The following is a 111,372-nucleotide window of genomic DNA, read 5'->3' as shown; positions in this document are numbered from 1 at the left end:
GACAGACAGACAGACAGACACAGAGAGAGACAGACAGACAGACAGACAGAGAGAGAGAGAGAGAGAGACAGACATTTGCTTTAATTTCCACTAAAAGTATCCTCTAATGAGCAATATTGGACCTGTTCATAATGGCGAACGTTTGTCACTTTTTTTCTATATAAAGTTTTATATTGTGATTCCATTCACTGGGGTCAAAGTGAATGCTTTCAGGGCTTCTTTTTATTTATATATATACACTGAACTGTGCTAATGTTTTAATGACTGTTGCAATTCCTTTACCAAAGTTTAATTGCAACACAAGTGGCAGAGATCGGTATAAATGCGCTTTGTTGTGTTAATTGTAAGTGACTGTTTCTTGGGCTCAAAACTTACTGCAGTTTTTTGCAGCGATTGAAACGATGTGAAGACGATTGAACCCTTTTGCGCAGTTGCAGTAAAGTGATTGCGGGCGTTCCCTTCCCTGACGCGGAGGTTTATATACATATATATATATGTGTATACACATATATTTCTCTAATTTCGATCCTTTCAAAACATTTCGATCCTTTCAAATGGCGCTGCGCTTTGGCGGCGGTGTGGACTGACCTGTGGCGGAGAGCGCACGCGATGTGGTGTCACAACAGCGCTCCGAATACCGTCGGTCACAGCCGCTCCCGTTTGGGTGGAATCACTGAGCTTTTGCAGCTCATCAATAAACACAAACACCGACAAACACAGCCTTTCCCCGAGTGTCTGCCGTCTGCACACCGTCCATCCCGGAGTGCAGGACCAGGAAAGTAGGTTTTAAACAAATAACCCGTTTCTTGCTTTTTTTAAAAAAATAGATAGAAAATATAATATACTATATATTAAAAGTATACCATATAAATATAATGTACTTTTAATATAGACACGGAAGTCAGCCCAGGAGCGATCTCGCTGTTAGCAGATTTATTTGAAGTGCAATAAGGGTGTTTTGTGTTAACCTTTTAGTTGTCACAAAGTGCGTTGATTTGAGTTTTTTTTAAAAACCGAGTTGTCTGTCTCCTGTGCTTCACAAACTAAACTTTTTATATAAAAAATAGTCAAGTCCAAGGGGCTCATTCAGCCAAACCCAGAGATACATTATAATTTATAAGCTAAAGTTTGTCTAAGGTACAGCGGGTGTGGTGACACCTGTTAATTACATATAAACTTTTACAATGTAAAGATATTGTGTAAGATGCCAACTGTGCAAACAGTCGGCATTGAGGCTCTAAATATTTATCAGTGGGTAGAGTCTATATTAATAATAATAATCCTTGCATTTTATACAACACCTATAAGATCGAAATGTCTCAAAAAAGCTTCACATGACTTTACAGTGATGTGTATTGACTATATATTTGTAGGCAAATGTGGCAGTCAATTTATGCACAGCAATGTCCCACAAACAGCCGTGAAGTGAATGACCAAATTTATCTGGAGAACTGTTTGCCAGGACACCGAGAGAGAAACTCACTTCTGTTTTTAGAATAGAGCCGCGGGGTCTTTCGGGTTGAGGTGTAATCTCCCAGGAAATGTTTTTTTTAAAAATGATTATTTCGCTTGCATTCTGACAACACAAATGAGAAAATGTAGCAAGTATTGTTTGTATCTTTAAGCATCATTTTAAATACTGTTTTATCCTTAAATGACTGCTCTTGTTTCTAAAAGCTGCGCCTCTCCCTCTCTACGCTTTGGTCCCAGTGTCCAGGCACCAACTGGGGCTGAGACGCCAGATCGATCTGCATTGCCAGGTCTCTGTTACTGTTTATCCGACCGATAGAAAGTTTGTCAAAAGCCAATTATTTTATCAGTCGTATCTGGGATCGTTCAGTGTTTATCACTCCCTCCTTACCTCAAAAGTTTGTTCACATTCACTTTAGTGCTGACTCCAGAAAGAAATCACTGTAAAGTGACTGAGTGTTGTTCTCCTTGTTGAGTTGGGAATATTAATTACACAGAGTCTCCAGAGTGCCTTTCACTCAGGAGAATATCCCAAATCACTTTACACAGAGATTGTGAGACATTTGAGCATGGTGGGAAGATGGGATATGTAAAAGGTAGGTACAGTTAAAGGGGTAGGTTATTAAAAGGAGTTTGAAGCAAGCGAGAGATGGTGCAAGTAGAAAGATTTAGGGAGTAAGTTCCAGAGAGCACAGTAGTAACTGAAAGCTCAGCTGCTGATAGGAACATAGGAATTGCTTGACGGAAAAAGACAATGGTCCATCAAGGTGGCCTTCTCCCATCCTGGTAGTCACTTGCTACAATAATGGAGATATTGATAGCAAATAATTCTGTATGGATTAGTCTACAACAGAGTGCGAAGCTTTGGGAACCATAGATCCAAAGTTGCCTGGTTCTTACTACATGTCACATCTCAAATTACTCATATACTGTATTCCAAAATAATTTGTATTTGAATGAATCTGATGGTGGGGCAGAGGAAGGGAGGGATAGGTAATATGTCTGCTTCTGTCAGTGGGTAAGAGGAGATTTCAGAGATCACAGAGAATTGGAAGATACAGAACAACAGAACCAACCTCCATAGCAAAACCTTACTAGTACTAATAATAATAATTAATAATTCTTTACATTTGATGTAGTGCCTTAACCACCGCTCCCTATTGACCAATTGCCTTGGGAGGTCCTCCCGACATGAAAGGCGCTATACAAATGTAATCTTGTTGTTGTTGTTGACCAGTCCTAGCCAGGCTTCCTCTCACTGAACAGATTGATTTCAAGATCCTCACACTAGTCTTCAAACCTTTTATCAAATCCCAGGCACCTCCGTACCTTTCCGATCTGTTTACTACCCAAACCGCTACCCGTTGCCTATATAAATGCCTATATAAATCGAGGGGCGCTATATAAATAAATGTAAGTTGTTGTTATTTGCAGATGATACACAAACACCGGGCCTGAGCACGAAACACCTCGAGCTTAAACTAAACACATTTTCCAGGAATCATTTTCTTTCTTTAAAGTGGTGAAACGTGACAGAACCCAAGCTTACTCTGACATTCTTCAGAGCATGTTTCAGAACTCTCCAATTACTATTGGGCACAGACAGACCCTAAAGTAGTAAAACCCAATATGACTTAATTAGATTGAAACAAATGTACCCCCGACAAGCAACAAAAGGGATGGGACTAAGTGTTATTGAAATGTTATTTGCCGGGGAAAGTATTACAGATGAACGAATAAATTCACAGGGTGTAAAATAATGTAAAACGGAGGGAGATCGTCGATACGCTTCCATGCTCTAATTCGCTGCCACCGGTTGTTCTATCTCAGCTTTCAGCCACTAATCCCTTGCTCTCTGAAACTCCCTCCAAAAATCTCTGTCTTGCTCCCTTCCTTCCTGTCATCAAAACCCTTTTAAACATGTGTCTGTCACATCCCTCCTGTCTCCCCCCCCCCCCCCCAATTATATAAATGCAAGTTTGTGTTGTATTATTTGAAGTTGCGATTTTTACAAAAGTCCAAACAGCTTTAAAGAGGTCTTAAGTTGCTCTGTGTACGGCATCAAGCTATTTTTTCAATGAGCCCAGCGTCCTGGCCTCTACCACCCTTCCTGATAACCCGGCTATTCAATATCCTCTGTGTAAAAAATACTTCCTGGTTTCTGTTCTAAAATTGCAGCTTCATAACTCAGAGCCTGTGCCCTCCTGTTTTGTAGTGGTATTTGCGGCTTTGTCAGATTGTAAACTGAGATCCCAAACATGAAAGATTCCTTCCAGTCAGTTGAATTTCCCAAACTGATCAGGGCCATGGATGGGGCAACCCTTTGGGGAGGGAGAAGTTCCACTCAGATCCAGATTCATTCTATTAACAAGGTGCAGAATTTGGCAAATTGTTGAATTGAGTCTTTGTCGGTTTGTGACAGAAAAGAACAGAAAAAATGTAAAGAAATGCAAAATTAAGGCTGTGTATAAGAATTTGCCGAATTCTGGATGCTCCAAAATGTACCATAAATACAGTAAATCGAGACGCGGGTGGAATTTCTTCCCACTTATCTGGAGAAAACAGACGTTGTCTGCAGGGCTGTTTCAACTTCTTCTATTGACACCTGGGACAGGTTTGGGATAATGAAAGGAACAATGCTCCCCTTTCACCTTTTAACTTTTAGCGGGAGAGGGGGTAGCGGGGAGGGAGGCCACAGGCTGGCAGCTTGCCTGTCTGAAAGCCACAGAATCGAAGCTTGTGACACAGATGATTCCCCAAATAGACGAGTGGAGAACGAGATGCCAAAGCAGCTGGTAACAGAGAAAACAAAGCCAAAACAATGCTTTTAGATTTGCCACAGCTGCAAAACAGGAAGGCATAAGCTTCGAGTTGTAAAGGGCAATTTTAGAACAGAGACCCGGAAGTATTTCTTTACACTGAGGGTATTCAAGGGCTGGAACGGGTTACCAGGCTAGGAAGCTGTGGTCATATAAGAAATAGCTTGGTGCAGTAATGGGGACAATAGTAGTTGGTATTCCCACAAAATACAGAGTCAATTCACTTTACAGTATATGCTGTGAAGCACTTTGAGACGTCTCAACAACATAAGACACTATATCAAATGCAAGCATCATTATTATTATAGTGGGGTGGTGGGGAGATCAAATGGGTTGAAGGGTTTTCTTCATCCGAACTTCTCTCGTGCATCCACAGTATAAAGAAGCACAGTCTTGCTTAATGTATATTTTGGTTCAAGCACAGCTCAAATAGAGAACGGCAAAATGCTGTAGTGCATACTGATACAATACACGACCAGAGACACCAAGAGCCAACAGGAGAATGATAATCAAAAACCAGGGCTGGCACGAGTATAAAAGATACATAGACAATCAAACCAAGTGCGTTTGCAACAGAGAGTAAACTTGGACACTCAGCCACAAAATTGACATGACCAGAAACTCACTGACCCACCACGTTCCTTTCCACCTCACTGCAAATGTCCAAAACCTTACATCTGGGATAATGCTGATAGAAGACACAAGCTACGGGATTGAAAACAATCAGGAAAAGCTGACGAAAAGGCCGATAGCAAACTCTGGAATACAAAACAACAATACGCAAACGCCTCACTCAGTCAACAAGCACCTCACACAAAAGCTGAACAGTGAAATTCCTCCAAACCTAATCATACAAATGACTGGACACAAAAACCTACAGAGCAGAAATCCACCGAGTAACTACTCGCAGTGACATTCAGCGACAGAAATCCTTGGTTGCATTTATGAATTGTGAATAGTTTTGTCTTAAAACTTAAAATCGTTGTAGAATTTGTGTAAAATTCTTCATTTGGGCCTTAATTCGGACAAACTAAGAATTTAAGACAATTCTAACCAATCTTGAATTTGAACATAAATTGGTCTTAAAAGCTAAGATGAAGTGGAATTTCGGGGACGCTTTATTTCTCCCTCCAACCGCAGCTCTGCTCTATTCAACTGATGGTTTCCTTTCTCCTTTTTTTTAATTAAGGAGTCCTTTCCTCATATGAAAATACAATCAATATTTTTTCAGAGAGGGAAATGTTTATTTAGTCAAATTTAACAAAACAACCCCCCCCCCCCCCCTCACTCCCTCCTCCTCATCCTCTTGAAAACAGTGAAGAACAATTAGGATTATTTTCAGCCCCATATGGAAGTACAGTATCATCCTGTTCTGGTAAGATCTACTTTGTGAGTGGGTTTCAACTCGTGATTCATTGTCACTCAAGGTTGGCAGAGCACAGTAGCCAGTCTGGCACTTCAGCCACAATCTGGGAAGTTAAACATCCCACACTACACACTGCTGATGCCGAATCATTAACAGTATGTTTAGCACAATACATTGAGGCATGATAATAATAATAATCCTTGCATTTGATATAGCGCCTTATTACATCTTCGAGACGCTTCACTTTTGTGGGTGAAACACGGCAGCCAATTGCGCGCACCAGCGACCCACGAACAGTCGTGGATTGAGTGACCAAATTATTGTTATTTTATTTATTTTTGAAGGGATTATTACCCCTGGAAAAGCGATCCACCAATTGACTAACAATCAGGTTCCTACTTATTGCTAGGTGAACAGAGGAGTGTGGAGTAAGGAAACTTGCCTTTAACGTTTCACCCTGCCCGGGAATCAAACCCAGTCCCCTCGCTTTCGAGGCGAGTGCTCTAACCACTGAGCTACAGGATTCCACAGTAAATGATGAATATTTATTACTGGTCTTTATCCGCTGCCACAAGATTCATATCTCCTGTTTTTTTTAAATTAAAAGAGGCAGAATCTAGGTTTGAATAGATTTGCAACAGATTAAATCTCTTTTTATTTGCTTCAGTGGATTCTAATGTCTCCAACCCCATCCCATGAACTTCAGTTATACCTAGAAATTGGTGAATCACTCTCCATCCCATTTACTCTCTGTCCCATTCACTTTGCTATGTGCAATAGATCAAACTCCTTCCACTTCACTTCTATCATAATAAGAAAATACTAATAATCCTCTTGTTTGGTTTAGTGCCTTTGACGTCAGGAGAATGTTTGAAAGCACCTTACAGTTACCGAAGTTATGTAGATTTATGGTGACCGAGTACTTTATAGGTGGGCGGTTACTTCGTGTAGGCAGTAAGTGTTCATTATGCTCACGTGGAAAGTCAATGGACCAAACCACTTTCCATTTGCTAGACTTCAAAATAACTTGTAGTCAACCCTCTTTCAGATACAGAAAGATTATTTAGAAACATACATTTAGTGTGTAAAATTGCCAATTGTGTGATGTGTTTTCTGGTTTAATTTTGTATTGAATTGGGGAACAAAGTATTCAACCTCTGATTTGGGGATGATTTTCTCAGTTTGATCTGTTCAGCCTGGAACAGGTAGAGTTCTGGCTCCTGAGTCAGAAGGTTGTCGGTTAATACTTCACATCAGGAGTTTATTTTTAGTCAGCTTTAGATAACGGAAAACCCTACTTTTGGGGCTCTCCCTACGTGATTCCACAGGTGGCTATTGAAGAGAACAAAGCTCAGTGTTGCAAATAAAAGGGCAAAGCAATCGCTGTTGATTCCGTCAGAAAGGGCACAAAGTAACATCTCTGTCTTTTATTAACCAGGTCTGAGGTCTTCTGTACCAGAAGTGGGGTGACTTCCCGGGGATGCCTGACTGCCACAGCACATCCCCTTTGGCTGTGGAATCTGAGCAAAGAAGGTTTGACTCGGGAATCCCAAACCCCTTTGATGAGTGTATCTCTAAGCAAAGCGCTGCCCCCACCATCTACCCAATGAACCTGAGCATCTCTGATCAGGACGCGGAAGGGTCCAGTCCCTGCTACTTTGAAGGGGACCAAACAAGCCGGCTTCACATGCGCCTCAAAAGGAACCTGTTTGAGGGCTCAGCAACATCATATACAAACAGGGCCATCATATCCCAATTCTGGAAGAAAACTACCAAGAAAAACAGTCCAGTAGACCACTCGCTCTTCTTCTCTTCCAGTAACGTATCCAGTTCGACCACAGAATCTTCTCAAGAGGACAGGAGCAGCAATTCCTCCAAAGATAGCGTGCAGGACCTTTCCTTGCCTCTCAGTGAAGCCCATGCCACGAGCAGCGTCGAAGGGGATCGTTTCTTTGATGAGCACTTGCGAGCTAAGAGAGCAAGAGTGGAGAATATCATCCGTGGCATGAGCAGCTCTCCCACTGTCGCCATTCCTAGCAACGAGCTCGAGAAGGACGGCAGTCACCAGCAGGGAGGCTTGAGGGACCAATACAAAGAGAACAAACGTAAGCAGCGGCTTCCACAACAACAACAACAACAGCAGCAGCAGCAGCAGCAAAAACAACATCAACAACAACAGGACGAGGAGGAGGATGAGGAGGAACGCAGTCCCAAGAACTTGATAGCTTCATCCTTCAAGAAACACAGGAGAGAGGAATGCCACAGGTTGAAACAACAGCTGCAGGAAATGCAGGGAAAACTCCTAGAACTTCAGGAAAAGTTTTTCCAGGTGTATGACACCAACGAGCTGGAACAAGAAGAGGAAGAGGACCTGCCAGATGCCAACTTTCCCTTGGACGGTACTGCTTGCAAGGCAGAGAACGATGAAGATGCGCAGGGGAAATTTGCCCGTGACCTGTCAGATGTGGATCACTCTCTCTACATTGACTATGTCCAAGCTCTTACCCAAGACAGGGAGCTGACTTCAGGGAAAGACACGACCAGACATCAAAACACGGACAGAAAATTCAACAGCAATAATCATTTTTCATTCTCTCTTGTTGAGGGACGACATCTCGCAGATGCCCTGAAGTATGAACTGAGCAATGCAGTAGCTCACATTGTGGACTCTGTGGTGCAGTTGTTCTCAGTTAAACCTTCAAGCTCCTCTCAGTCATTTCATCCTTTCCCCCCTTCAAGGCCCAAAGACGCTGTGCAGAGTGACAGCACCAACCTAAGGATGCCGAGCCAAGAGCTGCGGTGTCCCCAGGAGCCCACGATACACCAATATTTTGAGAATCCTCAAACCTTTGATATTCAGGATCAAACTGAGGCCTTACCATTGGTGGTGAGAAAATCATCCCAGCCCAGCCTGGTCAACCCAGTGATCAAACCACCCTGTCAGATTGGTCACACCAGCACAGCATTAGCAATAGCTCTTGGTTCTCAGTTGCCTTTGAATGATTTGCCTGTACCTGTGATGAGTTACGGGATGCATGCGGATATAGGACACAATCTCTCCTCCTCTGCCAAGGACCCAGCCTCTCCCGAATCTATAGATCTTTCCTGGGAAACGGTGAAGCTGAGATCAAAGATTGCTCCCCATCACATGACTCAACAGCCATACTCGCGCTTTCACCAGGGCCCAGTGGATAGTCTGTGTCTGACTCACATTAAGGCTGAATGTGGAGATCTCCATAGCTTGGCGGAAGTCTCTCCCTACACATCAATTAATATATCCTTTACAAGTGTCTCTTTGTTTCCAAATGCGACAGAAAACCTTTTAGTTGTTTCTTTCTTATCTGTAACTTTTTTGTTTAGCCTTTTAAGTGTAGATATTGATACAGGGATAGCATTGTTGAATGAGATTCATCCGGTTTAATACTCAAAAATGTCTGCATATTGTATTCATATAGGAAAGGTTAGATATAGAACAAGTATGCATTTATAGGAATAGGTTGGAATGGAGGAGGTTTGAGGTGAGAAGTGAGTGTCTGAGCAAGGGAATATAGGACAACCTGGTTGTTAATTGGTTAGTGGATTACTTTCCGGGGATAATGATCCCTCAAAACAAAAACTGTCATTCAATCACGAATGTTTGTGGAACAGTGCTGTGCGCAATTGGCTGGCATCAATATACAGGCAATTCACTTTACAGTAAATCCTGTGAAGCTCTTTCAGACGTGATAAGGCGCTATATCAAATTCTAGGATTATTATATTATATAAGCACAATCTTCACCCTCACTTGTCTTGGGCAGGTCAGGCAATGGTGATGAGTCTGCTCCATTGCCCCAAGGATGGGGGGAGTGGTGACCATTTTATCATGAAGCCTATGCCCCTTTAAATGTGCACAAGAAAGGGCCAATATTAAAGGTGAGGGTGAATTAATGTATGAAAGGGGCTTTGATAAGAATTCATGAAGTAGATTTTGCATCAGATGCTTTTTGATAGACAAGGAGGAGGTCAGTCAGGTTTTGAAATGAAGTCTTGCCAACTTTACATAAAAGCCCAAAACATGGACAAGAGGGGTCACTGCTGTTGAACACACAACCACAGGGAGAAGCTGTCTCTCCATCCATGTTGCACTGGACTCCTTGCCAGGATCCACCCCAGGCTCGAACAACAACAACACAGAGATGTGAGGTCCCAAAGCCTAATGCTCTCAGCTTTAAGACCGTTGCCTTAAAGTCACACAATCTTAATTTAAAAATTGCTGCAAAACAATTTCCATTAGAATCATAGAATCCTGCAGCACAGAAGGAGGTCATTCGGCCCTTTATGCCTGTGACAGTTCTTTAAAAGAGCTACCAACTAGCCTCACTTCTACGTTCTTACTCCATATTAAGACTAGATTTAAGAACTTGTGATATCTGTTCCCGTGTGCCTCTTGTCCCAAAAGAGGATTCTGGTCCTACCTGCTTCCCAAACCCACGCCTAAGAAACCATAGAATATACAGAGGTTCTCACATAGATTTTAGATGTGTTTTTTTGGTGGGAGTAGATTCAAAGTCCTGATTGTAAGGGCTCCAAAGACAATCTGCGTCAAGTGGACAATCTGGCTATTTACATTTGTATAGTGCCTTTCACACTATAAACATCTCAGTGTCAGCGGGAAAGATATTCCATGACGCCAGTGCCTTGGGACATCCTCACAACAGGAAGGGCACTTTACAAATGTAATTTGATGTTATTTGTTCTTGTTGTCCAGATGGAATGACACCGGGCATGTTCGGCTCTGGACCTCCTACATCATATTGTTGAGTCGGATTGTTGATACCCAGAGGAAGCTGGAGGCCTGATCCCGAAAGCGGGGTTTCCTTATCCAGTCAACAAAGCCTCTTGTACATTACCAGCTGACTGACCATCGCTGGTTGCCTACGGAGACAACGTGCTGGAGTAGTGTAAAAACGGTTATTAGATGCAAGAACCGTGCCAAGTGATGAACTGCGAAGAGATCATAAGGATTGGCAGGACCTGAAAGTATCATGTAATGGCAAACACTTCTCTCTCGCCCCAATACACATCCCACCTCCACACATGAAGAGAATGGCAACAAAAACATTAAGAGATGGGAAAGAGCAACTTAAAACAGGAGCCCATTAAGTGAACGATATCCTCAAATGAAATTAGACAGTGCTTTTGTCTCCTTGTTTATTTAATATGTAAATAGGCATCTTTTAATTAAGATGGATTACAGAACCATAATGAATGAGTGCGTTGCTGTAAAAGGGATTAGCAATGATACTCAGAAGGACCACTGAATAGCTTCGAAGCTTTTCATTACCGCTCACTGCTCCATGCTGACTATTGTTGCAAAGAGTTTATGATGGTAATGCAGGCAATATTCAGCTGCCAACATCCTTTCACAGACTGTCCACAGGAAAGTGGTTGAAAAAAGAAAATATGAGGATATGATTCTTTTCATTTGAAGGCCAAATGTGCCTTTCAAAGATATTCTAATTTAATTTCAATCTTGGCCTCAAGGGTTATATTCAAGGTTGGAGACTGGGGGTCGGGATGGGATCCAGCTGATAAGTGCTTGGCACCGAGTCTGTCTTACATTATTCAAATGCACCGCTAAGACAAGAGCCTTCGATGAGCCAAGCACTATTGTATTGAATGTCATTCAGAGAGCAAGGTGCACTTGGAATAGTAATAATCTTTGATTTTGATGTAGCGCCTTATCTCACTGCAAAATGTCTCCAAGTGCTGTACAGGTAACGTCAATCAAGTGGAGTGATTTTTGTTGGTGAAAGTGGCAGCTATTTTGTGCTTAACAAAGTTCCACAAACACCTTGAATTGAATGATTGATCTAATCCAGCCAGGAGACCAGGAAAATATCTTCTCTTTTAGAATTTAGGTTTTCTACAGGATCTCTTGTCTCGTCTGAAAGACGGTTTCCATGCAGTGCTCGCCAATCACTGCACTGGGGTGGTAGGTCAAGACTAACTCAAGTTTCAATGTGAGGCTTGAACCAACTGAGTGAGAGTAGCCCAGATGGGTTTGTGAACGCACATTCAGGATAGATACTGGGGAGATACTGCTTCACACAGAGGATAGTCAAGAGCTGATCGCCATCAAAACATGACAAGTGAGAGAGGGGGAGTGGGGGGGTGGGGGGAAGGTGACAATTTGTGGTAGGAATTGGAGAGGAAACTGATTCAAGCAGAGTTAACTATCTCAGTGTTTCCTTAACAACTCTTTACATTCAAGAGGGCCTGACACCCAACCACCTGAAGAAAGCCAAGCTGATGTTTTTCTACACTCGCTATCCCAGCTCCAACACGCTGAAAACCTACTTTCCTGATGTCAAGGTAAGAGGATGCAAAGAACCCATTGTAAACTGCTTCAGAGATTTTAGACAGTAATGGTCTTTTCTGTTTCTTGAGTTCCAATATTTCTCACATTAAAACTGGATTGAAGAATTTCTGCTGTGAATAACTGCTGTGCGCAATTGGCTGCCGCGTTTCGTGTACAAAATACATAGTCATTCCACTTTACAGTATATTCTGAGAAGTGCTTTGAGACGTCTCAATGACGTGTTAAAGCACTATATAAAATGCAAGGATTATTATTAATATTTTCCACAATTCTGCTCAATCTTAAAAGTTAAAACATAAGAGCATAAGAATTAGGAGCAGGAGTAGGCCATTCGGCCCCTCGAGCCTGCCCCGCCATTCAATAAGATCATGGCTGATCTATTCTAACTCCACCCGCCCGCCTTATCTCCATATCGCTTTATCCACAAGAAATCTATCAATCAGTCTTGAATATGTTCAAGGACTGAGCATCTACAGCCCTTTGGGGTAGAGAATGCCATAAATTCACTACCCTCTGAGTGAAGAAGTTTTTCCTCAGCTCAGTGCAAAAGGGCTTACCCTGAATTTTAAGACTGTGACCCCTGGTTATAGTTTCTCCAACCAGGGGAAAAAGTCTCCCACTATCTATTCTGCCGTGCCCCTTAATAATCTTATAGGTTTCTATAAGATCACCTCTCATTCTTCTATATTCTAGAGAATGTAGGCCTAAATTGCTCAACCTATCCTCATAACTCATCCCCCTCATCCCAGGTACCAACCTAGTGAATCTACGTTGTATCTCACAGGCTAAGAGCAGGTGGAATCTCAGGTTTCTGATAGGGTAGCGGCCCGGCCTACAAGTATACAATGTGAGGGGCACAGGAACGTCAGGTTGGGCTGTGATTCTGCGCTGGGAATAGCAGATACTTTCCTTTGGGAAAGGTGCTGGAATGCGAAGGGTTTGTCCTTTTAAATGGTTCAGTTTCCCTGGGAGAGGAGAACGGGAACTGACAGCTGAGCAGACGGTTTAATCAGAAGCTGAGCACTGATCCGAGCGCGGATTCCTCCCTTAATCTCCTGAGAGTGAGTGTCTCCCAGGAGAAAGGCAGACTTGTTCACTCGGCCACAAAGGCGCTGTTTTCTCTGAAGTGCGAGGCTGCGCTAACCACTCTACCATCATCTTCCCACGGGCACTGCTCGGTGAAGTGAGGGGTAAAGGATCAGTGGGAACAAGGTACACAAGTGTTGGTGTCAATAGCTTCCCCCGGCACAGGTTCAATCCAGGATAAAATTCCCACTCACTTTCAATGGGACAAATGTGGCGAATCCCAACGAACATTCCCAGTTCAGGTGGGATAACACATTCTATCCAGAGAGAAAACCAAGCTTCCCCTATTCACCGTCTCCAGCTATTGGCATAACCGCAAATCCAAATCGGTTTGCACAAGCTCATCCTTACAATAATAACAATAATAATAATAAAGCTTTCATTTGATATAGCGCCTTATCACATCTCTGCTCTCTCCGGTCAGACCCACAGTTTAGTTGCAGTTTAATTGCATTAATAAATAATTCTTGCGTTTGATATAGTGCCTCATCTCATTATTGAGATATCTCAAAGTGCTTCACAGAGTATCCTGTAAAGTGGGGTGACTGTGTATTTTGTGGGTGAAGCTGCTGTCAAATTTACTTCAGTCTCTTTCAGCTTTCGAAGAGCACACTCATTTACATTTGCAAATGTCGACAAGCACCATGTTGGGCATTGCTGAGTCAGAAGGTGGGTTCAAGTCCCACGTTGTGACTTGAGCTCAAAGTCTAGAATGACACTACAATAGTAGTAGTGGGGTGCACTGCATTGAGGGTTTGCTGCATTTCTCGGTCAGCCTTTAAACCAAGTTCCAGCCTGATGGATATTAACAATCACATTGGAAAGGAGAAAGGAGTTTCTTATTAACTGCCCAAGACAAAGCACACACCTTTGCCCTGGAATATTTGTGGTCTTCTCACTAACGACTTTTTTACACAAATAGACCTGTGCTGATAAAACCGAGGCTCCGTCTGTTGACTGCATCTTTCCCTGTATTTGCATGTGTGAACAACAGGGAGATTAAGGCCTGGAGTTAGCTTGTGTGAGAGAATGAATGATCACAAGAGAATTTTGCATGAATAAGGCCCTTTGGCCCATTTCATCTCATCTTTCCAAAATACCCACCCTAATAGCTTCCAATTACAGCATCAAGCTGTTTGTTCAACAAGTCAATGTCCTGGACTAAAAGGTTATCTATAACGTAGAGCTGGCGTAAGTACAATGGGTCAAGTTGCCTAGATTGGTTCCTGGATTGAACTTGTGCCCCACCTGTGCCATGATTGCTGGACAGGATTAGCCTTATTGTCCCATTAAAAGTTTATCCTGGATTGAACCTCTCCTGTGGCAGTGCTTGACATCAACTGCCTCATAGAATAAATTACTACGATTTCATTGAAATGTTACTATGGGAACAGATTCCTGCCAACACTGCACTGCTTAGAGTCAGGACAGCCCTGATTTGCTCCACCTTCTATTTGTGGTCTCTCTTTCCTCTAAGATCTTCAGATCCTTTGCTGTCCACCATTTGTTCTCTCCTCACCTTGTGCACAGGTAGTTATTATAAATATTTTTTGGTCAGCTGGGTGTCTGACATATGTTTATGAGTCTCCAAACCAAACTGAGAATTCCATGCATCCCACATAGACATGACTCGAGTAACCAGATGCCTTGTTTGTGTTCCAATCCCAGTTCAACAGATGCATCACTTCTCAGCTGATCAAATGGTTCAGTAACTTCCGCGAGTTTTACTACATCCAGATGGAGAAATCTGCCCGACAGGCTATGGCCGACGGCATCACCGACACCAACGACCTGAAGGTCACCAGGGACTGTGAACTCTTCCGCGCCCTCAACATGCACTACAACAAAGCCAACGACTTTCAGGTCAGTCAGTCCACCACCACTTCCCTGACACCTTGAGACCATGTTGTGTGTCGGAGCACTATCTCTCTCATACACACACACACAGAAAGAAGCGTTTTGTTCCCTGGCCTCTTTTCAGCACTTTTGCCGGAATTTCGGTAGTTCCAATCCAGACATCTCGTTGGACACATGCAACTAATCAAATGACAGGCATTTGGTGGAGGTGTAGAGACAAGAGAATGAGAGACAGTGAACAATGGTATGAGATAGTTAGACTGGTCAGGCAGACACTAATGCTCTTTTCCAGTCTTCTGCGTTCCTAAGGCTCCCTCTCCTCCCAACTGCTGACCTTAGTACGAGGCACTCATTTACCAAAGTGTGGGAAACGGAAGCCACGCTATCTCGCTAAAACAACCCTGGGATTAAGTCCTTGACACGCCTGAGTGAGGATGAAATGGTCGTTGGCAAAGGACACTGAGAAAAGATTCTGTGCATTCTTACGGTGGGAAGTTAGCCTGCTGGGATTAAGACTGTTTGCTTAACTCAGTGCTAAGACATTCCTTTCCCAGGCATCGCTCTGTAACACCACAGAGAGGCTGAGTATCACCCGCGTCAGGCACTGCATTAGCTCTTGCCCGGAGGATCTGTGAGACAGGAGGCTGTGGTAGCCAGGGTTTCACCAGTGCTTCGTTTCCCAGGTCTCATCCTTGGGCTATAGTGGGCCAGCGAAGGGCTGGTTGCAACCGATAACAGGATGGTTGGGTGTGGTTCTACGGCACTGTGGGTTTGTGCCCTCATCTGTGCCATGAACAGAGACTGTTCACCCCCTCCTCATCCCTACACTTGACAATACTTACTAAGCACTTAAGAGATATTTTGAACGCAAGAATGAGCTATTTAAAAATGCAAGTGCTGTTGTGGTTTGTGTCTCTTGCTGGACCAGACGTACTCTGTACGATGTAATTGGAGTTCCATAGAGTCATGGTTCGAGTGCTTGCTACACAAGCAAGAGGACCTGGGTTTGATTCCCTGGCAGGGCAAAACCTGCTGTATGAAATTAGCTGCCGCATTTCACCCGCAGAATACACGATCAATCCACTTTACAGTATACTCTGTGATAAGACATGATAAGGTGCTGTATCAAATGCAAGGATTAGTATTATTATAATTGTAACATTCCTCCTCAGATTCCCGATACCTTTCTGGAGGTGGCGGAAGTGACTCTTCGGGAGTTTTTTAACGCAGTCTATCTGGGAAAAGACACTGATCCAGCCTGGAAAAAAGGCATCTACAAAGTGATCTGCAAACTGGACACCAAGGTCCCTGAGGTCTTTAAATCCCAGGGGTGTCTGCAGGAGGCCATAATCGATTAGTGCTGCCGGCTGGGTCTGGCTCAGGGGCTTGGGAGGTAGGGGTGCACAGGAAGGGGAGGGGGTGGGAGGTGTAACCTGATCTATGCTGTGTTTCACCTGCTGCATCTCTTTTAGTGTTACATTGAGCAACAGTAGATATGTACTTCCATACTGAACAAGAACTCAACAATCACATTTTCTGAACCATCACCATTTAAACACTTCCACCAAACCCCATCTCAGTCTGTGTAAGAGCGAAAGGTCGCAGGGCTCTGCCCACTGGCTTCAGGAATTAATGCTTCTAACAACACAATTTTTGTATCTGGGAAAATGAGAGAGAGACTAAGAGATGACTCTCCTCTGATCTTCTCCCTCCTCCCCCCACCACCTACCCACCTACACCACTGGCCACTCTGAAAACATTGAATACTCCCTCCGCACTGAGATCAGACAATCTGCTCATGTTGTCACAGCTCGAACCTGCTTCACCTTCACATCACCAGGTAGAATTTTTTTTTACTAAAACAATGTTTAAACCTCAAAACGCATGTTAAAATCCTTCCTTTGGAGCAAATACGAGTCTCTGAGAAATGGAGGGTTTTAATTTTTTCCTCTCTCTTTCCTCCCATCCCTCCTCTTTCGACTTTATATTTATTATTAGAAATGTGACAAAAACATTTTTACTAACAACGCAATCCTGCAAGAATAGGCAGAGAATATAGTTTTTTTTTAAAATGCTACAAGTCCTTGTGAGCAGGTGGCATGTGCTCCATCCATTTAACAGGAGTGGGAAGATCCCATTCAGGCGGGTGAACGTGAAACTTGCTACGGCTATTTGGTTATGAAAGAACACATACCAGGCTATACCCTACCTAGTGCTGTCAAGATCTAAAATGTTAAAGGGCAACATTAAGGCACATCTACAATATTAGTCACAATTTGCGACATTGAAAGAAAGAGCCGAGTACTAGTTTTGACTGTTTGTGTTTGTACACAGGCTGGTTAGAAGACATTTTTTTTCCAACTTATTGTGTGTGTGTGTATACCTACATCAGTCATTTTAACCCATCTTTCCCTCTTTATATTTTTAATTTGCCTTGTGTGTACCTTCTTGCAGTTAGAGAAATCAGTACGTTTGTATAGCAGCAAGCAAAATAAAAGCGAATTTAACAGGAACCAATTGTGTGGCTGATCTCTTGCTGTTTCCCTCTTCACTGTTAGTGGTTAGCATTTCTAATTCACTTTCTGAATCATGGGAGCTCTTGTTTCACAAGACTTTTAAAAAATGAAATAAACGCAGGTATTTTCTCATCAAGGAGAAGCTCAGCTGTTCCGAGGAGCATTTTTATTTTAATTATTTTTTACATTCAGTTCCACCATGAGAGGGGGAAAAAAAAGTTTGCCATAGCTCATACTTGGCATAAGTCATATTAAACGAATGATACGACTTAAGTGAGGTTTACTCTGTATCGAATATAAAGATTGTTGTTATTCTAACATTCAAACTGCAGACCCCTCGAACAGTGACCCTCATCCTTGTGAAATGACAGTATAAAGAATCCCAGGCTGGTGCGCTAACATAGAGTTTAGCCCTCAGGACAGAACGTTTTAAAGAAACCACAGGCATCCATTCTCCTTAATAGGAGTCGAAGTAGGTTATAGGCAAATCCTAATAAAATAATAGTTACATAATCTGTTTACCTGTTTCTGCTGTGTCCATCCAGATAGTGTCCAGGAATATAACAGCCTTTTCAGTGAAAAGCTTTGAGACGTCCTTCTGACATGATAAGGGGATATACCAAATGCAAGGATTATTATTATTATAAATTGCTAACAATCCCCCAAATAAAGTTGTTCTTTCAATTCATGGCTTTTTGTGACATATTGTGTGCAAATTGCCAGGTGTATTTGCCTACAAAGTACACAGTCATTACATTTTACAGTTTATCTTATAAAGCAATTTGAGATGTCCTCCCGACATGAAAGGTGCTGTATCAAATGCAAGGATTATTATTAATATTTAAAAGTGGAATATATAGTCAAAGAGGTACGTTTTGAGTTGCACCTTGATAGAGGGGAGAGAGGCAGCAAGTTGGAGAGACATGGAAATGGAGTGAGAACACAAGAGGGATTTAAAAGCAAAAACTGGGATCCATTGGGGTGGGAAGCCAGTGGGCGGGAGTGATAGATTGGCAGAGCGGGAGAGGTCATAGGGTGCAGGGTTCTGGAGAGTCTGCAGCCTGTGCAGGGAAGAGTTGGGGAGACCAGCAAGCAAACTGTTGGTGTAATCTAGCCTGGAGCTAAAAGTCAGCCATTCCTCTTGTGGCTGTTTGTGGGATCTTGTGTGCAAATGGCTGCTGCATTTCCCTGAAAATACAGAACCCTGACCTAACAGGAATGAATGTTTTGAGGTGTTTTGCCGTCAAAGGCTACTTATGAAATGAAAGGATTATTATTATTATTTGCTGACGCCCAGGCCCAGTCTCAGGTAAAGTGCAGCCAAATTGCCACAGCTGTGCAGCATCCTGTACGACTGACTACAGATTTGAATTGTAAATACAAGATCACAAGAGTGATGCTCATGAACACGGCCCTTCACCCCATTTGATCTCATCCTTCTAGAATACAGCTCCTACCACCTTCCTGTTACAGTATGGAGCTGTTGTTTAAGACAGGGTAGCATCCTGGTCTCTTATCACCTTTATTGGTAGCTCTGTTCCACATGTTAATTTCCCTCTGAGTAAAGAAATACTTCCTGGTGTCTGTTCTGAAATTGGCCATTTATATCCCTGTCCAGTTCTGCACCTGCCTTGAAGTGTCTGAAAAGATTGTTCTGTGCTTTGTGGGACGTCGCTGTGCTCAATTGGCTGCCACGTTTCGCCCACAAAGTATATAGTCAATTCACTTTACAGTGTATCCTGTGAAGTGCTTTGAGACATCTCGAAGATGAGATAAGGCGCGGTATCAAACGCAAAATTCTTATTATTATTTTCTCTAAACCTTTAAGCATCTCAGCGATTGAAATTTCTGGTCCAAATATACATCAAATCTCATTCCTATTTGATGTATATTTTTAATCTAAGGCTTTGATTATTTTGCCCTCTTAGTTTTCTGTATTCTAATTCCATGCAATGGTTAAGACAATGGTCTGCAGAACTGAGGACTAGTTCCAAGGCTTCCTATACAGTGAAGGATATCAGAGAAATTCCATTTGGGTCTAGATTTACTTTAGTTCATCTATCCAACAGGAAACCTATGATCTAAGTGAGCGTTCGAACTTCAGAATCAGCCTCAAACAGCGCAAGGAACTGCGAGCAGGTTGAGCAGAAGTCAATTTTCCTGAGTTTGCATAAGTCTAATCAAATTGGAGAAGTTAAGCAAATGGGCTGGAGAGACTGACTGACTCTTGGCACGACACCTTTCATCAGAGACAACGTTGTTTGCTTTACTTCAGATTTTTAACCCTTTCCTCCGTACTGGATTACCTCTGTGCTGCAGCCTGGAAAGCTCCAACCTGACCATTCTGTAAGCTGTTGGGCCACCAGTCACGATGCTTCACTCTTGCAGTTACTCATTCCCAAGACGTGCCGGGGCAGGAATCAAACAGCCTAAACGTTACTGAAAAAAATAATCATGGACCGGGATGTCTGATTGCAAAATGCCCAGATGGGGAGAGATAATTCATGGTATTTCTTTTTAAAATCGGGATTGCTTAATCGAAAAAAATCCTGCTTTGCTAAAATTCTTTCTGGAATTCCAACAACTTACATTTATTTAGCCCTTCACATGGGATAACGTCTCGAGCATTGTTCAGTAGCGGGGTTGGGCTCTGAGCAAGGGAGAAGGTAACCATTGGTATATCTCGTAAAGTGTAGTGACTGTGCATTTTGGAGGCAAAAGTGGCAACCAATTTGGGCACAGAAGCATCCGGTAAACAGCTGTGAAGTGAACAATCAAATTTATTTAGGGGATTGTTGGTCAGGACTCCGGGAAAAACTCCATTCTGTTTGAGTAGTACCACAGAATCTTTAATGGCCACCTGAACAGGCAGACGGCATGTGGTTCAACATCTCATTGGAAACTCGGCATACTGACAATGCAGCACTCCCACAGCACCACACTGCATCCTGAGTTCAAAGTCTCGATGTGGGGCCCAAATCTACAACCCTCGCCCCACACCCCTGACCCAGAAGTGACTGTGTTCCCACTCCACCGGAAATCTTGTCAAGGCAGCGATCACAGCCATTGATGAGATCTACTTTCTTTTCAGTTAATAGAGGAACTCCCTATTCTCACAACTTGGATTCCTCAAACAATGATGGTGGGTGGAAGTAGTGGACATATTAGTACAATGAGAGTCACACGAGCACTGTGTGTCACGCAAGGTGAAAGTTTCCTTTCTATCAGATGGTGACATAACCGTCTGACTTCATTGCATGTTAATGTGTTAATGACTGACACATGTTTTGCTGCATAAGAAAATCTATCTCCTTTGACTTGGAAACTAAAAGCGCAGGTAATAGGCGGCAGATGCTTTCACAAAGCAGAAAGAATTGATCAGTTCATTCGGAACTCAGAAAGCAACTAGGAAATGTGATGCGATTAAAACAACCCATTATTAGATAGATAAAGTGACTGACATCCCAATCTTAACTCTTTCTATTCTTCCCTGTTACAAAGCACCTAACCTTGGCTGTCTATCACCACCTCCCCTTTGTGCTATGCACCTGAGATTAGTAATATATCCTGTAGTGAACAAGGGCTGCAAACCTGTGTCCTTGGATTTCAGGTACTTACTAATGTGGCCCTGAGCTATAGTCACGTCCAAGGTCTAACTCTCATCTGTTCTCCCCAAAATCTCTTCAACCTTTTTGACTGCACCTCCTTCTATCAACTCCCTCCTAATTTCCACCTTGTTTGGGTTTTTCCTGTTTCTGTAGTGCTTTGAGACATCCTATGGGAAAATTGTTATAAAGCGCAAGTTGTTGTTGTTGGTCTGTGCTGAGTTGGCTGGGCACAAGGATAGAGAATCACACAATGCCAAGGGAGCAGGGCAGAAAAATCAGCCAGGGATCTCGCAAGAGAGACCTGAGTTCAATCCCCGGCAGGTCAGGGTGAAACCTTGGGCAAGTTTCCTTACTCCACACAGAGCCTAATAATAATCCCTCCAAAACAAAAAACAATAATAAATTGGTCATTTTCAATTTACGACACTTTGTGGGACATTGCTGTGCGCTATTGGCTGCCGCGTTCGCCCACAAATATACAGTCAATTCACTTTACAATGTGTTCTGTGAAGCGCTTTGGGACGTCCTCCCGACGTGAAAGCGCTATATCAAATGCAAGGATTATTATTATTATTATTATTATTATTAACTAGCTCAGTGGGTGTCAGATGAGGACAGGAACAATTGAAAACCCTTATTGCATCCGTTGCCAAATACAGCAGTTAAATTTGCACCCAGCAAATCTCACAAACAACAACAACAAAATTACATTTATAGAGCGCCTTTCACATCGGGAGGACTTCCCAAGGCGCTGGGCAGTCAGGAATCAGGACCCAAGCATGGGGGAGGGGTGGGGTTGAGGGAAGGCAGAGAGGTGGGAGGGCGACTGAAGGCATGAAGGGTTGTTGATCAGGAACCAGCAAGAAACTCACTTTTTTAATTAGTGGCTTGAGATCTGTAACATTCACCTGGAAAGCCAGATAGAACCTTGGTTTACAACAACAACAACAACAACAAGATTCCATTTATAAAGCGCCTTTCACGTCAGGAGGACGTCCCAAGGCGCTGCACAGTTGGGTCATGACCCGAGCAGGGGGGAAATGGTCAGGGTGAGGGGAGGGAAGGGAGGGAGAGAGGAGGGGGGAAATGGTCAGGGTGAGGGGAGGGAAGGGAGAGAGCGAGGAGGGGGAAGAGAGTCGAGAGGGGAGCTGAAGGCACGGTCAAAGAGAAAGGTTTTGAGACCGGCCTTGAAGGAGGAAAGGGAGGAAGCGGCGAAGGCACTGGGGGATGGAGTTCCAGAGCCTGGGGGCTGAGAGGCTGAAGGCCCGACCACCGATGGTAGGGCGGTTGGGGCGGGGGATGTGGAGCAGACCGGAGCCAGAGGAACGGAGGGTACGGGCAGGTAGGTAGGGGGATAGTAGGTCAGAGAGGTAGGAGGGAGCAAGGCCGTGAATGGCCTTGTAGGTGAGGATGAGGATCTTGAAATCAATCCTCTGGGGGATGGGGAGCCAGTGGAGTTTACCATCTCATCTGAAGGATGGTACTTCCAGCATCGCAGCCCCCACCCCAACCCCTCTCCCCAATACTCTCCTGGGCCTATACTCTAAGCTCAGAGTCTCCACGTGGGAATTGGCTACATAATCATTTGACCCAGAGGCAAGATTGCTGACTGAGCCAAGCCTACACCCATTTATTTCTTATTGTACACGTCTACTTACCAGAGGCTATTATTGTATTTGTTTCCTTGTTTCTTGAGGTTGCTCCTGCAATACGCAGTATTCCATTCCCCATTTAAAGTATCTTCTACGAATGACTGCAGAGTGCGAAAAACACATCTGAAAAACCACACTAAGTGCTCTAAGGTAAGGTGCTTCCTATCCACAACATGTACATACGGTCATAACGTGCATTACATGAGATGCTGCTAAGAAGGAGTGTGGGTGTATCAGATATTCTATAGGAAGGGGGCTATCAGATGGTGTTACAGTGAGAGGTGCAGGGTGGGTCACACAGCACTGTTGAGGGGTATATCACATAGTGCTCGAGTGCAGTGTATATCATAGTGCTAGAGTGCAGTGTATATCATACAGTGCTCGAGTGCAGTTATATCACACAGTGCTCGAGTGCAGTGTATATCATAGTGCTAGAGTGCAGTGTATATCACACAGTGCTAGAGTGCAGTGTATATCACACAGTGCTAGAGTGCAGTGTATATCACACAGTGCTAGAGTGCAGTGTATATCATAGTGCTCGAGTGCAGTGTATATCACACAGTGCTCGAGTGCAGTGTATATCACACAGTGCTCGAGTGCAGTGTATATCACACAGTGCTCGAGTGCAGTGTATATCACACAGTGCTCGAGTGCAGTGTATATCACACAGTGCTCGAGTGCAGTGTATATCACACAGTGCTCGAGTGCAGTGTATATCACACAGTGCTAGAGTGCAGTGTATATCACACAGTGCTAGAGTGCAGTGTGTCAAACTGTTACAGGGAGGTGTGTAGAGATAATATATATATTATATATACACAGACAGTATATAGTATAGATTGACACACAGACAGACAAACATTTCATCTTTATCTATACTCATCTGGGAGGACTCCTTTTGGGAGGACTCAGTGGGAAGACTCAGTGCTTTTAAAAAGTAATTTTGTTGTTGTTGAAGCTTAGCTTCGTCTGTGTTCTTTATTTTGTTTATGCTCCTTGGCTACATGCGTGCTATGAGACGCAGGATGCCATAGTGCCACGGTCAGCCGGCGTGGCCACCAGGTGTATCTGCAATGCGTGCGGATATACATGCTCTGTGACGCACGATGCTACAGCACCACTTTGACTCGGACGCCACCAGGTGTAACTACAGTCAAAAACGTAAAACTGAAAACAACTCATAAACGATGGGAGATACCCAAAAACAAATATGCCCATGTCACTCCTAGAGCAAGACCTTTCCAATGAGGTATAAATCATGTATCTACGCCAATCAGTTATTGAGATCTTTCTTGAAGCGCAGGCAGACATTGTCTTTTATTAGTATAGATAGAAGATACAACATTAGAGCAAGGTTTGGGGGGCACATCAGACAACGCTGCAAACAACTTAATATTCAAAGAAATCACTCCCTGAAGTAACTTTCTGCTTTTAAAGGATGCAATACCTTGAAATGTGCGCTTTGCATTCAATAAACAATAAAAGAGGAGCAGATGCCCAATACAATAGCCTACGCTGCCGCCCAGTGGCAATCCTCAGCTTTTCAAGAATTTTTAAAAAAGGCATTGAAGTTACTTTTTGTTGTTCACCGACTGAGGCATCAAAACCTTTTCCAAGTGTACTTGCTCCAGCTGCGTGACCACTATTGGATTTAAGTTTTAATTAAAAAAGGTAAGATAGCTTGTGTAGTCTGAAAGTGCCTTCTCCCAATTACCCTGAAGGGATTTCCGTGTTTCACCCACAAAATACACAGTCAACATTCAATTTACAGTATATTTTGCAAAGCACTCTGAGTCTCAATGATGTGATAAGGCGCTATATCAAATACAAGGTTCATTATTATTATTGAGTTTAACAGGGATTTAGTTATGCAGCTTCCCAGTTGGAAAATAAAATCTGAATTTTTAAAAAAAACGTTTCTCCTCCAATTTTTCTTCCTTGTGTAAAGAATATTTTTCCAAACTGTGCATTGATTTCTTTTCATCATTAACTTCAAATTTGTGCCTGACTCAGACAAGAACATTTCCCCAGCACTGGCCCACACAATGGGTCACTTGTATGGTTACTCCGTAATGTAGCATCAGATCTGTAAATCAACCACATCATCCAACATTTGCAGAAAGAGAGAAAGACCAGAGATTTTGATTTTCCAGATATTTTTATTTCTAATCCTAGAATACAGGTTTCGAAAATGAATTATATTTTACACGGAGGGAGATTACAAAATGTTTTAATTTTTTAATAATAGATTTATTTTAAAATTAAAAAGAGGCGCAAGATGCAAATCACAATTAACAACAATAATGTTTATAACCAAAGACGCACTCTCAGAGATGCAGAACATGGGACAAGTCTACTGTCCCAAAAGAGTAGATGGAATCAAATGGGATGTTTAAAAGGGCTACTTGTGAAGTAAGCCCTATTGAAGTTGTATGGGGAAAAGGCCAGGAAATGGGATTCAAAAATCTGTCACAGTCTAGACATGTGGAGCAGGCTCGATGTGCTGAATAACTGTCTCCTGCTTTTATTTCACGAATGAAAGATTGCTATAGATCACTGTATAATTGAACTCACCATAATTGCTGACGCTGGCAGTTATTGGAGAAGCATGTTGGGTTAATGGCTGTGTACTTTGATGAGTGTATCTGTATTCAAATCAGTTTGTTGCTGAACTCAAGACAGAGCAAATTTGACTCCAGGGACACAATACTTCATCTGGGGACTGTCCCCAAGAATCGGGGACATAAGGTCACCCCCAGCCTACAGTCTGGTCACCGCGATATAGGGGCAGTGCCAAGGAGAATAACAAGGATGTTCCCCAGTGTTAGAGGAATAAACTATGAGCAACGACTAGATAAGCCGGGGCTCTTCAGTCTGGAGAGCAAACTCACAGGGGATCTCATAGAGATGTACAACATTTTAAATCACAGCACAGTGAATACCTGAGAGTGATACCTGGGAGTGAGTCACATGCAATATAGCGGATATCCAGGAGTAAGGTACAGAGCGATATCTGGTTGTGAGTCACTTAGAATACAGCAGAATTGAAACACAATGGCAGATGTGTGCTGTAACTTAGCGAATATTAAGTTATGAGTCAAGGTCACAACATAAATAAAAGCCAAGACAGCCTGGTGAGACCCTGACCAAACTAATTAAGATGTACTTACCAGAGATCCAGTGAATCCAGCAACTCCAGGAAATCCGTCCATTTTCTTCCTGTAATTATTGTAAGTCAGTCATTAAAAATATGAATGAAGCCTATAGCGAAGTGGTTAAAGCGCTCGCTTTGCAAGCGAGAGAGCCGGGTTCAATTCCCGGGTGGGGTGAAACCTTAAGGAAGTTTTCTTACTCCACACACCTCCGTTTACCTAGCAGTAAGTAGTAACCCAGTTATTAGTCAATTGTTGGATTGCTTTCCAAGGGTAATAATCTCCCACCCCCCAGAATAACAACAATTTGGGCGCTCAATCCACGACTGTTTGTGGGCCTCCGCTGTGCGCAAGTGGTGCCGCTTTTCGGCCACAAAATATAGTCAATCCACTTTACAACATATTCTGTGAAGTGCTTTGAGACACCTCAACGACATGATAAGATGCTTTATCAAATACAAGGATTATTATTACTATTGATTTGCACAACATAGCCAGTTAATTCAACTGTCTGTTTAACCCCTACATCAAACATCCACTCCTCAGAAAAACAAGACTCTTTCAGAGCACAGGGAGAAAATAGGCACCTTTTAAAAAGAAAGTGTACAACTCCTCAGCATCAGTTTAAGCGAAACTGACTCAGATTAAACTCGTCCAGTGTTTCTGAACATGGCAAATTAAATTCTTTTGCAATCTCTGTAGTTACACCGTACCAATTACGTGGTGCATTACATGGCTAATGCTACCTTTCACGTACAAAATACAGTCGTTACACTTTGAGACAAATCCTGTGAAGGGCTTTGAGGCAGCCTTCTAACATTGAAGGCATTGAAGCCACTTGACAGACAATGCAGGAATTTTACATTTTTGTTTTGTTTTTTCCTCCCCGAATAAAACCAACTGCTGATAATTTTAGAAGATGGCTACAAAACATTTGACAAAGGATCACATTCTGGGAGTGCAGTGCAGATCCTGATAGTATCTATCACAAAAGGGCATTTACCATATTACAATACACCTAGGAAGATAGAAATGTTAAACTAATAGGCAGTTTTAATTAGGGAGGCCACATGAATGGTTAATAAGGGAAGTGGAAATGTTGCATGGAAGACAGCTGACGATTTGGGCACCTTTTCTGCACTGGAAGAGGGAGATTGTGTGTGCAATGCTACAAGCATTCAAAGTTCATAAGAAACAATGGAGTCTCATTAGAGGGTTGTGCTAACGGTTTCCAAACTTGGGTGTGAAATGGGAACTACAGGTCTTCTGTGATTATCAAATAATTTGTTTCATTGGTTATATGAGATAAATAAAGGAACCTGCAATTTCTTCTGCATTAGTTCATTTGCACATTCCGCAAATCAAACCAACCTTCAACAATAGAGTTAACATTTTATTTGGAGACTTGTAAGGAATCAAGCCATTCAAATTAAACCATCTAGTTTATATCAATGCATATATCAATGGTGCAGTGCTGAGGTTTTAAAATAGGGTGTTGCTAATGCACACCCCAAAATATGATTGTCAAACTATATATACTTTCTCCACCCTGGATTCTTTAAACGTAATGTTAGTAATAGGAGTCTTCATTAACTTCTAGAAAACCTTTGCAATAGGCAAGCAAAATATGTTTAAATCTGCCTGCCAATATATTTTATATCTTCCTCCCAAATTAGCTGTAACTTAAATTTTATAACACGCTGTGAGATAAATAATTCTTTTAACAATTCGGGTGTATAAAAGGTATTTCATTTAAGCATTTTATTGAGACTTTTGTCACAATATAAAGGGGGCAAGAGCGGGCACAAAATGGTTTTGGTTATAACTGGGCGAAGGAACAAATGGTCAGTTCAGTGGTGGTTTACAGATTTGAAATCTTTGTTTAAAAGTAGTATCAAAAAGCAAATGTGTAATTCAGTCACCTAACAGCCAACCAAGTTCTGTGTAGTAGAGGCCAAGTCAGATGTTCTGAGATTCAAATATAGCAGCCAAATCCATAAACTGTGGTAATTTCCCCATATAGTAAACCTCTCATAAATTGTATCAGTTGGGACCAAGCATTTAATATGACTTATGCAACATATGAGTTATGTCAAATTTGCATAGAAAATAAACTCCAGAATGGGCTTGGGCAGATGTACAACTTAGATGATTCTACGATTTATACAGATCAGACTTATGCAAGCTCTACTCTATTGTCAATTGCACAATAACCACCCTTTAAAGGATAGCATAAATTTAGTCCAATGAATAACCCTTTCTTGTAGACTGCTTGAACCACAGAGGTATTTACTTCAAAATAAAATCAATTTAAGTTTAATTACATCACTTTTGCGTAATGTAACAATCTTTTATATAGCACAATCAAAAAAAACTTCACAAGTTACAAAGAGGTTCTTGTCACCAGTTTATTTCTAAAAGTATATTACACCTGAACACGTCGAGTCTACTGTTCACTAGAGACATTATACAGCTGCAATCTTTTAACAAATTTGAAAAATTGATAGCTGAAAAATACCAGCTTGGCTATGAACATATAAACCGTGCACATCGCTAGTTTTTCTCCTTTGTAGGTGCTCTATCTCCCCAGGAAGAAGTTTGAAGCTTGCTGCAAGTTCTTCCTTAACTGCAGTACTTGAGTCAAGTCAATGGGGAACTGGCAAGACAACTCCAATCAATCCATTGTTCAGTAGTCCACTCTGGCTGTGTCTGCGTTGGCTGAGAGAATTGCCAGGTTGGCAGTGGATATAGGTGGCACACTGTGGCATAGATTACCTTCTGTTCTCTGTTTTCTATTCTGCAACTCCGATCACCAAAGTTGCATCGTTTGTCGATTTTTTTTGTAGTTAGGTTTCTCATTATGGAAGGACTGCAAATTACTTCCTTGACTGTATTATGGGAAAAGGAAAGCTTCCAACAGAGCAGTTTTCTTATTAACAGAATTATGAACACGTCAGTCATTTCTTATAATTATATAACTTTAGCTACCCCTTTCTCCTTAAAAGTATAAGCTGCCTGTCCACGATACCAGCTTTCCCCAATTTCTGCTGAATTGTAAGTGTCAATCAATTGAACCAAAGTCCATAGGAATCCAAGGCAGAGTAGCATCAATTTTCAAGTCAATACATCCTCCTTCCTTGGAAGGAGTGCTTATGTAAAAGAACAAGGGTCAAATACAGAGAAAATTGTACACAACTTTTGTTTAGTATCAGAACATCCACATTTTTTACTTGCCTTATAATTCGGATTGTGATTTGACCCATTCTTAAAAGGCTACTTAATACCACATACGCTCGTAATAAGAGAGACAACCAAGATCATAAGCACCATCAGTGATACTCTGATATCAACCAGGAGAAATTCAAGTGGGACAAGCTGAATGACTAGGTCTCCATTCTGAGACAGAAGCCTATTTTTTGATGCCCTAATACTTTGCTCAATAAAGCATCACCAAGTAAAAATAAATGCAAGGGTCAAGTACCTTGAGGGAATTTGCTACTCAAGTCTTATCCCTCCATGTGTATATGTCACACTAGGACACAAGGTTAGTTTGGCCCAAGAATCTAACTGCAAATGCTCCTAAATTACACAATGCCAACAGCCTTGGTGCTGCTGGGATGTGGAAAAACTATTTGAAGACAGCGATTGGTTCTTATCATATTTCTAAGTCCTTTCAGCACCAGAAGCTTGGCGTTAAAGGTCAACTCTTCAGGAGAAGAATGATGTATAAAATGGGGCAACAAAGGGAAGAACATATCTTAAGAGATACTTTAACTTGTGCTTTTACATTACAAAAACCTCTCACTTTCCCACTGTTATTAAACAAGTCAAGTTACTTAAATGGTAGAGTTAGTCAATATACATTAGAGCTTGTCATTAACGTAGAAGTAAACATTGAATTGTTATGTACAATTTACAGGACTTTTTGAACTGGAATTGAAATAGTGAGTGACGTAGTGCATTGTGCAATGACAATGCGACAGAATGGATGGTCATCCACCCCCAAATACAAATCCACAAATACCTGAAGTCAGTTCTGAACAAGTTTCCTCGGTTTTCTCACTGCTGTGACAAATTTATTGTAACACAAGTGTTTTTCACATAAATGCCAGTGATCAGCCTGCTCCTTTGCTCAGCTAGATCTTGAATTTCTATGGCAATTTCACAAAAGCCATTTATCAAACTGCATACACAAAGGGATAGTTAAATGCTGTGTGGAACATATTAGTTTCTGAGCTGCTGAGCCCATGGAAATGCCATGATAAAACCCAACTGGGGTAGAATGCTTAAGGTGGATGCAGCTTTAGATATGTACAGTATTTGGAAATTCTGAATATTTCACCAAGTCTATGATAAGGTGGACTGTTCATGGTCTGTGGAAAGAATGCACTTGATGGGAGTAATGGATTTTCATGTTCAACCTTTTAATTTGTTATCCTTTCAATTTATGTCAAGTACACTCATGGCTCAAAGTGAACAATGTCAGTGCTGGAAAATAAAACATTTCAAACACACAGTTGCAGTATCAATCACAACATAGGTTAGATGCAGAGCAACAATTCTCTGCTCTATCAACCTTAGAAGAGTAATCGTTGCTGTAAAATCACTATTTGTGATTTTTCCATTTCCCACACCAATAACCTTTCAGTAAGTGAAACTGAGAAAGCAATCCCAAATCATTGCAGCTTTGTAGTGGGTCCATGCCCACTAATAACTATGTTGAAACCACCAAAACCTAATTTTACATAGGATTCTTGACGAGATTACTTTTAATTCAATTGGTTAGGGCTGGATTTGAAGCATTTGATGGGCTGTGTTTTCTTGGTCTTTCTTATTTATGCTTTTGAATATTTTGTCACCTGTATTTTATTTCCCTCTTTAAATGTTATTCTTTAGGTTTTCTTCATTTTTACAACAAATTCCTTTTAATTTTCACTTATTTCTTAATGGTTAGAGACAGGTTGATATTAGTGGAAATGTTTACTCTCTTATGCTTCTCTTACCCAACAATAAGCTAAAAATCAACACAGAAGTAGTACAAACAAGTATAGTTAAGGGATTTCAACTGCACACTCCCCTGGTTACACCAGAAAACAGTTGTTATAGGGGTCACATATTTATAATAAAGACAGAAGAGAACTGGTGCTTGCCAAACCAGACTGCAGTAACACACAGCACACAGAGTAACATCCATGTTATCAATGGGCTGCACAAAGATATGTGGCTCCTCCATTGTTCCCACCAGCACAATTCAATGCAAAACATTAAATATTGTCAACTTTTGTTTTTGACATTTATTGAGACTCAATAATAATAATAATCCTTGCATTTGATATAGCGCTTTTCACGTCGGGAGGACGTACCAAAGCGCTTCACAGAACACACTGTAAAGTGAATTGACTGTATATTTGTGGGCGAACGCGGCAGCCAATTGCGCACAGCAATGTCCCACAAACAGTCGTAGATTGAAAATGACCAATTTATTATTGTTTTTGGTTTTGGAGGGATTATTATTAGGCTCTGTGTGGAGTAAGGAAACTTGCCCAAGGTTTCGCCCTCTGCCTGGAATTGAACTCAGGTCTCTCACTTGCAAAGCGAGTGCTCTAACCACTGAGCTACAGGACTCCGAATAATAATCATTAAATGGGATAGTTATCTGAATTTTAATGAATCAACCTGGTTTCTTCGCTCTTCTTCTAAAGGCCTTGTTTCAAGTTGGGAGTACTCCTTTCACAGAAGCACCTAGTCATCCACTGTCTTATCCTACGGGCACTCTTCACCTGTGAGCCTAAACAACGCCAAGAAAGTCAACTATGATATTCAGCTAAATGGATGCTCAGACATGCTCTTTCTAAGTCAGGGTCTATGGATATTAATCATAGGCTCACTTTCTTCTCATTTCACCTGCTAAATCCAATTCTAATATCCTGCATTCCCAACAGGAAAGTCTTCATTGTTCAGTCACACAAAGTGATGTTCAACCAGAAAGCGTTAGCAACAATCCTCTTTATTAATTGGTAGGAAATAGAGTCAACTGATCGTGAAAGGTGCATCACCAAAAGAATGCATTCAATACATATTTCCATGTTAAGAGAAATCTTTAGAGATACCAGCACTCAGATACTCTATGTTTTTCAAAATATAGTTTGAAAACTGCAATAGAAAACATGCACCAACATTGCTTTAGATTGCCTTAGTTTTCTTCAGAACCTACTCCAGGATTCAAAATCATTCTCAAGTACACTTTTCACATTTCCAGTGCTACTAGACTAGTTAGCTTCGTCCTTGGATCAATACATTTGTGGAAGGTCATTATGATTACATATTAGAATTATCTAATGCATGGGTTGGATTCAAAGACCAAGTGAATGCGACATTGACCGCTTGTCAAGCCCTCCGGAACACTACCCCAAGTGATGGGCGCTATATAAATGCAAGTTATTGTTGCTGTTAAAGGCTTATGATAGCCTATTTTCACCGTGGATAAGTTTATAAAATCTGGTTATTACGTCACATAATGAGTGAAACAAAATTTAAAGTAAAACCGATAAATGAGGGTTGGACAAAGGCAGGCTTTTCAGACTTGTCCTAGTTTCTTTCCTCAATTAGAATAATCTCTTATTTAGCTCCTGCTAAAGTGATCTAATTATAACAAATTTGATAAGTTCTTTTAAAAAAGCAAGTGACAGTTAATATTCTTATTAATTGGTTTTCTTTGTCAATTATACAAATGTAACCTTGAAATGTTTACAAGTTACTATCAATCCTGATCCAGTGTGCTTCTTACAGATGTAAAATTCTCATGCAAACACTGGTCACTAGATCAATAATAGTTCAATTGTTGTGTAATTCAGATCAGAGGGTGAATTTATTTTATTATGTCTTTTTTTTCCAATCAACATTTTTTTNCCCACAAAGGACATTAACTAGGGAATACCTTGTTGTATCCCCAATTTTTGCAGAATACAGGTATCCATTGTAAAACATTATAATCTTACTCATATTGGGCAAAGACACTTGTCAGTTTTTTCAGTGTAGGGAAACTGTTTCACTTTATTTGCACTTTGCCTTCTATTCCTATCCTGGCCAACAATCGCCCATATAAAATTGGTTATTCTTTGTGGCTATTAGTGGCTGTGTGCTGCCCACACAGTCACAACACTTTACAATATAGCCTGTGAAGCACTTTGTGACATCCCCCCGACGTGAAAGGCACTGTGTCAAATATAAGGATTATAATTATACCTCAGAATACTGAGTAGGTTACCATAGATTTCTAGTTCTTTTAACAAAAATACTTTCAAGTAAAATCTTACCTCCAGATGGTGAAAAAAAACAAGACCACATAATATTAATGATCTTCCTCTCCCCCAAAACATGTTTAAAGTTTGTAAATAAACTTCACATCAATCCATATATCAACAAGATAACATTGCATGTTAATTACTGTTCACACATTCATGCTAGCTCCAACACATTTTATTTTGTTCAGACATTCCTAACAGTTGAATGGAATTAGTCTAAGATGTTCTGTGTAAAATCCCAAACAACCTCTATTTTATCACCTGTCTGCATTGCAAAAAAAACCATCAAAGTACAGGAATGACATTGCTACTTGTTTCATCTGCTGATGCTCAATCTGTGTACATAGCAAACAGTATTTGCTCTATCTAATGACCCAACACACCCATTGACTTGGGGTCGATTGCCAGGGGGTTGCTTACATACAATGCTTATTTACGAAGGAAACCTAGATGATGAATGTCATAATAATTTACCACATAGCAGGTGACCAGCCTTCCAAAGCATGCAAAGGCCAGGTGCTTTCTGATAACAAAGAGAAATCAGAAGGAAAACAGCATGATCTTCATAGAAATCTTTGAAGATCAGATAAACAGCAACCCTGGCAGAAGTCATGCATCGAACCTCTCAGTCAGTCTGATTTGAGCTAAGGGAGGTTAGATACGTAAGAGAACACAATACTGTGAAGACCTACAAATAAAGCCTCACCCAGAATGTGAGGGAGTAGAATTTGGCAACATAACCTCTGTGGCTCGTACTAATGTTTTAAATAACTGCTTACTTAAATGAAAGTAAAAAGCATTTTGTACAGTAAGTTCCCCCTGCCACACAAAAAATTGCTTTAATTCCAACTATAAGATTGATCAGCTTACCTTTGTAAAAGCCGTTGCACTTTTATATTTCAATTTATGAATTTAGGATTTTGAATTAAAATCTCACATAATTAGTGGCCAATAGTTTTCAAAAGTTTAATGAAAAATTGTTTCATAAAATAAAATAAAGCAAAGTAAAAAAGCACACAATAGTATTTCCCACAGCATCACGCTTAAACAAACAGGGATAAAGATATTAACAATGTACAGATTGGCAAAAAAACTTCCTTCAACATAGATATGAAGATGATCCTATCTCTTGTAGTCTGCCTAACTCTAGGGGAGTTTAAAAATCATGGCTTTAAAATTCAAGATTGAATAAAAGTCTTGTAAATTTCCACTATTACACATCTAAATTGCAGCATTTCTTTTCCCTAGTCTCAGTTGCATTCAGCAGCAAACCACGTAAATCAACAGCAGTAGAAATAACCATGGAGAGGTGTGTGTCTGTAGCAACAACAACTTGGATTTATATAGCGCCCTCCACGCCGGACGGCAACTCAGAGCGCTTAACGATCATTACTACAGCAGTAACATTTCACAGAGGCATTATTTGTTGTGCAAAATACCTTTCAATACATTTAATTTACTGAAGCTTGTCTTTTGCCACAACAATGGAGCAATTCATGAAATGGATAGTAGAAGAATCATTATCCTTCTATATTGAATGCTGGTGTTCACAACTCCAGGAATGTGTAATTGTTCACTTATTATTTCCTGTTGTCACATTTAGCATACGTATAAATCATGCTTTCCCTTCCCACGAAGAAACAAAATTTCCTTCATTTGAATCTCCCCTGCACAGATGTTAAAATGAAACTGAATCAGCAACAGAACAATAATTCAATGGGCAAACGTGAAAGAGTGATCATATTACTTCAAAGATGAAACACAAACACAAAAAAACGCAGAAAGAAATATACAAGTCAACATCTTTCGGAACGCCCATGGCGGGCAGACACATGAACTGTTCCATGGTTTCAAGGTAACTTTATTGCTCCTTAAAATTACAATTGGCATGGACAGAGCAAAGGAACAATACAGTATATAAAAAATACGAGCTGATGAAGCAAAGCCATGATCGCAGGCTCAGGACACACTGGATTATAATTAGTGTGGTTTCCATTTTGTTTTAATAACACTATCGATTAACTTTTTTTAAAAAATATTTTCACAGACAGCTAATGAGGAGTCGACCACTAATAGTCCCGCTCGTACATTCAGTGTAACAGGAATATTAAAAGAACAAAAGCTCAAAATGCTATGAAATTTCTTGTCCGCCCCCATCCTCTAGGAAAGATCTCATCTCAGCATTTTGAAAGCTTTATCACGGAACCCTAAAGGGAAAGGGGAAACGGGATTACTACAAATAATTTAATTGTTGCTGACAGTCAAATTAGCTTGGTAAATTAAAGAATGCATTTCATTGTTATTGATTAATAATACACAACCATACTAATTATCTTTTCACACTAACAAAATAATGTGAAACTAACCCAATGTGTATAATACCCTTCTAGTGACCTGAAAGTAAACTATTCACCTCCCAATGAAGACTTGCCTCCCCCAGTGCCTGCACCCATAGCTCCTGGTATTCATATACTTGTATGCAATTGTTAAGTTAGCCTCAGGCCAGAACGTGACAGCAACTATTTTATACAGCTTTTGGAGTCTCTAGAGTGGCCAGAAGATACTATCCCTTAGCAACACTCCTCCATCAATCACAGGCACAATGATTGCACTTTAACACAGCATTTCCTGAACAAGTCAGCATCTGAATAGAAAGATCCCCTGAAAACGTTAAGAGTTCTGCGGCTGACACCACAAAGAACTTCAGGCATAATTTGCACAAAATTGTATTTTCCTCGGCAAAGGTTTTATTTCTTCCATATTATGCATTTTGGGCTCAAGTGCAAAAATTCAAAGAAACAACACAGACAGTTTGGGACATGGTCTTGTGGCTTTATTATAAGATCTGTCTGCAATAAAACCAGGTGGATAAAAAGAAAATCTGTAAATGCTGGAAATTTGAAATGAAATTAAAAAAATGCTGGAAACTCATAATATGTCTATCAGAATTCTATTTTAGATATAATCCATCAGGATCTTTTCAGATCAGTTTACCCAAAATATTCAATACTTTGCTTTGAGATACTGATCGACTTGCTGTGCATTTGCAAGAATAATCCGTTTTTAATTAAAACAAGTTTGAGCTGTTCTCAAGTTCGTTCTTACTCAGAATAAATAAAAAGGCAGCCATCATACATGATCAATTTATCTCAAATAAAAAATGAGGAACTTGAAATACAAACAATACATTATTTGAAAATGGATTTTTGAATGTTATTAAAAGCACCCTTGGTCATTTGTTTTGCAATATTTAAGCCTGGACTTAAGCTTACTGTGTATTCCAGGAATCATACTAAAGGGAGTTAGATAGTCATTGCTAACAGGAAAGGTCTGTTGTACACCAGTTTCTAGGCTCTTTATATCTGAATAAATATTCAGATTGTATTTTCTCTGTTTATATATAGGTAAATTATATTTTGCTGATCAGCAGACAATTAACTGGCCTGGTTTGTTCACTCAGTATCTTATTATTTGTATTATTTGTTGGAAGAATGGGTTGCTGTAGCTAATACTCTGCAGCATTCATTAGGTCTGATTAACAGACACACTTAAATTGCTATGATAGCTTTCACTTTCAGAACTGCGGGGCATTTTCAAGATTTTCTGTTTTTATTTCAGATTTCCAGCTTTCACAGGTGTATCTGTTTTAACCCTCAAGGGACTATATTCTATTTGGATCTTTTCTTCTAGGCGAGACTTCAAACCAAGATGTTGTCCATCTTTCCTTCAGGTGGATATTAAAGACAGAGGAAGTTTATCTTGGTAAAGAAAAGCTTTTTTGTCCTTATAAAATTACCCAAATAATTTGTAAAGGCTTATTTTCTTATCTACCACAGGACACAACTAGAGGGTCAGAAACCAACAGAATTCTTCACTGTTAACCAATACAGCTACTGGGAGCAAGGTCAATCAGTATTTCCCCGCAAATAAAATGCACTCTTTTACCACCACAGTGAAGCATTTTGCTTTGCAAGAAGACATCATTGAAATTAATTAAATTCAATAATTTAGCATTTGAGAACCTTTTACCATTAACCAGCACCAACTGTGTTAACTTAATAATTCTAACATTAAAAATATAAACAATTAAAAATATAACAAAAACACAGTGACTTATTGTACTGCTAACAAGTTGCTAGGTTTCAATTGCAATTGTGCTGTGGATGTATCCAACTTGTTCTGCTGCATACAACACATCTAACTACTGTCCATACGTTGTCGTTATTCCGAACAAGGAAAAAATGTTTCACCAAACTTTAAAACAGAACGTTTTCTTTAAAAAAAAATGTAAAATACATTTTGCTTACCTCAAGGTAAAAAACAATTGAAACTTTTTTTNATCCTTAGAAATATTTAGTGCGGTTCAATGCTCTCTGGGCCAATTCACCCTTTTCATCTGTAATCTTCTCCCAGTCGGTTTGTCCAACTACGAACCCAATGGCTCGCTTCCGCTCAGCATCCTTCTCCTCTTCCAGGTCTGCCCACCTCACCTACGGCACATTGCGAGTAGTTCGGAAGCACACATTACTTCTCTATCCAGAAACCTTTCCCCCAAAAAATTGTGCAGACTCATTCATATAAATGAAATTAATTTTCTTAAGTAGTCAATTTTTCATTAAAAATGCCTGACATTAAGCACCTTTCTTCTTTTGAGAGATGAGTTAAGGAGAAGAGATAAGGAGCATTAGCTCTTCATGTTCATAAGTATAATTATGAAACATTTTATATTCGGCTGGATAGTATTAATAGTAAATATAACACAGCCACAGACAAGTACTGTTGGCATTTTACTCATGTCCATCAAGTCTTATCCCCCAGGATTCGTTCAGTTTAAACAAACCTATTTGGAAGCATGTTGCTTTCTAAAACCACAGGTCCATTTATTTAACTGTTTGCAGTTTCTCTCTCTGTGCGAACATAAACCTCAAGAGTAACATTTTCTTGGACTTGCAGTAGTTCATTGATAAATCCATAATGAGATTATGTTGCCTGAATTTATTCAATGTAAATACAGCTAGCTATTTAATCTCTTGATTTCTTTATGGCATATGAGTTTTTTTTATTTGTTACTGGCAAACTGCATGCAGTAATCCCCAATTCATTTTCTCTCCACTATTCCAAACATTTTCATGAAGTGTACTATAATCAAAGCAGTGTTTGACTGTGCCAGTAAAAAAGCACAACAGATATTTTGGCAGCTCGTTACCCAGTTTGTTCCTTTTGCCAACAGTTTATGAAATATCAAATATTAGTTGAAAATAGAGACAGATCATGAATGTGTGATCCTATTAAAGTGATGGCATGCCTCAAACAGATAGTCCCAATTCCTTGGCCAGCCATATATATGAACTTTATTGCAACACAAGAGAAACTTGTCAACTTTCAGAACATGGTCACTTTGCAGAGAGAGAAAGAAAAATATTCAATTATTAAAGGGATCTGTTTTGCACCTGGTATATCCATGACATGCATCTACAAAATTGTGAGAAATACATTTAATGCAATACTTTTCAACATTCTCCCACAAGTCTTGAAATATTCTGCGCCTGAAAATGTTCAAAGTAAATACTTATACAATTTCTTACATTCCAACTCAAATGCTGTGCTGTAATCCCCTCACATACATCCAAAGTAATAATTGTAATGATTTTCTTTACCCGTTTTTTCCCAGGTTCTGAAGATCGAGAGTTATAATCATCAGGAAGCTGAAGATAATCTTCCAATCGGTGTGCCATGCTGTCATGCCAGCCTCGCTTCCGTTTGTTGCCGCTCCTCAACCCATCCAGTTTGTCTGAACAACAAAAACATAGGCTCTGCTGTCAGATTCAGAGGGAACACACCAGTGGACAAAAATATAGAATGCATAGATATATATGTACAGTGGAATCTCTTTTGTATAATGTACAGCATAGGCTGCTCAGCCTTCAAAGTACTGTAGTAAGGCATGGATCCCCAAGGCAATCTATTAAACTAGATTTTCTTACCAAACATTTTTCATGCACCAATATAATCTTCAATGGTTACACACAGAACTTCCACATGTCTGAGATTTCATAAATGGAAAAAAACAGCTTTTACAGTACTTTGCACTTAAACAAACAATCCCACTTATAGAGGCAGAACGGATAATTGTTTTTTTTAAAGTTGGGGATGTAAGGGAACAGGTTGAAGATGAATGCAAGACCTCCTTTGTCTTACAACAATATGCACTGCGAGAAGGCAGAAAACAAGTCCTATCTGTTACAGCTCTTGACTTTGGTATTGTTTCATAGAAGTTTAAGTTGAAAAGGTCAGTCCCATATTGGGTTGACTCAGGTCAACTCACCATGGCTTAATATGTATTGTTCATTTTTAAAGCCACGCTTGTAGAGATTTGGATAGACTCAAATGAGTTGGAGTTTGACAACAGAACTTTGTTTTATCTTAAACACATTTGCAACATCAATTGGCAGAAGTTCAGATCTGCTGAAACTCTGCCATTACTTTGTGAGACCGCCAGAGTTCAATTTTGCAATCATTAGTATGTTAACACATATAGCACAATCCCCAACAGTGCACACTTTACTAAGCAGGAAATTAGTACATTGTGAAGACAAATCCATGTGGTCATGAGAGGCATTGCTGAATTCTATAAACCAGGACCAACATAATGCTGCATTGGCAAAACTATTCCTGCTAACATTAAAAATAAGCCTGATTTGCACATCTAACACTTACTAAATATTATCACACAATAAATAAATATGTTTTAGACCAGGTAACCTTATGGCATGACTCTCGCATTGAGGTAAATAAAATCCCAATTAGAATTCACCTTAATTTCCATGGGAATATTGTATTTAATAACATTTTTTAAAAATTACCTATTTTATCATAAAAATACATCTCAGACATCAGTTCAGGCTGCTACATATCTGAGTTTAAGGATGTTGATAAACGGAAACATAAACACTAGACAGAAAAGACTGACAGTGGCGTTGAAATGTTTAAACTGCCAGTCTTCTTTATTGCAGTAAGTAACAACTTAATAAATGGACCACTGACTTCTGTAATCCTAGCTATTTCTTATTGTGTACACAAAACAAATAAGTCATGGCCACGTTCTAATAAGGAATGCTGGACCAACGACCAGACCAGAATAGGAGTGAAAATTAAAACTTAAGATGTGTTCAGGTGCTTGTCTGGCTCAGGTGGTAGGAGGACTCTTTTGCCTCAGAGTCAGAAGGTTGTGAGGTTTGAAATCATAGTCTGGGCTGACACTGCAATGCAGTGCTGATGGACTGCTGGATTGTCAGTGATGCCATCCATCGGGTAAGACATTAAACCAAGGCCCAGTCTGTCTGTTTAGGTGGACGTTAAAGAACCTATGGCACTATTTAAAAAAATGAGTTTCACACAATGTCCTGCCCAATAATTCCCCAGATACATTTGGTCATTCACTTCAAGGCATATTGTTGTGTGCAAATTGACTGCAGCATTTGCCTACAAATGCTCCGCCACTGCACTTACAGTAAAGTCCTGTGAGGCATTTTGAGATGTTTCCATGATGTGACAAGGCGCTAGATCAAATGCAAGGATTAAATTATTATGAATCAGATCCAGTTCACATGGTTCTCAACCCTGTGCTAAAAATTCTGTGCTGCATTTCACAATGTTCAATTTACTGAATCCAGTAAACAAAGGCAAAATTCAAAATTCAAAGCAGAATTAAAGATGGCAGATCTGCTATCATGAGAAAAGTATTATTATTCACATTGAATGATCACATTTCACAATTTCAAGCTTTATTGAAGTGAATATTTACAATACTATAGGCAATAATCTGTCAGCATTAAACTTGAGCATAAGAAAATGTGGCATAAAGACCATTTTAGTCAATCAAGCTCATTCCTTTCACCGTGCATATACATTTGGTTCTACCAAATTCTCATTTAATCTCCTGAAGAAAAAGATTCTGCAAAGCTTTTTTTTCTGTCTCTCAAAGGAAAATCAAGGAAAGCCCTCAAAACATTCATTTAATTTTACATCATACCGTGTTTACCAGTGATCAAATGCCTTCCTTGGCAGAACATTTCCACAATCCCAGCATCTTATGTTCCACACAGCATTTTTTATTTGTATTTATATCTGTACTGATCCTTAGATTCCTCAATCCTTATCCTAATTATACATTAATTCATTCAGATTTTTTGCTTTAAAGTTAATTGACATTACCCACTTCTGGTGCCTACTCTGTAAAGGAAAATGTTCCATGTCAGATACTGAACAAGTCTTTTGTACATCCACAGTTACATTCACAAATAAAGCTGATTAACTTAGTGGTTTATTGGACTGTAATGTAGTACACAAGTTGTTGTTGTAAATACAACTGCCACAAAAAAACATTAAATGGTAATTGAGAACAAGTTTACTAAGCATTTTCGTTCAAGACTGGAAAATGTGGCAAGCATAAATACAGCTCACAGCTGACAAGAAAGCAATGGTGGCCTTGCTAACATAATAAACAAATGAATTTCTTGCAACAGATCTCTCTACCCCCCCTCCCCCAAATAATCGAGAAAAGTAGTGCAGTTTACAGTCACTCCAGTAGTGTATGTGGAACAGTGATTACAACAGTTCCCACTGGGGGGGTTCTTGAGATCACTCAAGATTAAAATCTTTCAAGATTGTATAGAAATCTTGACAGAATTCACCTGCATTGCCGTGTTGTTAAGAGTGGTCATAAGATTGTAGATTTTCTAACATGCAGAAATTTGAACTTCAAATCAAGTCTTGAAAAATTATAAACGTCCACTTACAACAACTGTATGCTAAACACATGTACCATTACCGACAATGAGTAATACGATCTATTTTACCCCCATCCATATTCAGGATACAGTTAGGAAATCAAGAATATGCCAGATTTACTTTGATTTTGCAAGCAGATATTACATTATAAGTGACTCATAAAAATTTATTAAAAGTCATTTCATTCACACCATCATTGATGTGTCTCGCTATCATTCACAAAACACAAGGTCATGTATATACATCTTCGCCATTCCAAGAATATCTATGATTTCTGTATAAAAAGTGTGCTATGTCACATGTAGTGACAGTTGCTCATAGCATTTGCTAACTTAGATTAAGCAACACCCACTTTGTGAAAACTTGCACTGAAGCACATCTTGGGGCTGCTGCAGCCTAAACACTGCATCATCTGAACAGGTACTTTGGAATAAGCTTCGAGATTTGAAACAGAAAAATAAAATCAGGCACGTTTAGGATGTGCAAAGGTAAAATTGTGGTATAACTACAAGGGCTAGAAAATTTATTCTCATCTTCAAATCATCTGTTGATGGTTTAGGTCAACCACTTATCCCACCATTATGCAAACGAGTAAACAGAGATACCATGTACAGAATTGCATCTGTCAGATTGGGGCATCTTCAGAAGCTGGTTGTTGATAAGACCTGAGCATTGCTCAATGTTTGGTAAGTGAAGTAAAACTTGACTCTGAGAATTCACAGCTTTTTTTTTGTAGCCTTTTAGTGTTCAAAGCTTCAAGCTTTATTTGTTATAGAAAGTGAAACTGTCCTGCAAATTGCTCTTTTGTCACTCGACTATGATACATGAGTCAGTCAGGGTCAAAGGCTGGAGGTTATATGGAACGCTTACATTATTACATTATTAGTTCAAGCAGTTAGAACAGGTATAGATTTTGCAGGTGTTGCAAGTTTATGGTTGCTGGTAGGTTTTTCATTTTCAGTCTGTATGCATTAGTAACCTAACCCACAAATTATCACTTGCCATCAAACAGCTCATTTCAGGATCATAAAAACTACATTGCAGTACTCTGTATCCTGTGGTAGGATGGATGTGCCAACTTTACTTACTTACCATTGCCACTTCTGAAATGATCAGAAATGATCAGGCACTCTCACAGAATCTCAGACATGTATATGCTTCCAAAGCTACAGTGATAAAACCTTGAGTCAGCGAGGTTGACTGGAAAGTTACTGCTCTATGTACGGCATTGTACCAACATACTAATGCAAAATAGTAAATCATAGAATTGTATGAATCTATTTCGCCCACAAAATATACAGTCAATCCACAGTATATTCTGTGAAGCGCTTTGAGACGTCTCAACAATGTGATAAACAAATGCAAGGATTATTATATTATTTATTTACAAAACTAGTGAACCAGAACATAAATCTGACCACCAGTGCTTGACAAAGTCTTCAAAGAATCTGAACACACAAAGCAGTGCACATTCATTATCAGCAGCAGCTTCGCCCAACGGACCTGAAACATTCAGTTGACATTGAAACTCACACTGAATATGCCTTAAACATCATTATGTAAGGCAAAGTGATTTCACCAGCTAATCATAAATTTCAGAATAGTGCCTACTGATAAATATTCTAAGTTTGATCATTATAAGATGCATTGCTCTTATTTATATATTCACCAAACTTCAGTTACGAGATCCTATTATACATATTTTGCAGAAACTTAAATACACTGATCACTGGCTCCTTAGTGATACAGCTGCCAAATAAAAAATATGAAACATTTCTTTTGGAAAAAGATATGGCTTAACAAATGATTGTATTTTTCATCCAAACAGCCATTTTGCACCGTTTTGACCAGTTTAACATGACACAAACTAAACTAACACAAAACAGAGTTGCATTTGCACTCGGATTTATATAAATAACAGAGGCCTTCACTATACAGTAGGACTGCATGCAAGAGAATGCATCAGGTCATTTTATTATGATTTTTATACACTATGAAAATTGAATAGTTGTGTAGACCCTTTACTGGCTTTTAGTTCTAGACTTCAATGCAAATAAGATCTTTCCTCAGATGCATTTCCACAAACATTTTAGGAATTGTTTACTGGTTTAATATTGGTTATACAGATTTTGTTTAGGAAAAAAATATACAAAAAATTGAATTCATACCCCTCAGAATTAGTATTATTACTATCAGAGAAAGGATGTGGATCTGCCACCAATTACTTCATCACAGAGCAAACGGTCGTGAACAGTAGTTACAGTCTTTTAAGTGCTTACATTCCACTCACAAATACACAAGATAATGCATTCATTACACTGGCTTAATCGAGACAGGTGCAGTGGTGGTACAGGTTTAGATGTCAAACGCTTGACTACATCTCCAGATAATGGCTCAGAGGTTTAGAAATCTCCTGCAAAACTGCCACAGCAATCTCACAGGAATTTTCCACAAACAAAAATGACCTCACCATCATCCAAAACTGATGGGTTTCACCCTTCACTCAAGTTAATTCCAATGGAATCAGTAATATTTATTAATCCGAAAATTTTAGGAATTAAGTTTGTTAAAGTCCTAAAGATTGCCTTGTCAGATTGGCTACAACTCAAATCCAGGAAGCATTTGCCATGGATTTAGCTGAAACATTTCAATGATGTGCTAAGGTGCAATATCAAATGCAAGGATTATTATTATTATAACCAAATCATTCAGCATTTGCTGTATAGGTTCCTGATCTTGAACCATTTAAAAAGAAGCACTTTCGGGAGGCTCCTTTTAAAACCATAAGTATTCCTTCATTGAACAGAAACCAAATAAACTGCACCTACCTAGATTTTCTTCCGAAGTGTCCATTTCCCATTTGCTTTTTGTGATGAAACCCTAGATCATACACACAGAGAGAAGCTCATCTGGTTAAACTGAAACGTTTAACATTGCGCAGTGTCGTAGACAACGACTCACGTTTCAGTAGGAAAACAAATGGAAAGCATGCTCAGAGATATTCAAAACACCACAGCACGAGGGAGTAACAGTGCTTCACATCATACACGGTTTGTATAACGAGAACATACACAGGTACTCAATAAGAGAACAAGTTTTTATATAAACCAATTATTTTAATTCAGAGCTCTCTGAAATAAAGTCCATTCACACAATACAGTCATTTGAAAATAACCATGTAGAAGTGATGGCAAATCAGCAGGAAAACCGAGGAAACACACAGGACATTCATTTACGATGCAACAAATCTTAGCGTTAAATTGACTCCATGCTAACAGTGGCAAATTATCAGAAATTTGAGTTTTTTGTGTTAACGGTTTATAAATTGTAATAGGGAAAAAAATACTTGTTCAGGTTTAGTTGTACCAAAGCAACATTAACTGGAATATGAAAGTAATGGCGTTGTGTAGTTTAACATTATAGTATATATATACACATATATACATATATAATGCTGTTATGTAATATAATCAAGCTTGTTGAAAAAATGTTCTTTGTGTTGAAATTTTGAAGCTGCACTGCAATCCTATAGAATGGTAAATGCAAAATCTCTTAAAAAGTTAGTGGATCAAGAATTGTAATGGTTTAAGGGTTCAGATACACTGCAAGTTATTTACATAGTGTCAAATGGTTACAATTGGCCTCATCTCACTTTTCATATAAATAAAGTTTATTCACACACTTCAATACCTTAAAAAGGATTTCACTTGTGTGTTTACTTGCGTCAGCTTCACCCACTCATTTAAAAAAAACTTTGAAGATTCCTTTCGAGATTTGGTAATAAATTGGATTATACCACTTACGAAGGAGCATTCAAATTGTTTAATGCTTTTCACCCTAAGAAGATGTCTAGTAAAAGCATACACTGGTATTCATGACAGTAAGAAATATAGGGGAATGGCGCACTGGCTATTAAGTGACAATGAGCCTTCGAACTTCAACAGCGCGACAAACCTGATGAGGTCTAATGGGAAGCACATTTTCTAAATTATACAAAGTTTGGCCAACAGCTCTTAAAGCTGTAGATCCTCAGAAAATCCACATACCTTTAATACCGATAAGTCTGCTGAGTGTTCCCTTTCGAAAGAAACTTGGTGGCAACATTTTGCACACATGCTAGCAGCTGCAGGACAAGACCCGCTCTCCTTTAATAACCAACTTCCAGCTGTCCCAAGTTAATATTTCCCTATATTGTTGGACTTTCTAAATATTGATATCTTTACAAATACTGTAATGCAGTAGAAATCACTTAAATATGAATCACTCATTGAAGATATAAGTAACAAATGCCACAATATAATCACGGCCTTACTCAATGTAGACTCTGCAAGGAAGATGTGATAAGGCGCTACATCAAATGCAAGGATTATTATAAGGATCCACTGCATAATTTTTGCTAATCATAATGTCAATGATGTTGAGAACTCTGATCTAGCGGTATCCATCTCCATTGCACGTTACAGAACAAGATCAGCATCGCATTTTCATTGAATCTTGTGTTGCAATTCACAAACCCGAAAACATTGGCTGCAGTTCTCTACAGGCTGGGTTTTTTTCTCTTCTAATTATTATAGTACTAAAGTTCCATCAGTAAAACTCTTTTTGTTGTAAAAGAATCACGACAGACTGTACTGTATTGATAATAGTTCCACCCAAACATGTCCAGGGCATTTCTTACTGACAGGTACACCCAGTATAAAATTCTACTAGGAAGCAGTCTCATTAACAACCACGACCATGTTTATTTCTGGTGAGGTCATCTCCTACCGTTTCATATTCCTCTTCATCAGGCGCCTCCTTCTTTGACTCTTCCTCCTGTTGCTGCTGCTGCTGCTGCTGCTCACTGTTTGGGTCAAAATCCTCCATCTCAACCTTTGGGAAAAAAATGACACTCATCCAGCTGATAAAAGAGCTTTATTTCCATTACTGGCCAACTGCAGGGCAGAGAGAGTTTAAAATAACCTTTCATATGCCTATAATAAAAAATCCTTGTTTTGATATAGTCTTATCATGTCGTTGAGACATCTCAAAGCGCTTCACAGAATATATTGTAAAGTGGATCGACTGTGTATTTTGTCGAAACTCGGCAGCCAATTGCGCACAGCAGTGTCCCACAAACAGTCGTGGATTGAGTTACCAAATGTTTTTTTTTGAGGGATTATTACTCCCGGAAAGCAATCTGCCAATTGACTAAACTACTGGGTTCCTACTTACTGCTAGGTAAACAGGGGGATGTGAAGTAAGGAAACTTGCCAAAAGTTTCGCCCTATACGGGAATATGTCAATCTTGTGCTAATTCTTCACCAAGGGTGGACAACTTCCTCCCTTTATTAAAGGCATCATGAGCTACATACCACGGTGGTCCTAGCTATTTGATGGATTATACTGATCTCAACCAAAGTGAAATTGATCTCATTGCCCAGGGATAAGGGAAACACAGAAGTCAGCTAGTGCTCCTGATTATTATCCAGTGATCCATCTGCATCTGTGTGAGCAGTTGGTGAGATGAGAATTGTGCTCACTTGTGATGCTCTCATGGTTACATAGCCCGCCTGCATTGACTGTCCAGGCTTACACTTGGAACAAAGGTCTCTTGAGTTAGGCTCCAGAGAACAGGTTCAACTCCTTAAGGACAAAATTGGAAAAGCAAAACAAAATCGTCAACCTATTCAAGAAATGGTAGGCAAATCTCACTGACCACTCACAAACCACAACAATTTTGCTGACAATCTAGTAACATACTGTGACGTTACCTGCTTCAGAACCTGAATCATTCTAAATAACTGCTTAGGCCTTACTGTTTTTGGGGTCACTCACTTCTTCAATAGCAGCATCTTGGAGCAGCGATCTGATATCTAAACGCAACATGTGTCGTGGAGTTGAATCCCAGTGATCAGACATCTGTAAAACACAAAACAAAGGTCAATCCTTAGTTGAGATAAGACAGTAAAGTTATTTAAACAATGGTTGCTCTCAATTGCAATTTAATGACCCTTGTTTGATCCTCTCTGAGGAGAGATGGGAATTTTTGACACATTTGAGCCAAATTTGCTAGTTGGGTGTTAAGCTGGTTAGTAAGCGAGCTTTCACTGTCTAGGTCTGCAGAAAGCAGGAAGAAAATTCTACATAATTAATTAATCTCCTGTACAATCATATCTGTTAGGTACAACAACAATTTGGTGCACTTTGTCTTAATATTTCAATTCATAAACAAAGGATTAGATATTGCACATTATTGAGAAACATTTACCCCCCCAAAGATTTATTTTTCTGGCCTCAGCAAATAAAACAAGACAAGTATAACAAATAATGCTATCCATTAAGGGGTCTGCCAGAAGGTGCATGAGAGAATGGTGGGAAAGGATCAAGATCAGTTGGGACAAATGCCCCCTTGATCGATCAGCCAACTGACACTTGACATCTAGCTTCACACATTGAAAATTGGCACCAAGTATGTATCCCATAGATCTGTACTTCTGAGCCTTCAGAATGGGGAGCAAATGAGAGCGGGAAAAAACTAAAAGTATATGTGATGTTAGTAAGGTTCCAATTAAAACACATGGTTCCCATTCAACATTTTGAACATTTGCAACTGGCATAATTTCTGCTGAAACCCAGCGATATGTAACCAGGGTTTAACTAGCTTGTGTGTAACTCCAAGTGACTTATTCAATTTATCAAGAACTTGAACACTAACTGGCCAATTTCCATGACAGAGAAAAATGTACAGCCTGTAATTGATATATTGTGAACAAAAGCTCAGTCATTCCCTCAATAAATCAAATAATCCCTCAAGAAAAAATAATTTGATCACTTCAATCCACGACTGTTTGTGGGACACTGCTGTGCGCAATTGGCTGCCGTGTTTCGCCCACAAAAAATGCAGTCAATTCACTTTACAGTCTATTCTGTGAAGCGCTTTGAGAAGTCTAGAAGATGCGAAAAGCGCTATATCAAATTCAAGGATTATTATTATTAGGATTATTAATTACCTTGTTTATTTCCTTCAGTTTGCGCCCGTGAATGTTCCTTTTGGCACAGGTCTGATTATCTGCGCTCATTTCTGCTATATATACCTAAAGGGTGAAAAGGAAAAGTTGTGTTTAGTGCCTCCATTTCATTCAGTTGACAATTGAGAAATATTTCAGGGCATCACCATTTTGGGTTGATTTGGCGGTAAAATGCAGTTTCTCTTATAATTCTTTCTACGCCACATCTCACCTCAAAACCTTTGGTTTTTGCTGCACTCCAGAACTGCTCAAAGTGTTTGACTCTATTGTTAATAGCATCTATAATGATGAAGGGGAAGAACCCATCATCGAGTGTCTTTCGGAATGTTTTGAACATGCTGCTCCTATAGGTCTCTTCCATCTCTGGCTCGTATTCATACTCCAGAAGCTGAGGAAAGAGAGAGGTTAACACATTTTTGTCAAGAAAATACGTTTCTCACCCCACCCCCCCCCCCCCCCCGTCACCTCTCTATGACACTCCATCTCCCTCTTCTACTGCGCCTTCAGTCACCCTCCTACCCCTACCCTCCCTGCCTTCCACCCCGCTTGATCCCAATCCCCAGCTCGAACACCTAACTGTCCAGCGCCTTGGGACGTCCTCTCGATGTGAATGTAATTTGTTGTTGTGCTTGTTGGTGTTGTTTTTGTGGTGGAGTTGTTGTATTCACTGCAGTTTTAGGGAACGGATTGATATTTATTCAAAACTGTTCAATCTCAGAAATCCATTCTTTATCCCTTTGTGTTTCAACTAAATGTAATCACGAAAGGCCCCAGAAAGGAGAGGGCAAAATACCAATCCCTTCTTCTGACCAAATTCATCAACATTTGGCTTGTTTATTAATTACCTTCTTTTTGACACGTTTGCCACTGTCTGGATCCTTCACTACTTTTTCTACTTCAGTCATAAAGTAATCATCCAAACTGAGGACTCGTGGTGCTGCTCCGCCATACTCCACTTCCTTATCCTAAAACATAACGGACATGAACTAAAAATTGCACTAAAATAGTGCATTTATCGGCACAATATGCATCATCAAATCAATAGACTTAATGGGTAATTTACCCATTTAAACAACTCAGGCTTTTTAAATCAACCGTGAGCTTAAAAAGATGTAAATTACATTAGCCCATATATAGTCAATTCACTTTACAGTATATTTTATGAAGTTCTTTGAGACTACTCAATGATGTGATGAGGTACTATATCAAATGCAAGGATTATTCTTCTTCTCTTTTTAGATTTTCAGCTTCTGGATAATGTAGGTATTGTCATGCACTTTAAGACAACTTCCTGATGTGAAAGGTGCTAAAACATATAAACTGCAACCTCCTGACATGAAAGATGCTAAGCAAATGTAAATTGTATTAAAAGTGGACCTCGAGGAATTAACTTTATATAAAGGCATCTCAAAGTGCTTCACGGGAATTTATTGTGAAGTGTGGTGACTGTATTTGTGGGTGAACATGGCATTTCACACAAGAATATGCCATGAAGTGAGTCACCAATTTTATATGGTGGGATTGTTGACCAGGACACTGGGAGAGAAACTCCCTTCTTTTTACGAATAGTGCCATGAGATCTTTAACATCTACCTCATTAGGCAGATGGGAACTCGGTTTAACAATGCAGCATACCCCCAGTACTGCCCTCGAGGGTTCGCCTAGACTATAAGATCAAAGTCCAGATGATCTGGCAACTGGCTTGCAGAGTAAGAGGGACCATTACGAATATGATGAACACAATCAAATCTAAAGACTGAAAGCTGGTAAACTGGAGGTAGGAGAGACTGAATAGATAGCAAAGAGCATTCTTACATGAAAACTAATACATTCTGAGTTAAGTCTACATTGGAGCACAGTGATTTGGATGGGCCAAAAATCTAACAACTTTGGAGATTTTATAAATATTCTGTAATGTTGAAACTAACAGGTTTCAGATTATACTTACTCGAATGAGTTTAGCTACATGAGTCTTCCCACTGCCTGGAAGTCCACGCATAATCACAACAATCTGTAATAGAATCATGAAGAACATTCAGTCTGTAAAAGTAATGTTATAAACAAGAGCAAAAGAAGCCTGAAATACCTCACAGTAGCAAATCTTAAAACAATGGTCTTAAAATTACGATGGTGTGCAGAAGTTTGGAAAATTCTTAAACACAGGAACAATTTAGATGGCAGTTGCCTCCAGTTCTTAAGATCTGTAGAAAATCCCATTTCCAAAATTAAAACTTAATTTAAGAATTGATTAAGATTCTGTAACAATTATAGGATGCTGAACTTTAGCCAATGAGAAATTTCAGTCTCAGAACTGCATACAGAGGACTAGTTGCTGGTTTAGTACTGGTAAAGCCCGTTAGAATTCAGCCCAAACCTACTGCATATAATCAGATTCACCCACTCAATGCTGTGTAATTATTTGTGTCTATGTTTTCCAATAAAAAAATACAGGAAATGATCCAAATTAAATTGCCACAACCTTCGCTCAGTAAGATTCAAGTCAAAGAAATATGTCCATTGCTGCTTTGTGACATTAAACAGCATTTAAAATATTCGCATCCAAATAAATCTGAGCACCCAACATACCACACAAAAGACAACAGATTACATTTGTACAGCGCCTTCCACGTTGGGAGACGTCCCAAGGCGCTACACAAAATGATCCACACCCAGGAAATAGAGAAAATTACTCACTCGATCTGGCCGGCTCTGTCTGCCTGGCATTTTGAGAATATCGTCAACATTTTTGCTCTCTGGCTTCCTTTCAACACGTGGTGGTGGATGTGATGGAGGAGGAGCAGAAGGAGGTATCCTCTCATCAGAGAAACCTCTTCTCTCACCTGAAACATTTATTAAATCAGTACAGAAACGCACGCAAAAAAATTCCTGTATAAAATCACAAAAGTGCTTTGTGCCGTTCCATTTAATTAGTGCAATTTTGCAAAGGACAAAATGATAATTACTTCAATAGCTAGGCAGCACAGGATGCAAATCAGGTTTGAAACTAAGTAAAACTGAGCTATAAGGATGATCAAAAATCTAACCGGCAAAGATTCATACGCTGCCCTGTGCTCCACTGGTACAACATTTAGGGAATTGTAAGCCAATTTAAGTTAGCATCTGCAGTGTTCACCACCATCTTTTCCCAAGACCATTGATGTACTGATGTAAAGGCAGATTCTGGGATTGTCCCAACCTCTACTCTTGTTAAGCTACTGTTATAGAAGTCCTGTAGCTCAGTGGTTAGAGCGCTTGCCTCGCAAGTGAGAGACCTGGGTTCAATTCCCGGCAGAGCGAAACCTTGGGCAAGTTTCCTTACTCCACACGCCTAATAGTAATCCCTCAAGAAAAAAAAATAAAACAATAATAAATTGGTCACTTCATTCCACGACTGTTTGCGGGACACTGCTGTATGCAATTGGCTGCCACGTTTTGCCACAAACATACAGTCAATTCACATTACAGTATATTCTGTAAAGCGCTTTGAGAAATCTAGAAGTTGCAAGTATTATTGCAATCACCCATCAACAACCACCTAAAATTAATTAATTAATTAATTCATTAATTAAGCTCAAATTTCCAATTAAGCTAACACGCACAGCTAGAAAAAAAAGATTTGATTCAGGAGCAACAAAGCCCTAAGGTAACATATCCAATATCTAGATGTGGCATTACATAGTGAATGTGATAAAGACAGGTTGTATATATCTAACCACTGTCCTTATAACTTGCTCTTAAGTTCAATAAGTCAGTAGTGATTTTAACATTGCAACAACTACTGCATAAAGAATAGTTTCAAACATTTGATACAACTGGCGTGCGAAAGCAATTGTAAGCAATGTATATATTAAATACCTCCAAAACCACTAGATGGATGATCGAAAGGTGATCGATCAGGTAAGCGGTCAAACAGAGGTCGGTCAAAACCCCCTCGGTTGAAAGGGTCTTTGCTGTCCTGGTAATTGTGATAACCACCTGACCGGCCAGATGGGAGGTGAGACATCCTGAATTACACAAAGAATATGAGAAATGATTTGCATTTATTGTCAAAATGATCAAGGTTTCTAAAGTACAAAAAACCGCAGAGAGCCAATCTAATAACACAATGACACACTGAAATTGGTACACGGTCAGGATACAGCAGCTGAAAAGCATCACTCCATATTAGTACAAGTATGTCCACTTGCTCTTCCATCATACTCAGTCAGATGACATAATGCAAAATAGTGAGAAATAAACATTACACAATTCATAAAAACATCTTCGCTGAATTAACTCATATTTTTCAATTTTCAAATGCAGTATAAAAAAACTGTGCATTCCACCTAGGAATATAGCGCTCAGCTTTCAGTCACTTGTCCACTATATTTATTAATGCATTCAAACCCAAAACACACACTCGACTAGACATCTTACCTTTCTTCTCGCCCAAACCGTTCTCTTTCAAATCCTTCTCTATCATAATCTCCGATTGATCGCTCCCGAAATACATCCCGCTCTCTATCATAGTCTCTTCGGTCCAAATAAGGATCTCCTCTTCGTTCTAAGAATGGGTCTCTGTCTCCATAACGATCTCGTGGGCCTAGCGGATCTAAACGGATGACAAATGGGATAGAATTTTTGGTACACCAATTAATTAAGTTCATGTGACAATACCCGCTGTTACCACCTAACATAATGTAAATAATAAATAATTAAGTGCATTTTGATACAGCACCTAGAACGTTGAAATGTTTCAAATTGCTTCAGAGGTTGCTGCTGTAAAAGAAAGTTACTGTATTTGTAGACAAGCATGGCAGCCAACGTGCACAGCAATGTCCCACAAACAGCCATGATGTGAATGACTAATTTATCTGGGGGATTGTTGGCCAGGACTCCAGGAGACAAATAGTTATTTAAACATTGTTCAAGCATGCTGGTCTAATTAAGGGGATTGAAATTTGCCATAAACACGTTTTAAACTCTATGCACGGAGACTACATAAGTATGTAAAATACTGCTCAGATATACCTGGTTGTCTTCAAGAAAGATTATAAGTAAACTTCAAAGGAAATTCAGGCTCCATGAACCACAAAAATGGACAGATCATCAATAACTAATGATCCAGGAAAATACCTTTGTCATATAACCTGTCGCGCAATGGCTCAGGACCAAGTGGAACTCGTTCTCCATAGGGGATCTGTTCAATTCTTCCAACATCTACAAATTAAACAGAATATCCAGCAGTTAAAAACGATCCTTGTAACCCAAAACATTCCATCAGATAATCTGGTAACTTTTCATTTGATCATAACCCATTGACCTGTACAACTTCAATAGGGCAGCTGATGTAATGAATTAAACTGGTTAGAATATACCACAAAAATCCATTGATCACCATCAAGCTGCCTATTATACGTTCAAGGCAAAATAGACCTGTCTCGGGTCTTTATTACTTAGTGGAGGAACAACCAGCACAAAAGTGCCCACTCTGGAGCCACTACAATTCTTGTGCAAAATCAAAGGGCATCACTATTGTAACCTTTGTGGGCTGGCAATATCCAAGCTTGGGCCTCAAGGACAGTCCTGCAGCTCAGTGGTTAGAGCACTCGCCTTGCAAGCGAGACACCTGGGTTCAATTCCAGGCATCAGGGCGAAACCTTGGGCAAGTTTCCTTACTCCACACACCTAATAATAATCCCTCCAAAAAAACAAACAATAATAAATTGGCCATTTTTAATCCACAACTGTTTGTGGGACACTGCTGTGCGCAATGGGCTGCTGCATTTCGCCCACAAATATTCACTTTAGTCTATTCTGTGAAGCGCTTTGAAACGTCGAGAAGACGTGAAAAGTGCTATAACAAATCCAAGGATTATTATTAAGCACAGCAATAATGTTGGATCATATCTGGAACTCAACAAAACAAATGACAGCTTATTTAATAATCTGTAGTGCTATGCAAACTCACCGTTTGTCGGTCTCCCCAACTCTTCCCTCAACAGGCTGCAGATCATCCAGAACTCTGCAGCCCGTGTCCTCTCCCGCACCAGGCTCCGCGACCTTATCACCCCCCCCATCCTCGCCCGACTCCACTGACTACCCATCACACAGAGGATACAGTTCAAGATCCTAGTACTCACCTTCAAAGCCCTCCATGGTCTTACTCTCCCCTACCTCTCCAACCTCCTAACTCCCTACCACCCTGTTCGCTCCCTCCTTTCAGCGGGCTCTGGCCTACTTCATGTCCCCCGCCTTGCTCGCCCCACTATCGGCGGGCGGGCCTTCCGCCACTCTGCCCCCACCCTCTGGAACTCCATCTCTCTGTCCCTCCGTCTCCCTCCCTCCCTCTCCACTTTCAAGACCCACCTTAAGACCCTCCTCTTCGACCGTGCTTTTGACCTCCCTGCTTTCCCCCTGCCCTCCCTCCTCCCCACCCCTTAGCTCGGGTCCGTAACTCTGTCTGTCCAGCGACTTGGTACGTCCTCCTGATGTGAAAGGTGCTACACAAATGTAATTTTGTTGTTGTTGTTGCTATAGCTATGCAGTCAATGGAAAACCATTCCTTATTCTACCTCTCATATTGGTAGTATAACAGAGTACTGAAGTACAAGAGAAAATAATCTTGTTTATTCCTCCTCATACAAAAAACTTTTCAGATTCTTTAGTAACTACTGAGGAGGCTTTGAAAACCTGAGAGATCAACATGCTACCTTTCTTAGAGTTAGAGGTTGTACTTACCACGCCCATGCCCATAGTCAACAGTCTGCTGAATAGGAGGTGGTTTGTTCAGAGTTGGAGTGGACACTGGTGAGGGCTCATTGTAGCCATATTTAGGTTCAGGAACCTTGGGCTCAGTCCCAGAATCCCACAGGCCATGGAATGTGTCGGTGTCCCAGCGTTCAGACTTAATTGCAGGTTGTGATTGGACGGGGCCCAGTTTCTCAGTGCTCGGCATATCCTACATTGACAAATTGCAAAGGTGGTCAAGCAAATGATGTCTGTGAAAAGGTTCTCAAAAGAGCCACGTAATACAAAACACAAGTTAAATTTCCAATTGGGAAAAAAATACATCCTTAAATATTTACAAATACATATTTTGGAGTAATTACTAAGTATTTATTCAGTAGTGTGCTGAAAAATAGCTTAATACAGCAACCTAAGAATATGTTAGAGAAAATACAATTGATTTTTTGACCTCCTAGGTTTCAGAACATTTACTTCAACTGTGCACTGCTATTGAGAAGGAACTAGAGAGAAATGGGGAATACCCACATGAATGTGTGGTCATAATCAACAATAAGAGCTAGAATGAGGTTAAAGAGCATGAAACTCTAAGAATGTCCTTGTATGTGTAAAGAAATTGATGCAAGAATAGGTTTAAAGGTGTATCGTCATTTTCTAAAATACTGCATCAATACCATTTAAAGGCAAATCTGTAGTTAGTGCATTAAGGTCCTGCAATTCAAATCAGAAGATTACTAAGATTACTACAGTAGTTTGATTCCCGCCTGAGCTGAGTTGGTACAATACTGTATAGTCACCATCTTTTGTGAAACATTCTTAGTGTCGACAATTGCTATAGGCAGCATTATTCTTTTTTTCCCAGTTTACATTTTGTTACTTACTGGCTATTTTCTTACCTGATAAAAGTCTTTACCAGCTGTAGTGTTCTGATAATCCTGAATTCTGCGAGGATGCCCTCCTGTATCTGTTTCTCCAGGCAGCAGTGGCACTCTCTCAATCTCTTGCAACTCTCTAAGTATAAATAATAATGCAACAGATCATTATGAATTTGCTATTAAATAATAGGGTATACAACAGTCTGGTTAAGCATTTAAAGTGGGCTGCCATCACAATCAAGAAACCAACAATGCCTGACAAGATGGGGAAGGGTAAATATTTTGGACAGGTTTTAAAGTTAACCATGTGGTATTATTCTGGATGGTCAGGTCAGCACTGCTGTGACATCAGCACATTAGGAGCACGTGCACTATACGCAAGAAGCATTGCTGATAACCGCTCAGATCCTGTGAAGCGCTTTGAGATATTTCAATGACATGATAAGGCGCTATATCAAATGCAAGGATAATCATTATTCTTATTCTATGCCTTTGGTTCTAGCTAACTGCCCACCATCTAAATTTGCTTCTGTTTGCATTCATTGCTTTCACATTAGCTGGCTTTTGTCACAAAAACACAAACAAAAGTCACTTACCTCAATAATTTTAGTTCCTGTGCTGCCTTCAAGATGATTTCATGCTCTCGCTCGGACAGTGCTACTATATTTTGCCCACCAGAGTGCTGGTCCACTCCAGGTTTATCAGAGAAAGATCGCGGTGGCTCCTCAGGTAAACCAGATGATTGAACTGGAACTGACGGTGGTGGCAGCTCACGCAAATCATCAAACCGCCTGTCCTCTGTGTCTGGAAACCTTCTCTCATCTATCCGCTCTCTCTGCCACCCACCTCTATCTGGAGGATAATCTCGTTCATCTCTCCTCCAGTCTGATTTTTCTGTAGTATCCCTCCCCCAAGGTTCCCTTTCTCTTTCATGGTGGTAACCCCGTTCATTATCATCTCTCCACCCTTCCTCTCTCCATCTGTCGGGAGGTGGACATAATGGGGGAAACTCTCTCCCATGATCACGCATGTCCCATTCCTCTCTGTGTCTGTGGAAATATTCTCGATCGTGATCACGATCTCTGCCAAACCCATGCTCATATGGCCTTCCAATTCGATCACATTCATGGTCAAAGCCTTGGTCAAAATCATCGCCTGCAAGTGAAGGCCGCATCTCCCTCCTGTCTAACGACTCATGGGGCAGAGGTGGGCGTCGACCATGCAACCGTTCTTCCCTCCTAAATGTGTCCCTTTCTTCCCAAAACTCGGGGCCGGTGTCTCTCCGATTCCCTCTTTCCCAGGATAGAGGCCTCTCTCTGTCATATGGTGCACTCTCTCTGGGTCCCCCAAAACGATCATCTGCCGATCTGCCTTCTTCCTGCCACCAATGTCCTTGCAGTTCCCCCGGTGATGTAATGGGGGTCGTTTGCCCATAGCATCTACGTTACTGTCCACATCACCTTTATGCCCAGGGGGATGGTCCCTGCCCCCATGTTGCCTGTGATCCTGGCTTTTCTCTCGATCATTAACGGAACGCCCTGGTTTTGATTCAAACCTTTTGGATGTGGTAACAGTCTTTGGCTCAGATTTATCCGATATTACCTTTGTAGTTACTGTAGTGGCAGGTGACGCAGTGGAAGACTGAATTTTAGATGAACTTTGCACAGCTGGCTCCACCGTTTGCTCTTGAACTACAGTTGTTGAAGGCTGTGCCACCTCAGAACTGTCCACCTTCTGGTGGACAACCTGGGATTTAGATGGGTCGGTACTTTTTTTCAGCAAATCCTTGTTGACAGAAGAGGAATCAGAACTTTTTTCAACGTTTCCTTGGACTGCCTTTTCTTTGACTTTTTGCTCCACTGATGTCTGAGGCACTTTATCTTCACTCGGTTCAGAATTTTTGTCCCCAGTTGCTGTCTCAAGCTTCTTTTCCTCAACGGGTTTAATGTCCTGCTCAGGTTGTCCTGAAGCAGGTTGAAGTCCTCTCACACCCTGTCCTCTCTGTGCGGCTGAAGCTTGGGGGCCTTCAACATGTGGACTATGCCCTCGAGGACCACTGAATCGATGCCCTTTTGGTCCGTCAAATCTCGTTCTAGGGCCTTCAAATCTTGAGCTAGTTCCTGGAAATCTACTACCGGGTCCCTCAAAACGCTGGCCTCTGCCACGCCCCTCACATTGCTGCCCCCGATCAGGCTCTTCGAAACGTTCTCCTGGGCACTGCTCCTCAAAACGCTCATCAATACCTGGATCTTCACTGTGTTGGCCCTCAAAGCGCTGGCCTCGATCCTGTTCCTCAAAGTTCTGCCCACGCCCATGCTCCTCAAAGCGGCGACCTCGACCGTGATTGTCAAAGCGGTGGCCTCGACCATGATCCTCGAAGCACTGCCCACGACCGTGAGCCTCAAAGCGTTGGCCTCTTCCATGATCATCAAAATGGTGGCCCCGACTGTGCTCGTCAAAGCGCTGACCCCAGCCGTGCTCCTCAAAGCGATGGCCACGGCCACGACCTTCAAAGTGTTGTCCTTGGTCCTGCTCCTCAAAGCCTTGGTGCCAACCTTGCTCAAAGCGCTGACCTCGGCCACGCTCCTCAAAGCCATGACCCGGACTGTGGCCCTCAAAGCCCGGGCTCTCTCCATGCTCCTCAAAGTGGGGGCCCCGATTATGGTCTTCAACCCGCTGCCCACGGCCATGACCGTCAAAGTGCTGCCCTCGCCCCTGAAATCGCTGTCCTCTGCCTTGGAATCGCTGGCCACGGCCCCTGAAACGCTGCCCTCGTCCCTGGAATCTCTGTCCTCGTCCCTGAAAGCCCCGGCCCCGGCCCGGGAAACAATGATCTGGATCCCGTCCCTCAAAATGGTGATCTGGTTCTTGTCCTTCAAATTCCTGATCTGATTCCTTCCCCTCGTAATGCGAACCTGGGCCATGTCCCTCAAAACGTGGACCTGGAGTTTGTCCCTCAAAATGTGGACTCCCTGTCTTCTCGTCAAAATGCTTCTCTGGAGCCTGCTCCTCAAAGCGCTGACTTGCTGACTGCTCCTCAAATCTTGCTGGCATTTCTTCAAAATATTGACCTTCATGTCTAGGTCCCCTGGAATCAAATCGAGAATGAGGACGTTCCCTTGCCCCTGGTCCATTAAATCTGTATGTTCCTCTCCCGCCCGGTCCATCCTTCCTAAAAGGCAAATATAAATACTTCTTAAAATTACAGTTACTCATTTACGTTTTCAGTAACAATTGCAACCAGCAATTATCCAATGAAACACATTTTCAGGAGTTTGCAAAACATTTCCACGATCCTCAAAAAAAAGTTATAGCCTGGATCTGGACTGATGTTTTGGGGGGTTGGTTTCCTACATTTCCTCATACTCATAAAATCACCATGGCTTCAATTATTCAGAATCTTTTCCTCAAACCTTGAAACCCTCAAACTGGCATATGGGCAGCAGAATGCAGGGTTGCCATTGTGCTTTCTGGAAGCTTGCTTACTGAAAGAATATTAACTACTGTAGCTCGTATAAATTCCTGACTGACGTCTTGGGACGTCTTCCCTACGTGAAAGGCGCTATACAAATTTAATTTTGTATCGTATTGTATAGTGCCCAGATGGCAGCATTGATTTGTACTCTAGTCTGAACAATGACTTTGCCAGTGTTGGGACCAAATAGCTCCAAAATCCAGCAGATAGTTAGGTTTGGAATTGCATAAAGACCACAGCAACTTCTCCACAAACCTATAGATCATTAGAGTACCCTAATAAGATGGTGGTTCTTTCATAGAATAGTCCTACTAACACGGTAACTACCTAAACCAATTACTTCTCTAACTTGGTACTGGAATTTGGAATTTCTGTCCTCTGTGAACAAAATTTGGGCATTCTCATCACTAGAAAAAAGCCTCCTAATGAGATCTTTGGGTGAATCTGAAGTTGCCTTCACACTGCTGAAAGCAGTTTAGAGTTAACTCGTTACTGGTAGCAAGCCTCCAAACAAAACATTGTCAAAAAGTCAATATTGTATTGAACTTTTGGAAAACATTTGCATGGCTACTCTGCATGAAGTTACGGTATGTTACAGGAAGAAATATACTAGAAAACAAACCACTAGCAAAAAAAAAGCTTGCGTGATTCTGCGCATCACAATATAATGGAACTAAGTTAACAAAAAGCACTTCTTAAAGGAATACAGTTATGTACTGTATATAGGTAGATGTTCAATGAAGAACTGTTCCGAAATTAGCGAACTTTTAGAACATAAGAATTTGCTGGCAAAAGAAGACCAAGGTCCATCCAGTTCGCCTTCCACCATCCTGGCAGTTGCTTGACATGTGGTGTCCCAAACTATATACTTTTGCTCTAGTGTTTGGTGGTTCTCTCCTATCTGCTTAGTGATAGCTCCAATCAGCAGAAATGCTGTCTGAAATGTTTTGATTATTTTTGTCCATCTCTCTGAAAAGTCTGAGTTGGTTCCAGCACCTTGAGACGTCCTCCCAATATGAAAGGCGCTTGCTATATGAATGCAATCTGTTGTTGTTGGTAGAATACCGAAGCAGGTGAAGCAACCTCAGCGTTACATTCCTTTTGAGACACAGATTTTCAAAGGCAATGCTACCAGGACTTGAATCAAAAACCTTTTCGTCTCCAGTACATTGCTTAAACAAATTAATTATTTGATGTTTCAATATGATAAAATAACCCAGTTCATCAAAATACATGTATTGCACTTTCACCACATACACTACTAGCCTGGTGGATGGCCACTTTGATTATTATGAAATACAATGTTCTTTAGATTTCTGATCATTCTTTTCCAGAGCCACGCATACAGCTTCATTTTGTTCCACACCAATTTATTTCAGTGCAGAGATATGGCTGCATTACTTAAAGGGCTACAGGTAGACCAAACTCATTGTCAGCATGCACAGACTCAGGAAAACTTCAACTACTGACATGCAAAATTCATGAGGACCATTGAATGGTACTGATGAAAGTCCACATTAATCTCTCAGTAGAAGAGATTTCCACTGCCAAAAGTGAAGCAAATAAAAATGTTTTGATACTAAATATACCTTAAAATACTTAAAATTTGTATAAAAGAGCAAAGAATAAACATTGATGGCAGTTGTTTTTTTCCATCTAACCCAGCAGATATCCACATATTCAGTTGTACAGTTGCTGGGAATACAGGCATCACACCAAATAATGGAACTGGAATTTTTTTTTACAATTTAGACTATTAAGGTCTTTTCCAAAAACAAATTGATGCCAGATTTTATATGACCCCTAATTTTGTAAAAGTAATTACCTTGGGCCCCGTGGGCCTTCAAATCGTGGTCCACCCTGCGACTGTCCTGATGGCCTTAACCCATGTGGTTCAAAGTGACCATCAGATGTAGTGCTACCTGAAGCCAAGTTTACTTCTGGATGTGGTGATGGCATCAAGGGCCTTTTCTGATCTGTGGCTAATGCAGGAGTCAGAGGAGGAGCCTGTGCAGCCAAGGGAGGAACTTGAGGAGCTGTAGAGGCAGCCTGGGAAGGAGCAGGGGCAGCCTGAGAGGTCAGGGAAACCGAAGGTGACAGAGCAGCTGACGATGGAGCCAAGGGAGGAGCCTTGGAGGCTGGGGGAGGAGCCTTGGCGGTCAGGGGAGGAGCTTTGGAGACCAGAGGTGTGGCCTGGGGCACTGGCAGAAGGGGCTTAGAAGCTGGCGGAGGCACCTGGGCGACATGTGGGGGAAACTGAGAGGACGGTGGTGGGAAGTGAGCAGATGGTGGTGGGAAGTGGGAAGATGGTGGCGGGAAATGGGAAGATGGCGGGGGGAAAAGGGAATCTGGTGGGGGGAAGTGAGAAGACGGAGGTGGGAAGTGGGAAGACGGAGGTGGGAAGTGGGAAGGTGGGGGCGGGAAGTGGGAACTCGGTGGCGGGAAGTGTGAAGCCGGTGGTGGGAAGTGGGAAGCTGGTGGGGGGAAGTGAGCAGTTGGCGGAGGAAACTGGACAGTCGGGGGAGGAATCTGAGTTGACAGAGGAGGGATCTGGGTTGACAGGGGTGGGACCTGGGTTGACAGGGGTGGGTCCTGGGATGATGGTGGTTGGTCCTGAGTTGATGGCGGAGGGTCCTGAGTTGATGGGTGAGGGTCCTGCGATGAAGGAGGAGGGCGCTGGGATGAAGGGGAGGGTCCTGGGATGAAGTGGGAGGGTCCTGGGATGATAGAAGGGCTTTTGATGATGGAGAAGTGGCCTGAGATGAAGGCGATGATGGAGCCTGGGATAATGATGGACTCTTCTGAGCAGAAGTCTGAGCTGAAGAAATAGGGATGACTGACAAGCTTGATGGGAGGACAGAAGAACCAGTGATTGCTTGTGTAGGTGGCAGCCCCATGGTTGGGAGCGGGGGGATAGGTGGCCCTGAAGGTGGTGGTCCTCTCGATGTGTAACTTTGGGATTGACTGTTTATATATTGCTGTTGAACATTTCTTAGAGCATCCATCCTTTCCTGGAGGTGATGACTTGTTGATGCCATTTGTTCTTGCCATTGACTCCACTGGGTTTCATGCTGTTGGAGTTGATTCTTGTTTGGATAGGTTTGCAGTTGTACCTTCCAGATCTGGAACTGCCTCTGCCACTCTTGGTAAAGGGGGATGAACTGCTGCTGCTGGATCTCCAAGTGTCTCAGCTGCATGTCCAGAGGCATAGACTAGAGAAAGAAAAACTTGTCACAGACCCATTTTTAACCGGTCTAATTGCTTCACTATATTACCAGCTTATTCACACAGTATTAAGTACTAAATTCAAATCCATTTGGTGTAATCAGCAGTAACCCACAAATGAGGAACTAGGATTCAACATAAAAGTTAAAGCAAACATTTAAGGACGGGAATTAGGATAGCGGGCAAAAACATAGGATTGAAGGGATGAGAAGAATGGAGCAGGCAGAAAGGGAGATCAAAACATGAAAATGCATTTCGCCCACAAAAATAGTCAATTCACTTTACAGTATATTCTGTGAAGTGCTTTGAGATGTCTGAACGATGTGATAAGGCCCTATATCAAAACGATTATTATTATTATGCCACATCCTGGCACTCAGAATAGAGTGCATAATTCCTGTTAAGTGATCTACATTCGAACCCAAGGATTCCCTGAATAAAACTGAAAAGATTCCCCACCAAGCATGAATGCAAGATGCCAGCACCTGGGCTTTTTAGCCTGGTTTTTCAGGGTAACTGTTAGGACCCTAAGTGGTGCCCCACCCAAGATCAGCTGATTCACAACAATGACAACTTGCATTTATATACCACCCTTCACGCGGGGTAGTGTCTCGGAGCAAACAGACTGTGATGGAAAGCTGCTGCATTTTGCACTCACTTATATTTCCGTAGAATATATGTTTGACACCTGGTCACAATGGTCATTACAGGCCACAGGAGGAAAAAAAATCAAATAAATGTGCCTAATCTCATGGTCTGTTCTGATATTTTAGTGGCTAACACTGTCAATGGTGGAGATCTGGAAGATGATCTCCACTCAATCCTGTGTAGGAAACAGCAAGGCAGGAAACTGCATAATGGAGTGAGGAAAAGGCAGGGAAATGATAAGTTGCAAAAGAAGTAATGAATATTGCTCCAAAGTGAAATGGTTGTGGAGAGTGAGATACACCAAATTCTAGCAATCATGTGATACCCACCACTAACTGTCACCTTTCATTTAGAATGTGAAAATCAATTCACTACCTGGACAGTTAACTACCCTGCCTACGGTAAAATGCTTTGCACTGGATCAGGTAAGCGGGGTCTCCTTGGAGTTGAACCAGCTCCGAGGTGACATGCTTGACATCAGAATGTCAGAATCGAGCCAGCCCTCTGAGGCAGACTCGGTCGTTCAGTTCCCGATCCAGGCGGTATTCCAGGGCATTGTTGATGACAGCGCAGCCAGCCTGGCTCATTGGCAGGACTTGGAAGGGCAGACCAGTCAGTAGGGGCAGGAAATCTTCCCACTCAACTCCTGTTAACCTTGCAAGCCAAAGTCCTAAGGGGTCAGGTGGTCCTAGCTGGCCAAGCAGCAGGAAAGCTAACCAGACAGTGTACTGCGTCAAAGTATTGCTCTTTTTTAAAACCAAGCTTACGTCAACAAACACAAACTGCATCACAACATTCCTAGCAGACCACTGTGGTACAGTACTAACCTGTGTGTGTTGTATTTGCTGCATCAACTGCTGATATTGTTGCAGAAGTTGTTGAAGTTGGTTGTGATGTTGCATCATATTCTGGTGTTGATACTCAATTCGATGTTGTTGCCATTGAGCTGCTGCAGCCTGTAGCTGCTTCAGTCTCTCTGCCTCCTCTGGGTTCTCTGGAGGTTGGATGCTAGGCTGAAATATTCACAGTATAACTACAGAGGTTCTGAAATAAATGGGTTAACTAAGCAACTCCTGTTAACAGCGCAAACCCTTACTCTGACACCAGGTACCTTTATGTTTCTTAGTATACTTTGAACTCCTTACAGCTTTAGAATCACCAAACAAATTGATTAACCTTTATATGTTCAATGGTGGCAAGGATGAGTCCAGTACCTAATGTGGAGGAATCACAACTTAACCTACTATAAAGGCACAACATGCGGTTTCAACATACTACACAGAGGATGTTTCCCTCCACCCCCATTGAATTTCAGCTGCAAAGAAAAATAATTGAGATTGCTCTATCAGGTAATATATTTTTTTCTTTCTTTCACGGGCTATAACCAGAATTAACAACTTAACACTGTGTGGAAGAGGGTGGGTCTTTAAGATTGTTACTCTTACAACTACCCTTTTATTCAAAAAGCAATGAAACCTGCCATTAATACAGTATATTGTAATTATCAATCTTCTTGAAACAGCCGGCATAACCCAGGATTACCAATATGGCTTTGGCATTCATGTTATAATTATGATCCTTTTGCCTATGTTTCCACCTTTGTTGAATAGTTATTCAGTTGTCATTATCCCTCGGCTACCTTGACCACAAAAGCAACAATGCACATATATAACACCTTCCTTGAAAGAGAGCATCTTAAAGTGCTTTACAGTCATTCAGACTGCGCAGCTCTGACTGAAGGAGATACCAGAGTGAGTTTTACTTAAAATAAAATAAATATGTTTTTAAGTAAATTGTAAGATAAATACAAGCCCTGTGTGGGACCTTGTGGTTTTGTATTCAAGCCCCCTTTCTAATGCACAACAACATTGTTGAGTTTATAAGAAAGCATGGGCTTCGTCCCGCATTACACACTCAATACATGGCTCAACCGTTTCTTGCTTCAAAAGGTTAGGTTCAATAATTAACAAAAATCAAACCCTTTTATTTCTTCTAGAAAATTATCTCTCATATTCAACAATTTCTGGGTCACTCATTAAATTGAATATTCTCTACTACAGAGAAAGATTAATTCCTCTTAAATGCACTACCAAAAATGAACAACCATATTTTGATATCCTATGGCAGAAGTATTCTTCAAGGTATTGTAGCGATTAAAATTTTCCAAATGTTGCCAAGAATCAAAACAGCAATGGAATATACCACCAACAAGAACCAATCATGTAATATTTTATAAAAGTAGACAAATAGCATAGAATTTAAGTCAGCAATGCAACCTTGGGGTTCAGGTGACAAACAAACAGTCCAAGGAATATCCTCCTGATTTTTATAATTCACCTGAACCATCTCATCTTTCTTATACCCACCATTTACATGAACAGGGAGCTGGTGACAGGTAAAAAAGCAACTTCTGACCTGTCCCAGAAATAACTCAATTGTATACATTCAAACAGATTCCCAACAGCTTTGGTATGTGATGTCAAACACAGTTTATTCAATATGCATTGTTTTGCTAACCAGCAATCATTCTGTGCCTCATCATGTAAATAGCAATTTTTGGGGGTTAGCCGGATTGACACACGGGGAAACCTATCACCATGCTTAAGGATATCCAAACTAAACTCGGAATTTAAGCTCTCTTCAAACTATAATTCAATTTAAGGTTGGAAAGAAATACTTGGAGATAATAAAATGTTATTCAGTCCTGAATTTGAGTGCTGCATCTTGCACCAGAAATTCCATTTCAATTATCTCACACTGAAAAAGGAGTACCACAGAGGCAAACCTCCAACAAATCAAAAGCTGTCCTCTGGTGTACAGCTTCACCAGAAAATAGAACTGTGTCGCCTTAATTGCTGGCGAATAACAAGGAAAGGCTTAGAAATGCAACATCTAGAAACCATCCTTAAAGTTCTTTATAATACCAAATTCAATTTGATTAGCATTCAGAGACAGCTAACGTCATACAATGGAAGACTGACAAGAATGTTAAGACCTAATTAATCACTTAATGAAAGTAGGTTACAAAGAGTTTTACAAATAAAAGCATAATGAGTTTCATTGTCTTCCATTCTTAACACAAACAAAATATACAAACTTAAACGGTAAACAAACCAGAAAGTGCAGAAAAAGAAAAACTTAATTAGAATAGCAATCTTTACATCTGATACAGTGTCTATTAATGTCAAAATGTCTCAAAGCACTTTACAGGTAATTGCCATCTTGTGCAGTGACTGTATTTGTAAGCAAACAAGGCAGCTCATTTGCACACATCAAAGCTATGAAATTGATAAACCATTTTATCTGGAGAATTGTCGGTCAGAACTCCTGGAAACAACTTCCTTCGGTATCATGGAATCTTTAGCATTCATCTGAACAGGCAGACAGGGTCTTGGTATGGCACCATCCAAACAATGTCACCTCGATCATACAGAGCCCTGTTCCCTGTGCACCAATCGCAATCCAACAGCTCGAGGAGCTGCCCATTACTTGATGAAATCTGAGCAATCGGGTCAGGCGATGCCAATGGCAGGTGAGGTGAGAGTTTTACTGCTTTAGGCAAACAGAATCCAGAGTTCTGTGTGATTCTACATTAACACTGTAAGCATTACTTTTTATTTATTCTCTTTAAAGAATTAGGTAATTCTTTAATTACTTTAAAATGTTGTTTGCAACTAAACTAAGGTCTCAATATCCATGGATTTATTGTGTGGGGGTTCTCAGTCAGGATACTTAATGTCGTGGGGGCTTTGAGCCTGGAACTTTCTGAACCCCTTGGCCTAAACTGTGAGCTCAAAGTCCCAACATGGAGCTTGGACCCACATCTTTCTGATCTGAAAACGTGAAGGCTGTTAATTGAGCCAAATATATGGTTGCAAGAATGAGTGAACATTTTGAAATAGCTCATAGTTTTAAGAGGTCACACTGAATACACTTAGCACATTGTGTCCTTGTGACAACCAAAAGGTCAAAGGAAACTCCAGGCTATTTATCCCTTCAGGTACTGAATGTCTTTTTGCTCTAACTGCCAATATGTTCACAATTCTATGATACCCGAATATTGAAGCCCTTTTCTCATTACTTCTCCCTTCTAATTAGTAGAAACTAAAATTTTGAAAATCACCAACTCAATTTTAGTAATTTTAATGCCACTACTCCCTTTCCGTAGCCCAAGATACAGATTTACACCAAAGTCTAAATGTCTCCTACCTTTGATTCTTCAGGAGGCGGAGGTGGGGGTAAATCATCTTTAGGTGGTGGGGGTGGAGGTTCTGTTCTGGGGCCCTCATGTGCTGCAGCTGGGGGCAAAGGTGGCTGAGAAGTGTACAAGGCCTTGGCTTCTCCCTGTTTGTGCAGCAGAGAGTCACTGATCTGGTTTGTTTCTAAACTCTGGCTAATTTCCTGATGGGCTCCAAACTGCTTGCTTCCATGCTTTTGTAAGATTTGTAGATGCTGTTGATACCAAAACTGCTGTTGTTGCTGCCAGAGAATGCAAAGACATTGACATTAATTTTGTAATTCAGAGCTCGGGCCGTACACCCCTGGCAGTGTTTGATAAACCACAGGGAGAAGAGTGGACTCGGATTTAACAAAAAGGTTTTAGCTCGATTTGGTATTTTCTGTCACTGCAACTCTTTAACTGTTCAAAGCTTGGAGCACATGGTTAAACCTGGAAGTGTTACTTTGGTGATATCTTACTTGCATACAAATACAGTATTACACAATACTTTTCGATATACCTTGTTTCTGTGCAGATAAACTTGTCCTGAACTCTTAGGATGCTCAATGGTTTTGGCAAGGAGGTTGCTAGGAATTAATCATTTAAGAAACAATTGAAACTTAGTTTTCAATAATTTGGTAGGGGAGCCATTTTGCAGATGCTCGGAGGAGATTGAAGTACCTTGTTGTGGAAAATATGGATGTGGGAGTACACAATAGTACTTCCACGTCCAGCTCCTAGCACTCTCCCACTACTATTTCATCCACAAAACAAACATACTTTTCTAACTCAATGTTTTTCACTTACCTGATAGGAACCATTTATTGTTTTGGAGAGATCATTAGGAACCTTTTTGTCACCAGGTGATGTCATAGTGTTCCCTGTTGCTGGCTGAAATATATGGGAAATTCAAATGTCAACACAATAGGTTATTTTATTGGCACAGCTCTGAAAAATGTAGTTTGCCAATGAATAAAGAGGCAAAAACAATTGTACATCAATTATTTCATTTGTGGATAACAATCCCAGTAACTAAAATGCATATATTACATATTTCTATAAACCAACAGAAGGGTTTGCATTGCACTAATTGTTAATCACAGAAATTGATTTAAACCTTAATGTGACTACTTTTTGAAAAGTATATATGTTATGTATAACATACCATGGCTGTTCTTGCAACAGCCATGTAATGCCAGAACTTGCTTGGCTGTTGCAAGAAATCACACAGATCCCTAAGACATATGTCAATGCGATGCACTGTGCAGCATTACACTACAAGGTTTACAGCAATGCTTTACCAATTTAATATTGTGTATGTAAGGTGCTATATCAGATGGAAGGATTATTATTATGTTAGCTAGTGCTGTATAAAATTGATTTTTAAGAAAGTAATCCAGGAATTCAACTGTACAACAACAACAATAATAATAATAATCCTTGCATTTGATATAGCGCTTTTCACGTCGGGAGGACGTCCCAAAGCGCTTCACAGAACACACTGTAAAGTGAATTGACTGTATATTTGTGGGCGAACGCGGCAGCCAATTGCGCACAGCAATGTCCCACAAACAGTCGTAGGTTGAAAATGACTAATTTATTATTGTTTTTGGTTTTGGAGGGATTATTATTAGGCTCTGTGTGGAGTAAGGAAACTTGCCCAAGGTTTCGCCCTCTGCCTGGAATTGAACTCAGGTGTCTCACTTGCAAAGCGAGTGCTCTAACCACTGAGCTACAGGACTCCAACAACAACAACATTTCATTTATAGAGCGCCTTTCACGTCGGGAGGATGTCCCAAGGCGCTGGACAGTTGGGTCGGGACCCGAGCAGGGGGGAAATGGTCAGGGTGAGGGGAGGGAAGGGAGGGAGGGAGCGAGGAGGGGGTAGAGAGTCGAGAGGGGAGCTGAAGGCACGGTTGAAGAGAAAGTTCTTGATACCGGCCTTGAAGGAGGAAAGGGAGGAGGCGCGAAGGTGCTGGGGGATGGAGTTCCAGAGCCTCGGGGCTGAGAGGCTGAAAGCCCGGCCACCGATGGTAGGGCGGTTAGGGCGGGGGATGTGGAGCAGACCCTCCATTCCAGAGGAACGGAGGTTACGAAAGGGCAGTAGGGGGATAGTAGGTCGGAGAGGTAGGAAGGAGCGAGGCCGTGAATGGCCTTGTAGGTGAGGATGAGGATCTTGAATTTGTACAGTAATCACAAATCACAAGTAGAATCCATGATTGGGTCCCTAACATTTGATTATTGCTTCATAGCTCCCAGAAAGGTATACATTATTTGTATAATATGTTGGAAGAGATGGGCTTTGCTGGTGGCAGGTATGCTACAGAATATCAGCCAAGACAGCCTATGTGAAATGACTGCAAAATCTACAATGATAATCTAGATTTGATTATCAGAAATGGAAAACAGATGACCCTAATTGTCTTGAGACTTTGAATCTTTCCCCATATGACTAGTCTTCTCCTGAATATATTTTAAGTAATACACACACACTGTATTATCAACACATATGCACACTGTACAGAAGTCTGAGAAAAACACATGGAGAATTCCATCACAAGAATATGAATTTGTAACCTAAATGATCGTATATTCAGTGATAATTTAAAAAAAATAAAGATTGGCTTGACTGGCCATGCAATTACCCCAAACTCAATGTCTACAATTCCTTTCCCATTCTACGCCTCTGAAATTCCTCCTTCAACTCACCCAGTATGCCTTTGACTGAACCTCACTCCCACCCACATTCCCCAGTGGAAAATCTCCTGCTCCAGGAGAATCCTTGTGTTTATCCAGCGAGGGAAAATTTCCATAGCATGAATAGAACAAATCTTGTCACAGGGTACAAACAAAAGAATGAGCAGAATCTTACGTTCACTGGATTTAGGACCAGAGAGCATGTGTGCAGTAGAGTTCAGACAACTTGTAAAAATACAGAAAAAAAGGTTTATGCCTCAAACGTTGTTGACAATTGCTGATTCAAAAGAGTTTGAGAAGGCAGATTCCTATATAAAATAAAATAACCAGTCACAATGCTTCGGCCCACTGTTTCTCCAAACTTTAATCTTAGCACCTCAAGTGCAAGTTTGGGATTGAGTTACAGGCTACATCAAGGGCTTCCAAAGACATCAAAAACCAAAAGAACCATTTACAAATATCCTCTAAAATCTGTAGGGTGCAAGCAAGACACGTTCAACTGTACAGACTATTTACATCTTACTCTGGAAGAAACAGCTGAGTGAATCAATAATATTGGAAAACTAATGAATAACATTAAATTGATGGGCAGAAGGAAACATGGAAATGTACCACACAAAAGAAGGCTACTCTGTTTTCCCACTGATATCTCTTGATTTTGAAGTTGCCCTTTATATTAATTCCATTTTCACACTTACAACTATGGAACTACATCTCAGCACAAGAAAGGATAGAAGAAATAGCAAGAACATCGGGAAGAAAACCATTTTGGAGAAGCATCTCTTACATTGGAACCTAATGCAGAACAATTGAGTGAAGAGTTGCCGTGGCTACAGATGCTCCTTTGAGCTTTTACTTTCTTGCCATCACTTGAAGATATCAAAAGCAGCTTCTGATTTGATATAAAATTGACATTTGTCAGAATTGTGTTTCTTTTTAAGAAAGGGACTCAACTTCCCAGATCATACACAAACTCTTGGTGAAATGTGGGGGATTTCAGCCCACGCTTTTGGTAATAGTTACAAATCAATTGCTTGAAAGTGCGCAATAACTGACAAGAGATGACTATACGCCATGTTTCCCCTCTACTTGTGGAGAAGCACTTCACATCTGCTTAGCATTTTTCTGTAAAGATTTTACTGAGATCAGAAACTCTGTAGCGTAAGCGATCAGAGAAAAATGCATATAAAATGTTAATTCTTATTAGCTAATTCGATGTCAAGGACACAATTTGGTAACAATTTCACTTTATTATTATTATTCCCATGATGCAAAATATTACTGGGTGCCTGTATATTGATAACAATACAAGAGATGCCATTGAATAAAAGGTTAATGGTTTTCTGTTCTTAGGTGCAGATTATAATTCAATTTTTGAAAGAGAAGAGGTTATCACCCTAGGTCCAGGCCAACAATTATCTAGATTAATTGATCATTCACCTGGCTGTTTGTGCACAATAGTAATAAGTATCAAAAAAGTTGTTATACTTGACAACAATTACTGTAAAGTTCTATAAAAACGAAGTTTTCTAATTGTGTTCACTTAATTAGCAAAGGCATCTGAAATTTGAAAGATGTGCATTCAATATTTAGTTCAACAAGAGTCGCTGGGAACACTCAGCAGGTCAGGCAGCACCTATGGAGAAAGGAAAATGAGTCAACGTTTCAAGCTCATGACCCTTCGTCAGAACTCCAGTCCAGTGGACCCAAAACGTTGACTCACTTTCCCTTCTCCCAGGTGCTGCCTGACCTGCTGAGTGTTCCCAGCGACTTCTGTTTTTCTTTCAGATTTCCAGCATCTGCAGCATTTTGTGTTTTGTTTGGTTCAACAAGGTTTGATTAAGAGTTAATGTTGTCTGCAATGCATTCAAATTTCCAGTTACAAAGGAGAACTAACGAGGACAGAGTAAGAGACATCTAATATTAGATATTCTACCCTACCTGATGCCTCCCTAGGTGACAGTATTGTTATTAGTGATATTACAGCTATACATATTTGAGAGGTAAATGTCAAAGTCAATCACCTACTGTACATAAAATGCTCATTGATTTACAACAGAGAACATTTTTCGCCAAATCTATTATTCTGAACATATACCACTAAAGAAGTATTCGTACAAGAGAGCTCACTTTGTAAACTAATTCTGAATGTAGGTTCCATTAACTTCAACAGCACATTGATACTGCATTCAGTGTTTGCTGCATATCCCTTCAGGACAAAACTTACAAACTGATCAATATCTTCTTATTCCATAATCAATCTCAAGGATAATAATAATAATAATCCTCATTTGATATAGCGCTTTTCATGTCGGGAGGACGTCCCAAAGCGCTTCACAGAATATACTGTAAAGTGAATTGACTGTATATTTGTGGGCGAACGCGGCAGGCAAAAGGCCCAAAGCAATGTCCCACAAACAGTCGTAGATTGAAAATGACCAATTTATTATTGTTTTTGGTTTTGGAGGGATTATTATTAGGCTCTGTGTGGAGTAAGGAAACTTGCCCAAGGTTTCGCCCTCTGCCGGGAATTGAACTCAGGTCTCTCACTTCCAAAGCGAGTGCTCTGACCACTGAGCTACAGGACTCCACACATATCCAACACAGAAGCTATGATTCTCCTGTCAGCCATCAATCAACATGGACAGCAAGCTACTGCATCGACACAGCATGAAATCTGTTTCTGAATGGGAATCATTCCCTAATCCTGAAGCCACTGTTAAGCGCTCTGAGGCGCTACCCTGTGTGGAGGGCGCTATATAAGTGCAAGTTGTTGATGTTGTTGTTACTGGACAAAACAGGTGCTCCCACTTATAATAATAATAATAATCCTTGCATTTGATATAGCGCTTTTCACGTCGGGAGGACGTCCCAAAGCGCTTCACAGAATATACTGTAAAGTGAATTGACTGTATATTTGTGGGCGAACACGGCAGCCAATTGCGCACAGCAATGTCCCACAAACAGTCGTAGATTGAAAAATGACCTATTTATTATTGTTTTTGGTTTTGGAGGGATTATTATTAGGCTCTGTGTGGAGTAAGGAAACTGCCCAAGGTTTCGCCCTCTGCCGGGAATTGAACCCAGGTGTCTCACTTGCAAAGCGAGTGCTCTAACCGCTACAGAACTCCACTTCCCTGTTTTAGACGCTCGTTTAACCAAATATCTGTCTAGTGTGAACAGGGATAACTCCCAACTTAGAATTTTTTTTTAAATATTCGGATGGGAGATACACACTGGACTGGAGTTCTCACTAGGGCATTATTCACCTTTAATGCCATGCATAATGTTCACTTCTTCCAATTAGTTTTCTTTCAAAACTACAGAAGACTTCAAAAGAATTAATTCAACAATTTGCCAAATTCTTGAGTAAATATACATCCAGGTGGCATTACACCCCAATAGATTCACACACATGGAGTTCCTGACCCTGGACGGGCAAAGCCACGATTGAGAGGCACTGAATAAAGAAAAGACACAAAAAGTAGAGAAACAACGATAGAAATTAGCAAAAGTTGGAGTCCAGTTACTTGAGGCCTTGTTAAAAAAAATCACCAGGTGACTGCTTGTACAGAATTGCCAGGCCTCTTAGCCAAGCAAAACTACAGTCAAACCATGAAAAGTCAAATATGGAAGGAAAAAATTAAAATTAATATGCGAATTTGTCCACTTCATTTTATTCCAGGCAGTCTCTGGAAGATGCTCCTTCTACTTCAACTAAGCCGCTAAAATCCCTATCGACTTTACCAGGGCTTTGGGAGGTCCTCCCGATATGAAAGGAGCTGTACAAATGTACTTTGTTGTTACCAAATGCAACTTTTGGATCCAACCTTCCAGCAAGGGAGTTATGTACTTACAGTCTCTACGAATTAAGTCATTGGATTTTAGTTAATGGTGACCAAAAATGATCTGGACACGACTGTGACAACCCAGTCATTGGGGTAGAGTGAAGGAGGGAAATGGACCAAGGTCATAAGAATTGCTAAAAGAATTGAATCCAGTTCGCCTTCCACAATCCTGATAGTCGCATACACATGTCATGTCCCAAACTATTTACTGTATCCCAAGATATTATTTCCTGAACAAAATCCATCTGATTTGCTTTTGAAAGTAAAAGCTGCCTTTCAATTCTACACCACTCATCTATATATAACAATCCTCATCTCCACTGCACGGTTACCCAATTTGCAAACCATAAAAACACGAATGCAAAAATGTGCAGATTGACATCTTTTTTTAAAAAAAAAGCTATCGGAAAATCCATCTTTCTACGTGCTTTACTTTACATACGCTGGTGACCTCGGCACATGTATAAATCATGGCCACTGGGGCACAGTCCTGGATGAACCAGACCCTGGCAGGCGTTAGCAGCAAAACCGAATGAACTAAAAGCAGTGCGATGTTTAAACTGTATAACTTCACATCACCGCCATCCTCGTATATTCCGCGAAGCGCTCGGAGACGTCTCGAAGACGTGATGAGGCGCTATATCAAATGCAAGGATTATGATGATGATGATGATGATAGCACAGGGAGGATAGTGTGATGGGAAGTTGCTTTCCCCCCTTTCTGTTTCTCACCTGTAAAGGCAGCGGGAAGTCAGGGTGTTGCTGAGTGTTGTTGTGAGTGGCCTGGCCGGGCTGCGGGGGGCCGCTGCTCTCCCAGCTGCCCTGAGGCGGCGGGGGCTGGAGCTGCAGAGCCGCTGGCGGTGGAGGCGGTGGCAGAGGCGGCGGGGGCTGGTGTGCTGGGTGTTGCAGCACCGACTGCATCTGCTGCTGGTGCATCTGTTGGAGCTGCTGCATCTGCTGCAGGTGCTGCTGCCTCAGCGTCTGGAAGTTGGAGGCCGCGAGGCCGGCGCCGGGGGTCGGTGGCGGGGCGACGGCTGGGCTCGGGGTGGCGGCGACGGCGGCGACAGCCGGGGCTGGGACTCGGGGCCCAGGGGGGAGCGGCGGGTGAGCGCCCACCCCTCCTCCGCCATAATAGGGGTAGTGCGCCCCTCCCCCACCATAGCGGCCCCAGGACGGGTACATCCACCGAAGATTTAAAAATCCCTTTCAAACCGCCGAAATCCTCGACCAACGTTCGCTGTGGCGGATGCGATGGATATTCCTGACGGAACGTCCTGTCGAGATGCGACCGGAGCGGCTCCTGTGAGTGTTTTCAAGCCGTCTCTGTCCCTCGGCCCTCGCTGCCCGGCGCCATTACATGAACCGAGACTCAAACAACGGGCGCTGCGCGGCGCGACGTGACGTGATCACGCAGCGGGCTCGAGTTACGCACGCACCGCACGCACGCACGCACGCACGCACGCGGCGTGGAGACGCAATTGTTTGGTTGACCCAAAGCAATGTGGGCGGTTTGGGCGGGTTCACGCCCGATTGGGCGGGTTTTTGTTGCGCTGTGTGTGATAGAGGCTGCGGTGGGGGTGTTGCCTCATTTTTATTTTTGAAACCTGCAAAACGCTCCTTCCTCCCCCTGGAAAACCTTTTCTTACACAATTTCAAAAGCACTGACCTAAATTGGCCACTCTGCTACTCATAGGATAATATTGGGCTACTATTGGGGCGAGTATTTGGTTGACTTTGGGCTACAAACCTATAATAATAATAATCCTTGCATTTGATATAGCGTTTTTCACGTCGAGAGGACGTCCCAAAGCGCTTCACAGAATATACTGTAAAGTGAATTGACTGTATATTTGTGGGCGAACGCGGCAGCCAATTGCGCACAGCAATGTCCCACAAACAGTCGTGGATTGAAAATGACCAATTTATTATTGTTTTTGGTTTTGGAGGGATTATTATTAGGCTCTGTGTGGAGTAAGGAAACTTGCCCAAGGTTTCGCCCTCTGCCTGGAATTGAACTCAGGTCTCTCACTTGCAAAGCGAGTGCTCTAACCACTGAGCTACAGGACTCCACACTAATATCTGGCAATCTTGGTCCCAAAACGCCTTCAATATGGTGGTGGTTGTCTTCTCTCTCTCTCTCTCTCTCCACCCACCCCCAAGTTTACACTCTATTAAGTCTTCAGACTTGAGCAGAGATAGTATTTCAAAGCTTACTGTTGGCACTTCCAGTACAAGATAAGCTATTCTGGCCAACAATCCCAATTCTTGTCCAAAACACAAAATACTGCAGATGCTGGAAATCCGAAACAATAACAAAAGAGAACTTTGTTAGAACAGACGAAGGGTTGTGGACCCGAAAAGTTGACTCACTTTCCTTTCTCCATGACCTGCTGAGTTTTCCCAGCTCGCTCCATTTTTGTTCCCCCAATTCTTGTTTCTTGGTTCTAAGTCATAAAGTACAGAAGGTACAATACTACATTGTCAGGGATGTCATCATTCAGATGATTCCTTAAACCAAGTCCCTATCTGTATTTGTTCAGATGGGCATTAAAGATCCCATAGAACTATTTGCAAACAGAAAGGATTTTCTCCTGGTGTCTTAAACCTCCAGCTAAAACGATTCATTCACTGTTCGTGCAAATTCTCTGCCATATTTGCCTACAAATGTCACTACCTTTCATTGTATTCAGTTTAGCACTTTTGAGCCATCCTCCCAACTTCCTCCCCAAATTATTCAACAACAAGATTTCATTTATAGAGCCCTTTCACGTCGGGAGGACCTACCAAGGCGCTGGACAGTTGGGTCAGGACCCGAGCATTGGGGGGAAATGGTCAAGGGAAGGGAGGGAGCGAGGAGGGGGTAGAGAGTCGAGAGGGGAGCTGAAGGCACGGTCGAAGAGAAAGGTCTTGAGACCGGCCTTGAAGGAGGAAAGGGAGGAAGCGGCGAAGGCACTGGGGGATGGAGTTCCAGAGCCTCAGGGCTGAGAGGCTGAAGGCCACCGATGGTAGGGCGGTTGGGGCGGGGGATGTGGAGCAGACCGGAGCCAGAGGAACGGAGGGTACGGGCAGGTAGGTAGGGGGATAGTAGGTCGGAGAGGTAGGAGGGAGCAAGGCCGTGAATGGCCTTGTAGGTGAGGATGAGGATCTTGAATTCGATCCTCTGGGGGATGGGGAGCCAGTGGAGGCGAGCGAGGGTGGGAGTGATGTGGTCCGAAGCCTGGTGCGGGACAGTACACGAGCTGCAGAGTTCTGAATGACCTGCAGTGTGGAGGGAGGGCCGGGAAGGCCGGCGAGGAGAGAGTTCCATAGTCCAGCCTTGAGGTGATAAAGGCGTGGACCAGAGTTTCAGCCGCGTGAGAGGTGAGGTAGTGCCGTAGTCTGGCGATGTTCCGGAGGTGATGGAAGGCGGTGCCAGTTGTGGCGCAGATATGAGGAAGAAAGGACAGCTCAGGGTCGAACAGAACCCCAAGGTTCCTGATGGCTTTGAGAGGTGGAGAGTGCGGCCTTTGATGCTGATAGCACCTGAGGTGCGGAGGCGCTGACGTGAGCCAATCAGGAGGGCCTCAGTTTTGCGCACGTTAGGCTGAAGAAAGTTGTCTCTCGTCCAGGACTCGATGTCAGACAGGCAGCTGTCAGGACATCGGTGGTCGTGGAGTTGAGGGTAGAGGAGGAAAGGTAGAGTTGGGTGTCATCCGCATACATGTGGAAGTTAACCCCATGTCTGCAGATGATGTCACCAAGGGGGAGCATATAGAGGGTGAAGAGGAGGGGACCGAGGACAGAGCCCTGAGGGACACCGCACGAGACAGTGCGGGGGGTGGAGGAAAAGCCGTAAACGGAGACAAAGTGAAGACGGTGAGAGAGGTACAACCTAAACCACTCAAGGACAGGGCCTTGAAGGTTGAGGTGGGAGGACAAGTGGTGGAGTAGGATAGCGTGGTCGACCGTATCGAATGTGGCCGATAGGTTGAGGAGGACGAGGAGGCAGAGGGAGCCCTGGTCGCAGATGGTCAGGATGTCATTGGTGACCTTGACCAGGGCAGTTTCTGTGCTATGGGCAGCACGGAAACCCGACTGAAGGGGTTCGAATAATGAATGGGTGGAGAGGAAAGAGCGCAGCTGGGAGGCGACAACTCTTTCAAGGACCTTGGACAGGAAGGGGAGGTTGGAGATGGGCCGGTAGCTTGATAGCTGCGACGCATCAAGGGAGGGTTTTTCCAAGGTGGGAGTGATGGTGGCAGTTTTTAGGGGAATGGGAACAGAGCCAAAGGAGAGGGACAGGTTGATGATGTCTGTGAGAAGTGGGGCAAGGAGGTGGAGCTGGGAGTGGGGATGGGGTCAAGGGAGCAGGTGGTGGGTTTCAGGGACAGGATGAGTTTGGTGACAGATGGTGGGGAAACAGGTTCGAAGGTGTGTAGGGAAGGATGGGTAGGAGTCGGAGTGTGGGAGGGAGGGGGTGGGGGGATGTTGGAGGGGCAGTGACCGCGGAGCGGATTCCTTTGATTTTGGATTCAAAGAAATCCAGCATCTCCTCGCAGTGAAGGTTGGAGGAGATGACCTGCGCGGGGTTGTGGGGGGGACGGAGGAGTCGGGATGTGGTAGAAAACAGTAGCCCGGGGTTGTCCTTTGCCTCCAGGATTATCCTGGAGTAGAAGGACGACTTGGCCGAGGCTAGAGTGGAGCGGTAGATTTTGAGGAGGTCCAGCTAGATTTATTGGTGGACCGTTAGGCCAGATTTGAGGCAGGTACGTTCAGCGGCCAACACCTGGCTCTTCAGTGAGCGGAGGTGGGCGGTGAACCAGGGGGAGGAGCGAGAGTAAGAGACAGTACGGGAGGTGATGGGGGCAAGTGTTGAGTGTGGAGGAGAGGGTGTTGTGGAGGAGGGTGAGAGCAGAAGAGGGGTCAGTGAGGGTTGAAGGCCAGAGGGAGAGGAGTTCAGAGGACTCCAAGGCAGCGGTTAGGGATTGTGGGGGTAATTTCTTCCAAAATATTCAGCTCCTTGCTTTTGTGGGATATTGCCAGTATATTCACTGTTGTTTACCTGCACATCAGTCATAGCACTTCAAAGTTAACGACTACATGAAGCACTTTTGAGATGTTTCAACACTTCCATTTCCCACATCAGCCACTATTGTGGTCTTATGAGCAAGACTGTTAAATTATTACTCAACTGTGAGGCGTTATGTGCATGCAATCTTTACAAACCAACTGGCCATTCACCTCATGGCTGTTGGTGGGATCTTCCTGACAACCATCTGTTGCATTTGCCCACAGAAATAGCCACTATACTTGACAATAATTACTTGTGAAGCAGATTGAGACATGTTAAGGTGCCTGATCCTTACATACGACAGAGGATACAGTCTCAAAATGTCTGCAATTTTATTTAAAAGGAAAACAATCGGGAGGGAAGGGGAGAATGTTGAGGAGAAACAAGACAATCACCAGACTTTAACTTTAAAGTTTCACTCACTCCAATGCTCTCATATTCAATTAAATTACAACCATGTTTGGGATTCAAACCAAAACCAGCACTGAGTGTTTCTACTGCACGAGAGTGCCATTAGTTGGTATCCAGCCACAAGGATACCAATCTCCAACACAAGAGCCAGTTGCTTTCTCCCCAGCAAAACTGTTCTTCCCTCAGGTAGGAGATGGGACAAAGTTTTTGAAAAAACAAAACCACATTCTGGATGGAATGTTTTACACGTTGTGCTGGTGGGACTGTTAGTTGTCAGTTGCAACCAGCACATTTGTCTTAGTTTGTGTGTAGGGACTTGTATCACACTCGAATTACACCTATACACCTATCTGGGAAAACTTCCATTACTCAACATGTGATGCTCACAAAATATTCATAAAACACACTTTATCTTCATGAGTTGAATTCAGATGGTTATATAGTGTCTACACAGATAAGTTGGCGCTTGGTTTGAATATAATATAATAATAATCCTGCCTGCACGAAAGAAATGAAAGCAGGATGGTCCAATTCACAGCACACAACTGCCTGCCATTGAACAACCCCATTTAATAGCAAACAACAACAACAAGATTATATTTGTATAGCGCCTTTCGCGTCAGGATGTCCCAAACAATAGTCCTTTGGAAGCAATACAATGTTCTTGTGCCACAATTTAATTAAGAAGCAGTTGAGTGGATATAGGTTCAATCGAGGGCAGTTTCATCCTATTTGATTAAAATGCAATAATAGTCCTCTGACATGAATAAAAATCTGCTGTCTCATTAAAATCTAGGGGCACCAAAGTCATCCGGCATCCGTTCAATGTTGTACCTGAAATGGAAAGAAACAAGTTAAATTGAAGTGACTGATTATCAAACCATTAGCATTAAACTGTGCTTAAAGCATACAATATACATGGGCCTTTCAAACGCCAACGTTTCCCCTTCCTCTCACAGCGTCAATGAGGTGTGTATATATATTACATAAAAAAGGGGCAACATTTGGGCAGCAGACGTATATACAAAATTACATTTGCAAAGCCTTTCACGTCATTTCCCTAAAGAGCGAGTTTACAATTTATATGTCCTGAGATTGGGTCAGTTTCTTTTCACCCAGCTCAGTGACAGGTGCGAATAAAAAAGTTTATAGTGGGGAGTATGCAGGCTCAGTCCAGCTCCCTCAATCCAACATTTACTCAATCTTATGATCTTACCTGTGGTTTGTGATGTACATAATAGGGACTCCTGGAATCTTCCGAATCCTCCTCTTGAGATCTCTGTCCACTGTAGCTACAATATAGCATTTGTGCTACCATGGGAAAAACAAGAAGCATTATTTCCTTTTCTTTTTTTTCAAACAAGTCCTTCCTTAGAAAAAGGATGTGTCTAAATGTTTTGAAAAATTCATATAAACAACAACAAATTACATTTGTATAGCAGCTTTCACATCAGGAGGATGTCCCAAGGTGCTGGACAGTTAAGGATTTGGACCTGAGCTGAGGGCTGAGATAAGGGGGTGGAGCGTAGGGATAGGAGGGTGACCGAAGGCATGGTCGAAGAAGAAGATCTTGAGATGTGCATTGAAGGAGGCAAGGGATTGTGGGATAGTTTCAAAGGTTATATAAAAAAACTTGGGGCACCAAACCCGTCTGTAAACATATATTTTATATTATAGTCATACTGTGTCTAGGTTTAGCCCTTGGTCTGTGCTGAGTTAGCTGATCACAACTGGGGCATCTTGCTCAAGTTGCCGCTTTCTAAACCTTTTTGGAATGTGCATATGTGTATGGACCAGGGTTGGTTATAATACCCAAGTTAACTGACCTGCTAACACCTACAGCACTGGATAAACCAGATCCTAGCAGGAGTTTGCACCTTTAGCAACACAAACTGAACAAACTAAAAAGCAGTGCGATATTTAAGTTGTATGAGTGTATATCATCATCATCCTTGTATTTTGCCCACAAAATAGTCAATTCACATTACAATACATTCGGTGAAGTGTTTTGAGAAATCTCAATGACGTGATAAGGATCTTTATTAAATGCAAAGATGGAGAATATGTATATATACACACATAATATATATAATTTATACATATATATATGTATAAATAATTTATACAAATCAAGGAGTGCACTTTAATGTTTCTCTCTCACCTGGATGACTCTCTGCACCAGACAGTCATCAGCATACGTGCCTTTGTGAGTGCAGGGTAGTCGCTCAAACCGTGGATCCTTCGCTATCCTGCAAAAGTAAATAAAGCATCTGGAAAACCACAAGAACAAAGGTCTGGGAGCAGAATGTGAATCTATCCACAGGTTCAATTCCTCTAAGACAGTTCATCTTTGATGGGGATTGGCAGATTCTCAAGCCTCTGCATTGGAAACCTTCAGAGACTGCGCTAATGACTGGAAAACACCTACATCAGAAATGTAGTCATTGAGTTAAAGGTACAGGTGTACAACTGCTCTATTTACGTGCATCTATGGACACAGAGCAAGAAGTCAAGACACATGATGTCCCTCGTGGTCAATGACCACTTGAACAACCTGTCTGGTATTTACAAGATCCAGTATGATTTAATAGATTAGGAGAAGAGGCAGAAGAAAGAGAGCATACAGATAGGCCTGAGCCCAGTAGGAATCAGTCCTTATTCCCTTTACCTGAGTGCGACCCTGTACTTCTGTCCCAGCTTCTCAATTTCTGCCATGACACAGTCTGTGATACAGGGAACACCTGGGGAGAGGACACATCTTACAATCTCTGGAGTTGAATTTCATGCCTCCCCATCCTTAACAAGAAACTTCAACAACAGCACAATATATTTTTTTAAAACAAATCTAAAACTCTTCCTAAGACATTACAATTAATAGCCTTTGGAGTTTTGGTGGGCCGGGGTTGTTTTAAGAGTACTTTTGGTTATATTGTTGGACGAGTTTGTCAGAGACATTGGGAGGACGTAACTAAACGTAAGACTGAACTGAATTAACTTGCATTTAGAGCACAAATTAACAACTACCTCCTGGTAGCAAATCAGCTCCCCCATTGTGGGGTTTTTGAGTTCCGATTCCCTATCCTCCCCCCACCAACCCCCGACTCTCCTGTGTATCAACCCCCTATTTCACACATCTCCTTCACCGTAAAAGTGTATCTAATGCCTATTGCTACAAGAAGCAACCAAGAAAAAGCCCAGTTATTCCCCATGGAAGAATCCACCGCAGGACTATTGCTATTTCAGAGGTCTCTGCAGTTGGTGTACGGAGCAAGGAGATAAGGGAATGAACGAGAAAATGTAACAATGCAATACCTTACCACCAAAAAGAGACCCAACAGAGAAGAGAAAGAATGGAGAATGAACATGTAACTATCACTTACACTTTGCATACAAACAGTCCATCATTGACTGCACAAGGTCTAGTTTGGCTTTGATGGAGAAGTTGATGAAGTTGGTATCGACAAGGATGTAGTAGGGAGGACCAAGTTGCGTGTTATATTGGAAAAATAGACAGGATGGATACTTAGGCCTGTAATAGTGAGAAGAAAACATTAAATCAGACTAGAAATTTCAGGTTTTAGGATATCATAGGCCGTTTCATCAGGTGAGTAAAAACCTTCCCAAAACATGATGCATTTTGAAATACATTTTTATATTCCAGTTCAGGGACTTACACTTCTTTTACTTTGATAGCACTGGGATCCTCTTTCTTCTTCTCTGCCTTTTTTGCCCGATCCTTTTCTTGTCTGAAAGAATGAGAATGGAGTTTGAACCTTGTACAAAAAACAAGACTCTTTAGGGACTTGTGTGTTCAATTCTATCCTCGCTGAAAGTCATGATTATTAAACTGTTAACAAGTGTTCAGCCACAGAAGGCTGTTGGTTCTCGTGCAATGGAGAAGTGCCTTAGCTCTGCTCACTCTTCACCGGTTGGTCAGGAAAACAAGTGCTACCATTTCTATGGGGCTCACCCTCTAAATTTCTCTCCCATTTGAATGTTGTGAGGTGCATCTGCTGAATTGCACCTTACATTAAAGAGCTAAGCCAGACTGGGAAGTGCTGTATGGCAAACATTTAGTCTTGAGAAATTTGATGCTCATTAAATTTTCCATAACAACTGCACAAGGACGACAGAACTTTCCATGTCAAGTTGAATTGGTTTTCAACAGAATTACAATTAACAACACAATAACATCCTATCGTGAAGGGGAAGATCTCACAAGAAATGAAACAAAACGCAAGGAAGTAGAGACCAACTCAATGATTTTTTGGGGGATCAACCACGCGACGAACACATGTGAAAACTCATCACCATGTTTAATAGCATCCAAACCAGACAGAGTTCCACTAATGCAATCCACACATGGAAATTTCCGTGTCTGGAATGGAATGTGTACTCTCTCCTCAGAAGGACTCACTCTGTTTCCCTAACTTCAGAGAATAGCAGCAGAGGTTGGCAAGAGTCAATGCTTGGGGACCCCAACATGTACATTAGAATAACTCCTGGAGTTTAACAGCTAACACTGCATAGCCTGCTACTGAAAGCACTGCTGGCAAGTTCCAGCGAGGATCACTTTGACTTGCAAAGTTACCAGAAGCAATCTTTGTTATTTAGTTCTTCCCCAATAAATTATATAACCTTACATTCTGCCGTCTCGTAGGCTAATCATCCGCTTCATCGTGGCATATTTTCTAGTCTTCTTTGCTTTTCCCTAAAAGCAGAAACAAAAGTGATATTGAGAACAAGATTCATGATATTAATAACCAACTGAGGACGATACAGTCACACAGACTGCATCCAAATCATTACTATTATTATCATCGTCATCGGCAGCTGTGTTTACCCACAAACTGCAGTGAATTCGCTTTACACTAAAAGCTGTGAAGCGCTTTGAGACGTCTCCACGATGTGATGAGGCGCCGAGTCCAACCGCAAGGAACATGATGGCGAGTGTTTGTGGGGAACAGGAGGCCCCGCAGCCCCTCCGCAGCCCCGGTCCCCATCCATCAGAATGAGATCGTGGCTCTGTGTGTGTGTGTGTTACACGGTCCGCGCGGCGCAGAGACTGTGTGACGGTATTTACCATCTCTGTGTGTGTGTGTGTGTGTGCGGCGGCCCCGGGCCTCCCGCTCCCTCTCGCGCTGCCTCTCGGCGCTCGCCACTGACGTCACCGGAAGCGCGACAACTGACGCTCTTTGACCTCACCTCCACTTCCGGCCGGTCTCCCGCCCTCACACACAGGAGGGCGACATGAAGGCGGTGGGCGGTTGACAGGTCAGCGCTGGTGCTGCTGACAGCACAAACATACCGTACGCTCGGCGGCCGCCGACACCACCTCCCGCTGCATAATCCTACACCCGGCGCCTGTTCAGCGCTTCCAGACGCCTCAAAGCGCTTTACAGGATACACTGTAAAGTGTAGTGACTGTGTGTTTGTGGGTGAAACGCGGCAGCCGATGGCTCACAGCAGTGAGTGTCCCACGAACAGTCGTGGATTGAAGTGAGCTGTCTGTCTGTCTGTCTGTGTGTCTGTCTGTCTGTGTGTCTGTCTGTCTGTCTGTCTGTCTGTCTGTGTGTCTGTCTGTCTGTCTGTGTGTCTGTCTGTCTGTGTGTCTGTCTGTGTGTGTGTCTGTCTGTCTGTCTGTCTGTGTGTGTGTCTGTCTGTCTGTCTGTGTGTGTGTCTGTCTGTCTATCTGTCTGTCTGTGTGTCTGTCTGTCTGTCTGTGTGTGTGTCTGTGTGTCTGTCTGTCTGTCTGTCTGTGTGTCTGTCTGTCTGTCTGTCTGTCTGTCTGTGTGTCTGTCTGTCTGTCTGTGTGTGTGTCTGTCTGTCTGTGTGTCTGTCTGTGTCTGTGTGTCTGTCTGTGTGTGTGTCTGTGTGTCTGTCTGTCTGTGTGTCTGTCTGTGTGTCTGTCTGTGTGTCTGTCTGTGTGTCTGTCTGTCTGTCTGTCTGTCTGTCTGTCTGTCTGTGTCTGTCTGTCTGTCTGTCTGTGTGTGTGTGTGTGTGTGTGCGTCTCTCTCTCTCACTGTACCAAGAGATTTATTATCCCCAGAAAGTGAGCCACCGATCCAGTCTCAAAACGCAAAGCTTATTGCTGTGCGTTTACCGGAGGGTTTCAGAGATTTGTCACCGGGGGATTGAAATCAAGAATTCACCATTTGGTGAATCATGTACACAGTAAACATTGTCGAGTGCTTTTAAGACGTTCCAAGGCGCTGGACAGTCAGAGTTTCACACCCGAGCTGGGGGTCAGGGAGGACGGGGGTGGGGAGGGGAGAAGCAGGGAGATCAAAAGCACGGTCATAGAGAAGGGTCTTGAAGGTGGCGAGGGAAGGGAAGAGATGGAGGGACTGCGGGATGGTGTTCCAGAGGGCGGGGGCTGAGTGGCAGAAGACCTGCCTGCCGATAGTGGGGAGAGCGAGGCGGGGGATGTGAAGCAGCCCGGAACCCGCGAGCGGAGGGAGTGAGCAGGATGGTGAGTTAGGAGGTTGGAGAGGTCGGGGGGAGCAAGACTGTGGAGGGTTTGAAGGTGAGGATCAGGATCTTGAACTGTATCCTCTGTGTGATGGGTAGTCAGTGGAGTCGGGCGAGGATGGGGGGGTGATAGGGTCACGGAGCCAAGTGCGGGAGAGGACACGGGCTGCAGAGTTCTGGATGATCTGCCGCCTGTGGAGGGAAGAGTTGGGGAGACCGACAATCAGTGACATTTAAGAAAATGAAAGCGAAAGTTGATCTGAACCTTTGTCCACAGTGTGATTTGCGGCATCTGGATCTTCCTTCATTCGTCTTTTTGTGGTTGGCTTAAAGATGTGTTTAAATGGTAAATATTAATGACTTAGTTGGACGAGCTCAATGGTGCGAGGAAGCTGGGTTACAATGTGACTGCAGTTGTACTGAGAAAATCACCAGATAGCCTGAGCTCTAGGCAAATGGATACTCGGCAGGAAAATATTTAGAGTGCAAAGTCCTAGTCTTTTATGTTGCAATCACAGTTTTTATAAAGAAAGTAACCACGTTTATGTATATATATATTTCTATATATATTATATATGTGTATATATATAGTTTTATATATTATTTTATACAATTTTATTATTTTATGTATATTTTATATATCAAATTAGATTAAACAGGCATAGGTGAAGTCCCAATGTAGGGCTTGAACCCACAACCTTCTAACTCAGAGACGAGAACACCTCCAACTTAGCCTGGCTGATACCTAAAAATGTTCTTATTTCTACTACGTTTAAGAATTGTGTATTTTCTTATTTGCAGGACAGTTTGAATCCTGAAACCAACGGTGTGAGCTGCTGATACACAGGTGTGGGATTGACTGCTGCTCTTGTCGCTGGTTCACTTCAGCTTGTAGCCACCAATGTTGCTTGGTTGCCGCAGTGGATTCATCAACCAGCTTGCCCAGGGTTGTGACAGACTTGCTGCTCCTCATGTGATTTTGAAACCTGAAACTGCGTGACCTCGGTCGTGTAACCTTGCCATGGTCCGATGGACCTCTGCGTCTTGACTTTCCTGCTCTCCTTTTGCCTTTGGGTGTTTGCCTGGGAGCTCAGGTGGAAAAGGTTTGGAGAAAAACGTATTGAAGAATGGCTCAGCACCAACAATCTGCTCAAGTACAAACATGTCTTTGAAGGTAAGTTGCTAAGGTGTTTGCTGGGATTCGTACATTTCTCACAGAATGCACTTATATACTTTGACATCATAATATGGTCATTCAGTCCGCGACTGTTTGTGGGACCCTGTTGTGTGCAATTGGCTGTTGCGTTTCGCCCACAAATATACAGTCAATTCACATTTCACTATATCCTGTGAAGCGCTTTTAGATGTCTCAATGATGTGATAATGGGCTATATCAAATGTAAAGATTATTATTATAATATAAAATTGAAGAGGGAACCTCAAACTGGCACAGAGCAGCAGATTATTTGCACAAATAAATAACTATGTTCATTCACAGCAAATTCCAATGAGGATAGATCTGGAGTAGAGGAGATTGAGAAGGAATATCAAAGAGGTCTTTAGGATTCTGAAGAGATCTGAAAAAGCAAAAACGATTTCCTTTAATTGGGAAATCCACAACAAGAAGGCGTATTCTCACAATTGTTAACATAGAACATGACAGCTTTATTTAGCCTATTGGTACCAACATACTACAGGAAAATCCTGCTTAAGACATTTGCCTTATTATGCTTCCAGCATGATACTGCTAAATCACTACCTCAAATTACTTCCGCAAGTCATCTTGTTTATATACATCAAAGTCCTCTTCTCTTTCTCTCCAAATTTGGGAAGGCAAAACTCTATAGTTGTACTGCTGGCTGTTTTACCGCTGTTCGAGTGAGTGCATTGTGAAACGTTTACACATGTGCCGTTGCCATTGCTAGTATCCAAGAGGATAAAATATCTGCAGTGCACCTAGATAACTCTGTCCTTTGCTTCTGCTGATGTTTCTATGAAGTGATATCTTCGAGCTGTGCTTTTACCATTGACCTTTTTTTTATTCTGACCTTCAGTAACTTGTCTGTTGCAGCATTTTGTATTGGTCAGATTGGATCTGTGTGGCACTGTGTTTCCTGCTCTCAGCTGCTCAATGCAGGAAAACAATTAAAACATGAGTCTGTTAGTTCTGTGCCTTGAAGTGTTTGTGTTTGCTAGTGTCTAAAAGCTCCTATAGTTGTCGCGTTGCTCTGTATGTGCAAAGGGCACTGAGCCAGAGTCTCTATCTTGTCCTCTCCCAACAGATAGAGGGACTGAGTGGCTCGCATCAGGAGAGAAATGTGGTTAGAATATTGGATACGAGGTTAAACCTGGCTTTAATGGACTTCTGGGCCTTGTCGCTCTTTCCTTTTTTATACCAAGAATGATGGAGAGGGAGTTGTGGAGAGTGACCAAGGAGAATAAGTCGATGCGAGAGGTAGGCCAGAGTGGGAGGAGTTCAAACGACTCCAGGGCAGCGGAGAGGGAGTGCGGGGAGATTCTTTTCCAAGGGCAGTAGAAGAAGGAAGTTGGTTAGGTGGTGGTAGGGAGAGGAATTGAGGAGTTAAGGGAAATGAAATGGTGATCTGAGATGGCTGTATCAGTGATTGTGAGGTCCGAGACACTGAGGCCCTCGGGTAATCACCAGGTCGAGTGGGTGGCCATGAATGTGGGCGGCAGAGTGGATGTGCAGAGAGAGATTGTGAGAGAAAAGGAGAGGAGAGATAGAGCAAAAGGGGGTGAAGTGCCGGTTGAAGTTGCGTAGGATAAGGAGGCATTCAAAACAGAGGCAGAGAGAAACTAGGAGGGCGGAGATGTCAGAGATGAAGATGGGGGAGGGTTTGGGGGGACGATACATCAGGAGAATTTTGAGGGAAAGATTGGAGAGATGGTAGAGGGTAAGGTGCTCGTAGGAGGTGAATGAGCCAGAGGAGTCAGGAGATAGCACAAGCGAGCACCTGGAGATGAGAGCCACACCGTCGCCACGACAGTTAAGATGTGGGGTATGGTGGAAGGTATAGCCAGGTGGTGTGGTCTCAATCAGGGGGAAGGTGTCGCCTGGGGTGATCCAGGTTTCAGTAAGAGCCAGGATATCAATGTTTTTTGATGGCGAGAGCCTTATTAGAAAGGGAGCAGACATTTTGTAGGCCGATGCGGAGGGGAACAGTTGGCAGAGGAATGTGTAGAGCAAGGAGGAGAGTGAGATTAGACTTGGTGGCTTGTGGAGAAACAACAACTTGCATTTAAATGGTACCCATCATGCAGGGTAGCGTCTCGGAATGCTTAAAGACATCAGCACAGATTGGATGCGCCGAATGGCCTTTTTTTCTGCTGCGACACTCTGGGATTCTATTCGCTGAGATGGGGAATGTTCAGTGGGGTCGTGTGAAGATTGGATTAGGAAGTGAACATAAATAAATTTGCAAACTATTGATCATTAATCCTGAAGAACTGGGTGCAGTATTGTCAGTTAGGATTGCAGGCTATTGTGCTTATATTGCATACCAATGATATACCATTATATTATATTTATATTAAATATAAACGTTATCTTAGGTTGCTATATAAATGCAAGTTGTTATTCCAATTCGAGAGATTGATTTATATCTTCAGGGATAGAGCGTTACCTGGAATATCCCATTTAAGAGGGAAACTTCACAAAATTGGGCTGAAAAGACCCTGTAAATAGCTCTGGATTCTTGGGCCTCCTTTGAAAAGAGGACAGTCAGTGTAACTGGCAGTCCTGCTGCTGTTACTGCTGCTGCGGATGAATTGCAGAGTCGGAGAATTTAAAAGCCCGTTTACTCCCAGTGTAGCCTCAGCTCAATCTGCCCTGTTTTGTTTACAGATGTACAGAGTTTGGAGGAGCTGGCTCTGCTGAGCATCTCCTCGTGGCTCGAGGCAGATTCTCTGGCGTACAACTCAGTGCAGGAGATCGAGGCAGCGCAGTGTCAGCTAGTGAAGGAGCTGGCTCTGGAGGAGTGGCTCTGCTCACATGGTCTGGATCATTACTATCAAACGTAAGTCTGAAAAGCAAAAAAGATCACTGAAATAATGCCTTCTCTCCCAAAAAGCTCTCTTGTCTGCAGGGTGAGAGGAGAGTATTCAGATTGAGTGCTGTTCCACAAACAGTGCAATATCTCCAATGATACTTTTATAATAATATATATAAACTCCATCCTTGCATTTGATATAGCTGCTTATCATGTCATTGGGACCTCTTAAAGCGCTTCACACAATCTATACTAATAAAGACGAAGTGTGTGTGTGTGGGTCTGTCTGTGTATCTGACAATAACGCAATAGATGATTGACTTAGGGACATGATTTATATCTTATCGGAAAGGTCTTGCATGCGTGAGTGCCATGGGCATTTTTTTGGGTTGATCTTCTATCGTTGATGAGCTATTTTTAAAAAATGCTTTAATTAAGCCTCAAAATAGGAGGTATGCATGGCTTCCGCAGCAAAGTAGCCGCAGAAGAAAGCACACACCCTTCTAAAGATGTACATTTTACTAATATGTTCTGCAAGAAATGTATGGCTTTTTTTTGTCTTGCAATAACTCGAGCACCTGCCGGCTCACACAGTTTGCATAGCTTTGATAGGAGTCCTCCCAAAAGAAGTCCTCCCATTCAGTCCTCCCCAAAGAAGTCCTCCCAGCTGAGTATAGATAAAGACAAAATGTCTGTCTGTGTGTCAATTTACATTCCATATTGGATCCTTTGGTTGCAATGGGTATTTCTCTCTAGTATATTATAAAGTGGATTGACTGTATTTGTGGGTGAAGCATGGCAGCCAATTGCACATAGAGGTGTCCCACAAACAGTTGTCAATTGAGTGACTTAAAGTTTTTGAAGTGGAGGGATTATTATCCCCGGAAAGGGATCTGCCAGTTGACAAGCTCTGGTAGAACTTTCTGCCGATGCTAGTATATTTTTTCCTTTCCGTTGTCTCCTTCCAGGCTGAAGTCTCTGGGCTGCAACACGCTCACTGACCTGGTCCACTTTGACAGTAACTTGCGGGTCGCTCTCGCAGGCTGGGGCTACTTCTATGGTGACTACCACAAGCTCGGGAGCAAGATTCTCCAGATTACGAGGGGACACCTGGAGTGGGAGCACAAGTTGAAGCTCGTCCACAACTTGGCTGAAAGGCGTAGAATTAAAAAGTGGTCTGCAGGTAAATGGAGGTTTAACGTTTCCTACCTATTCTGACTCTTCTTTTTCCCTCATCTTTGGGGAGCACTGTGTTTCCCTAATTTCAACTCTCTTCTTTAGTGGGAGCAGTAGTTTTTGCCTCTGGTGTCACACTTTGCACTGTAAAGAGAGACCTAATGTTTGTCATTATTGGTGAGTACATCTTGAATTCTTTACACAGAGTGAAGCTGAGTTGTAAATCCCTGTGGTGCTGTTGGTTGGTTGGGGAGGAGGGCATTGGCTGCTTTTATTAAATGCAACGTAAGAAAGTTAATTTTATTATCTGTCCGTCAAGCAGGAAGTGTGTGACGTAACATTGCATTGCTCCATTAAAGCCATCAGACGTCACTAATTCAGGTACACAGTCACTAGTGGCAATATCCAGCATGGGAGACGCTATCTTATATTGCATTTGTAAAACATACATTTGCAACAAGAGGCTTTTGATAGAATATAAAGTATTAGTATTAGCAAAGAGGGATAAAGTTTAATGAAACAAACTGCTCATTATTTTACGTTTCTAAAAAAGGAAACTGTTCTCTACGTTTTGCCGATTCAGTGTCATTTGTTTGTCCTTGTACAGGTGGCCTCACAGTGTCCATCATTGCCTTCTTCTTCACTCTCAAGTTTTTTTATGAGCTCGTAGCACGAGTCGTCAGCTTTGTTCAGAATGATAACCGGGGCAGGCGAGGGGACCGCACCATATACGACTATGTCCGTGGGAACTACCTGGATCCAAGGTCTGTCTGGTCACCTGGGATTGGAAGGACCCTCAGGAAGTGGGCCACATCATGACCTTCCGAGTGCATGTCAGTCTGTAATGTTAAATCTCATGGATTGTTTTTGTAACGGGCTGAGAATCCCACTGCATCAGCACCGGCTGGCGCTCGTTATGTTTTTGTTTTGATTTTTTTTACTCCACATATTTTTCATTTTTCCTGAAGACGTTTTGACCCATTTTTCCTTTTACTGGGGATAAGATATTCTGCCTAAATAGCCCTTCTTCATGTGTGAATCTTAATAATAATAATCTTGATATAGCGCCTTATCATGTTGTTGAAACAACAACAAAATTACATTTGTATAGCGCCTTACATGTCCAGAGGACCTCCCAAGGTGCTGGACAGAGTTTCGGACACAAACTGGGGTTTGTGGAGGGCGTGGGGTGGGGGGAGGAAAGCAGGGAGATCGAAAGCACGGTCGAAGAGGAGGGTCTTGAGATGGGTCTTCAAGGAGGCAAGGGAGGGGACGAGGTGGAGGGACTGTGGGATGGAGTTCCAGAGGATAGCGGTGGAGTGGAAGAAGTCCTGCCTGCCAACGGTGGGGTGGGCAAGACGGGGATGTGAAGCAGGCTGGAGCCCGCTGAGCAGAAAGAGCGAAAAGGATGGTAGGGGGTTAGGAGGTCGCAGAGGTCAGGGGGAGCAAGACCATGGAGGGCTTTGAAGGTGAGGACCAGGATCTTGGTCCTCTGTGTGATGGGGAGACAGTGGAGTTAGGCAAGGATGGGGAATATAGGGTCATGGAGCCTAGTGCGGGAGAGGACACAGGTTCTGGATGAGCTACAGCCTGTGGAGGGAGGAATTGGGGAGGCCGACAAGCAATGAGTTTGTGTAGTCAAGCCAAAGGGCTTTGAGTCGTGTCAAAATGCTTCATAGAATATATTGTAAAGTGGATTGACTACATTTTGTGGGTGAAACACGGCAGCCAATTGCGCACAGCAGTGTCCCACAAACAGCTGTAATATTGATAATCTTGACTTTAATATCAGGTTATTTATCCCACCGCAACCAGACCCAGTGCTGTTCTCACTCGATATAAACGTCTCTAGGAACCTGAGTGTCTCTGGATGGCAATCAGAGGTGCGAGTCTCAGCTGATTCCATTTCCCTGTCACAAGAGAGTTAAAGCCAATGTTAGCCTCAACTCTTGTCCTGGCTGAGATCAGCTAACAAAGAATCTACAGCCTCTGGTCTGTATATTGTTGTACTGGGCTTAACGCTACTCTTACCTCCTAAGAGAGGACAGAATTTTTTATAAATTGGTGGAGGCAGAAAACCATGCACTTAAATGTGATAGGCCAGTGAAATAGCACTACAGTAGAAATCTCTGTCAGAAACAATGGCTTAATTTTAGCTCTGGCCCATTTAAATAAACCAGTAGTACAAAAAATAACCATCTCCTATAGTGCTTCTCTGTCAAGTCTTGGACCTGAATTTCTTCCCCAAAAATGTCAATGCTGATTCTTGAGACAATGGTTTCATCACACTAAAGCAGCAGGGAATTAATTATCTGATGGCTCCAGACTAACACTATATATTTTTAACTGCCTTTCTCCCTCGCCCCATTTTTTTTCTGAATACTAAATGATAGAACTATATTCCTTGGGTGATTTTATTTATTTTGTAGCTCTTAAGAAAGCATGGATTGTCTGCACAGCTCAACAAGGCTGCTCGCTTCATGGGCCACCTACCCTACCATGGACTTCAGCCCACTTTATCTCCTGGAGGAAAAAGCTCCTCAAAAGACCTTCCCTGAAAATCAATGAAGCAGAAACCCAATAATAGCACAAAAGAGAAAGGAGTTTCTCACAGTATCCTGGCCTACAATCCTCTATTGGTCATTCAGTTCATAGCTATGTGGGATATTTCTGTGTGCACTTTGGCTACAAAATGCACATTCACTACACTTTCCGGTGAATACTCTGAAACATTTCAACAATGTGATAAGATGCCATATCAAATGCAAGATTTTTATAATTATAATAATATTTTTCCAACCCACATCTCCAATGAAACGGGGCTCCTTCTTTTACACACCTGTCCGTGGATCCAGTGTAACATTTGTTAGTACTTTCTTCTCTTGCTTTGTTTTACAGATAGTGTTAGGTGACTACTGTATACAAAAGATTAATGTTCATTTTTTCCCTGAATATTGTGCGTGCAGTTATTCTACAAGAATGGGCAGCCATTCCCAGCACATCACCCAGTGGGATTACACATTCACATTTCTCACCTGGAACTGGGGCTGGACGTTCCTGTCACACAGGAGGTGCTTCAGGAGCAGAACAGCAACGTGATCAAGGTGGGCTTCACTGTGCGGAAAGCAGGAAGGTATGAAATTGCAGTCAAACTCGGAGGATTGAACGTTGCCTACAGCCCATACCACAAAACATTTCAGCCCGGTAGGTCCAAGCGGTGGTTGTGTTTGTCTGTGTTATTTCCCCCTCTCCCTTTTAGGAGTGAATATCCCCTTAAACAAGTTAATGCTTCTCCTCTTCACCTTCTTGTAGATTATTGCATTGTATACCAGCTTTGGCTGAACAACTTGTGCCAAGTCTCTTCACTTTCAGCAAATGGAGTTGCCTGCGTGACACTTCCTCTAATTTCTCACCTTCTTGGGAGGTACCAGGCATCCACTTGGCTTTGGCCAACCCAACTGTTGATTGCCAGCCCAATCCAAACTGGATCTGAGTCATAGAATCTTACAGCACAGCAGGAGGCCATTTGGCCCATTTTGCTTGTGCCGGCTCTTTGAAAGAGCTTTCCAAGTGGTGCGACTCCCCCAGTCTTACCCATTGCCCTGCAAATTTTTCCTTTATAAGTAACATCCAATTTCCTTTTGAAACCTACTATCAAATCTGCTTCCCTTTGAGGCAGTGCATTGTGGAGTCCATACACCAAATGACCAAAATGCTACAGAAATTGCATCAAAATATTAAATTTGCAGACACAATGACTGAAAGACTCAAGGATTTTCTTTTCCTTTCTTTTTTTAGGACCAGTGATTCCTACAAAAACGAAAATTCTCTACCACTTCTCGACACTGGTGCTGACAGTGGGAGAACAGCACATGCTGGAGATCGCACCCCGTGACGAGTATGATAATCCGACAAACAACGCACTGGCCATTGTTGACAAGGACAATTACAAGCTGGAGGTTAGAGAGGTGAGTAGGAAACATTTAACACAAACCAAAAAAAGCTTCAACATTTATTTTTCTTGGAGTTGTGGGTGAGTTTTTAAAAAATTTTGCTTGTTCATTTCCCCTTAAAATTCTCTCCTGTCCTCTTAGAAACGTCCCAGCTCATGCCTGAGGCAGCTGGTGTGAAGCTGACTGACTGACACACATCCAAATTGTTGTATTTCAGCTTGGCCTCCCTGAAAACGAGACCTCAGATGCTTTGTTTGAGAACTCCATTTCTTCCAGTAAGATGACGTGCCAAGTGTTTTTGAATTTCACGCTATGGGTACGAGGCTGTTTCCGGGCATCCATTACCTATTGGGACCAGCTCATTGCCAACGGGGAGTTCAACATCATCGTCCTCACAGGTGAGTAGGATTTGAGATTTCCCTCCACAGAGTCCAGTCCCTGAGCTGCCTACAGAGTGACATTTCACAAGATCACAAGATGAGGTGGGATGAAGAAAGTCTTTAGTTCATTTGATCTCATCCCGATATAGAGCAGCCCCCGCTGTGAGGTCAGCCAGCTAGTGTGTGTGAACGAGGAGGGGGTTGGAAATGTAAACATGTTTCACTTAGCTTCACCACAAATATACAGTCAATTCACTTTACAGTAAATTCTTTGAAGCGCTTTGAAACATCTCAATGACGTGATAACGCACTATAACGCATGCAAGGATTATTATTATTAGCAGTAGTAGTTTTGATTTTCTTTTGCAAAAAACCCAGAAAATGAAAAGTACACAGTGGAGAAGAACGTGTCTACGCCAGGAATCAGCGTTTACTTTGAGGCCTATCTGTACAGCACGGCCAACCACTCTGAAGCTCAGTGGCAGCTGCCGACAGCAACACCAGGCAGCACCACAGGCAGACACCCCTCCATCACCACGGACGAGGAAGATGATGAGAGAGACCTAGATCAGGAGAACCAGAAAGTGAAGAAACCCAAGAAGGTTTACTGCTACATATCACCCAAGGTATGTAGAGGCTCGATGAGTGGGTGAGATTTACTAATCTGATTTTATGAAGCAATTTTGTTGAATGTAAGCAACTTTGGATCAAACACACACCCAATTTTGCTTCGTACAAAACAAATTATTTATTTTCCATCTTTGGCTCCTTCTGGTGCCATTCTCTGTCCAAGAGAGGAAGGAAAGAACTGGTTCCCAGGCTTCTGACAATCTTTTTATTGATCATTTATAAACAGCAAAAGTAGCCTGATTGTCTATTAGATTTTTCTCCGTTTATTTTTTTCTCTGTTCAGAACCTATCCCCTCCTCCTCTCAGTTCTTTTCCCCCCTATCTGCCTGATCCAAAAACATTGCGGCAGAATATAACTGTGAAACCTGGAAGATGAGCCTATGTCCTACCATTAGTCTTTGGTGCCAAATGCAATGTCTTCTGTCTTCAGTCCATGAAAAAAAAATAAGACTTACTTAAATGTGACTGAACCGGTAGAGCAGTTTGTTAGTCAGCTGGTTTTCATTTCTATTTGTGTCTTGCAGCAATTCTCAGTGAAAGAGTTTTACCTGAAAATCATCCCCTGGCGCCTTTCTACCTTCAGAGTTTGCCCGGGAACAAAGGTGGGTTTGAACGTTGTACTGATCCCAATATTAGAATTAGTGAGGAGGAGAAAGGTAGGAACAGAATATGTTGGGTTAGAGTTGCTATTAGAGTGGCTGAATAAAGGACTGTGCTCTGCTCAACTTAGCATTCACTTACAAAGTACACAGCATACACTTTACAGTATATTTTGTGAAGTACTTTGAGATGTCCTCCTGAAGTCACAGGTGCAATATCAAGTGCAAACAATTAGAACTCCAACTCAGCCTTAACCTATCATGCTGCTGTTTGTGATCATTGATCTATGTTTCCCTGCTCAGTGGCACAATGTATTGGAAATTGAAGGAGAGCAACACTGAGCACTGTGTCTCTTTCCCAGTTTTACTACCATGGCCCAGACCCCTTGCACAAGCTGCTGACCCTGGTGGTGGACGACGGGATACAACCTCCTGTGGAGCTCAGCTGTAAAGACAGAAACATCATGGTGGCCACATTCATCAGCTTTTTGCATAAAAACATTGGTAAGGATTGCAAGTGGTTGACTCCCTTTTTGTTTGGTCGGTCTGTTGGTATCGCTTAAGAATATTTAACTTGAGAAAATCTATGGATGAATTATTGTGCACGGTACTTTCCTGGATCAGCACGTGTTCTTGATATCATCACCTTATCACTCTTGTTTTGTACTCAGACTCGTCACACCACGTCAGTGGGAAGGAGGAAAATATAGATGAGTTAAAGTTCTCCCTCCTCATGCCGGCACCTGATAGAGAGACAAATTAAAATATTCCCATCTGCACAATATCTTTTTATCTACACTATGAAACTGCGAGCTGCTCTTTTTATCCCATTGGCTAATGATAACTTGTTCCCTACCTGCTTTGAGTTTCCGGGCCATAGCGCTTCCAAGACCTAAATCTCGTGCCACAGGTTTTTACGTTGTCTCCTGTGTATTCTGTGGTGATATCGTGACACCTGTTTACATTTGTGTCCCCCTTCTGCCCCACCCTCTTCCCAGGCGGATCTGAAACCTTCCAGGACAAAGTAAATTTTTTCCAGCGGGAACTCCGCCAAATGCACACGAGACGACCGCGAACCAAGGTCCTGTTGAAAGTCAGCCGCTTCGGTTTTCTTGAATCTGTGAGTATAATAATGCTTTGCACTACAATTCTCTTAGACTGTGGCATTACCTATCTGAATATAATGTGCTTCTTAAACCCTATCATTACATTGATGTTGCTTCCCTTATAAGAAGCATTCCACATGGTTTTAGCTGATTAACCTCCCAACAGTATCTCAAACATACTCTTAGGTGCCCCCAAAATTGGCTCTTGCTAATCTGCGCCCCATGCTTTCCAGTATTAGGTAAGTGGATGCGTCTCTCCGGGGAGAGAGTGTGTGCATTCCACTCCAGGTGCAGGGAAGTGGCCACGTGTCAGTGGCACACTCTGCCTGGTTGGGATAATCTTGATGTAGAGATTGATGCATGATGGTGGGTTTTCACAGCTGACCAAAAAAAAAAGGTTTTCCGCAACTCTTCTAATATGTCATTTAATATTTATTAGTATATTTATGCAGCAAGTAGCTGAGTAAGTATTGCATCTTAGTTTGATGTTATTTAGGATTTAAAAAAAAACTTTTCAACAAAGTTTCTCATAAAGGATTTAGGAGTTTGAAATCAATTCTGGTTGATAACCTTTTTTCTTTTAAATTTTGCTTCCAAATATTTATAATTGCCAGTCAATAAAGGCCACAAGGAACTTTTCTGTATCCGACTGGAGCAGGAATTTCGAGGTACTTTTCCAAGACGAGGAAGGTTAGTGCTAAACGGCAGAAACATTGAAAACATTTGTGTGCTCTTTAATGAGGCAAACTTTTCTGTATGTGGAGTTCAACTGGCCCTGGGTTAAATAAAGGAAGTTTTCATGTTAACTTGATAGCCTAGAGTTTTGTTAAGGTTATTTTAAAGGAGGTCAGAGAGATGCTTGATGTAGGTTGGTCTTGAGAGTTTCAACTGAGACACAAGATATTATGATGTGGGACTGGGTGATGTATTGCATAAGAATCTCAAAAATTCTCAATCAGGTATAAATTCAGGAAAGTCTGAAAGGGATTGGGAATGCTAAATTGTGATAGAGAAAGAAAACCAGAACCACCCTTTTGAGTATGCCAAGACAGCTGGACAAAAGGGCATAGATTCAGCATTACGATTACAATTCAGGGAATAACTCCTTACACTGAGGGTAATCACAGCTGCAATATATTACCAGAGGGTAGTCAAGGCCAGAACACTAGGCATATTTAAGAAACCACCTTGATGTTGTAATGAGAAAGTTGAGTTTTCTGGAAGGATAAGATCAAATGGATTCTAAACCATTCCAGCGCCTTGTGACGTCCTCCCGACGTGAAAGGCGCTCTATAAATGGAATCTTGTTGTTGTTGTTGTGATCTTATCAACAAAACCAATCTTTTTATTGGTCCTAATTGTTAACTAGATTGCCTTTGTCCAAACTCTTAACTGCACAACTATTCTCAAATTGACACAAATTACCAAGGAAATGTAAGGCGAGATAGTAAGGGAATGAATACAATGGTGTCTTGTGATGGATTATATTTTAGGTTTGATGATTTGCTCTTGTCTCAGTGATTTCCACATTCTGTCACTATTGGTGAAAGGCCTATCAACCTGCTCCCAAACCTCTGAAATCTATTGTGTCTGAGCTGTGCAGTGATTTTACTTAATCTAGGGTTGATAATCCAGTAAATACTACATTGTTTGAGGCATTGTCCTTTAATAAAACATTTGATCCTTCAGTTGAACCCAATTTGAACTCCTCCAGTGTACTGTGAGTCCATGCTATGCAGGAAGACAATACACGTGGCACTCATTGGCTGGCATACTGTATAGATACAAAGGACCGCGTTACAGTTGCGTCTGACTGTAATTTAAAGACGAGTAAGGATTGATGTCCAAGCCAATATCCTCATTCATCCAAATTTACTAAAAACAGTCTGCATATGATCTTTGGCCAGAGCGCTTGCTGTTTGTGGGACATTGCTGGCATAATGGTTACTATACTTTAGAGGAACTAGTGTCGAGAGACATTTTGACCTAATATAGGTTAAATCCAAGTTGTATTACTGTTATTATTTCCCTACGTGATAATGCAGGTTTCTAATGGTGCATTTTGTGTGATTTAGCACTAGATTGGGGTGGACCCCGCAGGGAGTGGTTTGAGTTGACTTGCAAAGCTCTTTTTGACACCAGCAATGGTCTGTTCATGCACTTCAGTGATAATAACCAAGGGCTGGTAAGTTAAACACACGTTTTTGGTTTGATCCAAAATTTGCCAAAATTAAAGATTAATGTTTAATCTTAATTAAAGTGTCCTGAATTGTGTTCTTACAGTATCATTTCAGAGCAATGCCCTGTGTTTTAGCATACCTTGACGGCATCCACAGATAATGGAAATTGCATTATAAGCACAGAAAGATGAAATACACTAAACTACAAAGAGCATTACATCCACAGTAGACAAAGAGGAGGGAGTTCTGAAAGTTGGCTTGCTGCTGTTAGCTGCTCTGTTGCCTCCATATCCCATGGCATTATTCGAAAAGAGAAGGCACTTTCTCCTGGTATCCTGGCCAACGGTCCCCCAAATTAAATTGATCATTCACTTCATGGCTGTTTGTGGGAAATTGCTGTGTGTAAATTGGCTGCCGGGTTCACCTGCAAAATACAGTCCTTTACTTCACAATAAATCCTGTGAAGCACTTTGAGGCACTCTCCTGATGTGAAAAGCATTCTATCAATTTTTTAAAAAAATATTTAAAGTTATTATTGGTTAGTCTTACTAATCTTTGCATGTTTTAATCTTTATTTGTGAATAATGTTTTTAGACTTGCGGTATTTTTGTTCATAAAGTTGTGCAGAGGAAAAAAAAAGCTCCTGTTGCTGCATTTTCTGAAAGAATAAAGTAAAGGAATAAATGAGTTGTATTCCCTGAACGACTATGGGAATTAAAATTGTTGCTGCTTTGCAGGTCCACCCAAACCCTGATCGAGCACTTCACCTGCGCCCTAAGATTTACGAGTTTGCAGGGAGAGTGGTTGGGAAGTGCCTGTACGAGTGCTCACAGGGAGGAGGCTATAAGCAGCTGGTTTGTGCACGCTTCACCCGCTCATTCCTGGCACAGATCATTGGACTCCGAATGCATTACAAGGTAATGAACGTCCTGTTTTATGATGTTGGTTAGAGCACTCGCCTTGCAAGCGAGAGGATCCGGGGCATCTTCCCAACGTGAAAGGCACTGCATAATATCATTCTTGCGGGTTGATAACGTGCTTGAATGGGATGAACGGTGCTGTACATCAGGACAGGAAGGTTCCCTCTTACAGGGAATGATTTCCGAGACCAAGTCAGCAGGATGTATGTTAGTTCCCTGCAAGAGGCGAAGTTTACATCTCAAGATGCTTTTTGCAACATAAGATGTACACTGCGCTTTTGCATTCAAGCTCATTTTCACTGTTTCCACCCACCCCCACCTGTATGATTTCCTTTTCACTTACATAAGCCAAACACAAACATAAGCTAATCACTGCCATTGTTCAACTTCACTGCCACACATTGCTGCCCCCTGTGATCATAATTTCTTTCTCTGTCCCATTGCCTTTGTTCACAGTACTTTGCATCTGATGATCCGGAGTTCTACAAGAGTAAAGTGTGTTACATCCTGAAGAACGATGTCAGTGAGATGGATCTAGTCTTTGCTGAGGAGAAATATAACAAGTCAGGGCAGTTGGACAAGGTAAGTGTTTGTTATCTCGAGGCAGCCTAAAACCTGTCATTTTACTTTGTTTTTGATGGGACTCGCTGTTGGTGCGGTTTTGTCAGCCTTCCAGGCCCTCCCTCGCAAAGCCATTCTTTATGTTTAAGCCTTGAGAGTGACAGTCAGCTTGGAAGGGGTTTACCAGCCAAGCCTCTCACAGTCATGTATTCCACAAGACCATTCTAGCTGTCCACCAGCAGTGCTTGTCTGTCCCAGTTTGAAACACTGGAAGTTGATTTGAGATTCTCCCTGTTAATTTACTGATATTGGGTTCTCTGATGACGAGCGGATCACCAGTAAGTACCCACCGCTGTACAGCTGTCAGTGTGAAAGGATTTCATGTTTTATTCAAACATTTTCAGGTTGTTGAGCTGATCGCTGGAGGCGCACAGATACCTGTAACCAATGAGAACAAGATCTTCTACTTGAACATGCTTGCTCAATACAGATTGGCAAATCAGGTGCGGCAGGAGGTAGAATTTTTCCTTAAAGGTATGATATTATTTTTCTTGTCTATGACAAAATCATATAGTTTTATTAGGATAAATACTAACTATATTGTCTAACATTTGTTTAAAAAAAGGAAATCATTTTAAATACTGTTTTAAGTGTGCAAAGTTTATTTCTTCTTTTTTTAAAGGTTTAAATGAGTTAATTCCAGAAAATCTCCTGGCTATATTTGATGAAAATGAGTTGGAGGTAAGTTGTGACACCTGGAGTAGTTGGTTCAGTACAGTGGGCGTTAATTTTCAGGCTAATATCTGGGCATCCAACAACAACAAATTACATTTTTATAGCACGTTGCATTATAGATGTCTGTTTGTGTTACAAGCACCGCAATACAAGGGTATTGAGTAATGGCAAGCTTTTTGAGACAAAATGGCTAGATTTGTTAGAATGCTTGTGCTTTCTGACATGTTTCAATATTGATATTCTTAAAGATTCACCTTTATCGAGGTTTACTGACGATATAAAGTCTATTATTATTATAATCAGTCTCCTACATTGCAATATAAATCCATGTACTTTTGAAGCGTGTCGTGTAAGAGGAGAAGGTTCAATTATCTGACCTGGAAAAGTTCCAGTGTTTACCCGGTGGAGTTCAAACCAGGATCAAATGTGGAACTTTCCTGGTGTGTATGGCTGCGTACCATAATAAATGTAGTGCTCTGATTCACTAACGAAGAAAAGCTTTGTGCTCTTTTTGATGGATTTGGATTCTGTGGAGATTATAAAGTAAATTGAGACTTCTCCTGCACTACTCTTTTCCTACCACTAAATGGCGTTAACCCACCTAGAAAGCTGGCTCGGTCATACCAAATAGGCAGTGCGTAGATTGGACACTTCAGAGTACAACACACAAATGCTCGTAAGAGGTTTATGGCTGAATGTTGTGTTGGATGAGGAATGCTAAGTGCTACATTATGGCTTTAGATTCAGAAGCCACCTGTGGCAGAGCATTCTGAGTTATGATAACCCTCTTCATATTAAAATCGTATTGAACTGTCTTCCAGCTGTTGATGTGTGGGACGGGCAATATCAGTGTGGCTGATTTCAAAACCCATGCCGTCACTGTTGGAGGATCCTGGCATTTCCGAGAGAAGGTAACAAGTGCTGTACAAGATATTGTACTAGAGCTGTACCCAGTAATGGCCTTGTAACACTCAATCTTCCAGTACTTGAAAGCCTCTTTTTAGCTTCAATACACATTACCACAGCAAGTATGTGTGATGATGTTTAATTAGTATTAATGTTAATGGTTAGTTAACCATAATAATAGACCTTAGTTTCAAGAAGCTTAATTTCAAAGAGGACTAAGCTAACTATGTGAGGAAATGGCATCAGTTCTGTAGTTTAAAAAAAAGCACATTTTACGGTGGAGTGTTCAGTGTTTGCTGAGAAAGACCATAATGCCACTGTTTTGGAGTCTTTGAAAAACCAGGAAGTGCAAGGAATGATTAAAATTAGCGATTCTCTTCATAGCTATTTGTGGGGACATATTTGTGTGCAAATTGATTGCGATGTTCGCCCATAAAATACACAATCACAGTTACAGTATATCCTGTGAAGTGCTTTGAGACGTCCTCCCAATGTGAAAGACGCTGTATCAAGTGTAAAGATTGTAATTACTATTGTTTGGTACTCTTCAGCAATGAAGAAATCGCGATTGATAACAACAACAAAATTACATTTGTATAGCGCCTTTTTCGGTCAGGAGAACGTCCTAAGACTTAACCATTTGAGGCAAATAAACAGCGTGTCTCCCTGACCCTCCCAGGTGATGAAGTGGTTCTGGACGGTGGTGTCCAGCTTTACCCAGGAAGAGCTTGCTCGCTTGTTGCAATTCACCACAGGTTCCTCTCAGCTGCCTTCAGGGGGATTTGCAGCTCTTTCTCCATCCTTTCAGATCATTGCTGCACCAACCCACGGCTCCCTGCCCACAGCTCACACCTGGTAAGTGTCTATGTTATAGGGTTCGAGAGAGGCTGCTTTTTAAATATACAGATAATAAATTGAAGATTGAATACTGGCATTCGTTTTAATCATTTTTCAGTTACATTGAACCTTTGTCCTATCTTTTGTAACAACTTTAACTGCATCATCAGTGTGCCGGGCTGCATAGTCCAAGAGAGTCCTACAGTTTTGTTTTAATTGCGAAACCTACTTGAAGAGCCTACGAGGCAAAAATCATTCTATGAGGGAGAAATTCTACTTGGGTTTAGATTTACTGTATTGATGTAGTATTTCCAGTGCCTGGATTTCACAAACTGTTGAATTCAGTCTTAACTTTGAAACCAGCTTTGAAACGTAGATTTAGGTGGAATTGCATTTCCATAATGCAGTAAATTGTCAAGAATAAGGGGTTAAGAGGCACTCAGGTCTATGTACGCTTATCGTGTACCACATGTGTACAAGTCATGACTCATCTCAAAAAGCTAACGTGTCATCTCTATTTCCCCTCTAAGGCTATGGTGAAACAGTGGGGAGTGGGACTAGTTAGATAGCTCTTTCAAAGAGCCAGCACAGGCCCGATGGGCCGAATGGCCTCTTTCTGTGCTGTAAGATTCTATGATTCTATTCTTTTGACACCCTGTGAGCAGTAGGCAAGGTCTCTCCATTATTTTGGAATCTAGCTTCCTAATCATTCAATGTATATTATTTTGATAATAATGGTGACTGGGAAGAATATTGTCCATTTTATAAGAATTAACATTGCACTGATTATTTCCTTTTTGTTTCACACCTAAATAGTTTTAACCAGTTGTGCCTTCCTACCTATGATTCCTATGAGGAACTGCACAAATTGCTGAAATTGGCCATCAATGAAGGCAGTGAAGGATTTGGTATGCTGTAGCTGAGGCTTTGCAACGTTAAGCAATGAATCTACTCAGTGCAATATTGTGAGGAACCACAGAGTCCATGATTAACCCATATCAACAAACTGATCGTGCCAGAGGCCTTCCCTTCCACCCTGAGAACTTGGCTACTGGACAAACAATTGATGGTGAGAGATCAGTACGTCTGCTACACTTTTCCAAGATCAACTAATGCTGCCGGATGCAAACATGCATGCACAGCTGCAAGAAGGAGAAACATAAGATTTTCCAAATACTGTGAGCAGAGCATTTCTTCTAACTCACCAACAGTTTACTCTGGGAGAAACTCAAGAGGGTTGAGAGCCTGATCAGACTTGTGTCTGTCAGTAAGGAAGAAAATGAACATTTTGATTGGCAGCCAGTGGCCTCAGACAGTCCCTCGTCCGTCTATTACTCTTTGTCTTTTCTCTGAAAGGATGGAAAGAATTTGGTGCTTGTATTCTGGATTCCCCCCAACGCTCAAACCACCAAGAGCCTTGGCATGCTCTGACCTCCAATTCGTAGCCAAGTGAGGTGCTTCTAAAGTAGATTTTGTGCTCCTTTCTCCAAGCCACCTCGTCGTCCCAACCACCGAGTGACAGACTGGATTAATGATCTTGACAAACAACCTCACTAACCTTCAAATTGATGGACTTCTATGTTTGTTAATGGTCTGTGTAGTTAGCCACAGACCCACAAAAAAAACTTTATTTTCATGCAAGATTTTATTCAAACTCGCACAACTGATAGTTGTTTAAGTTGTTGAAGTGTGACAATGTAACTTGACGGGTACAGTGATAGAGAGCAGAATGGGGGAAGGAGGTGGGTGGTAAGAAACAGCACTAGATGTCTCCAGTTAATTTTTCACAAGTGTTTTCTAACAGTCACAAAAGTCACAAATCTAGAGGCGGGAAATACATTTTGCACCAACCTACTGTACTTATGTTTTAATTCTCAGCTTAGAACTTTCTATAACGTTGTGTTTCAGAGCCAAGTTGTGATGAGCACCACATTGAGGAGTGGAAGATGATTTATACAGTTCCTTTACTTGAGAAGCGGCAAATTCTTATTGTATGATCTTTGGTAAATCGCAGAGAGTTATACTGAGGACTCTGTTAATGGATTGATCGTTGTAACAAAGGTGGTCACTGTGGCAGACCAGATTTTCTATACTCTTATCGGTAAGGAAGAAAATTAGATTTTATCCAATAATTTGTTTATCTTCTAGTGACTTTAGAGTTGAAATGCAAAGCACTAGCTCAATATTGCACAGCCTTCGGAAACTTGGAGTCTAGCTGGGACTTTCCTGCATTACTGAAATTGGAACCCCCTCTCTTGTCCCCTCATCTCGACATTCAGAACCAAAACAAATACAGTCTGTATGTGTATGTGAACACAGATATATATTTGTGCCCTGCACAGGATGCATGAACATGCATGGGTAGCTGCAGTTAACATGGCAGGGTCTGAATGAACCTAGCTTGAACTTCTCAATTGAGATTACTGCTCAATCAGATGACCACAGGCTGGTTTAAACCGGACCTACATTTATCCCTTTGTTTCTCCCCCCAAATCCCTCCCTGTCCAAAGTGAGGCATCTGTTAGTTCTGGGAGCAGCAAAAGTGTGACTGACCAGCAAAGTATATTCAGAGCCAACAGACTTTAAGGTAATCTGACCACTTCATAGACACTTTGGGGAAAAATTGGCAGGAGGATATAACATTGTTCAACTACATAGAACAGATACTTGAACATTGAGCAAGAATTTTGATATCAAACACATGGGATAGAAAAGTAGATTATTTTATTTCCCTTTTACTGAAACGTTCAGCCTTTTCTAACAATGGAGGATTTTTATATTTCCTAAAACTTATATTTTTAAAAAAAAGACCCTCATGTGTACAAGTGATAGTTGCATCGCTCTATGTGTCATGTTGGTGGTGTTTCTCTCTTCACCTGTCCCTCCCGATATTTTAACAATCTTCAGAAATGTGTGACAGTAAGTACAAGAGCACTAAGTGGTGGTGGGAAAAGTTCTAGACATGCATTGCTGGAATTATGCCTGCTGTTAACTCATGTTTTGCTTTTGTTCAGTCCTGCTCTGTCAACATTATCTGATAGTGAATAGGAATTATCTGCTTCATTTAATGAAACTCATAATTTAAAGAGAAGTGAGCATTTGATTTGATTTGAAATATTTGCTCTTTCCTCCCCCGATTTCCCCCGAATCACAAGAATAATAGATCTGTAGACATTACAGAAAGGGAAATTTGTGCCTCTTCTGGCGTCGTTTTCACCTTTCGGTTGGAAGATTTGTGTATCATGCCCCACATCAGGTCCTGAACTCATAGTCCAGTCTGACACTCCAGCGCAATGCTGTGGAAGTGCTGTATTGTCTGAGGAGTTGTTGAACCAAAGTTCATTTTGCCTGTTCAGGTGAACCCTAATGATCTCAGGACACGAGTTGAAAAGAAGAGGGAATTTGGCACAAGTCAGCAAGGACCTATTTTACTGCTTTCACTTTCCAGAACCAGCATAGCACTGGGGGAAGAACCAACACAGATTTCTTTTTTTCTCAAAAGGTGGATAAATATTTAATGTTTTTCAAGGAAAAAGAAACCTTTGAAATATTCTGAAGGTGGGGATTTGTTAATGTTTGAAAGTGTTGCGCTACAGCATCGCTACTTTTAACATTTGTTCAATCTAATTCCCCCTCGTCGTGTAAAATGAGAAGGGTTAAAGTGTTGCCTAATGGGTTTTTTTGAATAGAGAATGAAAAGGTCTTTGTTTAGGGAATTTCTATGTACATTTGGAAAAAGAATTCCACTATTGACTTAAAAAAATTGTTGTTTGGAATGTTACTCACTGTTAATCAATCTAATGTGTAGATCCACAGGGAAGGAGGGTGATTTATTTCTGAAAGCTCACTTTGACAATGTTAATTTTTAAGATGAGTGATTATTTTTTCTGTTCTTTCTTGCTTTTTCAATCTTCATTTTTTCCCCTTGTTGTTCAAGTCCTGGTGTGGGTACTTACTACAGGGAACAATCCGGTATTGTGAGGCTACCAGAAACAAGGTGACTAATTAGACAAGTGTAGAGGAGAGGCGTCATTTATCATGTGGTGGGTGGGGGGGGTGGGGGGGTGTATGCCATTGAAGGAGTGCTGAAGCTGTCAGTGAAGAGGAGAAGGGTCAAGTGTCCTCAGGAGGCAGCACTGAATAGCGCCATGAGGGGTGGACATTAAACTCCATTAGGGAATGAACCATGGCAGTGTGCTGATTGCCAAGAGTATATGGTGAAGAGTTGCTCATTGAACGCTATGAGGGATTATTCCAGGGAGGATGTTGAGTACTGTGAGCTAACAGGAGGTTGGGCGACCTGTGCCTTTATAGGCATGTATCAGACAAAGGAAAGGCAAATAGTGCCTAAGGGAGTGCACTGGGACATGATTTATTGTGCTAATCTGTCACAGCATCAATAGCCGGAAAATTATGATCTTAGAATGTTCTTCAGGAGCAGGTCAGGTAACCCCAAAAATGTCCAGCTCTTGTCCGGTGGGAGGACTAACCAGTTTAAGGAGTTGGAAGCACCTAGTAACTCTTACTCTCTTTACGTAATAAGCACAAATTTCGGAGAAGTGATTTTCTATTTTTTTCTATCACAATTACTGCACTTTGAAGAGACTGCAGTCTTTCAGCAGCCTCACCTCACTCTACTGCAGGTTAAAACACAGACAGATTAGAAAAGTCAGTGTTGCAGTTGTTTCAAATGGGAGACTCCATAACAAGTTTGAAGAGAGAGTGAAAATGGCTCTGTGAGGAAAGCAATGATTTAAATGCACAGAATTAATTGCTCGTTTTCAGGTGTTTGTAATATGGGACCTGATTTTGCAACAAATGCTGCATAGGATTTCAGTTAATTGGCAAATATGAGTCAGGGTAAATATTGTTGTCATAGCCTCCTGCCAGCAGTTCTTGTCCACGCTTATTCAGATAAGATGGGAACCCCATGCAGTGCCACTAATCAGCTCTGAGTGTTGCATACTTTGCCTTTCTAAAAGCAAATTGATCCATATCCCATTTAATTTCCTACCTTGGGTTCCAGTGTAAATGTAAAAATGGCCTTTAACTTGAATGTTAGAACCGTGGGCCCTGGTTAGAAGATGTTCTGCAGGGATACATAGGAATGCACATTAAATGGAGACACCAGGGTCCACTTAAATATATTCTCTCCAGTCCTCCATTGTCTCAGCTCTGAAGCCTTGCCTGTCTCCATCACTTGTGCAGAGCTGTAGGAGGTACCTGTGACAATCTGAGGTAGACCTTAGGTCTGGTCAAGGTGACGGTCACATGGAGCTTCTCCAGCTGCTAGACCCTTCATTTGTGGAGCTGGTCAGCAGGTAACAGGGAGATTATATCTCAGATACAGATCAAACACAGAAAGGAAAAAAGATAAATACGAGCCAGCACTTTGCTTACACAATGCAAACTTAAAATGCACTGGATCATGTTTTGTGTACTTCAATGTAAATATTCTCAGCGTATCAAAACTCAGCGTATCTCAGCGTTGCCACCAGGAAAGTTTTAATACTACCCTTTGTGAATAGCTGTGAACTGAATATTATTTATTTGTAGAGGAATGGTACCCAATTTGAAACATTTTTGTATTTTAAGTGCTGATTGCAATGCTTGATGGTGTGGATACTCTGGAATATTTTTACTGTTTCTGATTAAATAATGATGAATGGACGTGGGTGTAATATCTTCATCTTTTCACTTGTTAAGCTATTGTCTTATAAATTCAGTTGTGTAAGAATATAAAAATAGATAGCAAGATACCACTTTTTCTTCTAGTTGTGGTTTCAAGCCCCACTTCAGAACTTGAGCTCAATTTGTAGTGAAGCAGTGCATTGTTGGAGGTGTCATCTTTCACACACAACATTGAACCGAGGTTTCATCTACTTGATCAAGCAGACATTAAAGATCCCATTGCACTATTCAAAATAAGCAGTAAGTTTTTTTTTCCCTGCTGTCCTGGCCACAGTCTCCAGATTAAGTGGCTGTGTTTGTTGTGGGACTTTTCAGGGGCAAATGACTGCGGTGTTTGCCTGCATAAAAGTCATTAATTACCTGTGAAGCATTTTGAGATGAACAGAAGTTCTTTATTCCATGTTCAATTTGGAGTTCATGGACTCAACTCAATTTAATTAAACTTTTGAAAGAATTTACTTTTGATGGACTAAACCACCTGTTGGTTTGGATGACTTAATGGTGTATTTCCCCACAAAGCCGCTGAGGGCCATACATATGCCTTTCACAATTTAATGAGAGGCCAAATATCTGGATGATTAAACTACTGCAGACACCAGTCCTTGTGTGGAATAAAGAATCTTACTGCTGCCAGCAGATGGTTCCAGTATTAAGGAGTTTGGGATGTTTATACTGCAGACTGACACATTTTATCGTCATTACTCTCTCTGAAGGATTCTTTGGCACTCAGCTACTGAAATTGGTCTTTGGACAGTATATGTTCACTTTTCAAAGATATGTTATCCTCGGACATTTTCTCTGATGTTTGTGAATTAATTTCTTCTGTCTAAAGTTTCTCTTTAACTTTCACTGCAGTACATCTAAACAGGTATCAGTAGCTCACCCAAGAAGTCATTACTAATAGATGAGTCTTGAGCAAGTGTCAGCAAACTATTCAATCATGTGTAACGTCTCACCCAAAGCTGATCCTGCCTCCACCAGAGCCTTGAAATCTCTAATGGTTTTATCCTTAATAATAATAATCCTTGTTTGTTGTAGCGCCTTATCACG

At 41.6% G+C, this 111,372-nt stretch overlaps 4 protein-coding genes and 1 non-coding gene across 5 annotated transcripts; 2 read left to right on the top strand and 3 right to left on the bottom strand.

Annotated features, from left to right (window-relative positions):
* Window positions 1–6,107: 6,107 nt before the first annotated feature.
* On the bottom strand, window positions 6,108–6,180 carry trnas-cga. Its single transcript has one exon. It is a non-coding gene; the product is annotated as a tRNA-Ser (tRNA).
* A 955-nt stretch (window positions 6,181–7,135) lies between these two features.
* LOC103188492 (prospero homeobox protein 1) lies at window positions 7,136–17,468 on the top strand. The gene is made up of 5 exons (XM_042338098.1): window positions 7,136–7,760; window positions 7,806–8,929; window positions 11,904–12,011; window positions 14,773–14,967; window positions 16,134–17,468. Exons 1-5 carry the CDS (start codon window positions 7,136–7,138, stop codon window positions 16,317–16,319), a joined length of 2,238 nt encoding a protein of 745 aa, XP_042194032.1. The 3' UTR covers window positions 16,320–17,468.
* A 17,568-nt stretch (window positions 17,469–35,036) lies between these two features.
* ylpm1 (YLP motif containing 1) lies at window positions 35,037–75,888 on the bottom strand. The gene is given in 24 exon segments (XM_007908540.2): window positions 35,037–35,400; window positions 37,501–37,683; window positions 38,851–38,984; window positions 44,812–44,863; window positions 46,751–46,855; window positions 47,801–47,884; window positions 48,976–49,059; window positions 49,205–49,381; window positions 49,839–49,958; window positions 50,942–51,004; window positions 51,688–51,833; window positions 52,849–52,997; window positions 53,410–53,584; window positions 54,109–54,192; window positions 55,714–55,933; window positions 56,616–56,730; window positions 57,191–57,783; window positions 57,786–59,766; window positions 61,895–62,961; window positions 62,964–63,281; window positions 64,770–64,955; window positions 68,152–68,421; window positions 68,969–69,052; window positions 75,439–75,888. Coding segments are annotated over 23 exon segments (6,804 nt in total). The 3' UTR covers window positions 35,037–35,400; window positions 37,501–37,536.
* A 4,787-nt stretch (window positions 75,889–80,675) lies between these two features.
* On the bottom strand, window positions 80,676–85,363 carry fcf1 (FCF1 rRNA-processing protein). Its single transcript, XM_007908518.2, has 8 exons — window positions 85,251–85,363; window positions 84,811–84,878; window positions 83,842–83,913; window positions 83,548–83,696; window positions 82,836–82,908; window positions 82,329–82,416; window positions 81,384–81,478; window positions 80,676–81,001 (listed from the first exon to the last, which is right to left on the bottom strand). Exons 1-8 carry the CDS (start codon window positions 85,251–85,253, stop codon window positions 80,953–80,955), a joined length of 597 nt encoding a protein of 198 aa, XP_007906709.1. The 5' UTR covers window positions 85,254–85,363; the 3' UTR covers window positions 80,676–80,952.
* A 36-nt stretch (window positions 85,364–85,399) lies between these two features.
* Window positions 85,400–110,301, top strand: arel1 (apoptosis resistant E3 ubiquitin protein ligase 1). The gene is given in 23 exon segments (XM_007908516.2): window positions 85,400–85,441; window positions 87,440–87,812; window positions 90,504–90,675; window positions 91,617–91,831; window positions 91,930–92,001; window positions 92,432–92,587; window positions 92,590–92,657; window positions 94,791–95,028; window positions 95,623–95,792; window positions 95,995–96,175; window positions 96,536–96,783; window positions 97,312–97,389; window positions 97,749–97,890; window positions 98,385–98,506; window positions 99,107–99,182; window positions 100,568–100,677; window positions 101,410–101,589; window positions 102,049–102,174; window positions 102,558–102,687; window positions 102,836–102,894; window positions 103,710–103,799; window positions 104,474–104,649; window positions 105,448–110,301. Coding segments are annotated over 22 exon segments (3,057 nt in total). The 5' UTR covers window positions 85,400–85,441; window positions 87,440–87,667; the 3' UTR covers window positions 105,551–110,301.
* Window positions 110,302–111,372: the final 1,071 nt, after the last annotated feature.

This window comes from Callorhinchus milii, unplaced genomic scaffold (assembly GCF_018977255.1).
Source record: "Callorhinchus milii isolate IMCB2004 unplaced genomic scaffold, IMCB_Cmil_1.0 Scaffold9, whole genome shotgun sequence".
In the NCBI taxonomy this organism is placed as follows: domain Eukaryota; kingdom Metazoa; phylum Chordata; class Chondrichthyes; order Chimaeriformes; family Callorhinchidae; genus Callorhinchus; species Callorhinchus milii.
The sequence above is the reverse complement of the archived record's forward strand: the minus strand, read 5'-3'. Positions and strand labels throughout refer to the sequence as shown.

Excerpts from the sequence above, each read along its gene's own strand:
- fcf1 (XM_007908518.2), bottom strand. Across the intron at positions 83,914-84,810 it reads AGCCTACGAGACGGCAGAAT|ACAAGAAAAGGATCGGGCAA; the intron begins GTAAGGTTATAT and ends TCATTCTTTCAG. Across the intron at positions 82,417-82,835 it reads AAGTACAGGGTCGCACTCAG|GATAGCGAAGGATCCACGGT; the intron begins GTAAAGGGAATA and ends TTACTTTTGCAG.
- LOC103188492 (XM_042338098.1), top strand. The coding sequence starts at position 7,136 with ATGCCTGACTGCCACAGCACATCCCCTTTGGCTGTGGAATCTGAGCAA. Across the intron at positions 12,012-14,772 it reads CCTACTTTCCTGATGTCAAG|TTCAACAGATGCATCACTTC; the intron begins GTAAGAGGATGC and ends TTCCAATCCCAG. Across the intron at positions 14,968-16,133 it reads ACAAAGCCAACGACTTTCAG|ATTCCCGATACCTTTCTGGA; the intron begins GTCAGTCAGTCC and ends ATTCCTCCTCAG.